The 112,889-nt window shown below is 39.2% G+C and overlaps 2 protein-coding genes across 5 annotated transcripts; one reads left to right on the top strand and one right to left on the bottom strand.

Moving 5' to 3' along the window:
* Positions 1-7,401: 7,401 nt before the first annotated feature.
* LOC134211103 (SIFamide-related peptide) lies at positions 7,402-8,056 on the bottom strand. Its single transcript, XM_062687719.1, has 2 exons — positions 7,807-8,056; positions 7,402-7,742 (listed from the first exon to the last, which is right to left on the bottom strand). The coding sequence occupies exons 1-2, from the start codon at positions 7,943-7,945 to the stop codon at positions 7,654-7,656; spliced, it is 228 nt and encodes a 75-aa protein (XP_062543703.1). The 5' UTR covers positions 7,946-8,056; the 3' UTR covers positions 7,402-7,653.
* A 22,708-nt stretch (positions 8,057-30,764) lies between these two features.
* On the top strand, positions 30,765-110,064 carry LOC134211102 (protein I'm not dead yet-like). 4 transcript variants are annotated; one of them, XM_062687718.1, is made up of 9 exons: positions 30,765-30,786; positions 80,513-80,634; positions 80,694-81,210; positions 95,490-95,572; positions 95,635-95,883; positions 95,949-96,155; positions 96,230-96,327; positions 108,610-108,890; positions 108,952-110,064. In XM_062687718.1, the coding sequence occupies exons 2-9, from the start codon at positions 80,594-80,596 to the stop codon at positions 109,225-109,227; spliced, it is 1,752 nt and encodes a 583-aa protein (XP_062543702.1). In that variant the 5' UTR covers positions 30,765-30,786; positions 80,513-80,593; the 3' UTR covers positions 109,228-110,064. The 4 variants fall into 4 exon arrangements, with proteins under 4 accessions (XP_062543702.1, XP_062543699.1, XP_062543701.1 ...); XM_062687715.1 differs by lacking the exon at positions 30,765-30,786 and adding an exon at positions 53,474-53,632; XM_062687717.1 differs by lacking the exon at positions 30,765-30,786 and adding an exon at positions 53,709-53,729.
* The last annotated feature ends 2,825 nt before the right edge of the window (positions 110,065-112,889 follow it).

Genomic DNA, 112,889 nt, shown 5'->3' with positions numbered 1-112,889 from the left:
TGAAGATCGTCGGCTTTGCTGACGATGTAACCCTAGAGGTCTACGGGGAGTCAATCCCCGAAGTAGAGCTAACCGCAGAACACGCGATCAGCACTGTGGCGGACTGGATGAGTGCGAGAGCCTTGAGCTCGCTCAACATAAGACGGAGGTGGTTATCGTCAGCAACCGTAAGTCGGCACAACATGCAGTTGTACACGTGGGAGACGTCGCGATCACTTCAAAGCGGAGTCTGAAGATTCTTGGGGTCATCATAGACGACAAGCTTACCTTCGGTAGCCATGTCGAATATGCGTGCAAGAAGGCTTCAACTGTTGTGGCGGCATTATCGAGGATGATGTCCAACAGCTCCAAGGTGTGCGCCAGTAGACGTAGGCTACTGGCAGGCGTTGCCGCATCTATTCTTAGGTACGGCGGCCCGTCTTGGGCAAAAGCACTGGGAGTAACCAGTTACCTGCAGAAACTGGAGAGCACCTACCGCTTGATGTGTCTCAGGGTGATATCGGCCTACCGCAAGGTATCGCGCGACGCATCCTGCGTGATAGCGAGTATGATGCCAGTCGGGCTGGTCATCCAGGAAGACGAGGAGTGTTTTGACCTACGTGGCACCAGAGGAGCCCGCGAGCGTACCAGGGTGACTTCGGTTGCCAGATGGCAGCGCGAGTGGGATAACTCCTCGAAAGGTAGGTGGACCCACCGGCTGATTCCTAACATATCAAGCTGGGTGGGGAGACCCCATGGGGAGGTTCACTTCCATCTGACACAATTCCTATCAGGCCATGGCTGTTTCCGACAGTACCCCCACAGGTTTGGGCACGTGGAGGTCCCCGTCTGCCCTGACTGCCCAGGTGTTGACGAAACTGCAGAGCACATACTGTTCGTATGTCCTCGTTTCGACGTCGAAAGAAGAGCAATGCTAGACGTTTGCGGCCGGGACACAACTCCGGATAATCTTATTTAGAGGATGTGTCAAGCGGTGGAGAAGTGGCACGCAGTATCGACTGCAACCACTCAGATTCACATGACTAACTTGTGATTGGTTAGTTAGAGCGAAAGTGTCGAACGCGGAGAAGTGTGTGAATGGTCTGCCCATGCAGAGGTATTGGCGCAGTGGGTGGCAATCGAGATCGTCACCTCGAAGCATGGCAGAAGTGTGAATGAATAGGTGTATGTATGGACTGCACATGCCGCGCTGGGAGTAGCGCAGGAATGTTGGTTCCTATGACTACTGATACCCCGCGGCGTGGCAGAGGAGTGTGGGTGAGCATCCAAGTCAGTCTCACATGGTACGAAAGGAATGAGTTGAGTCGAGTTGAGCTAGTCTCATATGGCATGAATGAGGTGAGTCAGACTCACATGGTATGTCAGAAGTGGGAAACTAAGCGAAATGTCCCACAAGGGATGCCAGAGGGAGTGTTAGGTCGAATGACTCGAGTAGTATGTGTCAGCGCGAACTGAATGAAAGAGGTGAGCAGTCTCACATGGTATGATAAAGGTGGGCATACAAGTCAGTCCCACATGGCATGAGAAGGGTGGGCACAAGAGTCAGACCCACACGGCATGATAGAGGTGAGCACACAAGTCAGACTGATAGGAGCGTTAGCGTGTGTGCAAGCATGGAGTGCATGAGCGTGAATCAAGGGTTTGGGTGGGCATACAAGTTAGACCCACATGGCATGAGAAGGGTGGGCACACAAGTCAGACCCACACGGCATGACAGAGGTGCAACAGAGTATGTACGGTGTGTTTGAGGGTGCGATAGAGCGAGCACCCAAGTCAGACTCGCATGGGACGGGTGCTTGTGTGAGCGAGAATGAGCGAGTACGTTTAGTACTGCCATCCCCCAGAAGTAGTATTGGGAGGTAGTACCTAGGGGAAACGATGGTGGAGCTCAAGGGAGTTTAGTCGGTATTACCGGTATGGTCGAGTCCGACACTCCAGTACACTTCCGTGTGGTAGTTTGGCAACTACAATGCACGTGTACTGGGTTAGTGTGTAAATGCATTCTCCCTTGTAAAAAAAAATTCCGCAGATTAATCTCGTTCAAATGAACCCTTTTTATGAAGAATTTCTTCCTGTATTACCATCGTCGGGCGTGACAATGGGTCAAATGGGGGTGAGAATGGTCACTGTTTCAACTACTTGGAATGCTTGTAGAATGGATTGAATGTATCTGAGGGCAAGAAGACTAAAACATAAGAGATCTCTTGAACTATTTTTCTCTACGACGTCCATGCTGCCGGTGAGAGCGATGACCCATTCTCACCCCCAGACCCATTGTCACCCACGATTGCGGTATTGCAAACGGTTGCGAAGATTCCGGAGTAGGTTTTGCAGCTCCGCGGACGAGTAGCGAGCTGCAAATATTCCAGTTGCTTGTCAGGGAAACAGGTTCTTCCGGGGGAAGATCATCGTTCTCCAGTCGCCAATGGAATCCAGGGGAGGAAGTGGGGGCTATATATTTGCTGGTGTATGTTAGGGCTTGAACTGACGAGACTGTCGCTTATGCAGTTGCAATGGTGGAAGAACTGGAATGTATGAGGCGCCAAATACCGAGATAATACATCTCGATACAATCGGCAACGACCTAGGCGATGATTAAAGGATCACGATTGGAAGCTGAAACATAGGACTGCAAGTCGCTAGATTGCGAAGGTTGCGACAGGATAATCAACGATTAATTACATCCCCGCAACTTCGACGTCGTAGCGCTGCAGGAAATTTGCTGGAAATGACTAAAAAAAGTGAAAAAGCGTGCATAGAGCTGCTTTTTTCTATCAAAGCTGCAGCACCACCAACGAGCTGGTAACCGTTTTCGGGCTGCCGCAGACTCTACTTACTGTTTCTGGATATCGACAAATCATTGACAATGTGTTTTTTTTTCGATTTTCTTGATGATTTCGTTGACATGCTGATTTATTTTTTTTTTGCAAACTGTTAATTTTGGTTATAAAAACTCTGTTTGGAAACTTATGTTTACTCGAAATTCGAGAAGTTTTGACAATTGGCGCCATTTTGTTGGATTTAAACTGTTTTATCTCTTTTCGAAAATTACAGTCGATTGACAGTGTATCTGTCTGTTTTATATCGTCATGTAAAAATGTCCTCTCCATAAACTGAACAGTCCTTACCAGTCTCATAAGCGTTTTGTACATGACACATTTGGTGCGGATGTTTCGCGCAGTTTCTTGTGGAACGGGTTAAAGCGGCTATCTTCTACCAAAGCTGTGGCACCACTAACGAGCTGGGAACCGGCTTCATAGTGCTGGGCAAGATACGCCAACGTGCAAGAATGTGCAAGCTAAGGATTAAAGGCCGTTTCTTCAACTATAGCGTCATCAACGTGCACTGCCCAAACGAAGGGAGACCCGACGACGAGAAAGAAGCGTTCTACACATAGCTGGAGCAGACATACGATGGATGCCCACTGCGGGACGTCAAAATCGTCATCGGTGACATGAACGCACAGGTAGGAAGGGAGGAAATGTATAGACCGGTCATCGGACCGGATAGTCTGCACACCGTATCGAATGATAACGGCCAACGATGCATAAACTTCACAGCCTCCCGCGGAATGGTAGTCCGAAGCACCTTCTTTCCCCGCAAAAATATCTATAAGGCCACATGGAAATCACCTAACCAAGAAACGGAAAACCAAATCGACCACGTTCTAATCGACGGTAAATTCTTCTCCGACATTACGAACGTACGCACTTACCGCAGTGCGAATATTGAATCCGACCACTACCTCGTTGCAGTATGCCTGCGCTCAAAACTGGACGGTGTACAACACGTGTCGAAGCGTCTCTTGAAGATGGCTGGAGAGATATTCGATCAGCCATTGGTAGCACAGCAACCGCTGCACTTGGCACGGTGCCCCCGGATCAGAGAAACGGCTGGTATGGCGGCGAATGTGAGCAGTTAGCTGAGAAGAAGAATGCAGCATGGGCGAGATTGCTGCAACACCGCACGAGAGCGTACGAGGCACGATATAAACGGGCGCGGAACAGACAAAACTCGATTTTCCGGAGGAAAAAGCGCCAGCAGGAAGATCGAGACCGTGAAGAGACGGAGCAACTGTACCGGACAACTGTAAGGACATAAACGGGAACCTTCTTACGAACGAGCGTGAGGTGTTCCAAAGGTGTCGGCAGCGCTACGAAGAACACCTGAATGACGATGTGGCAGACGAAGATGGCGGTATGGTGATGAACGCGCGCAGGACATAATTTTACCGGCTCCAGGAATTCCAGGAGGAGATTGGCTGGCCGAAGAACAACAAAGCCCCATGGGGTTGATCAACTACGCATAGTGGCTGGAAATCGTATGTACTTTGGACTCCGCAAGACGCTCCGATCGAATAGAGTTCGCCGCCGTACCAAACTGACTATCTACAAAACGCTCATTAGACCGGTAGTCCTCTACGGACACGAGAGCTGGACGATGCTCGTGGAGGTCCAACGCGCACTTGGAGTTTTCGAAAGGAAAGTGCTGCGTACCATCTATGGCGGACGGTACGTGGAGGAGGCGAATGAACCACGAGTTGCATCAGCTGCTGGGAGAACCATCCATCGTTCACACCGCGAAAATCGGACGACTGCTGTGGGCCGGGCACGTAGCCAGAGTGTCGGACAGTAACCCGGTGAAAATGGTTCTCGACAATGATCCGACGGGCACAAGAAGGCGAGGTGCGCAGCAGGAAAGGTGGATCGATCAGGCGTGGTTGGCGACGTGTAGCCATGGACCGAGCCGAATAGAGAAGACTCTTATATACCGCAGAGGCCATTTCGGCCTTATTCTGAATAAATAAATAAATAGCTATGGCAGCTAATGCACGAAAATGGATCTCCAGATAAACTGATACGGTTGGTCAAGGCGACGATGGATCGGGTGGTGTGCGTAGTTCGAGTTTTAGGGGCATTCTCGAGTCCCTTCGAAACGCGCAGAGAGTTACGGCAAAGTGGTGGCCTTTCGTGTCTGCTATTCAACATCGCTTTGAAAAGAGTAATACGAAGGGCAGGGATTTGGGCTTATTCTACGAGTCGAGTGACGTAAGGTGAGTCGATTTTAGCAATTCTCACGTGAGGTGACCATGTTATTCAAATGGGGCTATGCGACTCTTCTCACGTCATTCGAGCAATCTCACGTCACTCCACTCGTAGAATAAGCCCAATTGACACGAGTAGTACGATTTTCACGAAGTCCGTCCAGTTGTTTGGTTTCGCCGACGACATTGATATCATGGCACGTAACTTTGAGAGGATTGAGGAAGCCTACATCAGACTGAAAAGCGAAGCTAAACGGATTGGACTAGTCATCAACACGTCGAAGACGAAGTACATGATAGGAAGAGGCTCAAGAGAGGTCAATGTAAGCCACCCACCACGAGTTTCTATCGGTTGTGACGAAATCGAGGTGGTTGACGAATTCGTGTACTTGGGCTCACTGGTGACCACCGATAACGATACCAGCAGAGAAATTCAGAGACGCTTCATGGCAGGAAATTGTACGTACTTTGAACTACGCAAAACGCTCCGATGGAATGCCGTACCAAACTGACTAACTACAAAACGCTTATGAAACCGGTATTCCTCCACGGACACGAGACCTGGACAATGCTCGTGAAGGACCAACGCGCACTGGGAATTTTCGAAAGGAAAGTGCTGCGTTCCATATATGCTGGGGTGCGGACGGCGGGTGGTACGTGGAGGAGGCGAATGAACCACGAGCTGCATCAGCTGCTGGAAAAACCATCCATCGTTCACACCGCGAAAATCGGAAAACTGCGGTAGGCCGGGCACGTAGCCAGAATGTCGGACAGTAGTTCGGTGAAAATGGTTCTCGATAACGATCCGACGGGAACATGAAGGAGCACAGCGAGCAAGGTGGATCTATCAAGGGGAGGACGATTTGCAGACTGCGTGGTTGGCGACGTGTAGCCATGGACCGAGCTGATTAGAGAAGACTTTTATGCACTGCAAAGGCCACACCGGCCTTAGTCTGATAATAAATAATATTTTTTCCTGGAACTCGAAGTAGGCCCGACTTCCATATATGTTGCGCCTTCGTATTTTACGACTAACATTATTATCAGCCGTTAGCAAGGATCCAAGGTAGACGAATGCATCGCTCGGTTACGCCCACTTGCATGTATTTTGTCTTCGATGCATTCACCACTAGTCCAACTTTTGCTGCTTCATGTTTCAGGCGGGTGTACAGTTCTGCCACATTTGCAAATGCCTTCGGCCGACAATGCCCACTACATCCGCGAATCAAATAAATTGACTGGATCTGTTGAAAATCGTACCCCGGCTGTTACACCCGGCTCTCCGCATGACACCTTCTAGCACAATGTTAAAGAACAGTAACGAAAGCCAGTCTTAGTCCTCGGCACTATTGGATAGAGGTGGAGTGTTCGCCCGACATCTTCACATCATCCATCGATGCTTTCCCAGGGAAGCTGTTCTCGTCCATAATTTTCCATAGCTCTACGTGGTCGTATGCCGCCTTGATATCAATAAACCGGTGGTGCGTTGGGACCTGGTATTCACGGCATTTTTGAAGAATTTTCCGTTCAGTAAAGATCTGGTCCGTTGTCGAGCGGTCGTCAACGAAGCCGGCTTGATAACTTCCCACGAACTCATTCACTATTGGTGACAGACGACGGACGATGATCTGGGATATCACTTTGTAAGCGAGATGTAGGATGGTGATGGCGCGAAAGCTCTCACACTCAGTTCAGCTCTTCAGATTCTGACTATCAGTTTATGCAGGCAAGTGTTCGGACTTATCTTGATGAGTTCAACTCCGATACCATCCTTACTCACTGCTTTATTAGTCTTTAGCTGTTGGATGGCATCCTTAACTTCCCTCAAGGTGGGGGCTGGTTGTCTTCCATCTCCTCCGCCGGCTTAACATTCAAAACTAGTTACCCAATTTCAAACAAAGAGAGAGATATCTTTTCAATACAATTGATGAGGATAGTGAACGGTTATCCGAATATGTTGAATCATTTCTTTCAAATGGCAGCATATCAAACTTAATTACACTGAGGTTGCTTTTTACGCGGTTTGTTCAAGGTTAATTCTGGTCTTTATATTATGATTACATTGAGACTACCCCAAAAAACCTACCGCAAAAATATACAAAAAATCGAAGAAAAATTAGGTGGTAGTTAAAAAGTTTCGCAAATTTATGCCAATTGATAATTCATATCCGCGTAAAAAGAGACCCCAGTTTACTTTCCGATACAAATGCAAACATATTGGAGGAGTCGTTGAAGAAAAATGCAGATCGGTTCCGGAACTATCGATTTGCCTGCAAATCCCCACAGGCCCCTTTTACAGAGCAACACAACGTTCAGATTCATCCAAGATAGGCCGGATAAGTAAAATAAATACAAGATTTAGTTGATTTGTAGTTCCGTGTAAGGATGACTTTCTTGCATTTTATTCAAACACGTAGCACATCGAACATGAAACATTCTTCGCCTCCATGGCACAAACAATGTCTGTCCTCTGTCGCAATTCTTCTGTACATTGATGATTACAAATGGCTAGATGAGTAATGGATGTAGGCAATAAAGGCGGGGATATTGGTCACCTAAATTCATCTTCCGATTATGGCGTTGGAAATTTAATCGTTCGATGCGGGCAACTACTTCTGTTCTTGAGTGAACCAGGACTGGCATGCTTCCGCTGCTATTTCGCACATGGTCGACAGCACCTTCGCGTTTCCCTCGTAATCTGTTAAAAGTAATTTGCATTATTTTTTATTTCATAAATTCAGTTTGATATCCATGAAACTTACCGATGGAATTTCCATTCCGCTTGCCGAAGATGCTTCCATTGAATGGTGGCTTCCGGTAGCCAGCCTCGGTGGTGCTGCTCAGGGCCAGTACAATCAGCACCACCAGAACCAGGGATCCGATCATTTTGATGCAAGCCATGTCGTTGGAAATTGTGTTGGTGATGATTCTAGTTGGTGAACCGATGAAGGCTGCTAATGTCCTTTGGATAAAACGTATCACTGAACTGACGCTGAATGTGTAGCGCCCCAGGCTTTTTATACTTTGGAAACAATTTACTGTGGAGTTTGTCTCACTCAACAGAAGAGTTAATACTCCCAGCTTGATTAGCGTTAAATCCCAGAACAATCTGGTGCCAGATTTGCGCTGCAGAAACGCTAGCTATTAGCGAAGGGTTAGAGACTAGAAAAGAGATTTATTCAATTAATTATGGCGACATAATTCGAGCGAGAGGGTAACAAGCAGCAAAGAAAGTTTGATATCGTTCAACTGTTGCTGTTAAAGATGCCGTTCACTAATCTCACTACCGAAAAGGTTAAATGATGGTTTATAAATATCAAATAAAAGAAATAATTTGAAGGTCATCGTTTGCTTGTCCAGCCACTCCATACATTTGACCCAAAAACTGTTACCAAGAATAGATATTTATGCAACGAGTGGAAATAAAATTTCCAAATGAAATAGTTACTAATAGTTGCATAGCTTAAATTCGTTATCCAGGTTCTTAAAGGACAAACTCAGAACCCACAAGCTATTTTTTGAAGTTACCCAACGTGAATAATATTCGACCACTCATCTAGCCTAAATGAGCAAAATGCAATCATTTACACTCAGGCCAACCTGAACTTTCACAATTTCTTAAATACCACCTGAATTTTCGTTTAATTTAATTTTCTATTTAAAGGTTCCTAATTCGACATGATTCTTACAATATGGTGTTCCATATATTTGTCAGATTTTCTGATACCGTCGTGGGGGTGACGATGGGTCAAATGGGGGTGACAATGGGTCACTGTTTTAACTACTTAGAATGCTTGTAGAATAGATTTCTCGAGTACTTATTCAAAAGAACGTATGTGATTGTGTTAACAAAGAATTAAACGTCGATTTGTCCAATCTGATGGTATAGCCACACACGAACAGTGAACAGCACCTTGCTCAATTGAGCACCCACGATTTGTACAATCACATATTATGCTATGCTATGTTTTTACTAAATCGCTTTTAGTAAACCTTTTCGAAGGCGTATCATGTTTGGACATAGAAAAGATCTGGAGCATCTAGAGAGTGAAATCAAAGCAAGAATCATTCTTCGACCTTGGATGGTCAGACGTATTAAGAAGTTGTAAATTAGACCTTCTACCTTTTCTCAACCATTTGTTATAGCAATAAAAAATCAATATTAGTGCCGTAAAGTGACTAGGAAGCAGTTAGAGAAGTAGTCACTTCTGAAAATGCAGCCTAGAGAAGAATAATTTTCTCTATCAACTTCTGTGGAAAACTTCTGAAATATCGAATCACGACTTCAAATCAGACACTTACACTGATGGACATAAGTTAGTATTCGTCATATTTTCATAGTACTTTATACGAACACATGGCGAATACTTTTATCGATCAGTGTACCTCTCAGGTGGTTTCGATTATACGTAATCAACAAGTGAAAACCACAGCTGTATGAATTCCTATAATTGATCAGTTCTTCTAAGAATCTATTTAAAAAGAACATTTGTCGGCCACCAATGAGCAATTGAAGGCACTAATTGCTGAACTAATTGAATAAAGTCGCAGCTCTGTAGGACAAATTTGAAGGTTTTTCCATTCCTTGGAAACTTTTCAAGAATACTCTAGTAGCACATTTTGATCATATTTGGTTACAGCAGCGCCGTAGCGTGTGGTTGGCCAGGTTGGCCCCCGCCAAGGGCGCCAACCCTTAGGGGGCGCCAAACTCCATCAGAATTGCATTATAGGAGATGATAAAAAATCTCATCAAGGTTTTTTTTTACTCGGTGGATACCACTTGAATTGTTATATTTTTGATTTTGACGTAAACTACGTCTAAGGGGAAGACTCAGATACAGGGTGTAAAACCGAAATTTCCAAATTCGAGACCGTCACGAAATTAGGATAGATTTCAAACGCTAATAGCGTCTTTATCTTTCGATGGATTTTCGAGATTTGCTTATCAATAGATTCGGAAACTCTCCAGCAATTTGCCAATTCTATTGATACTATTGATTATCATCGTTAAACTATTGAAAATGTTATTTCTTTTCAAACCGGGTGAAAAATTCAATTCCGTTCATAAATCCCCAACACGGACATCAGATTGCAGTAAGGTACGGGCCTTTTGATCCACTGCTTCGTTTTCCCTGTGTATAAAAAGCCCCGTGTTTCGCATGCGCGCGTCATTTTCATTCTGGATGTCACGGAGAACGGACCAGCGCGGTTGAAGCGATAACGCCTGTAGTTTTATCTGTTGTGGTAAAAACTCATGGACGATTCAAATCAAGCCCAACTCAGCACCTAAAAACTCATTGATGAGTTGAATCATCGTATGTTTTCTGTATGTATGTAGAATCACGAGCGCGCGTCAAACGGAGAAGCTGCAAAATTATATTCGCAAGGATGACTATATACTAAAATTATAAGTCTTTCTCTGAATCGTGATCTCGTGATTCTACTACCGACGGAAAACAATCTGGCATCACCAAGAAATTAAGTTTTACTTTGATCAAAATTCATCTCGCCTCAAGTTGTGGCTTAAGAGCTACTTTCATTGATGGTAGCCAATCGTTAGTAGGGAAAAATACGGCTTTGGCAGGTTTTGTTCTATTATTGTCAGGGGGGTTTTCCGTAACTAATTATTTAATGATTATTAAATAATTAAATTTAATTTACTAACTAATGACGACGACCGTGCGACCCACACCATCGCCGGGAATAAAATTTCTGGTGGGAGCTCCGCCAATGCCGAAGGTGGGAGCTCCGCGACATCTCGAACGAAAAGGCTAGCGCGCGGGAGAGCTGCTTTCTTGTAATCAATAAAGTTGAATCTGTAGCCACGCCCCTTTGGTGAGTGTTTGGCGGTTACACAATATTTGCAGTCATACCGGACAACAAAGAGGCGGAACTAATGAGCCATCTTTATTGATGATAAGAAAACTGCTCTCCCCCGCGCGCGTTGCATTTCATTAGAAATGTCGCGGGCGGTGGTCCCAGCATCGGCGGAGTTGCTGAACGAATCAATCGGTTCTTCTCAGGGCCACCATCCTATACAAAGGAAGAGGTGAGGCGAATATTGTTCAAAGAGCAAATTAACCACTTGGCGACGCCATAATGTTGCCGTCCGTAGCAGAATCACGAGTGCGCCCCGGGAGGAGATGCTTCAAATATGAATTCGTATGGATGGCATCAGTGGCAGCCAGGTGAAATTTTCTCAAGATCTTATTTGGTTTTCTTGCAGCTTGTGATTGGGAAGGCGGATTATTAACAATCAATCGAAAGATGGAGGTGGAGACAGTTCAATCGAAATGATGCCGTCAGTAGCGAAATCACAAGTGCGCTTTGACGCTTTGTCTTCAGTGATTTGACGGTAGTTACCCTCATTTCTAAAGTTTTAATGCTGAAATACAGTAAAAAGTGCAATTAAACCTGATAAATTGAAATTTAGAAATACCCAAGTTTAGTTAAGCTCATTTAGGATATTTTTCGAAACATTCGAAAAACAACAATGAATTGAATTTCAACAAACAAAACTAAACTACTCATATTATACAAAACTCGAGAATTCAATAAATTTGTTTTTATTACATAAATATATTAGTTCATTTGAAAATGTAAATTTTATTAGAAATCCAAAGAGTAATTTTGTAATACTCATGGATAATGGCACTAGATTCTCCATTTCACCAAACTGTTTCACGTAGTTTATGTCAAGCGGTCGTGTCTTGTACACAACTCTTATGATTTTTTTGTTATATTTTTGGTGGGGTTAATGGGTTTTATTGATGCTGAAGGTATCAATCAGCTGAAATTAAACCTAAAATCCTTGGGGTAATCTCAATTTCAACAGTTCAAAGTGTTTCAGATTCAAGTTTTTAACAGACGATTCGGAACTACTTCCATATTCAACAGTTTGGCTAATTTCCGAATGGCCCTCTTCCATCAAAAACTGATAGAGATAGGGGAACTGTACCGGTTTTGGCCAATTTTGCGAATAACTCCAAAAATAAACCAATTCGCAAGGGTTTTATTAGTTCCAGCAAGAGATATATCCCTCATCCTTCAACGCTGCTTTCAACTGATCGATTATTTTGGAAAAATATGTATTTTTCAGGGTTGGCCAAAACCGGTGCACTTCCCATATACTGACTTTTTTTTATCGTTTACCTAATGGAAAAGTAAGTGAAAATAGAAAGGAATAGGAAATATAAATGACAAAAAAATGGAACAAGTTTCTAGGGAAGTAGCCCTAGATGAGGACTTCAATACGTCAAAGGCGAAACGCAGAGTAGACTGTTAAAATCGCGTATAATTTTTGTTCGTGACTAAGAAATCCGTTTTATACTCAGAGCCGGAGAGCCGTTTTCAAATAATAGATACTCGGAAGTAGTGATAGGTAGTTTGTTTGAATTTGAGATATATTCTCTCATTTTATGCAGGCAAACTATTTGAGGTTGAAAAACGGATTATAACTATTGTATTTGATCCAGTGTCATTTTGTTTTTTTTTTTAAACCAGGCACTTGTATGATATTCGATGATATTTTGAATTTAATTTTTTTTTGAAACTACATAATCCGGTAAAACTTTAAACTAGGCACTTATCTAAAGACATGCTGAATACAAGAATCTACATCGAGGGATTTTAGTAACGATGACAACTGAACTACTTCAAAGTTGATATTTATTGACCCAACCATTGCAACCAAACTACCGATTGACCCACTTCAGAAATTGATATATCTTGATCCGAATAAGTCCGGAGTTTTTTTTTTCTTGATACGACCTGGTCCCATCGCTATTCCTACCTTTTGTCAATTTTCTTCAAAATTGAATTTCATTTCAAGTCCAGTAGTTCTTACAAACCACCGACCAAAGTCTAATGACGATTCCGAAGTTCATTTGATCCACTCCAAAGTAGAATTCTTCTTGGTGCGACTACATCCGATCCACTAGTGCCTAAATTCACAACAAGAAAGCTTGAATGTTTTTTCGGTAACACATGCACTAGTGGATCTATTTTTTATTTGGGTAGGTTTATTTAATGTTTCAAAAATTTGTTGAAGTTTATAGAAAAGAGGATTTTTAGAAATTTTCTGGCCTTTTCAATAATTCTTACTTTCTACCTATTGGAACATATGCAGGTTATAGTGACTTAAAGAATTCCTAAAACAAACACCACCCAAAAAAGGCTTATTTTTTAAATATTCCAGCTCTTATCATGCTACAGGCCGGACTCGATTATCCGGAGTGTTGAAACAAATTTCACTCCGGATAATCGAACCCTCCGGATAATCGAGCCATTTTTTGTTGTTGCTGAAAATTTAACTTTTGTTCAAATAATCTTTATTTTGGTTATATAACATCTCATAAAATATCCCGTTGGTGCGTTCATGGATTCTCACATACGTTAGAGGTCAGCGCCAATCGAAAAATCGTCGGCGGCAACGTTTGTCATAATTTTGGTCGACGATGGCGTGGCGATTTTTTTTATTACGTTCGTAACGTAGTTTTTTTCAGGATAATTTTTAGACATTAACGGGAGAATCTTTAATTTTCGCCTAAAAAATCTAATGAGCTGTCCCAGGAGGTTTTTCCAAGTTTTTCAAATTTTCAACAGGAATTGCTCTAAAATTTTCACGGGAATTTCTTTGAAATTTTCACGGGAAATTGTTTAGGAGTTTGCCTATGCCACCGAGCATGCATGCTTCGAGTTTAACAGAATTTCCTTGTGATTTTTTTAAATTTCACAAAAACTGTTTCCAACGGAATTTCAACTGGATTTTTTTCGGAATTTATTTGGATTTCTACGTGAAATTCCTTATGTTGTCTATTAGTAATTCTTCGGAAATTCTACGAGAAAATTTTTAAAAGACGAAGGGTCGTTTGGTTGAAAGTCATTTGTTATTAACTGCGAGGTTTCTAAGCCAAGTTACCATTTTTGCATTTGTATATCATGAGGCCAAACACGATGATACTTTTATGCCCAGGGAAGTCGAGACAATTTCCAAACCAAAAATTGCCTAGACCGGCGCCGGGAATCGAATCCAGCCACCCTCAGCATGGTCTTGCTTTGTAGCCGCGCGTTTTACCACACGGCTAAGGAGGGCCCCGACCGAATACCACATGGCCGAATAATACGTTAAGCCGAAAGCTATCTAGCCGAATTCCATTTGTCCGATACGGTTATTATGTTGAAAATGGTTTGGCGGTACGACCAAACTAGTCATTTGGCTGAAAAAGCCGTATGCCCTAACGCTAACAGGTCGTTTGGTGGAATACGCTTTGTCATCGAAAATTCCATTTGACCGAAACGGTAGTTTAGCAGGAAGGACAATTTGGCTGAAAATGTTATTCGGCTGATCGGATTATACGACAATAAACGTCGACCCGTCAAGCCAAACGCCGTTTTCGAACAAATGAGCTGTCGGAGCAAACGTCTTTTTCGGCCTTATGTCACCTCGTTCGGCCAAGCAGCATTTTTGGTCAAACGATTTTTTTTCGGTAGCTCGGGCAAACAACACCATATGTTCATTTCGGCCAAATGGTCCTTCTCTACCAAACGAACATCTAAGCCTTTTTGGCTAAATGACCTTTTCGATTAGACGACTTTTCAGTCAAATGACCTGTTCGGCCGAACGTCATTTTCGGCCAAATAATTTTATGCCAGTCGAGTTTCGGATTAATGACTTATTCAGCCAAACAACAAACGGCCCTTCCCCGTCAAAACATTTGATTTCAACGTGAAATTCTGTGGATTTCAACAGGAAATCCTTGGAAATTAACGCAGGTTGTTCTTCGAGATTCCCATAGGGAAGATCCTTTAATTACGTAACGCAAAAATGTGGCATTTTCAACCCACCTCCCCCCTATGTCACACTTTTTGTATGAAACATCTGAAAATTTTGTATAGATCGTCACACTACGATAAACCCCCCTCCCCCCTCTAAGCGTTACGTAATTTGTGGACGCTCCCAAAGGAAATTCTTTATAATTTACCCAGCAAATTTCTGGAATTTGAATTGTTTGTGGCGTCAGTCGTCTAAGCGTATTTGCAAGCCATGGAGTGTGAGTTTGATTCCCGCCCTAGTAAGGAGAAAACATTTCGTGAAGCATGAAACGCTCCACCTGTTCACTAGGTGCTGTGTGAATGTCCTGTCCATTGTCTAATGCTAAGTGTAAAGTATTGAGTATGTGCTAGCTCTGGTCAAAGATGGTGATCCTCTCTTTCTTTCTTTTAAATTGATCTTTTTGAAGAATTCCTATTTTTAAGGAAATTTACTCAGAATTTCAACGGTAGTGTTTTCGAGACTTTGAAGGATATTCTTCAGAATTTTCAATTAAAAGTTCTTAGTTTTTACGAAAAACTTTTTCGATTTTTGAATGAAAAAATGTAAGGAATTTTCAAGAAAAATAGCCTTTTCACGAGAAATCCTCTGAAGTTTCAACGGGATTGCCATAAACTGTCGGCGGCGACGGCGCACATCTCTAACCACCGTATGGTCCTCCGGTGGTCCTCCCCCCTATGTCACACGTTATGTATGAGGTATCTAAAAAAATTGTATGGATTGTCACACTTCAGGAACCCTCCCTCACCCTCTGAGCGTTACATAGTCAATGGATGTTGCCTAGACACAAGGTTTTTTGTTGTTACTATTCCTATACCAGTTTCAAGTTCCAGTGTTTGAATGTATACATGGACCAGCGTTGGAGAAATAACCATTTTTTTCATATAAATATTGAGGCTGTTCACAAATTACGAAACGCCGGAAGGAGAGGCAGCCGGTCAGACTGTGCGTTACTATTCATACAAACCAATTAAACCTTCCATACAAAAAGCGTTACGAGGGGGAGGATGGAGTTTCAAAATCGTCAAATTTAACGTTACGTTATTTGTGAACGAACCCATTCCGGATATTACGGAGGACCATTTGGTAGCAATGTCAATGCTTTACTCAGAATGTACATACGAGTGCTTAAACAAATATCAGTGCTTTGAATTTAAATTCATAAATAAGCAAGGAATGTAATTGTCGCTGAAAAATGCAAAAAACAAGCGACAAAAGAGAATAGCGATAACTCTTTGTCCCCATCTGCAGAAGATAAAGACATTGTTGCGTTCCATTTTATTTGCAACAAACATGGAGAGGTAACTGTTGGGAACTTTTCAAACTGCGATAACTTGTATATTTCAGAAGTAAAACACAAATCATGGCAACAGATGGTTAAGTTTATGTCTAATGTATGATAACTGATACTAATTCAACCAAAAACATCATCGGAAACCGACTACTTCTCAAAATGCGTGGCAGGCGATCATTGTCCTATTCTGTTGCAGTTTGGGACAAACGCTTATTGCGAGTTGAGTTTGTCCCAACATTTACAAGAGAGGATAATGTTGTTGTCATTGGCAATGTTGTTATTTTACATTCCTTGTAAATAAGCCATTTTTCTGAATGTTCTTGATTTCCGTTCCCCAGGGTTCTTCCACAAAATTCGTAACGCTGAATTTGATAATTTTGATACCGCACTCTCCCTCTCACAACACTTTTTTAAGGAAGGTTTAATTTTTTTATGCGGAACGTAACGCTTGGTCTAACTTCCTCCCTCCCCCTAAAGCGGTACGTAATTTGTGAACAGTCCCTCACTAAAGCAAGAAAGGCATAGTGCCTTACTAGGTGTCTTGCACATATTGGGTACGTTACGGATACACACTGATACTACACATTTCAATTTTTGTAAGATGGGTAAAAATATTACTCCGGATAATCGAGCCTCCGGTTAATCGAGCCTCCGGATAATCGAGTCCGGCCTGTATTTGTTTTGAACATGCATGAAAGTAAGGGGCGCCTAGTAACGGTTTCGCCAAGGGCGCTGAGAGTCCACGCTACGGCTCTGGGTCACAGCAACTTGAATTTAACCGAACTGTGTCACATATAGGCTCCGGCAACTAAATTGAGAATGGTCAGAAACAAATTTGATTTTTTTTTCTAATGCGTTTATTTGATAAGCTCAGGCGTGTAAAACACTTACCGGAGCCGAGACTCTTTATAATATTTACAATTTATATCATTATTATCAATGGCGTAGCGTCGTGCTCGAGTTGTGGATCGTCGGGGAGCATCTTCCGAATGGTCAGGAATTTGAAATTGGCATAACCTTAAAATTAAAAAAAAAAAAATCTGTGCAACGTAAACGACCAATTGTTGCTGGGTGCTGTCAATTGATTAAATTTATTTCGGAATCGAGCCATGAATTCTCGCTTAAGTTTTCAAAAGGATCTGAGTTACATTTTTTCATGAATTAATTTAAGTACTGGTAAGCGTGGTGGTATGACTGGAGTGAGCGCAGCACTACGCTACTATTGTTGACGGTCTTAGTTCGAATCCTCTTACAATCATGTACCACCGGGTGTGGATACTTTCGACCCCGGCATAATAATTACGTAATGGATTTTTCGGTTTTATGCGTTAGCCTTTTCCTCGACCTAATGTAGGCCTGTAGGCCTCTATGAACTCGGGACTACTATGGACTATTTTTAAAAACCGTTGTCCATATGGCAAATTGTGTCTAAGAGGACGATGTTTCAATTTTAAAGAAAACTCGCGTTGCACTCCTTTTTAAGAGTATGTCAAGATTGGCACCCGTTTGGGCGAAATTCCCCGTCTAACGGTAGTTCCCTTTTTTGTTATTTATAAAAATGTTGCATATGTTACAGAATCTGTCGGAAATATCATTGGGCAGAACTAGTTATTTACAATGAATTATTGGCAGTGGCTGATTTTCTACCCGCTGCTTCCACATCCAGGCGCTATCGTATATGCGCAAATAGCCAGCTAACTCATGCTAACTGCCAGAAATGTGTATGGCGAAAGACATCTATCGCGGGTTTGCTCAAAATTAGGAACTTTTCATGAAAAACTATTTGGTACCGGTTATGTAGGAAGGTGTCCGCTACTACCCCTAGCAAATAAGGTGCCTAATTTTGAGTAATCGCCCGGATAAAAAATATCATTAAAATATCATAAATTTTATTGTTACAACACCATTTAAAACATAATTTTTACCATTGAATATAATGGAATTTTGACAATAAAATCACATGAGAAACAATGGTTTTCCACGATAAAATGAATGGTAAATGGTAAAAATCGAAAATTTTCCATACAAAATTCGGAGCAAAACAATTGATTTTACGGTTCTTCAATGGGATGATTTCGAGCGACAAAACAATAGAAAACATTGTGTTTTAAATGTTTTCAATTACTGTTTCTATTGTTTTACAATAGAAATACAACAGGATTTAGAATACATTCTACTTCAATATTACAATAAAAATACAATACAATTAATTGTTTTACAAATTATTTTATTTTCCTTCGGTTGTTTAGTATATCTTTAGACGAATCCAGCGCACTACTTCCAAAATTAAGTGGGTTGCCTGTATCTGGAGAAAAATCCAACATCAGTTTAAAGAGCGTACTAACTTTGTTCCGAATAGACAATACATATAGATATAAACCTGTGAAAAATGTAAATTATAAAAGAATGTCAGTTTTATTAGAAAAAATACGTCGAGAAGAAAAGAAAAAAATACCTGCATTAGTTCTTATTATATCCCGTTGGTGAGATTGGCCAATGGTAGCCACTGAACGATCTTGAATCAGTGACCAGCAAGCAGCAGTATTTTATTTATCATAAGCTTCATTTCTGTAAAGGAACAAGGATACATGTTACCAGGCATGTCATCAGGTATTATGATGATAAAATTTTCATTTATTTTTTGTTCGGGATGAACCACTGCGTTCATTATGTACATTGAACTTTTGTAGAACAATAAGATTACGATTACCGGTGGTGAGTATAAACCGTTTGTCAGCGCAGTATCATTACTTGGCACTTTATCGGTCGCTACTAAACGCGCTGCTAAAACAGTAGCGCAGCTGACAGGTGACCAAATTGACCAAATAACAGCGCTACTATTTGATGAACTATCAAACGTCGAACGTCGATACGGAATGCAGCCACCAAAATGATAACCGAAAATAGTGACCGATGCGAAAAAGAGTGACTAATCTAAAATGACAGTACAGTGAGGGTGATCAAAATACTCGCGCCCAGTAATAATGCTCTAACGCGCTTCAACACTTCAGATACTTACCACGGTACAGAAGCCATAGTGAAGCAGCAGAAACTGTAATGAAAAATACACTTTCTGCACCATACAGTTTCATTATTTTTATCTCTTCACTAATTATAAACAAAACTGTACACGCTCAAATGAATCCAGCCGTTATCCGAGTAAAATGATAGGCAAAAGTTTTTGTTCCCTTTCATTTTTTTGAAATCAAATTTGTATTGCATAACATTTCTAGACCTGCAACAAGACCTTCAATATGGAAATATATACTTGAGAATCGGTATAACATTTTTATTTATTTAACAAACAAAGCTATTGTAATTTTATTGTTTTCAATTGTTATTTCATCAATATAATAAATCCATGAAATATTCCAAAATTATATTATTTCAATAACATTAGACGAATTTCCAGATCATCCAAATCGAATACTTTTAAAATTTGTTTAGTTTTTGGATGAGAAATACTAAACATAAGCGAACAATAAAAATATAATAGAATATATCGGAAACATTTAAATATATTGTTATTTTAATGTACGTACAATAAAGATCTTTTACAACCATGAACATTTTACAATAAGCATACAATAGTTTGTATTGTTTGCCACACAATCTATTGTATTTCAATGGGTTATATCATACAAGTTACTGTAAATTTTTATCCGGGCGAGCCTTAGATGCCTTTCGCCATACTGATTTCAGAAAGTTAACTCCTAGTGTGCCGCTGTAAGCACGCTCAAAACAGGCGATTCATTACGATGCAGAAACTACGATACAATCATCAACATGCTTGTTATGTGCAATTGAACTTAATAACTATGCTAAATTTGAAAATCAATTTTTCACAATTTTATAAACTTTTTCCAGCAGAACGTAATTAATTTTGACCTACCTGGATAAATGGTTGGCTACAGGGACGATACACCTATGTCTGGCATATCGTAGAGCTCCACAATCGTCGGTCATGAACGATCTTCCTCCAGTTTCCCCGAACTTTTAAGGTCCCCAGGTACGATTCATGTTCATAAAGGCCCACTGGTAGAATCAGAGTTTTGTATAGAGCAAATTTCGTTCCAAGCGTTCCAAGGTAAACCAATTCTTCAACAACTTCAAACACATCCCCATCAAGTATCAACACCACTAGGTCTTCATTTATCTCTACCTGCCACCATGTACTTGGTCTTGGTTAAGCCTATCCTCGCCGTCTCCCTCTTCAGTGGAACAAAAGCCTCCACTACTGCTCAGCAATCGATTCCAATGAGGTCGATGTCGTCCGCAGGAGCATATGTGACCGTGTGATAGTGCTATTCCTCTGCACGACAGATCTCTTAATAGTGCCGTCGTGTGCAATGTTGAACAAAAATTTGAAAGTGCATCACTCTCCTTCAACGAGGTAGACACTTCATCTGCAATCCAAATACTTGATTTCGATCCAACCAGCGTTGCACGTATCAGTCTAATCAGTTTCGCCGGGAAACTATGTTGGCACATTATCTGCCACAGCTGATTTCTTTTCACTGAATCGTACGCTGCTTTGAAATCAATGAACAGATGGTGAGTCTGCAAATTGTACTCCCAAAATTTATCAAGGATCATCCGCAGGCTAAACATCTGATCCGTCGTTGATCGACCCTCACGAGAACCTGCCTGATATTCGTCGACGTCTTCAAGCGGTCTCAGTCTGTTAAAGAGGATACGCGACAGGATTTTGTACGCCGGGTTCATAAGGGTGATCCCTCTTTAATTTTCACACTCTAGTCTGTGCACTTTCTCATAGATTGGGCATATGAGGCCATCCAACCAGCCGGCAGCAAGTTCTTCATCATCTAACATTTTCTGGATAATGTGGTAGATTGATTGATGCAGTTACCCACTTCCGTGTAGGTAGTTCCACAGCTTGGCTGTCACCGACTTTGTCCATCCTGCTTCTTAATACACCTTGATTTCAACATTCAACAAATCTTCGAAGTGCTCCTTCCACCGAGCTGCCACCATAGTCTTGCCTGTCAGAAAATTCCCCTCTCGGTCATTGCACAAAGCGGGCACTGGCGCAGTCTTATGCCTCGTGCCATTGACAGTTGCGTTAAACCTCCGCATATCGTTTCTATCCATGTTCTCCTGCGCTTCAGCTATCACACTCTCTTCGTGTTGCCTTTTTTTTCCGCGGTGGATTCGTTTCTCTTCTGCCCTTGCTATACTGTACCGCTCTCTGTTGGAACGGGTACGAACCACTAGTATGCGACTCCTAGCAACATTTTTCTCGTCCGTCACTCGCTCATCATACAAACCATTTCGTTGGCGTCACTGTGCAGTGCCTAACACCTCATGCGCTGTTGTAGTCACAGCTTCGTAGATATTTTCCCACACTCTGTTGGCGTTGCCAGATCCAATGATAGGAGCTCGCTCGTCCAGCTTCTGCAGAAGCCACCACGGTGGTACTGTTCAGCAACTCCTTCAACTGACAAGCGTTAGATATTGAAACGCATCTAACATAGACATTGAAACGCAGCAAAGGTTACAAGTCGCAAACCATTATCGTTGGTAGCGGAATGAAGGCTTTCCGTACCAATAATAAGGCGTAAGAAACTTTCTCTTCCGATCTGCGCATTTGCATCCCCGATGACAATCTTTACATCGTGTGTTGGACACTCTCCACAGGCCTTATCAAGTCTCTCATAGAACTCATCCTTCATGTCACCACGCTTGTCGTTCGTTGGGGCATAGATACTGATCAGGCTCTAGTTGAAAAATTTGCCCTTCATTCTCAACACGCAAATGCGGTCACTTATCGGCCTCCACCGGATAAAACGCTTCTTCTGTTTCCAGATCACCATGCAGCCAACTCCTCGTTCTGCTCTGTCACTGCCGCTATAGTAGATGTGGTACTTGAATGAAGCGTTCGCTATGGGATCCACCGCCCGAGATTCACGTTCACCTGTTCTGGGCCACCGAATTTCCTGGATTGCTACCACAATCACGCCGACCCTTCTGCAGCTCACGAGCCTTTCTTGATAACTGTAGAATCTTCGGTAGACTACCTTACCAGGGTTGCGCTACCTACATCGCGTTAAGGGGCTGCCTTCTCGATACTGACACGACGCAGCATGATGTGCATAGTTTAGTTTAGAGTTCCTCGCTGGCACTCGGACGATGGCATGGAACATGGAACACTAACATGGAAAACAGACGCTCGATCAGATTTGCACCTCCGGAGAGGAACAAATTCCTCCTTCGCTGTCAGCATACAGCCCAGTTCCCACCGGAGTTGTTTACCCGATCTTCCCTAAGGTTGCTCGTATCCCGGCCAGCGCCACGATGAGGTAAGGATAGGAGTTGCTGGGTAAGAGGCTAAGGACCGAGAAATAGGGTCTATTTTATTCCTTCAGGTACGCAAAGTTTCAATGGTACGATTTACCCAGCATTTTCTGTGCCAGGTTCTACGCATAATTGTCCCATATTACCTTTGATGAAAAGATCTAGGCTCGAATCAATTTATAACAGTATAATATAACAGAAATAAGAAATTATTCACGCGATGATTTTGTTTGTTTTTGGGTTGTATTTATATTTGTATTTACAAATATAAACGATTTTGCTTTTCTCAAAAAATATCGTTCATCAACAAAAAAAAAACAAACTCATTTCTCCAACATTTCCCACGTGCGAATAGTCTCCCCATGAGGTGTGTTGTTTGATTTTATTTTTCAAATCTGACTGATTCGCGATTTTTGCGTAACTTATATGGTAAACAAACATTGGGAGGCTAATTCCTGCTAATACAAGCATGAATAAATAATAAATAATACAAGCATTTCCTGAGAAAACCACGGTATGTATCAGACAGAATAAGCTTTTCCCTATCAGATAAGGGACATAGTTTTGGAGAAAAACGCTTACATTTTACTTACTTGATACTTGATGTGCAACAGCTCTTCGATGAACCTACGCAAAATAGAGTATCCTTCTCCACTGGAATCGATCCTGGGCCAATGGCTTCCAGTCGCCCTGAAAATTATGAGCCCTCAGGTCCTCTTCAACTGCAAAGAGCCATAGTGTACGCGGCCTCCCTCGAAGCCTGCAGCCTCTTCCGGGTTCTCTACTAAATATTATCTTCGCTTGACGTTTTTCCGGCATACGAACAACGTGTCCAGCCTACCGTAGTTCACCGTGTTGTATAAGCTTAATAATATCCAGCCCTTATTACCCCTGGTTCATTCATTTTTCATTTATTTAGTCTACATCTAAACAGTGTTATCTGTTTAGATGTTAACTAAATAAATGAAATGAATGAATCTAAACAGATAACACTGAATCAACAATTTGACGCCACAATACACGGCTCGAGACCGCATCTCTCCATCCTCGAATACGCCCCACGCTCGCCAAGTCGTTCTGCACCTGGTCTGCCCATCTCGCTCGCTGCGCTCCACGTCGTCTCGTACCTGCCGGATCGGAAGCGAACACCATCTTTGTAGGGTTGCTGTCCGGCATTCTTGCAACATGCCCTGCCCATCGTACCCTTCCGGCTTTAGCTACCTTCTGGATACTGGGTTCGCCGTAGAGCTGGGCGAGCTCATGGTTCATTCTTCGCCGCCACACACCGTCTTCTTGCACACCGCCAAAGATGGTCCTAAGCACCCGTCTCTCGAATACTCCGAGTGCTTGCAAGTCCTCCTCCAGCATTGTCCATGTTTCATGTCCGTAGTGGACAACCGGTCTTATTAGCGTCTTGTACATGACACATTTGGTGCGGTGGCGAATCTTTTTGACCGCAGTTTCTTCTGGAGCCCGTAGTAGGCCCGATTTCCACAGATGATGCGCCTTCGTATTTCACGACTGACATTGTTATCAGCCTTTAGCAAGGATCCGAGGTAGACGAATTCCTCGACCACCTCGAAGGTATCCCCGTCTATCGTAACACTGCTTCCCAGGCGGGCCCTGTCGCGCTCGGTTCCGCCCACAAGCATGTACTTTGTCTTTGAGGCATTCACCACCATTCCAACTTTTGTTGCTTCACGTTTCAGGCGGGTGTTATACCCCTGGTACAATTCGTGATTCGTGCTACGCCGCCAGATACCGTGCTCCTCTTTACCGCCGAATATTGTCCGCATGTTTCGTGGCCGTAAAACGCCACCGGAAGAATCAGAGTAGTATACAGTGCAAATTTTGTCTTCGTTTGCAGACTACGGGACTTATGCTGGTTACGAAGTCCGTAATAAGCCCTATTTGCATCTGCAATACGCCTTTTCACCTAGCGGGTAACATCATTATCGCACGTCAGTGGCGTAGCCACGGGGGTGGTTTTGGGTACAAAACCCCCCCCCAGAGACAAATTTTTTGGAAGAAATTTTTTTTTTCGAAAAAAAAAATGTTCAGAAAACCCCCCCCAGACCAATTTTTTGGCTACGCCACTGTCGCACGTCACTAATGGACGCTTACATTCTACGGAATCGATAAAACAATAAACCGTCTAAGACGAATTAAGTACTGTCCATTTAATTCCACTAGTTAATTTTCGTTATCTTTTCAGGTACGTAGTTCGACCACAACTGTGTGGTCGTCTTCAGTGTCTTGTACTCGACTCGACTTTGTACTCGAGTACAAGACACTGAAGATTTCACAGTTAATCAATCAGCTCTGCAAAGATAACTGAAATAGTGGAAATAATGGACAATGCAAATCTTAATTTAATGTTATTCCACTAAAAGAGCTTAATATATTTTTCTGATAAAACAATGTTTGTTTATAAAATAAGTCATGAAAGGTAAATAGCACAGTCCGATGTTTTTCGTTTTGCAATTGACTTCTACACTAAGGATCCCTAAACTATCAAAAGTGTGAGGTTTAAGTAAAATGCCTTCAGCGTGTGTTAATGGATTCACACATCAGTGTGTCAATCTGCGAACAGCAAGCCATGTCTTTGCCCTCTTCCAGTCAGACCTCCGCGACGTGCACACGCATCCACGCGCTGTCATAACTTCGTTCCGGTTATTTAGGGCTACACATTTTGGCAATCCTGCCAGTCTATTTTTTGGATCCTGTCGCTGATTTCATGAGGTGAGTTGAATTCAAGAGGTTAAATTGTGACGAGTGATATATTTTAGTTTGCAAAATCACAAGGCGCGCCTTGAAGACCGTCAGAAAATTGTTCACAAGACGCGTCTCGAAGACCGTCGGAAAATGGTTTGTGGTTTATTAAATCACAAGGCGTCTCGAAGACCGTCGGAAAATGGTTTGTGGTTTGCTAAATTACAAGACGCGTCTCGAAGACCGTCGAAAATGGTTTATGATGGCGCGTCTGAAGGACCGCTAGAAAAATGGTTTGTGGTTTGAAGAACATCAAAGCGTTGCCTGGAAGACCGTAAGAAATTGGTATGGTTTGCAAAATTACAATGCCCGTCTGGAATATCGGTAGAAATGGTTTGTGGTTTAGTAAACTATAAGGCATGTCTGAAAGGTGGTCGAAAAAATGTATTGTAGTTTGTAAGCCTACAAGGTACGTATGGAAGATCAAAGGAAAATGATTTACGATCTAGAAAATTTCAAAGTCCTGCGAGCATTGATTTTGATTAGAACAAATTTAGATTTCATGAAGCCACTTGACGACGTACATGAGACTACCAGTTGAGCTATGATATAATCTATGATATAAGCTATGATATAATATAAATCTGAGAGAAATGAAGAAATATTCAATGCTGTACTATTCGAAGCTGTTCCGAAAGCCAAATATATTATCTGGACATTTATCTTGGAATGTACTGACTTTGTAGCCATAGCGGGATTACTGTAGGAGCTGCTATCTTGGAATTTGAAAAATTAATACGGTTGCCGGATTTTACAAAGCTATTTGGAAGTTCGAATTAATTATGCGTAAGATTAGTTTGGAGTTACTGGCTAGCAGTAGTAGTTGGTGGCAAATGGTTGATGTTGTACTATACGTGAAACAAAAGTTGGATTAAATGTGTGGATTTGGATTGGATTTGGAATGGATTTGGATTGGATTTGGATTGGCTTTGTATTGGATTTGGATTGGATTTAGATTGGATTTAGATTGAGTTTGGATTGGATTTGAATTAGATTTGGATTGAATTTGTATTGGATTTGATTTGTATTAGCATGGATTTTCTTATATTTTTAAGGTTGTTCTTAAAGCTTATTAGTAATGAAGTTCAACACCGCTTTGTTATGAATTGCATTTTGGAAAGATTTGGAATGTTTTTTTTTTGAAGGAATTGTCATTGTATTTAACAAACAAAAAAAGACCATTGGCCTCGTAAATTTGTTGTTCTCTAATCATCCAACGAAAGTATGAATCACGTTTTATCTTTCGCGACCCACAGATTGGGAACCCACACTCTGAATCATTGTTCTGACATTGAAACCATGATGTTATATAGCGCAATCAACAGAACAACAGTATTGCAGTATTCAAATTAATTCATGAAAAAAATGTTACTTAGGTCCTTTTGAAAAGTTAAGCGAGACATGTTTATTTTGGTGTGCAGTTTTCAATTTAGTTAACCGGTTGCTCAAATGCAACCGATGTTCACCTTCGTCTCATTTAAATAGCCCAAGAGAAAAACAAGCATTGCATCCTATGCCAGAAGATTTTTTTTGCGTTTTCAACACACGCCTAGTGGAATATGCCACGGTGAAAAAGTCCATCGTTGAAGAACTGGAGACTCGTGCTGCAGATATTCCGTAAGGACCAGTAGTGGAGAACCAATGAACCGTCATGTAGAACATCTTCATCGCCACCAGCGAGAATTCCAGTCATATTATAAACTTTTGTAATACATAGCCATATCAGTTGGAGTTTCAATATTTCTTAATTATGAGCGTTATGAAAGCTCGAAGATATTGTTTAAATCAGGGCTGCCCAACGTACGGCCCGCGGGCCGGATGCGGCCCGTGGCTCCATTTTTTGTGGCCCGCGGCGTGTGAGAAAAAATACTTCATAATCAGCCCGAAAGCTTTTCTATCTGGCATGAGAAGCTCCTTCTCATTATTTATTAATAAATACTGTAAGTTATTACTGATTAAAAGATAAAATCTGTGCAAGAACGGAGTCGAACAATGCAGCACAGGCTATAGTATTGCTGTTAATACAATTTTGGAATTACGGATGACACCTTTCCAGGACGGAGAGCTTGTTAGGAAAACGGCTGTCAGCTTCAGTAGCATTAGTTTGTCGTAAAGCACGATGAAGAGTTACAGTTCTCACAGAGGATTTGAAAACTACGTTGCGTGAAAAAGCCACCTGCTTCTGATTGTACCTGCTCGAAATCGATGAAAATACTTCAAGACAAAATTTTCAAAACGACTTATCTGCTTTTGTAAACAAAGATCCAAACGACGATTTGATGAATCTGATAGCTCTCCCACGCAAACCAACACCATCAACAGGTAGCGGAGTCCTTCACTTACCTACTGATGGTGTTGGTTTGCATGGGAGAGCTATCAGATTCGTCAAATCGTCGTTTGAATCTTTGCTTACAAAAGCAGATAAGTCGTTTTGAAAATTTTGTTTTGACTTAATGTAAAAAACAAAGTACACCCGATTCTTTTTTTACACGGGGGATGTGTGCCGTGTGAAAAAAATCCGTGTAAAAATAATCCGTGTTATTTCGAGAAACCGTGTAAAAATAATCCGTGTTATTTCGAGAATCCGTGTAAAAAAAATCCGTGCTATTTCGAGAAACCGTGCAAAAAAAATCCGTGTTATTTCAAGAATCCGTGTGAAAATAATCCGTGTAAAAAAAGAATCGGGTGTACATATAGCTGTCTTAATAAGGGGATTTTATGATCATCTTCATATTTATCACAAAGGAATTAGCAGTCTTGATCCCAATGAAGGAAACGACTACCGACTCGACCTGGGGAAAGCTGTTAAGACCTGTATGAAGGAGCTTGAATTCATTTTTGAAAACTGAAGGCCTAACAACTTATGGAGCTCCGGCAATGATAGGAAAGAATACTGACGTTGTGACACTTGGAAATTAAAGTAATTTGTTTATTTTTTTTATCAATTGTTAATCATTTTTGCATTTTTCATTAAAAAGGATCTATGTACAAAAACGATAAATAATCGTGATGTAGCGTCGCTCGTTATTAAGAAAATCAACTTTACCTACGCGAAGAAACTCAACCACCACTAATTCAGAATTATGTGGACGGAAATGGAAGCAGAATACGGAGATTCGTTGCGTTAGTTCATTGGGTAAACCATGATACCTTGCTTAAGAGCGAAGGTTGAACTTTCATTATCCAACATACAAACTATTGAAACAATTCGGCGCAATTGATTCTCGAATCTACGCTAATCCGGTAGATAACAGTTTCTGCAAATCTGTTGAACATGCTGGTAAACTCGAAGCCTTTCGACATTACTTTCAAGCCTCTTCGCTAATGATTGAGAATACCGTTCCTCAATACCTTTTCCTGATGCAAATGCACCTGGAATGTTTCAAATGGAGATAATTGACCTCGAATGCAACAACGAGCTCAAATTTGAATTTCATAAAGACAGTTCTCTTGTAAGATATTTTCTCTCTCCAGAAGTACATATCTGTGTGAACAGCTCTTATCAAGAAAGAAAGCAGTAAAAAGTAGTTGCTGATCTTTATTATCTGCTGCGAAATTCGATAGTGAAATCAATATGCGTCGAGGATTGGAAAGAAGTCAACAATTCCATGTCCTGTTACTTCAAAAGAAAAAGAAAATAAGCACACACAAAAAAGATTGCTGAAACGCAATCATATTGAGTTTAGTTTTTCCTTTAAAAATGAGCCATTCTGTAAAACTTAATCCCATTCTGAAAAAAATGGTTATTTTGAAAATGTTTAAAAAATATGTTCCGAATATTTCCTGGCCCGCCAGCAAGTGGACAATTTGAAAATTGGCCCGTGGCTTGAAAAGGTTGGCCAGGCCTGGTTTAAATAGTATTTGAGGAACATATGTCCATTTGAAGTCCTACGTCTAGTTCGCGGTTATATCTTAGATATTATCCTTTGCCCGTTTTTATCCAAGGCTAATTTCTGTGCGATGGGACAAGATTCTTCGTCGATAGAGTAAAATCAAATACATGAAAACAGCGTGAGAATTGAGAACATTCCTACAATTTAATATGCATACATCATTCATTTTTATTGAATAGAATCGATTGGAATATGAAACTTCACTCTTAGATATTCTTAGAAAAAAATGCCAGTTTTGAATAAAATTTTAGCTTTCATTACAACTTTGTTGCACGAAAAGGCGCAAAGTGACATAAAAATCAATCTAGCCATCAACATAAAAGAAAGGTGTCAGCATGACTACACGAAATCATTTCATGGAAGATAAATAATAAACGATAGTTAAGTTAATTGTGTCACACAAAAGTGCCATTTCTGAACTGATCAAACATCGAATTATAACCTTCTCTGTCGTATATAGACTACATGATAACCAACTTATAATCAACCAACCAACCAACTCGATACACTCTAATAAATGTGTTTTATTCTTGGATGACTCATTTAAAGATAGGTAAATATTAATTAAAACATTATTACAGTAATGCCAAAATATTTTCATTATGTGGCAGTATTGTTGTTTGAAAACTCAATGCATCGTGAGATTTTATACGTGTGAACAGTTTCTATTGTTTGTTTAGAGTGTAGATCAGGTGCTCAACACCAGAGCATAATACATATCCTCATTAGATTCTATGAACAGTCACAAACAAATCTATCATGACCATGAATCAAACTGACCTCAATAGTCGTCGTTCGTGTCAGCAGACCGACGGGTCAATAATTCAGCAAGATCAATGTCACGCAATAATAGTCCACCGCGTCAGGACAGAAAATGCCATCCATTGACCTATTCAGGTATCTGCGGGTGTGATATTTCCCACAAGGTACAACACAGTATACTGGCCATCCACAACGGTCAGTCTTTCAAGTCTAGCCGCATGGTCTACCAGTACGTTAGTTCTCCTGCACCGGCCAGGATGGACAAATGGACTGTTCTGGTGTGTGGAGTGTCTTTCCATTTTCTTCGTTTAATAACCCAATCAATATTTATTCACTACCCCCTCTATGACGAGCAAATAACACCAACCAGAGTGATAGATTGCTATCGTGGAAGGAAAACCGAGGTGGAATGTGGCAAACGGGATGGACTTGGACTTTGATGGAGCACTGCAGTACACAGCCGTCATCACGGCCAATGATATTATGGATCAAATGTATGGAATTATCATTAACGCTGCATGCAATCCGTTTCCTAGGTTTGATTAGAAAAAAGAAACTGTCCGCTCAGTGCGTGTTGCATTCCCTTCGGAAGAAGTCTCGAGTAGTTTCCCGCGAGAGTTCGCAATGTTATCTCCAATGAGAATGTCAAGTGGTTCTGTACATTGTTAAGCGAACTTGTTTGAGATATCGGTTGTATGTGGTTCCCCGAAGATCATGCTTGAGATGTATTTGATTTGATGCAGTGCTGTGATGATAATAAATTACGATCGGATTGAATTGGGAATATTCCAATCATGCTGCCTTAATATCGACCCATAACATATCAGACTACAGTGAAGTTAAACTAGAAGAGGATTGAATAAATAATTGATAGGTAAGTTTCAGTGTAAGTTGCGTTTCAATTGGAATTTTTAAAGAGATGGACAAATTCATACTGATCGTTTTAAAAAATCTTCAAGAATTTTTTGTAGGTTTATTATGATGAGTTTAGTTCCGTTTAATTTCACCACGTTACAATTACAGTTGAGGTCAAAATGCGCATATGTAAAGATTACAACGAGGTGGAGTTAAATGGAATAATACTAAACTCGTCTTATGGCAACAGGTGAAGATATTTCACTAAAAGAGCCTAATAATCTACCTTTCTGCCTTTCTCGTAAAACAAAGTTGTACCGAAAGGCTATCATTTCACTCCAAAATCGAACTTTTTATCGAAGTCTCGGAGACCAATGATGTTATAATATAACCATATACACAGGATTTTGTTTTTACACGATTTTTTTCGCTCGTATTTTTGTTCGTGTGACTTCAATTTGCCACCAAAATCTTTGCAACATGTTTCAAAAATTCTAATTAATTCAAAGAAAAATCACATGTTAGTTAATATGCGTTAAGCATTTAGGATGGAGTGAAAAATTAAGAAAGTGTAAATCGTGTAAAAACAAAATCCAGTGTATATACCAATATATATTATGTATATTATACCAATCGACTCAGCTCGACTGAACAAATGTCTGTCAGTCCGTATGTTTGTGTGTGTGTACACAAAGACCGACAAACATTAGCCACTTTTTCGTATAGTTTTTCTCAACCGATTTCCTCGCAACAACTTGCATTCGACGAGGTGTGTGTCATCACCACCGACGATTTTTGGCGGCACGTTGCTGCCGTTTAAAATATCGCCGTTGATCTATATCGGGTAACGGCAGGTAATGTTAACCTTGGATGCAAGGTTGGCTCATAACGCAAATTAATCAATAATTCAGCGATGATACCTCGTTTTATGAAGCGATATTTATCACTGCTTCTTTAAAAAAAAAGTGTATCATTTATTTACTTTTTTTAACTAATTTTGTTTGCTAATTATCTAATACATGCATTCATCTCTTAGACTAGGTGTTCCGTGTTTTCTTAACACTATCATCCTTATTTGCTATGTTATATTTTTAGTTATTATTAATACATTTCAATTGCCTCTGGCAGTTAGAATTTTTCCTCTGGTTGAATTGAACCATGTAGGAATTACAATGTTTTCAACTTAAACTAATCTTAACCTATATTATACTAAGGGTACAAGGAGTTAATCGTTGCAATAGAAGATTGCAACGATTTTTGTCTAAAATTGGAAACTATTTTGTTGGACATTTGTTGCAATGTCTCAATATTAGAAATTCTATGAAGTTCATTGGTACTATACCACGGAGGCAACTTCAGAATCATTTTCAGAATTTTATTTTGAATCCTCTGAAGTGCCTTCTTTCTGGTATTGCAGCAACTAGTCCATATTGGCACAGCATACAACATGGCTGGTCTAAATCATTTATTTACTTATTTGTTCAACTCAAAGGCAAGAGTGGAATGTGCAGTACATCATTTCCTCCATTCATCTCGGTCCACGGCTGCAGGTCGCCTCGACTTCTTGTTCCCGTCGGATCGTTGTTAGGAACCATTTTTACCGGATTGATATCCGACATTCTGGCTACGTGCCCGGCCCATCGCAGTCTTTCGATTTTATAGGTGTGAACGATGGATGGTTCTCCCAACAGCTGATGCAACTCGTGGTTCATTCGCTTCCTCCACGTACCGTCCGCCATCTGCATCCCACCATAGCATAGATGGTACGCAGCACTTTCGAAAACTCCAAATGCGCGTTGGTCCTCCACGAGCATCGTCCAGGTCTCCTGTCTGTGGAGGACTACCGGTATGGAGTAAGGTTAAAAGACTATTATTCTTCCATTTACTTCCACTATTAACATGGAAGAATAATAGTCTTTTAACCTTGTAGCATTTCCCCTAAGACGCTCTAAAATAATTAATCATTAATCGGTATGGAGTACATTCTAGAGAGTGAGTGCTAGTAGTGGACCCCGTGCATATAATGGACCCCCTGAACAAAATCCCAAATTAAACGCTGGAATCGACTAATTTCTGCAAACTTCCGTCGGGTGAAGTTGCTTCATGTAACATGACAGCAGTTCCATACGTTTGTTATGGACAGGGAAACAGAAATTTAGTTATATTAATTAGTTTGTAAATGTAAATATGCTAAAGGGTCCATTACTAGCACACAAGGGGGGGGGCATTATGGGCACAAGGAACACGTGGGAATGGTACATGTAAATAAAACGGGGGAATCCCATTTGGCCACAAAGGACATATGACTGAATAGGGCATTTGGCTGACAAGGTCATTTAGCCGAACAGGTCATTTCTGCCGTAATTTCAAAAGGTGACGTATGATCCAATTTACAACATACATGGTTTCCATGTTTCTGTTAAAGAGCTCGATGAGTACTACTCGTTAACACCATTTTTGGAAATTTTTTGGTAAATGGCGTATATGTCACTTTTTCAGATTACGGCAGGTTTGGCCGAATAGATCATTTGGCCGAATCAATCATTTTGCCGAGTAGGTCATTTGATGATCAAGTCATTTGACCGAATATGTTCGCTTGTTCGCTTTGCTTGAAGGTGGTTGAAGAGATATTTGATCCGCCATTGGCCACACATGATAGAATTGATGGGGATCTGCTATGGAAGCTAATGCACGAACATGGATTCCCAGATAAACTGAAACGGTTGATCAAGGCGACGATAGATCGGGTGATGTGCGTAGTTCGAGTTTCAGGGGCATTTTCGAGTCTCTTCGAAACGCGCAAAGGATTACGGCTAGGTCACCCACCACGAGTTTGTATCGGTGGTAAGGATATCGAGGTGGTTGGAGAATTCGTGTAATTAGGCTCAGTGAGCTCCGATAACACTGCACAGGCCTCTCTCTAGTCTAAGGAAATTAAAATAATACTTGTGTTAGTTATATTTTTACCTTCCTCTGTCAACAAAGTTGTACTGGATTGCTATACAGTCAAATCTCCAGGAGTCGATATTGAAGGGACCATCTACTCATGGAAATCAGATGTGGAACAGAAAATTACTGGAAAGCGCTTTGGAGGGACCAACACAGTAACCCAGCAAATATGTTTTAATGTGACAAAATTTGCTTCCATAAGCCTATATCGAGTCGAGGGGTCCCGTGGCGTAGCTGGATACACGTTCGCCTTACAAGCGAATGGTCATGGGTTCGATTCCCATTTCCTCCACCTAACCCTCGTCAGTCGCCGGATGCGCAGCCTATACGGTGGCGTATTGGGGAACGTGCTTACCGTAACGACTACCTGATGACGACTAACAAATTGCTCTTCTCGGAGGCATTCCTGTTGTCATTTTTCCGGGTACGTGGATAAATGGCAATCGAACAATGCAACAATCATTGGATTCATTTGTCCGTGTAAATGGACACAATGGATTTACGGTGAGATGGACCAGGAACGACAACAACAATGAATAATGGAAAATCTAAAGATAGATTCTGTTTGGATTCTGGCAGCGGAATACCACAGTAGATCTCGGCACAGTACCGATTTAGTAACACAGATTGCCTACTAAATAAACAAAAGGATAAAAAAAAATCTATATAGAGATGAGTGACGTTTATCGCTCGCACACTAATGTGCAATTTGGCATGTGTAAATACATGTTTGTTTTCCTTCTGCTCATAACCTCAAAATTGATTAAGTCATCACAATGATTGCAAAAGAGTCAAAAAATATATGGAAATATACTCATTTTAACCCAAGCTTTGCTGAGTTGCACCATCTAGGAGTGTTTGTTTTCCTTTTATCGCCACTCACACATTCGGACGTGAGAATCTCAATGAATTATTGGCAGTGGCTGATTTTCTACTCGCCGCTACCACATCCAGGCGCTATAGTATATGCGTAAAATAGCCAGCAGGAGTTATCCGCCAGAAATTTGTATGACGAAAGACATCTAATGCGGGTTTTCTCAAAATAAGAACTTTTCATGAAAAACTATTTGGTACCGATTATGTAGGAAGGTGTCCGCTACCATGCCTACCAAATATTTTTTTGATGAAGGTGCTTAATTTTGAGAAATCGAACCTTAGATGCCTTTCGCCATACTGATTTCAGAAAGTTAACTCCTAGTGTGCCGCTGTAAGCACGCTCAAAGCAGGCGATTCATTGAGTCATAGACTCATGAAAGTTTGACTGTGATCCCGAGCAAAGTTTGAGAGCAAATCGACAACTAATTTTGTTCTTGTGAAATCCACAGCAGAAAAATATTGATGTGACATGTCATGTTATATCTAAAGCGAAGTTGATGCAATGATCCACAAAATGAGTGTCTTAATCATCTCTACTTGAAGGCGGTATACGGGGCCTGGCAATTGAAGTGGTACATTATAGAATAAGCAAGTAAATTTGTTACGTAAGGGATTTTTGCTGGGTTTTTAAACTGGGTTAATATTTAAAAAAAAAATGTTTCAGCTGTTAACCGTACAGTTTCTTTTTTCACTGTACAACTTTCAGATTTTTCACTCAACTCTATTCAGTACTTTTATATACATGTTATGCACAAGCTTTAGTCGTCCTAAGCCATCTAAACCATCCTTGAGTTCAAAATTTCGAGATAACGCCACCTTGTAAACGCCAACAATGTGGACTTTGAAGGATTTATGTTAAATCCTTCTTTTTCACACCGTATTGTGATGAAATTTAGGGCAATTTGCATATTTTGTCATATTTTCCTCTCACCAATATAACTATATCATCCGCAAAGCCCACTATTTCGAAGCCTCGAGCCTCCAATTGTTTGAGAAAATCATCAACGATTAAAGACTACAATAGAGGTCTCCTTGGGGACATCCTTTTACTGCTCTTACACTAATTGATGAGCTGATATTTCTCTTTTTGATAACATCTTGCCAATTCAATCAACAATACATACATCGAAACCACGTTTCAACATAGCATTCTTCATTGAATTGTGAAATGTGTTATCGAATGCTCCCTAAATGTCAAGGAATGCTGCAAGTGACATTTCTTTTGCTTCAAAAGATCTTTCCAACTTTGTAACTAGCTTGTGAAGCGCTGTAACTGAAGATTTACCCTCCTGATATGCAAACTGATTTTTGCTTTTTATGATTTTCGTTAAATAAGTGGATTTTATATACTCTAAATGAAACTCACTTTTTCCATTATTTTTAGTATAATGGGCATGATTTATCTTTATTATTGGCAGGCCAAGTTCCAGTTGGAATGTAGAGCCATTGAAGCATAAGAAGAAGAAGAAAAAGAATAAGAAGAAGAAAAAGAAGAAGAAGAAGGAAAAGAAGAAGAAGAAGAAGAATAACCATCTGTTTGGCCTAACGACTTTACGGCGAAAAGGATTTTTTGTCAAATATTTTAACGAAATTTCGTAATCTCGCTACTTCTTAAGTCGATACTGGCGTTTAAGCCAAAAGTCATCTAACCAAATCCCATTATGTCGAATTGTTTTCCGGTCGAAAATGGTTTGACCAAAAATGTAGTTTGACTTAAAGCGACGTACAGCCGCAATGAAGATTCAGCCGAACTGGTGAATTGACCGAAAAAACTCTTTTAATCGAAGAGATCATTTGACCGAAAATGCCGTTTGGTAGAAATGGTCATTTAGCCCAAAATTGTCCTATCTGCAAAACAACCTTTTTGGCCAAACGGCATTTTCTCTCAAATGGCCTTTTCGGATAAACGTCATTTTGGCAAAATAATCAATTCAGCCGAACGACACTTTGCAGAAAGGACATTTTTGGGCCAAATGACTCTTTCTGCCAAATGACAATCCTTACCGAAAGACATTTTTAGTCAGATGATCTATTCGGTCAAACGACTTTTTCGGCCGAACGGCATTTTCAGCAAAATGACCTGTTAGAACAAAAAACTTTTTACAAGTCCGGCCAAATCTTCCGTTTGGCTGTACGTCGCTTCCGGCCAAACTTCTTTTTCGATCAAAACAGTTTCGGTGAAACGTTCAGTTTTGCTAAATGGTACTTGGCTAAATGTCTTTTGAGTTCAGTGCGTGATTTTTCTTGTTTCGGACAGCAGAACGATCGCGCGATCTGCCGAAATATTGTGTTCTGCATTGCGCGGCCGGTAATAAGAGCAGCCATCGAACAAGTAAGTGCAGTGCGTGTTTTAGTCGTCGGGAAAGAAATAAAATATCTAGGGTAAATGCTCCCATATTAATAACAGCCCGTATATTAATCACAATCGTCAATAAACCCAATTGAAAATTGATTTAAATACAATATCTCACATCGAACGTACACAATCACGATTGGACAACATTCTTCAATCTTTATAATATTATTTAAAATTCAGTTTAAGCTATATTTCAGTTCACAAGACTCAAATTATTAGAAAAAAAAACTATAAAACACATTTTCCTACCTCTGATCTGTTGGTTTGATGCACTGCTCGATTGCTACTAGCAGATACACCTGTTTTTACAACGTTGTTTTCCACTCAATTTCAAGCTAAAACACATGTTTACATATGAAATTCACTTCACAAGACATAAAGCACATCACATTTTCACTATTATTATAATTATATTTGAAAAAAGAACGCGATTTCCTATAGTTTGATATAGGTTTATCTCGAACTATGTCTCAATCATCCTTGTCCGTATTCCATATAGTTTTACATCTGTCCGTATAGTTTTACATCTTGCTTGTATCCTCACGGGTTGCCGACTAAGATTTTTATTTCAAAAAGGCTTGAATGAACTTTTAATGTGAAACTCAACTAACATATTTGCAAAATAAGGTATATCGAAAATATAAATTATGACAAACATAAAATTGAACTGGTAAGATGGAAAATTGCAACAAAAACTGAAATATTGTAATTATATTTCTAATAACATTTCAGTTGTTCCTACATAAATAAAAAACATTGGAGAATTCGGCATCACTGCAATCGCTGCAATCATATCGTTACTTATACCCATGAGTAATTGTGTGCGTAGTTTATGTTGGAAGTAGTATTATTGAAATAGGTACAGGCATAGGATTAACTATTTTAGAATGTTATTGAAATGGGTGCATGGTGGTGATGATGTTTTTCAGTTAAATACTTCATAAATGTGATGTTCATTTCATTTTTGAAGTGACCAAATTGTTCTCAATTAAAAATTATGTCAGTTGAGCATAATTATTCTCACGGTACTTGATAATTGGGTGAGAAATCAATGTACTTTATGTGCACTGTGCCTTATTGTTATTGATATAGGAACAAATACCCTATCTTGTGTTCGGTGGCTCATGCGCATGTCGCGCGCGATCGAAAAAAGCGCGTTCTTCAATAGTTTGCTGAAGCCATCGAGTGTGTACAGAGTGCTGCGCTTCCGTGCGGTCGTCCAAAACGCGAGTTTCCTCAGTTTTCATATGCCACCGGGCGTGCATGTTTTAACTTTTAACTCGTATTAGTGTTATTTCCCATCCCATAGATCGCATCGCTAACCAAAGTGAATCCAGATAAATTATCCTTTGTAACTAAAACGATATCCTATCCCAAGACAATCGTTGAGATGCAGAGGTATACTCGGTCTCTAGTAGCAACGAGAGTCGGACTAACAATCCTTCCATTCCTATATGACCGTAAGGACGTGGCCGGCGCCGTTATTGACTTTAAATATGCGAGCACCCGAAACGTGTACATTGAGAATGGGAAGCTAATCCCAAGCCCCATTCATTGTGTTTTCTGTACAATTTCGCAAGTTCAGTAAATCACGGAGTAGCAACTACGAATTGTGCGATCATAATGCTCATGCTCATTAGGGTGCGGCTTATTTTCCGAATGTTTCCGAAACCTGGAATTCGTGTGGAACGCTTTTTATGGCAAAAAAAGAGTAGCCTCAGAATTCCAGGCCGAAATACTGAAGTTTAGAGGTTGCGCAAAGCCCTTTAAGGTGATTTTTTGACCATCAAGATTAGACTTTCATAAAAACAATCATAACTTTGGCAATTTTTATCCGATTTACAATCTATTGTAATTAATCTTTTCAGTATTAAATTTATAAAACTTTGTGGAACATCATATTTCTTGAAATCAGCTCCAAATGATGATAATATGCAGATTTTGATAAAAAATTGTTCTTTTTTAAGGAAAATCAGTTTTACAAATGCTCTAACTTTGTCAAATATCAGCCGAGTCCGGATATTTTTTCATGAAGTCAAAGAGAAATTTGTATTATAATTTTTCTTAGAACAAACTGAGTTTCTAGAAACATTTTTTGGCAATGTTTTAGACCAAATACTGCAAACCAATTTTTCTATTGAACAGTAGGCCTTCATTTTTTTTAGCACATTTTAAGTTTTATAGTTTCTTTTCATTTGAAATAATACCGTTGTCGTATAAAACTGTTTTGGCATATTAAATTTACTAGAAAACTGCAATACCTGTAAGAATTTCATTATGTTTTATTGTTTTGACGTATTAACAATGTTAAGCCATAATGAAAAGCTGTTTAGAATGAGAGCATACCCGCATAATAATTTACCGTTCTTCAATCAGTTAAAAGTTAGTAGACCTGTTTACTATTTTCAAGTATTCCAGATTCAAAGTGTCATTCATTTCATTTATTTAGTTTACATCTAAACAGATAACACTGAATCAACAATTTGACGCCACAATACACGGTTCGAGGCCGCATCTCTCCATCCTCGGATACGCCCCACGCTCGCCAAGTCGTTTTGCACCTGGTCTGCCCATCTCGCTCGTTGCGCTCCACGCCGTCTCGTACCTGCCTGATCGGAAGCGAACACCATCTTTGCAGGGTTGCTGTCCGGCATTCTTGCAACATGTCCTGCCCATCGTATCCTTCCGGCTTTAGCTACCTTCTGGATACTGGGTTCGCCATAGAGTTGGGCGAGCTCATGGTTCATTCTTCGCCGCCACACACCGTCTTCTTGCACACCACCAAAGATGGTCATAAGCACCTAAGATTGGTCCTAAGATTCAAAGTGTCACCCCTCCATTTTATTGAATCTTGCGGACAATTTTAAGCCAATTCCAAGAAAATTTAAAGGTGCATTAAATGAGATTTGTGGTTTTGTAGACTTTTAAAATCTTCGAACACCTACATGTTTCGGCGATTACATTTACATTATTAAATGAGGATGACTCATTATTAACGGTCTACGTACCACAATCAATCTTATATTGATAGAATTCTTCCTATAAAATATATGTCAAAATTACTTTTTCAAACGGAGAACATTCTTAACAAACTGTTGGTCTTACAGTCCGGTCTATTAAAACCGTAGTCACTATGATCAAAACATTGCCGAACTGCATTGCAGTTCAGTAAACATTTTTGATTAGGGTACATCTGTTATAAATCTACTATCCCGGATTTATCATGAGTAAATCGAGCCTTCCAGCATAATTATTTACCGTTCTTTTTACAGCTACAAATAGAACGTGGATATGATTGATATAGTTACCTATTAACACTAAGTTCTTCAAACAATACCTACAAATTCATGGAAAACTCTTGCATTAATCTAAACCAATGAGGTTTACGGTCTTCGCAACTTAAAATCCTTCTTCCAAAAATGTATAAAGAAATTCAGACTACAGCGTGATTATAATTCAATACCATTATGATTCTGGTATAATGTGGAATGTAAATCGTTTTTATCATAGTTCGGTTATCGCTGTGAATTGTGAGCTTACGACCTTTAAGAAATAAAGACATTCAATAAAGGCTATTTGTTGATTTTAATTCAAATGATAAGTAGATTTACGTCAAAAGATTGTTCGGAAAAACAGTTCTTCACCAATTTAATAAGATAATTTATAATTAAAATTAACTCGTATCAAAATTTCACTCGTGCTATAATCATCATTGTTAACAACATAACATTATATCATATAACATTGTAAAAACTTCAAAACAGTAAAGCATAATGAAATTCTTACAGATAATCCAGTTTTCTGCTAATTTACTGTACTTAATCAGTTCTATACCACTGATATACTGATTCCATATAAAAAGCAACTATTATATTCAAAATGTACTATAAAAATAAGAAAATTATGGCCTACTATAAAGTGTCCTTGTTCAATAGAAAAATTGTTTTGCAATATTTGGTCTGAAACTTTGACAAATAATGGTTTGAGAAACTCAATTTTTTCTAAGAAAAATTAGAATACAAAATCCTCTTTGATTTTATATAAAAATATCCGGATTCGGCTGACATTTAACAAAGTTAGTACGTTTGTAAAACTGATTTTCCTTAAAAAAGATGAAATTTTTATCAATATCTGCATATTACTTACTCTAAACTTGATTGGCAAAAAATCACCTTAAAGAGCTTTGCGCGACCTCTAAACTTCAATATTTTGGCCTGAAATTCTGAGGCTACTCTTTTTCTGCCATAAAAAAGCGTTTAAGCACACGAATTCCAGGTTTCGGAAACATTCGAAAAATAAGCCGCACCCTAATGCTCATGCTCATGGTACTTGGCTAGATGTCTTTTGGTCTAAAGGCCAGTATCGACTTAAAAGTAGAAAGGCTACGGAATTTTCGGCCAACGATCGAATCCAAAGACCTTCTTTTGGCAATTCCAAAGAGTTCTCGAAACTTGGAAGTAGTTCCAGTGGAAAGTCTGAAAATAATTTCCAAATTAATATTCTGGAAAAACGAAGAATTTTCTGGGGAAGCTCATCATTTGTTTTAGGTGGAATTCAAAAAATTCTCTGGTTAATGTCTTGAAAATATCCAAAAAGACCAATTCAGCCGAACGACACTTTCGACTGAATTACCCTTTCGACCAAACGACTATTTCGGCCAAAGGGCATATTCGGTTATTGAGTCAGAATTTGGCATCAAATTGATTCATAATTTGTTTTTCAATATTTTGCTGTTATTACTGAATTGAATAATATGACATCAAACTGTGTATTTATTTTGATATATGAAACCAATTTCAAAATTAATTTTCGATTTGCTGTCATTGACAGCAGGATTGTTTTTGATTTGATGTCATAGTAAGATTTATCTGCTGAACGTTTTGTTATTTTTACCGTTAAAATCAGGCTTTGCAATTTATCCCATCATTCGATCTTATGAGCCAAGATACTGATGATATAATGGTATGGTACAATGTTCGCCTCATCAAATGCTCAAATTATATTATCTTTCCAGAGTACTGTGGGATTAGGGATAACATCTTTGCAAAAGCAAAGATAATATTCTGTGCACAGATGATATTGCAATGCCTGGTTAGAACGACCAAAAAGATATCAAATTAAGTAAACATAATCGATGATTTCACAACATCAAAACAAGTTATCAATTTGCTCTCAAGCTTTGCTCGGGTAGGCTTCTACCAAATAGTATTTTCGGTTAAACGACATATTCGGCCAAAAAACTTTCAGCCTTGTGGTATCCGGCCAAATGGCTTTCTGCCGAACGACTCTTTTCAGTTCAAAAATTCAATCCCAATGAAATTTTTTTTTTGATTTCAACGGGAAAACCTTCAAAATTCTCACATGAAGTTTTGCTTAGTTTTTACGGAGAGCTTTGGTTTCATACACATATTACGTAAGCATTTTTTTCTGAGTTTTTCCCCGCTCCCCCCATGTAAGATTTTTGACGTAGGACTTACGTCTTTCTTTACTATACTGGATGTCATTTAGATTTTTGGAAATCGAGAGCGTTACGCTGGAAGGGAAGATTTTGAACGTTACTAGCGCCTTTATCTTTCGATGGATTTCTAAGATTTATATATCAATCGACTCGGACACTCTCCACCATTTTGCCTATTTCCATTTTGAAACTTAAGATTATTAACGATAAGTTATTGAAAATTCAATTCTTGTCAAAGCCAGTACAAATTTCATTTGTAACCAATCCCGTGCATTCTAACACGGACATCAGAATGCGGTATGTCACGGGCCTTCAGAGTCTTCCGAACGATTTTCTTTGTGTATAAAAGAAGCAGTGCCTGCCGTGTGCCAGTCATTACAATTTGCTCGCGCATTCTTCGTTTCGTTCGTTCGTTCGCTGTGTTTACCTACACAGCGACAGCATCTGATCACCAGCGGTAGAACTGCCGATGGGTCTGCGAATGTGCATGAAAGAAGTGGGCGCATTTTTTTGGTCATTCTGTGCTTGATGATGGTCGGAGGCAGTGGTGTCGGTTGCGATGGATGCAATTAAGGGTATGCGATAACACACTTTTTCCTAACGAAACGAAACGAAACGAAATTTAAAATCTCTATGTTGATTCGGATCGAAACGAAACGAAATATAGATTTCTTTCGAGACTTCGAAACGAAACGAAATCAAGGTTCATTTAATTCGAAATTTTTCGAAACGAAACGAAATTTTAATTTTTCCGCGGAATTTTTATTAAATTGGTTTTACATTATGTACGCAATTCTGCTTTTTACTTTTTGAGGCCAAATAACTGTTTTGCGACCAATAAAGTTATAATAACAGAAGAGGCAGTCTGCCTTAAGTCGCCGCATTCTCGCCGCATGTGGTAAATCGGCGGTAAGGCAATACCCCAGCATTTATGCCTCGACGAATTGTGTCCTTGGCATATAAGAACAGCTGTTATGATCAGTATGAGCTGAAAGCTTTCAGCTTTCAGCAATTTTAATGATCTTTCAACCCGTTCTGGATTTTTTTTTGCAAATTCCATGCAAAGGTCTAGACATGCCGTTAATGTTCCTTAATTATTGTGCAAATAGTCAAAGAAGGGGTTAGCTTGACTAAATGTACACATCGTAGTTGCTAATCATGATTGTCCGAGAAACAGCAAATATGCACAGCTAACCAATTGAATAATATTCTTGGGAAATGAAATTAAATTATTAATTTATGAATTATCAATTAAAAAAGTTATTCTTATTGAATACTTGCTTCAGAGTTTCCAATTCATAACCAGTACCTAACGATGCTCCTTACTGTCAATTTAGGATTAGGAGCGGAAAATTAGTTTAACAGATTGTGCGGCCGGTAATAAAGTTAATCAGTTCCGTACGTGTCGGCTCTCGCTTCCGACAGCAGAACGATCGCGCGATTTGCCGAAATATTGTGTTCTGCATTGCGCGGCCGTCAGTGCTTGTTTTGTCGTGTTTCTGCTCAGTAAGCAGATAGTTCGCGCGACCGAGTGAGTAAACAATTGGTGCATGATCGGACGTGTTTCAGGTAGTTTTTAGAGCATTCGTAAAATCCGAGTTTTTGGTTCTGATTATAATGTTCGGTGAATAATTGTGCGGTTGAACGTGTTTTGTATATAATGCGAAACATTTGTAAAATCAGGTTACTTTGTCCTCCTTTGGACAGTTCGTAAGTAAATTGATGAATATATTTTATTATTTTTCAGCATATCCTTTTATTGACAAACGTTTTATATTGCCAAAAAGAGCGCTCTATTATTCACCATACTCACCAACACAAACTTCCCTTCTCTAGACATGTATGAAGGTAGTATGAGTTCCCTGCATCTTAACTAGTAGATAATGAACTAGAACTCCTTCCTTCCGTGATTGTAAAGACGTGATCAGGTATATAACTGCTACTGTATAGGAAAAAGGTACTAATCCCAAGTACCAATTTGCGACAATATCAATTGAGCATTGTATAGCCACCACGATTTGTACAATCAGATATGCTATGCTATGAGCGGAAAATTAGTTTAACACTCATTGTTATAATAAACCGAAGAATGCTCTGTCCCTACAGGGAAAGGAATCATTAGTTAGTTGAAATGGTGATTCATGTGAAGCCCCTTGGTAAGCGACTAAACGAGATGAAGGTACTCTCATTTCAGTTAAATGCTCTGTGACAAGTTCGTCGGTTCATCTACCGGAGAGTGAAACACTTGAGCAGATTGTTGTGTAGGTTATCCTCACCCATAAATCCGTTTACATCTGTGGCAAATGCTTGAGGCCGAACAGTGACCCCGATAAATTTGTTGCGCATTCCGACTGTGTAAATCAAATCGTCAACATAGCTATCCCACGTGACACCGTAATCGTAGTTGGGGATGACAACCATTCTAGGCTCAAATGGTTATATGATGACGAAGTGGAAGGATACTTGCCAACCAACGCTTCTTCCGAGCAGGAGTTAACTCTAACTGGAAACTTTGATTGCTAGTGGCGAAGCAAATCTGCAATGTATCAAATTCGAACGGAAGTCTTCCCGAGCAGCACAAGTTGGACAAAACTGGTTGCAGCAACTTGATTGTGACTAAATCTGCGCTAGGAGTCTTCCCAGATGAGTGGAAAATATCAGCAGTTACTCCAATTCATAAGGCGGGTAGCTCCCATAAATAATCGTCCAATCTCGATTCTTAATTGTCTGGCCAAAACACTCGAACTGCTGATTCATGAAAGTACCAACAAGGCTTTGTACAGAAATCGCTCAACTGTAACAAACCTGATGACCTACACTACCATGCTGAATTCTAACCTGGAGAAGAGATGTCAAGTTGACATAATTTATGACGGAGAAAAAGAAAATTTGTATAGCTACGCGGAAATAACGCGCAGAGGTAAATCCCCGCATAGAACAAATCATACATAGTGTGCGTTGAATTGAGTTCAAACATTAAAACAAATGTACTGTCACTAGCTCACTAATTTGAATGAAGTGTATATATCTACGTAGACATGGAATTATTTCTTAATTAGATTTAAAGAAATGTGACGTATAATTTGGTATAATTATGTCATAAAATTCTTATGTTGTTCCAAAATATTGGTCTTACATAATGCTTATTGGCTAAGCGCAAACCTCGTTTTTCAGGTCTGGTTATAATCCCTCCCAACATCTGGATTTGGACTAGTGTGATTTGAGTGGCACATGGTACCTTTGGCAGGGTCTACATGCGAATGCATGCAGTTTTTTCTGTAATTTCATAAGAACTCATTGTGAAACCACGTCACGTCCTAGGCGTACACCACACTTTGCAGCAAAGTAGTTAACGATCATTCAGTATTTTCGATCGATCATTTAATAGTTTGTCAATAACATATTCCAGAAACTGAATTTTAAAATATGTTGTATTGTGGACTTCTAGTGCGAAGGTTTTCTACAACTTTGCCTAATGGTTCGTTATTAGAATTCAACTAATAACGGAGATAGAAGCGCTAGTTGCAGTAACTTAAACTAAATGATTGGAATTTTGTTATCATTTAGTCTAAGTTACTGAAACTATAACTATAACTCCGTTACTAGTGGCATTCAAACAACAAACCATTAGGCAGAGTTGCAACCTTCGCACTAGAAGTCCACCATACAACATAATTTGAAATTTAGCTTCTGGAATACGATATTGACAAACCACTAAATGATCGAACGCAAATCACTGAATGATCGCTAACATCCTGCTTCTGTCTTGGCTAAGTGAAAGATCAGCAAGCTCTTGGAAATAGTCCCTGCCGTTCCCTAAAACTCAAAAATTTTGAAATTCAGAGAATGTGTGCTTTTGTTTGCTAAGGCATCTTTCCTTTCATACAGTGGGACGTTTTCAATTCAGTTTTTTTCATTCACTCCTCCGCCATGATTAGGAACAGGGAAAATATTGATTCCAACTTCTGTGTCTCCTCCCTTGAAATTCGGTGGCCATTTGATTTTTAGAGGAAGGATGAGTTTTCCGGTTTAATAAATTCATTTTTTTTAACTAATTTTGTTGCTAATTATCTAATACATGCATTCATCTCTTAGACTAGGTGTTCCGTGTTTTCTTAACACTATCATCCTTATTTGCTATGTTATATTTTTAGTTATTATTAATACATTTCAATTGCCTCTGGCAGTTAGAATTTTTCAATGTTTTTCAATTTTATTTTTATAAATTTTCAATTTTCAATGTTTTCTTTACAATGTTTTTAACTTAAACCAATCTTAACCTATTTTATACTAAGGGTACAAGGAGTTAATCGTTGCAATAGAAAGATTGCAACGATTTTTGTCTAAAATTGAAATTATTTTGTTGGACATTTGTTGCAATGTCTCAATATTAGAAATTCTATGAAGTTCATTGGTGTTATACCACGGAGGCAACTTCAGAATCATTTTTAGAATTTTATTTTGAATCCTCTGAAGTGCCTTCTTTCTGGTATTGCAGCAACTAGTCCATATTGGCACAGCATACAACATGGCAGGTCTAAAAATTTGTTTGTAAATCAAAAGTTTGTTCTTAAGACAAAGTTTTGATTTTCTGTTTATAAGTGGATATAGTGTTACATTTGGCTTGAAGGCTTTCATGTGATTTTTTAAACGTTAATTTTTGATCTTGCAGAAGTCCTAAATATTTAGCTTCGGTAGACCAATTAATTGGAACTCCATTCATAGTGACAATATGTCTGCTAGAAGGTTTCGAATAAGAAGCTCTCGGCTTATGTGGGAAAATTATAAGGTGAGTTTTGGAAGCATTCGGGGAAATTTTCCATTTTGCAAGTAAGTGGAGAAAATATCCAAACTTTTTGCAATCTACTACAAATGACACGAAGGCTACGCCCTTTGGCTGAGAGACCTGTGTCATCTGCAAACAAAGATTTTTGACACCCTGGTGGTAAATCAGGTAAGTCAGAAGTAAAATGTTATACAAAAATGGGCCCCAGTATGCTGCCTTGAGACACCAGCTCTTACAGGTAATCTATCAGATTAGAATTCTGTTAGTTTACCTGCATCTGTTAAATAATTTTGTACAGAGGAAAATAAAATTCATCAATTTTACAATCAAACCTTTATGCCAAACACTGTCAAATGCTTTTTTTTATATCAAGAAGAGCAACTCCAGTCGAATATCCTTCAGATTTGTTGAGCCGAATTAAGTTCGTAACTCTTAATAACTGATGAGTAGTTGAATGCCCATGGCGAAAACTAAATTGCTTATCAGCAAAAATAGAATTGTCATTAATATGAACCATCATTCTATTTAAAATAATCTTTTCAAACAGTTTGCTTATTGAAGAAAGCAAACTGATTGGGCGATAACTAGAAGCCTCAGCTGGATTTTCGTCCGGCTTCAAAATTGGAACAACTTTGGCGTTTTTCCATTTATCTGGGAAGTATGCCAATTGAAAACATTTGTTAAATAAATTAACCAAAAAGGATAAAGAGCTCTCAGGAAGTTTTTTGATAAGTATGTAGAAAATACCATCATCACCTGGGGCTTTCATATTTTTTAAATTTTCTAGTAATAGATCTCACTTCATCCAAATTAGTTCCCAACGAAGGGTCCAAAACATTATCTTGGTTGAGAATGTCTTCGAAGCTTCGTGTAACCTGATCCTCAATTGGACTAGTGAGACCTAGACTAAAATTATGGGCACTCTCGAACTGCTGAGCAAGTTGAGCCTTTTCGCCATTTGTTAATAAAATTTTATTTCCCTCTTTAAGCGCTGGAATTGGCTTTTGAGGTTTTTAAAGAATTTTCGTTAATTTCCAAAAGGGTTTCGAACTGGGATCCAACTTCGAGACATTATTCTCAAAGTTGGTATTTCTCAGAATAGCGAAACGTTTTTTAATTTCATTTTGCAAATCTCGCCAAATAACTTTCAACGCGTGATCGCGAGTTCTTTTGTATTGCCTTCGCCTCCACATTTTTAAAACAGATAAGTAGCTGAAGATCGTCGTCAACAATAATGGAGTTGAATTTAATTTCACATATAGGAATTGCAATGCCTCTGGCTTCGACAATTAAATCTGTCAAAGATACGAGCGCATTATCAATATCACTTTTGGTATCCAAAGGAATATTAACATCAAAATTCCTATCAATATATTTTTATATAAATCCCAATCAGCTCTATGATAATTGAATTAATAAATTCATTCATTTATTGTTTTTCACCTCGTTAATTAATCAAAATTCAGGTCTTAATGTCCCCTATAATCCAGTGATTCTTCAGTAGGATTCAAACATAGAAATGTCATAGGTAAATGTGAATAAAAACAAAACATTACAAATTTAGCATACGCTGCCTTTGATCACTAGCCTGGAAAATATTCATTAGAGGCGCTTTCAATTTTCCAGGATTCCAAATTTTTCTTGCAATGCGTAATACATCGACTTTTCGGAGACTTTCGATAAAGTTCCTCACGGATTAACTTTAAATAAATTAGAACGTTTGGGTTTTCCTGCTGGATTGTCACTTGGCTGCGTTCTTACCTGATTGGTAGGCCATCCTTCGTTAATTTAGGCACTGTCTCATCCAATACATATCCTACGCCATCCGGAGTGCCACAAGGCAGTCACCTAGGGCCACTGATTTTTTATCATTTTCGTGAACGACTTATGCTGTAAACTTCGATCTCATCGTCTCATGTACGCCGATGATTTGAAAATATTTCGAATTATTCGACCATTGACCGATTGCCTTGCGCTGCAACAAGATCTAGATGTCATAGCCAACTGGTGTTGTTTAAATGGTATGGAGATAAATGCGACGAAATGTTAATTTTTTTAGTTTTACCAGATGCAGAGCGCAGATAAACTTTTGTTACTCGTCATGCGGAAAAGAGCTGAAAAGTGTGAGCTCCATGAAAGACCTGGGAGTTACGTTTGACTGCAAGCCGAATTTTAATAAACATATTGCAACGAGTTACTGCCAAGACTTTCGCCGTACTAGACTTCATGCGCCGGAACGCTACAAATTTTGATGACGTTTACTCCCTGAAAAGCCTGTATTGCTGCCTCGTGCGGAGTGTACTCGAATATGCTGTGCAGATGTGGGCGCCCTATCACGAAATCCAGATGACGCGAATTGAAAGGGTCCAACGCAGTTTCGTTCGTTTTGCCCTCAGGCAATTGCCGTGGTATAATCCTTTGAGGTTACCGCACTACGAAGAGCGATGCCAACTGATTCGACTTGAAACCCTTTGACAACGATGTGGAGATTTGCAGAGGGCTTCTGGATTTGACATTATAAACAACCACGTGGACTGTTCTGAGCTCTTGCAGCAAGTTAACTTTCATGTTCCGCCAACGTCAGCTCTTTCAGCCTGTCTGACACTTCACAATGTTTGGGCAAAATCATCCGCTTGAATGTTGCTTCAATCTCCTCAACGACATTGATTGGTTCGATTTTAATTTTAGCAGAACGGTATTCAAAACCAGTCTGCACAGTTAATACTGAAGATAAAGATAAATAAATAAATAACTATTTATTGTAAACGAAGTTATTTTGAAAACAAGAAGACGAAAACTGTGTTGCAAATCAATCTAACGCAAGATCAATGTGCTTCGTTTAATAAACTTTTACAACACTATCGATTCCGCATTAAATAATGTTGTGCTCTTCGATGCAGACTTTAGTTTTATCACTTCGCGTTCTCCAACACTAGCTGGCGTGATCAGCATCAACACGATCGATTGCACACTAGTTAAACAAATTTCTGCTACTCGAGGTAGATTTTTTTCACTTCGCGTTCTCCCGGACTAGCTGCCGTCCCACGATCGATTCCCCATTCATATTGTGCAAATAGTAAAAAAAAATATCACCAAATTTAAATTTGAATCAGTGTTTCACTGAAGACGTTTTATAGAAGAAAACTGCATACGTATTTGTCAACTGAGAATGGGGTTATGTAGTAAGCGTTAATAGAAAATTTGTATAATCTAAAGTTTTGAAAACACTTTTAAGATTTTGTTCAGCGGCGCAGCCAAAATTTTTGATAATATGAAGTCTGGTTTAAGTTTAAATTTGTTTCGAAATTCCGCGGAATTCTGTTAAATTTCGATAAAAGCTAGTTTTTTTCTGGCGAAATTTTAGTAATTTTTCGAAATGAAATCAAGAAGACAAATTTCGCCGTGCTCAAACTCCGCGAAATTCCGCGGAATTTCGATTTAAACCACCTGAAACGAAATTTTCGAAATACCGCATATGCTTATGCAATCGCCCATCGCATCGCTCGGAGTTCACGGCTAGAGGCCGATGATGGCTGAGGTAGCGAGGGCAGCGGTGGTGGATGAAGAAAATAAAATTTGAGAGATGTGGTCTGCTCATCCAGGTGATTGGTTTCATAATCCATATGATCCCGGGATGGGTACGAGTCATGTCATATGACTGACCATATGTTAAGTTGTGCTTGGTACATTAAAACATGGTTCTGATTCCCCAGCAAAACAAATCAACTACACTGATGAAAATAAAAATTTGATTAAAAAATTACTTTCATTTATTTGCAGAAGGCATTAGCAATTAAAGATGCACAATCAGCAATAGTGTTAATATCCATTTTAGATTAGAAAATTTCGCTGTATGACATGTAAATGTTTTGAAAAAGTCCGCAAAAAATAATTTCCAGAAGAATATTTAAATAAACTTTATCTTATTCTTTGTTTTTCATTTTTGAGAAATTATATTATTAAACTTGACTCGGAGTTTGGAATCAAAACATTGAATGATTTTTCGTTGACGTATTAGCAGTACCTCCTCTATTTTAGTAGGGTTACTGCTCCTTGACTTGTTTCTGATTGTTGTGATTTTTTTCAGCAGTAAGCTCGCATGTTAGCAAAAAAAAGCAACAAAATTGGTGCTGTATTTCTTTGTTTGTAAAACGGTACAGTTCCCCTAATATAGCACATTTTGCTCAAGTCTGAAAATTTTATAAATAGAATTTTTAAACTTCAAATACTATGTATCATCAATAAGATATCTATAAATGCCCTACATTTGCTTGAGTAGAAACAAAGCAATTCTAATTATGTATTTAATTATTAGTTTTATTTACAGAAGTTTTGAATAAACAAATTGCTAATAATTCTACACAGCATGGAAGTTGTCGTTTCAAATATCAATACCCATAAACAAACCCCATAAATTCAAAAGTTATAAGTTAAATTTAAATACGTTACGTGCATACAATTCCTACGTCTACTCGCGGTTATGTTGAAAACATTACCCATTGCTTGTTTTTCATACAAATTTTAACAGGAAATGGCATGGAATTTTCATGGAAATCATTGGTATCTTCACAAAAAGTTTTCGGGAGTTTCTATGTGGTGTTGATTACAATCAGTAAATTATACGAAAATTCCACTGAATCTTTGGAATTTCCACATAAAATGTTGCGGATTTCTTAAAATTTGAATCGGCGTGGAAAATTATAGATCAGTGGCGTGGAAAACTTAAAACGGTGGCGCGCCGATGTCTGCGGCGTGCCAAAAACTGTCAGCGGCGGCGCACACATCTACATACGGGTTAACTTTAGTGAAAACGGATTATTTTCTTTCGACTTCGAATGTGAAACCTACTTATGAAATGTTAGTATCACAAGTTCACATTATTAGAACCCTTTTCTAAATTAAATAAATTGTTTGTTGTCTCATCGATCCATCACCTGTTGTACCCCACGTTCCACAAAAGCCGTTGTGTAAGTGTCTACTCTAGCGTTGACAATGATATGCAATTTTGCCGGTTCTCTCTCAGTGAGAGTACCTATCTGTAGCATATGAGAAGGTAGCGAACATGTGGTTTACACGCATAGATTAACTCACATTCAATCGTGTACGCATCAGCTGTGATCCGATGCACTGGATAATGTTATCTGCGTGGCGAACGGTATTGTTCGATGCAAATTGAGCATAAATTATTCGAAGCGTGATGAAGTTTGAAGCATAACATTTGAAAAAGACATGATTAAAAAAAGCTATGAATACTTAAGTATACGCTAATTAATATTATTCGAGAAAGACAAAATATTAGGATAACAATTGTGCACGTATACTTGTAAGCAATAATATTTCAATGGTAAAACATAACAGTAGATTTTTTTTAGAAAACATGTTTTAATGACAACTTTGAATATTTTAAAAACAAATCAATTACAAATTTATTAGTAATTAACTGTTATCAAGTAGATTTGATTTGGTTATTTATCTTTTAACTTTGGCACATTCATGGTATCAAAAATAAAATTTCGACTCAATGGTAATATGTCTTGAAATAGTAAAATTTATCTATTCGATATTGCCATTTGCATTTACCAGTAAAAAAACAAAAATAAATCACAAACTAGTGTAACACGAATGCACACATTAAGATAGGTATCAGATCAAGGTTTGTGTTTTTTAACATAATGCTTCATATTTATGTCAATAGCGAGTCAAGTATGATACACTGAAGATGGCCTTACAGATGAGATTGAAATGCGTATCTATAAAGATTACAACGTGGTGAAATTAAATGGAATAGTAACTAAACTCGTCTTATGACAGGTGAAGACATTCCATTAAAAGAGCCAATTATCTATCTAGACTGATTTTTGAGCATTTGTTATGCGTGAAAAGTACCTATATTTTGTAACTGACATTATTTGGCATTTTCTTTTGCATTTTCCCCACGGCCCTCTGGCAATGTAAACAAAGATTGTCTCTCGCTCAAACATACTCACTTCGATAATCATGCTTGAGTTCTTCGCTGATTCCTACCGCATAGAATCACAGCGAGATGCATATGCGCAGCACTGCAATGTGGTAAACTCCACCACACCTAAATCGCTCCCGCCACACTCCTATACAAAATTCAGTCGAGAAGTCTATCTGCTGCTGGGAATTGACTATGAACCGACTTAGAACAGCGACTGCCCCGCCTGGAAGGCGCGCCTCGAGATAGGCGCGTGTGTATGGCACTACTGACTGTAATCGCATGTACGTAAACTGCTCGTCACACTACTGCCGATATTGACAAGAAGTCAGGTTCGAAATCGAAACTTTCCTGCCGTTCAGTCCCGATGCGATAATACAGTTGAGCGGCCGCGCGTCTGTCAGTGTGCTGCGCTCTTTGCTTAACCGTAGAGGGGCACTAGACGGGCAACAGTGTCCGGTGTCCGACGAGCGATAAAAAGGTGCGTGAAAATTTTCCTCCTAGAATTGAATGAAATTGTTGGATCTGGATCAGTGATCGCAGCACGAGAGAGAGCGTGATCGTGTGGTCGATCGTTAGTGAGTACGATATGGGAGCATTTTGATCTCTTTTACTCGGCTTCTTTGGGGGGGTGTTAAATACCGTTCAGCTTAGGGCCACAGTCAGTGTCGTGAAAGACGGTGCTATATCCGATTGGTGCTGCATAAGTCGTGAACCCGCGAAACGCTAATGTATTCTGACCGAATTTCGTTCTGAAACTGGTTGCACAAGATTCGACAATGTGAGTGAAGTTAAATATTTGCACAAGTGAACTAGCAGTCTAATGCAGATGGAATATTGACCGAAAGGTCTTTGCGTATAAAGTACAAGCCAGTGAGGAACGAAAGTGGAGTTAATCCAACCTTAATGCTCGAACGATGAGAAAGTGAGACGGGGGTAAAATCGAGTGAAAACCAGTAAAAGTTTAAAAATAAATTTGTCTACCAAAGTGAACAGCAACGCCGAACTGAGCGGGCGGCTCTTGTTTTGACCCGCTGACTTTGAAAGCATTTTGCGGCGATTTCGCTGCTACGGTTCTGACTCAAAACAAATGCTGGCTCGTCCGTTCATTGTATGAAACTGTCAAAAGGAAATACGTCATATCAGCGAAATATGATAAACCAATGTATCTTACGTAATGCAAATGTGATCCCAGTGCAGCGCAATTTATTCTTGACAAGCAAAATATTTATTGTTTGCGATATATTCCGCATATATGCATGATGATGACAATCGAACGGTTAATAAACCAGTGTTTCAGCATTTCTCACATCGTTATAGATCACGTTTGCGATGTCCTCCTACAACAACAACAACTGTTTAGGCTATATGAAATATTCAACTAGTGCAAATTAAGTGCCGGATCGACTCAATCAGTTGATTCTGTTAGGGACTCTTATTCAAATACTTTTAGCAGAAATTCTTCGATATGCAATTATTCTTGGCAAAAATATGAAACTGCATTCAACGGAATTTAAAGCTAATAAAAGAGTTTTTTTGGCAAACCTTCGAAAACTTCTTGAAAAAGAGAGTTTTTATTGCATTACATTTTTTGACTTAATGCTGTTTGATTTCGAATGGGTTCAAAAGACGATTGGTTATGTTGAAATATCGAAATTCAAGATTTCGAAATAAAGAAAACTCTGGATTTGAGAAATATAGAAATATGGTAATTCTGGAAACTAAAATTATCAGGAATGCTCGAATTTAGGAATATAGGAATTCAGCAGTTCAGGAATTTAGGATTTCAAGAACTCATTAATTGAGGAAATTGAGATTTTTAGGTTTTTAGGAATTTAGGAATTTTAGGAACTTCAGGAATTTTAGAAGCTAAGAAGTTAAGGATTTTGAGAATTTGTGAGTGTTAAATTTAGGAATTCAGGTATCACGAATTTTAATAATTTGGGAATTCAAGAACATAAAAATCCAAGAATTTAGAAATTAGAAAATTTAGGAATTTGACGATTTGTGAATTTAGAATTTAGGAATTTAGGTTTTACGAATTTGGGAATTCAAGAACTTAGGAATTTACGAATTTAAGAATTTAAGAATTTATTTTTTTTTAATTTAAGAATTTTGGAATTCAGGAATTTGGTGATTTGAGAGTTTGTAAATTTAGAACCTTGCAATTCTGCTATTAATATATGCAAGAATATGGGAATTCAAGAACATCAATAAATTTCGTTTTGAAAATTTCAAGAACTCGGGAAATTAAGAACTTAGAAATCTAAGAATTTAGAAATTAGAAAATTTAGGAGTTAGGAAATATCCATAAAATACGTCACGCAAAAATCGGTGATTTTCAACCCACTTTCGTCACACTTTTTGTATTAAAACTCTAAAATTTTTGTAAGAGTCGTCACGCTGCTCGGAACCCCCCCCCCCCCCTAGGAGCGGGACGGACTTTGTGGATGTGGAGGAATTAATGAATTTATGAAATCCAGGAATTTTGGAATTTAGTAATTTAGAAAGTCGGAGATTCATAAATTTAGAATTACAAAAATACAGAAATTGAGAAATTTATGAATTTATGGATTTAGGAATTTAGAAATGAAGAAACTTAAACATATATGGATTCCGAATTCAGGAATTTGGGTATATAGGATGTCAAGAATTTGGGATTTTAAAATTTAGAAAAACAGAAATTAGGGAATGTAGGAGATCTGGAATTTAGGAATTTATACATTTTGGAATTGAAAAATGTAGGCATTTGGGAAAAATGTAGCATTCAGGAAATTAGGAATTTGGGAATTCGTAGATTTCAGTTCATGGGAATACAAGAATTTGTGAAACTGAGAACTTAGGAATTCAAGAATTTAGGAATTTAGGAATTCAAAAATTAAGGAACATATGAATTTCAGAATTCAGCAGATATTTGGTCATTTAGAAGCTCGGGAATTTGAGAATTCAGGAATTTATGAATTTAGGAAATAATGAATTTAAGATTTATGATTCTGGAATTATAAAATTTGAGAATTAAAGATTTCAAGAATTTTGAATTAAGGAACTCAACAATTTCAGAACTGAGGAATTTAGGTCCTAAGGAACTTAAGAATTTCAGAACAGGGGAATTCATGACTTTTTTTCAAGTTCGTTTATTTGGTAGGCTCAGGCGTTTTCATTCATGACTTTATGGGGTCAAGAGTTCAAGAGTTTTGGAATTACGGAATTTCGAATTTCAAGAATTTAGGAATTCTGGAGTTGGGAAATTTAGATATTTTTAAATTTAGCAATTTATGAATTTGGGAATCAAGGAATTTTGGGGATTTAGTGATTTTAGGATTCTGGAACTAAGGAATTCATGAGTGTTGGGAATTTAAGAATTTAGAAATTTATGCATTCAGGTATTTTGGTATCTAGGATTTCAGGAGCTATGGATTGTAGAAATTCAGGAATTTGATAATTGAGGGAGTTAGAAGCAGAGGGGTATAAGTGACATTTTGGTCAAAATTGACATGACTACAGCAAAAAATGCTTTGGATCTAGAGCTTTGCTCCAATATGTTGATATAGTTTGTACGATGTTTATGAAAAATGTGAAAATTCACAGAAAATTTGTATTTTTTTTAACTTCTATACAATTTGTATGAAGCGAAAAAATATTAAAAAACTTTGCACTCAATTTTCTCAAAACTAACTTTTTGTCACTTACACCCCTTTGCGTTTGACGCCCTCAATTTAGGAACTTGAGAGTTTAGTTATTAAAGAATATAATAATTCAGGAGTTAAGAGTTCAGGAGTTTTGAAATAAATGAATTTAGGGATTAAGAATTCTGGAATCTAGGACATTAGGAAATTATGAATTTAATGTATTCAGAAATTGTTGATTTTATGTTTTTGGAATTTTTAGAATACAGAATTCATCATCCAAAGTGACAGTATGGGTAACCGTTTAAACGATTTAGAATGTTAGGGAAATGGGTTGAATGCATCAGAGAGCAGAAAAGCAAATTAGTTGTGTTTTCGACCTCCAGACTTTAGATTTTAATGGTGACCCAATATTTCCATCTCGGCGCGTTGGAACTACCAATAATGCCAATATGAAGAAATTCGAAATTTAGACATTTAGGAGTTCATGAATTTTGGAACTACTTAATGAGGAAAACTTTTGTTTGAGATAAGCATGACCGTACAATTCGTAGTTGCTTTCTGTGATTGACCAGAACTTGCAGAATTGTACAGAGAACAAAATGAATGGGCTTGGTGTCAGATTCATGATGCTTACATTCCGAAAGCTCATATATTTTCAGTCAATAACGGAGCTGGACACGTCCTTACGGTCAGATAGGAAGGGAAGGATTGTTTGTCCGATTCTCGTTGCTGCTAGAGATCGAGAATACCTCTGCATCTTCACGATTGTCCTGGGATAGGGTATTGTGTTAGTTACAAAAGATACTTTATCTAGATTTACTTCGGTAAGCGATGCGATCTATAGGATGGGATAAAGTTATACGCTTTTAAAATGTTCTACCACGATTAATTTACATACCGGCCGCACAAAGGAGAACAAAACATTTCGGATGATCGCGCGATCGTTCTATGTGCTGTTCAAAACACGATAAAACGCGCACTTCGGACCGCGTGAACTATTTGCTTGCTGCAAAAAAACACGAGCGTGAATTAATTAATTTTTATTTCAACCACACCAAACAGAACAAATTCTGACGGATTGCGCGAACTATCTTCCTGACGTACAAAACACGATTGACGACGAACTAAGGAAATGTTCAGTCTGAGTAGGATGAAAAAGTCTGAACTACACCAAGAGAGTCTTAGACCATGATGGAGTACAATTGGCATAGTGTTTGTATTGATTGTCGCAGTATATCAATAAGTTTGAATCTTAGGAGCAATGTGGAGAACTTAAGTAATCTTGACTGAACGACTTGGAGAACTTCAGACATCTGGAACGAACATATCCAAAATCTAAATCATACCAAGAAGCTCTAGGAACCTATTTTAACATGGTCAGATGGATTTATCTGAACAAATCGTTCAGCGATTTAGAAAACCTAGAACATCTGGATTGAACTTAACAAAATTCTTAATTATGTACAAAGCGTTTTCTGTATGGGTTCTGTGAGTAGATAACCGAATGGATCCATTGATCCAAACTCAAACAAAATGGAGAAAACTAGCAAGTTCCAGCAAATGTGGCTTACTCCAAGGTTTACTTCTTTACTTTCCCGATTATTCTGAAGGCCTTATGGCTCCTTGAGCATCTCAGTATCTATGGATCACAAATGTAGACCACTGTGACATTCAAAAGATTCTGCTGTGAGAGAATCGAGAAAGGTAATGCTATCACTACGGCTCTATACGAGCACCCAGAAAGAAGAAGAAAGTATCAAGAAGTATCAAGAGATTTGATAAAAAACAACTGACATCTAGATGCCCAAACTACCGTAATCTGGAAAAGTGACGTAACAGCCATTTTACAACATGCATGTTTTCAATTTTTCTGTTAAAGAGCTCTATGAGTACTACTCGTTAACGTTACTAACTCGTTAATCATTTTTGGAAAATGGCGTATACGTCACCTTTTCGGATTACGGCAGCAAAGATGCCGTTCCACAACGTACGGAATGGCTCATGTTGCTCGTGATATTCCTACTTTTGAGTTTTCTCGAATAATTCCGAACCAAGAATTAACCACTTAGTGCTTGAAGATTATAGAAATTAAACAATCGAGCTTCACATTTACCTACTGCTTAAGGGAATTGGCAATTCAATGAACTCCAAACTTGCTAGCTTGGTAATCAATTCCACTTCCTCTCGATGCATTGCATACATGGGAAACAATATACATATTGCAAACATGAACCCACGACTGGCAATGAAAAATATCAAGATGTATGTGTCCATAGTCGATGCACCGCAGTGCGTCAATACAACGTTGCTGATGCTGATATTATTGCTAAATCACTTTCGTTAATAAAATCCCGGAATCCGCCGATTCATTCCTACCTACAGATTCGAAAGACATCATCAGAGGATTTTGCTCTGTATCAGCTGTTGTAGACGTCGGGCAGGTCGACAAGCTGTGCCATGTGGTGGCGATAAACTTTGGCTTACGACTCACTGTGACTCTGCTAGATTTATTTCGGTCTATCAAAATAAAACGGTTCGAATGGCTTTGGATTCATATTGGGTCCACTGAAATAAAATCGTTCGCTTCTTGCGCCCCAAACGCGTTCTCCTTCGGAAGACAGCGAATTGCAAGCGGGTTGGTATGCTTCGGTTAATGCACGCTGCACTTCGATGGGCGGTGGTATGTCCAGTAGTCGCGAGAACAATTAAGCTCATAATGAGAACATCGGATACAAACCATCGCGCGCGCATCAGTCAAGAGGTTCGCGCTGAAGTCGAAGAAGAAGAGCGAACAATCCACCGAGGGCATTCACGCTAGTTGATACGAAGTGATGTGTAAGGGATTCTTGTTCTGACTCTCCAGCACGACAAAACGCAGCTCGGTAGCTCGTTTCAGTGACCCCTCCATTGATTGGCTGTTGACTAGTTGATAATAATCAGTGTGACTGATGCAGTGGAACGGCTACATTGCTGGGTTGCATTTATTGTGTTTTACAGTTACAATGCCGGTCAAATCAATTATCGAATTCTTGGAAATTGGAGAATTGTGATTTATTGCTTGTCCTATTCTATGGGTTTTGATATTTTTCAATGCAGGAAGATTTGAGACAATCTTTTCCATTTTTGTTTCGGAATGCTGAGAAGTTTGGAAAAATTTCGTGAACCATTTTTTTGACACTTTGGAGGATAGTCCAATTTAAAATAAGTCACAAGCTTACTATCCGATCAGGTCTTACACAACAGAATCCGTCTTGTCATCATTAACAAGAGCAACTAGTTTAACATTGTACGACCTTCTCTCCATGACATTAAAATACCCAACGCATAAAGAATGCAAATAACCATTACCACTAATTGATCCTATGACCATTCCAATCAACTCCTTACACGGGAACAACCTCAATGTTTGTTCCGCAACCGTACCAGGGTTTGAGAAATTGTGTTGCTCCGAATGTTGACCAAAACAAAAAAAATGTCAAAAAAAAACAATCAAAAGTGTCACGCCAGCATAGGAAGACCAATTAATATTGGTTCGGGAAACGATGTTATGTCTTCATTACTTTCGTACAAATGGCAATCTACACTCAGCTCTGCCGACGAAATTGCATTCATCGTTTAGATGTTGACTCGTTGTCGATACGATTCAGTCACTACGAGGGGGTGTGGCATCAATTTATCAATAGAGGAGTTTCGATAACAATAATACATTATTACTAAGGGGACTACTTAATCGAGTTGGAGGCAAAATTTAAAACCAGAATAAGCTGTTCGGCGAATTATCGTTATTCAATAATTTTTATTTGTTACTGAAAACAGTTTTAACTGGATGAAAATACCCACAATGATTAACCGAACACTTTGGACTGTATGCCCCTAACTTTACTGACGTGTGCCTGCCTTTTACCAGCATTAAACCACTGCCTGATTTTGATCACGTAGTTCATGTACTATGCAGAGAAGGTTTTTTATCGGGTTCAAATGAGAAAGAGCGCGAAAAAAAAACTGTCGATTTGGATAAATGGAGACCGCACTGAATCAGCTGTGGGGAAGGCATGGATTTTCCGTTCGATGGAATCCGATTACCATTCAAATAAAATTCGCAGGATGTCGTTCGGCTGAACATGGAATCAGTTATTGTGTAATACGTTCACAAGGTTATTTGATGTATTTATTTTCTACTTTTCAGATTTTTCATAACATGGCTCTCATAATAATACAGACCCCTTTCGATATTGGCAACACATTTATGTTGCCAAAATCGAATGGTTTTTGTTTTCTCATGATACTTCACATTTCTTCACTTATTGTGACACTAGACACACTGTGACAACTTTTAGGCGGAATTTAAAATGTGGACGTTTCTCACTGGAAATTATTTGTTCTAACAATTTTTTTGGCGCGAGTATCCTCGATTTTTTTTACCCTATTGATCTCCGAAAGGTCAAATGCGGTAGGGAATAATAAAAAAAGAAATAATAAAATGATAAAAAATTAAAAAAAAACTTCTCGGATTTGTTAAACAATGTGTTGAAAATCCTTTAAATTATTCGATTTTTTTGTTGCCCTCTCAAAATATTATATCTAGGCCAAAGACCGAGGGGGAGAGACATAATTGTTTTTAAATATTTGCCTTATGTTGAAAAACTTCTCGGATTGTTCATCTTATAGCTCCCATATGATGAAGTTAACTTTTGGTTCCTTATTTTATATTTTAGCAGTAATCAAGCACAGATAAAAATATTTTATAATTTTAAATGTATTTTTATGCACATATTTGGAAAATGCAAATACCGCAACCATAAATTGAACATGCTGCGAAATTAATTTAAACTGCGCTAGCTTGTAAAATTCAATCCAAATAAATTAAAAATCGATTATTTATTTGTTTGCATAGAACAGCTGCTATTTTACGTGTCACACTTAGAAAAATGAGGCAAACTTGGTCAAAGTGATCACGTAAACGGAGGTATTTATCATAAAAACAAGAATATTTTTAGTAACTTCAACTGTTGAACACGACGCCAATTTTCGTACAGCATCGATTTTCTTCAAATTCTACAAAACTATCGCAATTTTGCCACTTCTCAGCTTGCAATAACCCCGTTTGAGATGGATGAAATCCTAAAGCCCATATGAAGGTCTCGATAGTATATTCAAATTACAGACAAATTGACGCTTCAGCAAAAAAAATGTGATCTATTCCCTCTTTTGACTTTTCTAATATGTAACCAACTTTTCATTTGTCATAAGACGAGTTTGTACAATCCCATTGAAATCCTCCATTTTAGAAACAGTCATTTCGACGGAATCCAAGTTCAAAAGTGCTCGCGTTAGGGGCACACCACTCGATTCAGAGGCGGCGCACAACTGTCATTTTTTATTGATTTAGCTTTGCTGCGTTGCAGCATGCGTGAAATAATAAAAATGACAGTTCTGCGTTGCTTCCGTATCGAGTGGTGTGCCCCCGAAAACGCGAGCACTTTTAAACTTGGATTCCGTCAGGAGTGACCTTAATTGTATTTTGACAGATACGTATTTCGACCTCAACAGTAAGGCCGTCTTCAGTGTCTCGTACTTGACTCGACTTGGTGGTGGAAGGTAAGTGGTGAAATTTCAATGGGATTGTACAAACTCGTCTTATGACAAGTGAAGACATTCCACTAAAAAGCCCAAAATAATTTTCTTAACAACTTTTCATAATGAGACGAGCCAGCCTAGGGCTGAAAGTCTCGCTAATAAAGACAAAAAAAAACTTTTCATATAGCTTCCAAAAAAAAGGTTGAAAAGGTTGGACAGGCCTGCCCTAAAATCTACTCCATCCACCGGATCCAACTTGTCTTGTCTTGACTTGTCTTGCCTTAGCACATGCACAGCCAGTATTGAAAAGCATCCTGGAAATGTAGGTTGTATTTCCGAACATTTTCTTGTCTGCATTAATATTTGCAGCATATCATAAATATGACACAAGTATTAAAACGGCCAGGCCCACCGTGCAGGCTTGAATTTGGGAGAAAATCCATAACTTTCCGGCAATCAGATTATTTAGTAATAAATAACATGATCAACGAAGAGTTTTGAATCTACGAAAGGAAGAAACGGGGACAGCCGTACCAACCGTTTCACATTCAGGGGGAAAGATGAATTACGAATCGTTGGGAGTGACTTTGGCTAAGAAGATTAATGTACACTCCTTGGGTCCTCGACGTCTTGGGATGGGGCACAGTTTTTAGTCTAGTGCCCTGGCTTATACACTGATAGGCAAAAGTATTCAGTATATTATATTATATTTTCTGGCCCGTCAGCAGGTATACAACCTGAAAATTGGCCCGTGACTTGAAAAGGTTGGACAGGCCTGCCCTAAAATCTACTCCATCCACCAGATCCAACTTGTTGCGAAAAAACTGGTTAAGGATTGCTATATGAAAATTTGTAGGGATTTCGACTGGATTAGTTGGTAATAATTAGGATATTCGGCTTTCAGTCACATATAAATGTTGATAATTAGAGGACATTGCCAACGTTTCGATCCGGGGATTTGGCTCTTCATCAGGGCTCGAACCTTGATGAAGATCCAAACACCCGGATCGAAACGTTGGCAATGATTTGAAATTATCAGAATTTTCATGTGACTGAAACCCGAATATCTTAATTATTAGCAACTAATCCAGTCGAAATCCCTACAAATTTTCATATAGCAATCCTTAACCAGTTTTTTCGTAACAAGTTGGATGCGGGGGAGGGAGTAGCATTTAGGGCAGGCCTGTCCAACCTTTTCAAGTCACGGGCCAGTTTTCAAATTTTACACCTGCTGACGGGCCAGAAAATATTCATCACATATTTTTTTCATATATTTTTTTAAAAATCATTGTTTTTTTGTTTTTCTAGAATGGCTCAAATTTCTTTTATTGCATTAATTAATTAATCATTACTTTTCTTTTTCCAATAACTCGACTCATATTGATTTCACAATCGGTGACAGAATATGAAAAGAGTTGTTCACATAGATAAGAGCTTCCGAAAGAAGAAAATATCTTTTGAGAGATGAATCTTTTTGAAATTTGGATTTGAAGTCATCGTGCAACTAAAACATTTCAGGTATTTTATTCACATCATTAAATGGTGTTGAGAAAATGGAAATTTTGTTACTGTGTGATTCATGATCATTAATTGAGATGTTTGATGGTGATATGGCGATATCTACTTGAAAAGCAAAGTCAAGATCATTTAGCTCGGGCATGGGTCCTTTACCCAGTAAATTAGTACTATTTTCTATAATGGGAAATTTAAATCATGCCCAATGTCCATTTTTTTATATTTTTTTTTGAGAGCTGAAGAGCTATACTGATATTTTTATGACGCCTGAACTTTTACACCATCAAACTCTGAACAACGCTCCAGATGCTCCAGACTGGTTGAGAAATAGCTTCTATACACAATTATAGGCTCCCGTTAGTGTCATTTGGGGAAATGTCCGGTATGGGAACCTTCCGGCATCCACGGTGGAAGATCTTCTCTTCAAGCAGGCTTGAAATAATACTTCCATGAGCAAGCCCCTGATTCGCTCCCACATGACGGCACAAACTCACTGAATCTATTTTGAACCTTGAAATTTCAAACAAAATGCTAAGAAAATTATTTTGAGCTTTTTAGTGGAATGTCTTTACTTGTCATAAGACGAGTTTGTACAATCCCATTGAAATTCCACCACTTAATTGTATCTTGACAGATACGTATTTCGAGCTCAACAGTAAGGCCGTCTTCAGTGTCTCGTAGTCGAGTCAAGTACGAGACACTGAAGACGGCCTTACTGTTGAGGTCGAAATACGTATCTGCCAAAATACAATTAAGTGCTGGAATTTCAATGGGATTGTACAAACTTGTCTTATGACAAGGGAAACAAAATGCATTTAAGCACCGATTCACCGATTTTCTGAAAATAATTTTGAAAGCTATTGTTCAAAGTTTTAAACATTTTTAGAAACAGTTATGACATGATATTTTTAGTGCTAAGAAAAATTGCTCACTACGAAAGCACGGGGATAAAAATAGGAAAAATATGTCAAGTTCGAACACATTTTAAACATTAAAAAATCTCATAATATTTTTATAAAGTACAGTAGAATTTTATAACAAACTGTCTTTCATTATACCTTTATCTGCTATCACGAATTGCATTACAACAATATTATCACCTATCAACATTGTACTCATGCAGTTTGAACGACAAACAAAAATACAGATTTCTAAAGTTCACGTAACTCGTTAATAAATGTGTGCAACGAAAAAAAAAGTTGAACACAGAGCAAAGTTCACAGTCGCATGACGCACTCAGCGAATGGTTGCGATGGTTTGAATTCAATATTTGTGCTCCACGAGCAAACCAAAATATTCTTTCAGAAAAGTGTCTGACCAGCCTCCATAACACATGAGGTTCTGCGTCAGCACCCAAATAGCACAAGCTTGCGTATGTTACTTTAGCGCATTTTAAGGAGCTGTAACGTGTGTGTGACTTGCTATGGTGTTTGTAAAAAAAGATCCTGACATGTGCAGCTAAGTGTTGTTGTACAACAATAAATCTCAAAGTCCATCTTGAACTGCAAAATAATGTGATCAAATAATTAATCGGCTTTAACCAGATTATTCCGCGTTGATCACAATGATCCGAAGCGCAGTTTTCATGAAAAATAAATCAAGTCTTATGACAAAACTACACGTGATTATGAACGCCAAGCGCGTTCATGTGTTACGTAGTTGCACTAATATGGTAGCAAACTTAACTCTCGATAAAAAATGTTATATCTCCCAATCGAAAATTTAAATGTTTTTAATAAATGGATTAATAATCAAGTATGAGATAGTTCAGATTTGAAAATGTCATTTTTTACGCTCTGTTTTCGACATATTTTTCCTTATTCAAATTTAGAAAAAATCTATGAAACGTTTTCATTTCACTCCACCAATATCTCCCCTCCTACACACATTCGTCGCAATCGTGGGTGGTTTGTTAGAATATTTGAAAATATCTAAAATTATCCCTGCAATTCGGTACCTACTTGGTTGAACTGACCCAGCTGTGGAACGCAAGGTCATGGTACAAGGAAACCCTCCGCCGGACGCGACGGTAGATGGCGGCGCTTGGTTGTTTTCCATCGAACACTGCGCTTTAGCTTTCGTTCTACTTTTCCATGTGTACGTACGCATGTTGGACGTTGAAACGCGAAACAAACAAGACACGAGCCGCATGGTTGTTATCGTTGCTTGCCCATTTCATCATCGTCATCATCATTGCCTCAATTCTATCTAGTGCAGAGGTGTGTCACACGCCTCTTGCAAGATTGTTTCCCTGGTTTGCATCATAAAACTTATTTGAACTCATGCGGACCTGCGGATGACGCCGAAAGACAGCGTGACAAGGCAATGCGTCTTTTGGTTGGCGCAATGCTTGTTGAATGGGATTATTATCACTGCACTTGATATTGGCATCACATCCCGCCTCGTAGCTGGGCGTTCATTGAACACTACCACTACTACTGCCTGTGTAGATTATTTGCTATGTTCATCATTTACTTGAATTTGTATAATCACGTGACAAACACGTAAATTTTGAGCTGTGATTAATGCCAATGCACTTAACGATGCGTGGCTGCTCATTCTACCGAAAAGCAACGATTCTAATCTTGAAGAGTACCAATCGACTTCGCTCGATGAATCGGAGCAAACCTTGAATTTGTTTGCAGGTGCCCTCTCTGTGACACATTTGACAATCTATCATCCAGTTTTATCGCAAATGATTGCATTTATTAACGAAGAATTCAATTTCATTCGACACGTAGGTATAGCAGTGAAAAAAATGTTGCTAAAATCGAATGATGTTTGTTTATCCGTGCATTTTTACACATTTTTTACGTAGTTTTTAATGTGTTTCCTTTCGTGATTATTTTTCAAGCAAGTTTTTCTATTACCACGAGTTTTTCAACACCAGTGTTTAAACAAACTTTAATAAACAATCTGTTTGAAAAATAAAAGAAATAAGTTTTTTTTTGTGTTGCCTAAATCGAATAGTTTTGCATTTTTACATTAATTAAGAGATCACTTAACTTATATCTCTTTTCTTAATTTTCTTCACGAGTTGGTTGGGGTAAGTGCTTGTTGCGGCTGATGGCTAGACCAACATTTGAAAAGGGCGTAACAGCCAAAAATTATTCTTTCTGATTCTTCGTCCACATATACAGCTATATATGTAGACAAAGAATCAGGAGGAATAAATTTTGGCTGTTACGCCCTTTTCAAATGTTGGTCTTGGGTGTGGTGAGGGATACTTGCCACACAGTTTCAAAAAGGTTTTAAGAACCGTGTTAGTTAATGTGTGGCTCATAGACGTGTGCGGTTGGCAGGTCCCTTGTGATCGATAACCACGCGTCGCCAGGTGACCCTTTGGCTCTCTAATGTATGATGGGCTGGACGACCACGACACTACTGGGGTAAAACAGTCAGCTGTGTACTTTGGTGAACCTCCACGTGCTGCTTGGAACCTTCCTGCGCATTTGGAGAGGTTCTTGACTTCATGGTATACTACCCAGCATAGCCAGGGACGACACGTATCTTTTCGAGATAATTATCGACACCAATGGAACGGGACTAGGCTATCCGCGGCTCAGATAAAAAACTTTTGCCGCCGACGGTCACGCTGAAGAAGCTTCGTAGCGGATGGAGTAATATCACACTAATCGAGAGGAGATCCGTTGGCATTGGACCTGGAGTTGCACGGAGGGAATCGTTTGCCACAGATGCCTTAATTTGGTTGTTATGACAGCCACGTGTTCACCGCCTGGTTTATATGCGGGACGTTTAGAGACGAGTCTTCGTTCTTAGGTGGCGATAGAAATGGTAGTAGAACTTTCGGAGGTACTCACTTCCGTAGGAATTCCTGGAGAAATTTCTGGTGGAGCTCTTGAAGGAACTACCGGGCCCTAGTAGCACTCATGTTCCACATAGGTTACTGTAGCTCGTATGTGACCAGATTTAGTTACAGTTAAATTTTATCTGACTTGTGCTGCTAGGGAGGAATAACTTTTTTATCTGACTTGTGCTGCTAGGGAGGAATACCTGGAGAAATTTCCGGAAAAACTTTCAAAGGAACTCCTGAAGGAGCTTTCGGATGAATTTCTGAGATATCTTTTGGAGGAATCCCTGAAGGAGCTTTGGAGAAATTCCTGGTGGAACCTCCGGAGGAATTCCTGGAAGAACTTCCAGAGGAAATACTTCCGAAAGAATTTCTGCAGAAGCGTCTGTTGCATGAATTTAGTTCCCGCCGATCTACTGCCTATACTCGCATATCATTGCCCATCTTTGCTGGACTTCCTATTCTTATGGGGAAAATTTACGATTTTAGGCAGTATTCGTGTGCATCACTCCATTTGATGGTAGGTACTTTGCATGGACATGGCGTGCACGCAGCTAATAAACCACTACGTGGACTTCGGTCCTTAGGTCACCAACGGTCTGACGCCACCTCGCCACAGCTGCTGGATCACAGGGAAATTTCGGGAAGAAATTTCGAAAAACTTCTCAACGTAATTCCGAACAGATTGGCGAGGGACTTCCGGAGCATATATTGAAGAATTTGCAGAGAAAATCCCGAAGAATTTTCTCAGGAACTTCTGAAAAAAAATGTAGAGGATATTCCGAAGAGATTGCCGAAGAACATTCGAAGAAATTGCCGAGGAACTTACGAAGGGGAAATCTCAATGAATTTTCCGAGGAAAATTGGAAGAACTTTCTGAGGAAATTTCGAAGAATTGGACGAGGAAATTCTTAAGAAATGTTCCGAGGAAATGCCAAAAAGATTGCCAAGAAGCTTTCGAATAAATTTCTGAAGGAATTGTGAAAAGTTCGCGGAGGAAACATTTAAAGAATATCCCAAAGAAACTTCTAAAAAAGAAATCTGGAGGAAATTTCGAATAATTTGCCTCCAAAGAATGTGCCGAGAGGGTTCCAAAGAATTTCCGAAGAGGTTTTAAAGAAAATCAGCCATACAAAAAATGTTACGAGTGGGAGGGAGGGGATCAGCGCACACCTGTGTCACGAGCTATAGGATGAGGGTAAGATAGGTTGGTGAAAATATGTCGGTTGAACATAAGCCGCAATAATGTGGGGGAGAACACTTTACACTTTACGCACCCATGAGGCAAAATGGCTCAACTCATCAAAAAACTCATATAATCTTTTGTTTGACATTTCTGAACGAATATTACCATTACAATTCAAAAACAGTTATTCATCATAGAGCTGCAATGAAAGGTTATAAAATCCTTCTATTTTCACTTACATTTACCGATTTGTGATTCTTTCACCTCACTCGTAAGGTTTGATCCATCCAGTGCTAGCAGGAATTACAAATAGAAGCAAAACCGAAAATTCTTAAACTATTTATAAATTATGTCAACTTTGTCATGAATTATGATTATGCAGTAGATGTTGATGAATTAGATTTTTACCTCACGTTGAAATGCAGATAATTTCCTTGTAACTAGTTTAAAAACCATCTTCAAATAAACAAAATTTTACTACGTTAAAAAAATCCTCGTTGAATCTGCTAAGGGAAGATCCATTAATTACGTAACACAAAAATTGGCCTTTTCCAATCCCCTCTCTTCCCTATGTCACCCTTTTTGTTAAGTCATTGAAATTTTTTGTATGGATTGTCACACTTCGATCAACCCCCCTCCCCCTCTGAGCGTTACGTAATTTGTGGATGCTCCCTAAGTTTAACAAACAACCATGTATTCACCTTTATTTTTCATACAATTGAGTCATTTTTGAGTCACCATTCCGGCGTTTTGCCTAAGGTCCAATTTTTTAAACATATTTTATATGCGTTGGAAAGTCATAAAAACCTTGTATTTTGGATAGGAGATTATTGTGAAATGTAGCCAGTTTCGTAAATTGAAATGGTCCGTTTTTCTTGTTTATATTGATGAAAAATCGATAAAGCTTAGGGGCACATATTGAATTTTTCTCTCCTATTTCATGTGGAGTTTCAAATCATAAAAATAATCTAGGTGAATAAGTCGATAAGATTTTTTATCCTATTCATTGACATTCTATTATGTACCGCGCAGACCACTCCGGCCTTAGATTGAATAAATAATAATAATAATAAACTTTGAAAGACATAGAATCAATTGATTTGCGTATGTTGTACAAACAGATTGATGTTTGAAGTTCGTTTCTTGAGAACGGGCTTGGTGGTCATATTGCTACTGCTTCTGCCTCATACGCAGGAGGTCTTGGGTTCAATCCCAGGTCCGTTCCATTCTTCTACTTTTGTATCTTTCTCTTTGTTTCTCATGTTCTAGCAGTCTTTGAAATTGGAAATGGACTTCCACTCATTTTTCTATGCTATGCCTTCAACTTGACTATTCTAGCTGTAATTGCTAGTATTAGAAATGAACCAAAAATCTTGATAAAAAAAATCTATCAGTTGCTTTCTCCTATCTATCACATTGGAAGCTCGTTAACCAAGACCTCTGCTCAACGAACCTCACCCCAAAAATTCCAACAAATTCCGCACGAACTCGTGGCAAGTGCAGAGGTATATTCGGCTTTCAGTGGGCGAAAGATTGCATCATCATTTTCATCATTTCCTCCCTACATTGACTTGCATTCTGCGTGGCAGGCGCCAGTGTGACCTAACAAATGAGATCACCAGAACTTGTACATTGAAGATGAGTGCTAGTCCCAAGCAAACATCTGTTGGTTCTCTGTGCAAGAACAGCTGATAATGGAGTAGCAACTACGGGCAGTCAATCAAGCTCAAGCTCAAACAGATTGATGTTTGAAGTTCGTTTCTTGTTTTTTAAGTTATCACGATTGAAACATAGTTTACCTACATATTTCAAATAATGTTTATAGTCACATAATTGACGCTCGTCGTTTCAAGCATTCTTATATTGATAATATTCGCAAACTGGCGATTCAATCCTAATAATCGGTACATAATCCAGGAGTAATAGTTTCTTTTTGTTAATGTCATTTGATCGTCTGCTTTCTAATTAAACCCTTTCATATATTACCGCACCAGAAAAATGGAAGTATAAAATCGCACGATTGATGAAAGTGAACACTGTCTTTATTTGCTTGAAATCAACTCCCTTATCAGGGAAAAATGTCAATCGTGGGCGGCCAAGGCCTCACGACAACCGAAAACGTCATGAGCATGGTGAAACTAGGGAAAAGAAAATATAAGGTTTAATGGCAACGGATTGTACCGTTTCGAAATAAGATTCTTATTCAAACGTATCCGTAGACTCAAGATCTACAGCTACTTTTTCGTTACACAAAGCCTCAATATGCGTTCAATTATATACATTACATCTCCTGGGAGATCCACAGATATCGTTGGACAGTTTTTAGATATTCTGGGTAATTCAAACAGCCCTTGAGTTCGGGTCTTGAGATCCGCAGTTGCAAAAAAATCGTTTTTAAGTATTCAAAGCTTTAATATGCATTCATCTAAATGCATTACACCTCCTGAGAGGTCAACAGATATCGTAAGATAGTTTTGAGATATTATGGGTATTCCAAATTGTCCCTGATTTCAAGACTTTCGTCTCTTAGAGTTTCTAAACACATTTAACCATGTGCATTACAGCTCCTGGAAGCTCAATATATATCGTAAGATAGTTTTAAGATATTCTGCATCATCTGAACTTTTCAGAACTAAAGCTGCTTTGAAGGCTCCTTTCGTTGCTGAAAATATATATCATATATCATATCGAATGCATCCAACAATGTGCATTACATCTTTTGTAAGACCAAAAGACAGTTTTGCAAAATTCTGGATTGATCAAATTTTTCTTGAGGTCGGGACTTGCGGTCGACAGTTGTGAATGTATTTTTATGAAAAGCGATACTGAAGGCGGATAACACATGTTTGTAGGATCATAATACTTATGAAATATGTAAAAATAGCCACTGATCTTGATCTTCAGGAATATGTTATGGATATGCAAGTCGAGTCGAATCAAGTACGAGACACTGAAGACGGCCTTACTGTTGAGGTCGAAATACGTATCTGTTAAAGTTACAATCAAGTGGTGGAATTAAAAGGAAAAGCGGGAATTCGTCTTATGATAAGTTAAGACATTCTATTCCAAAACAGTTTTACTACCATTACGGATGTCGTTGAATACATCCCAAGCAGCACAATTCAGGTGAATTTGGTTGCAGCAACTTAAATATGATTTAATCTGGCCATATATGGAATGGTGAAAAAAGCTAGTGTGAGTGCTGTAGATCGGAAATACCGAACTCAAGGACGTTTTGGATGAATTAGAATTTCCCTAAATCATCTGACCATTTCACTCGATCTTCTGGAATATGCTATGGATGTGGTTGAATTCATATCCTAGCTGGTAACGACGCAAGTTCTGAACTCAAGGATGACCCAGGATATTTCAAAACCATCTGACCAAAACCAATGTTTTTTAATCTTCACGAATATGTTATGAACAAAGTTGAATACATATTCAAGCTAGGAATGGCGAAAAAAGCTAGTGTTGGGGCTGCAGATCGCAAGTTTCGGACTCAAGGACAATTTGAACAACCCAGGATTTCTCAAAACCATCTGGTCATATCTCTTGATCTTCAGGAATATGCTATGGACACCACATGAGTGAGTGACATATCCAACCTTGGAGTAACGAATGCAAATAGTGTCGTGGCTGTAGATCGCTCGTTCTGATCTCAAGGACGGTATGGATAACCTAGGATATCCCAAAACTATCTTACCATGTCTCCTGGTATTTTGAAAAATGTTATGAACGTGGTTGAATACATATCCAAGCTTCTAGTGACGAAAAATGCGACTGAAGATCGCAATTTATGAACTCATGGACAGTTTGGATGACCCAGGATATCCCAAAACTATCTTACAAGGTCTCTTGATTTTCACGAATATGTTTTGAACATAGTTGAATACATATCCAAGCTTGGAATGGCGAAAAAAGCTATTATCGCTAGCATGTTAATATCTCAGTTGTGAATAAAATGGTAGTAAAGGAAGGAAGAGAAATCAAATCCTATATTTAAGTCATTATAAATCATAAACTTCTGTGTATGTGTATGTCATCCTCTATCCCTCACCCAGCTGGGAGTGTTGAATAAGTAGAACTGCGAATAATTTGATCAAATCTCATGCTCTGTGATGGTGCCCTTTTTGTTATGAAGACTAGTACTAGAAAAAGGAAACACTTCTGAAGCAAGGAGGTGTCTTCAGAATGTGCAGGGAATGAGGATGTACCAGATGTTCACAACAGGTGCAGCAAAACATTGCAAGGACGCCCTTATTCACACTAACTACTCAGGGAGTAGAAGGCCGAGAAGAGCCACCGCTGCTTTCTAAAGCGTGAACCGGATACCTGGGACTCCCACAATATCCGCGGCAATAGCAGCAAACGATGCCCTGTGCGTATTTAGTTTTTAATTTTGCATAATTGACATGAAATAGAGAATAACTGGAACATGCTCACCAATTGATTTCCTCTGTTTGCGTCTCTTATTTCCCTGCCATCTTCCCTTCCTCTACCATCGCATCGGTTTGAAGCAGCAGTGCTCGACTTCAGTGTGATCCCGGTAAAGTAAAAATCAACAGATACTCCAGTTCAGCACCGGGACGATGAAACGCATGTGATATTCGGGATTTTTTCCTGGTGTCTGGTAGATGAATGTCACGATTGCTGCAAACTTCGGCAGTACTTCCCTGAGCCATATCTATGTTGGTCCAATGTTTTTCAGCGTTCCTCTTTTTCTTCACAATCTTCCGAAACTATTATGCCTTCTTCACTTTCCATGCTTTGACTGAGAACAGTTTGATGCAGGAATAACATTTGGAAGTTCACTCGAAAACGCGTTTGGAAAATATCGGTAGAATTTTTTCATATCAAAAAAATCCTCATTATAATTCATAAACTTCTATATAATAATTACGAATAATTTACTAGCTTCCACATTAGTGCTATTAAGTTTAGAATTCTTATTAGACCTGAGCACCTTTATCCTATAAAACTAGACACTGGTATTACACCGAAGCTAAATGCCATACCGATCAACTTAATTTCAATCAAGCTACAGTGATTTGCATAGTTTTACCATTATTTCGTCGATTATTTTCCCGTGCGTGGCGCGAAAGGCTAAACTTACTCACATTTCTACGCACTCAAGGCCGAAGGGCAGGAAGGCGACTGTGAAATTGCCAGCCACCATTGTGTCTGCGACAAAACGCCGCTCGATAGACGAACGTTTAGCATTTATTATTCCCCAACCCAGAAGTGCATCGGTGACGGGATATAAACGTGTACATTAATAATCGTGCACCACGCGTAGACCGGTTCACTTGTTCAACAAGTTTTCTGCGCGGAATAATGTTTATTCGAGAATATTGAATAATTACATCGGGAAACAACACCCACCAAAGTGATCGGAAGGCGTGAGGCCTGATTTCGAAAAACATGCGACTGCCGCGATAAGAAACTGTTTCTCGTCGTAAACATTGCAGATGCTGATAACGGCTCCACACTACGAAGTTGGGATTTAGGTGATTCATTTGCAATCAAAATCACATGGCTCTGGCTAAATCGTAGTACATATATGATTATGCTGCTTAGAATATTGCGTTTTGACTTTTTCGTAATGATTACGACGTAATCGTAATCTATCGGAAAAAGAGCTGGCAGCCCAAAGTCTATTCAAGTTAACGTTGTTAAATATAATTATTTATGTACATATGTTTATTTACAATATTACGTTGTGTAATATTAAAATTACAGACCCCAGGAGGCTTACTAAAATGCAAAAATAATGGTAATGGCAATGGCCAACGATGCATAAACTTTGTAGCCTCCCGCGGAATGGTAGTGCGAAGCACTTTCTTTCTCCACAAAACTATCCTCGAGGCTACATGGAGGTCACCTAACCAAACAGACTACGTTCTAACCGACGGTGTTCCCGTTACGCTGGAATATGGATACTCTGAAGTAGTGCGTAACGGAGTAAATCCGGTCATATCGCCAGGCTCGGTACAACACTGAAACTGACAATATAACGTCCCTAACCCCGAATCCCAAGGTGTCCGGCGACCCGTGCCGAGGAGATGAATGGCCTGGGGGTGAAACAATTAGCCAGGCAGTTAACGGAGCCTGTGATGCTGGGTAGACACTTTTTCGTGGTGGTTTACGGTGTAAGATTTATCAAACTGTGCTCTAGTTCTTACTATTCTTGTTAATACTTATGAGTGATGGTCGGAAGAGTATGGAACGACTATAATTTGCTTTTAGATGACCCATCTTTTCCTCTCTGGATGGAGTCAATGGAGTAAATTATAAAAACGTAACTCAATCTTAGGCTGGTTTCGAAGCCGACGACATGAATCTTCAAGCTCCAGAGCGCTGATTAGTTAGGAAAGAAGCGGATACGAATTTGGTGGATCTTCTGAACCCTCTGATTGATTGAAGCTCTATGTAAAGGTGAGATTCAGAAATGCCAAAACGCAATGAAATCAGATTTCTGTACAAAAACGAATTCGGAACTCATAAGAAGAAGCAAATATAAGTTTGAACTTCACTACCGATGCATGGCCAACATCAGTATTATATCACTTATTGTTGAGCCGAAACTGATTGAGGGCGCGCCTTTAAGAGTTAATATAAGCCATTTCTCGAAGGGTATAAATAGCGGTACCGTCAACTGGGGGGAAGATGATCATTGAGGTGAAGATGATCATTTGATGTGTCAGTCAAAAGTGCCAATTTTTTTATGAAACGGTAGTCAACAATATTCTCCGTTCAAGTAATGTTACCGCTAGGTAGAAATCCGAGTTTTTCGATTATAATCATGAAAATGTATTTTGTGGAAGAAAGAGAGAGATAGTCATAAATGCCGCTATTTTCGTTTCAAATATTGACTTCGTAGACTTCTTTAAGTAAATTCAACATTCATACAAATAACCTAGTGTATTTTGACTACTAGGTCACAATTATTTTAGTAGAGCTGTCTTGATCAACTTCACCCCAAACCAGATTACTCAAAAAATGTGTGATAATTTAATTTATTTTAATAAATGCGAATGCATTTCAGAAAACTAAAGTTGTTGATTATTGCAACGTATAGCAGTACATGTTTTGAAAATATTTGTTTGGATTTAAAATGTAAACACACATTGTTATTGCATGTTTTGTCTTAAAAATGATCATCTTCCCCCCAGTTGACGGTACCTTAATCTAAAGAGCCTTACATTAAGCTTGATAAAATATATGAAGAAAAAAGACTACTTCATTTCTTCTCAATAGAAATAGAGCAGAAAGACATGCACTAAACAAATGACACGGGTATACTGCAAATGTTCAATGAAATGCACGCAGTGGTTCATCCCGAAAAAAGGAAAAAAACGACGTTGAATTCTTTGAAAACTCGTACTTTCCGCAGTGCAAATATAAAACCCGACCACTACCTCGTTGCAGTATATCTGCGCTCTAAGCTCTCGATAGTGTCGAATTCGAACGACGCGACTGACAATTGGGCGGCTACGAAACGATGATCTTGTCAAAAACTACGCAGCTGAAACAGGCACCTCCAACGGAAAAACAGCAAGGAGCAGCTTCTTCTGAGGATGACGATTTGCCATTGGTAGCTCCGCAACACCGGTGCTCCTGATCCGAGTTACAATTGATTAGACGGTGAATGTGAACAGTTGGTGTGGTAGCTGCATTTTTCTACAAGGGTAAGATTGTTGCGCACGAGAGCGAACGAGCCACAATACAAACGGTTTCGGAACAGACAAAACTTGATTTTCCGGAGGAAAAGCGCCAGTAGGAAAATCGAGACCGTGAAGAAACGGAACAACTGTACCGCGCTAGTAACGCACGAAAGTTTTAAGTGAAGTTGACCGTTCAAGTAAAAGCCCCGTGCAACAGCCTGATATGTGTAGAGACTTCAATAGAAACCTGTCTACAAACGAGCGTGAGATGGTCCCAACACTACCAGGCCAGGGAGCACGCGTGCAAGACATACGTTTCCATCTCCGAATCTCCAGGAAATCCAGGAGAAGATTGGTTGACTAAAATCAAGACACTGCACTCTGTCTTGGGTAATTACCAAGATTTGGCAGGCAGAGTTTCTGCCGTGGATGGTAACATAAATATAAGGTGGATTGTAGCAACTACCATGCAATCACACTGCGCCGCTTACAAGGAGCTTACCCTAATTCTATGACGTTGGCTAGCATCAAGAGAGTTCATGTGGCAGGAAGGATTAATGCATTTTGGAATCTATTCAAGGTCAATCAGTGGGAAATTCTATCATTTTGATTTATATTTCCACTGCTGCGTTGAGGCTAATTACACCATTTTAGCCATTTATCCCATATTAACACTGTCAATAGAACCATCCAATCCACTCATAACTAGTGTGTTATCCGGAGGTCTCATTCATATAGCTTCCAAAAAGGGAGGTTGGGGATGTTTATTTGAATTCATCACAATTTTACAGTTCTAGGGAGACTTGAATAAATTTTAAGTTTTTCCCATACAAATTTCCATATAAACATAAATTGACTTCGCGCCACCCCTAAATGGCCACCGAATTGGCTGAAATTTTGCCAGGACTCCTATATTATCAAAATGATGCTAATAGACATATGGGAGTTGGAATTTTCGAACATTTTTGAAATGTGAACTGCCCTAATGCGCACAAGAAGGCAAGACGCGAACAGAGAAAGGTGGATCGTCTAATCGGCGAACGATCTATAGATGGTTGATGACGTGCAATCATGGTTCGAGCTGAATGGAGACGACTTTTCGGCCTTGGTTTGAATGAATAAAATAATAATTTGCATATTATTGTGAAGAGCTTGTTTGAATTGCATCTTCGTCAGTTCTAAGTGATGTAATGTGGGTATTCTCACCGCGGATGAAGCTTTGCTAGTCTTTTGGATTTCCACGGCAATAATTAGCCAAACATTTCAATGTGTTCAATTAAAAGCCGTTTTTACTCTTGGTACGGAAAGTGAGTATTGAAAAATTAAGAACATCAAAATAGTCAACACGCAAACGACATGGGAATATGGTTTCCATTAACCTTTGATTAGCTTCAAGCTAGTTGTTATTTTTATTTTCCGTTTCGGTTTTGTTCATGGGCATTCAAAGTCAAAGCTGATTAGAATGGAATTTTTCAAAACTAATCTGATGGTTTTCGTAGGCATATATTTGCTTTGAAACATTTGATTTGTAATATGACATTCGTGGAAATAACAACCAAACAAATTATTTACTCTATTCTGCGCGAAATTAACACTTCTTTTCGTATTTTTGTTTAGTCTATATATTGATACACCAACACAAAGTTTCGATTTTATAACATTTCGTGCTGAGCGTGGAATGCTTCCTTGTTTTCGACTCGAAGGTTGAATAAACGAAAATCCCAATAATCCTGAAGTTCAAATCTCTTATCATTATTCAGACGTTCAATTTTAGATAATAATCATGACCCCGACGCAAACCCTTTCTCCTTCCAGGCGTCTAATCGTCTAATCGTCAGTGATTTGTGTGTTAATCCATGAAACTGTCGAAACAAACAATGTGCTGAACTGATAACAAGTGCTATCGCGCGTTGCTGAAAATAAAATTCCATCTAACGAACAGTTTTTAGCACTTCTGGGTTCATGATAATGTGCGACAAATCAAATTCCGATCGATTGTAAATCTAGCACGATCTACATGCTGAATTAGTGAAATTCGCATCTAGGTGAGGTGGTTACCTAAATACTATAAAGAGTGTGAGAATTTGATGATTATCACTGCGGTTGAGCAGATAGATAGGCAGAACACGGTGAGCGGTGATAATAAAATTATGCAAATTTACTTTGTCATCATTCCCGTGTCGCAAATATACCTTAATGAGACAACATCGAGGAAACTAACTGGTCGAAAGCGGTACGAAAAGGCGAGTGTTGTAAATCAGATAAGCCGTCGTTAATCACACTGTTTGCTTCGATGATGATGGATGCACTAAGTGGGTGAGATAAAAACGGAAGCCGCTATTACATATCATTAGGTGGATTATCTCTGCCCATTGCAGGGATGCAATGTATACTTCCTGTATAAATAATCAAAGATAGGGACCTTACGCTTATTACGTAAGCATTTTTTGGAGTTTTCCGACTTCACCTCAATGTAATAAAAATACAAATTATTTTTTGGTTTATAAATTGGAAATAGTCAGGTTTAAGGATCAAGATCTCGATTTCTGTAACAGGAATCAGTTACATTTTTATCTAACACCATTTTTATAGCGGGCTTCATAAGAATGGAGTGGATCATTTGATTGAGAAACTGTATATATCTATTTTTCACAATTTCGAGAAAACAACAGGACTGGTAACAGCAAGCCATTCAGGGTACGGAAGGCTAGCATGCGATAGAATTTCAGAAGACTCCATTTTCCAACTCAGACACAGGGCCGGGGCGGCTGTAGGTCGCTGACAGCAGAGGCTCGACTGTGCTAAGGGGAATACGGGTTGCATTAGGGCTGGCGGAAGATATGCGCCCCGGTTTCAGCTCGGTATAGATGAAAAAAGACAGGCGTGATGAAGCAGCACGGTTGGGACGACACAATGGACGTTGTGCACTATTTCGTTTTTCTATGACATGGGCTGTTCTTTGGGTCATGTTATGCCTGACGTCCATTACGCCTAACGTACTTATGCCTAACGGGGTATTCCCAGACTGTTGTTCGAAATTTTGGTTACATTATCGTTTCTTCGTAGACTAGCGAGTTTTACGAAGTTAACGATAACTGCACCTTTCCACGTTATTATTACTAACCTGTACTCTGGACATGACCCAATATAAACATGAAAAAATTCTGACCCATTTGCGACACCCCTTAATCACTCTTGAATGATCTTAAGCGTTACACAGAGTTTTTCTCGTGCAGATGATCTACAATTTAAAATTGGGTGATCACTATTCCTCACACAGTCTGTGGCTGCTCAAAAAAATGACGTTTAAGTCCCGACTGATAATCCTCTCTGTTTATAACTGTGGAAGTATATGATAAAAATTAAACCACATATGCAGCAGTTGGAGCATGTGTTGCTAGTAAAATTAATAAAAAATAAGTCAATATCATCGTCTAGCCCCAATTTTCTCCTCTGCTTTGACGTACATTCTATACAATTTCTTAAAATAGATTTCAACCTTTGGACGGAAGTTATTTTCTATTTTGGATGTTTCTTCAAAAATCCAATCCTATTTAAGATGTTGACAGCGGCTTTAACCAATTACGCAGTTGAGTTTGACGCATATTAATCATTCAGTTTTCCAATAAAACCTCATCTATACTGAATCGTTCGCAAATTGATCAAAGTTCATTCGCCATAACAACAAAAACAAATTTATACATTGCATCAGGCTCACCGGCATAACATGCCGGTTCAAATAAGTTCGGTGATGTTATTTAAAACTGCACGATGCCGCCTTCAAGCTTCGACATATTTTCGACGTTTGGCTTATCAGCGGAGATTTCCCGCCTTATCACCATCACTTATCAGTTTCACTTTGACCATTTCACTGTGCAGCTCAGTGAATACTCAATCAATCTCCTGATGGTGAATTATCGATGTGTGGCTGAGTTTAATCGTACGAAAGTTTAACGTTTTTCTGTGTTCTCATTTGCAGAAAGTCAGCTGATTGGATGCGCCGCAACCGGCAGAGTTGTTAATTCGGCAGTTGGCGTAGTTGCGCGGATTCTTAATCAACATGACGTCGAAACAAAACGGCGTCGATGAGGCAATTGCCATGTAAGTAGATCGGACTAATTGAGAAAAATAATTTGTTTTAATTGTTTCAATTTCTGCAGGCCACCACAAGTGGTGGGTCCCCGAGTGGGATGCTTGTATAGGATAGTAAAATTCTCAACCGTGTACTGGCGGGCGTTGGTAGTATTTTTGGCTCCCTTCATTGCGGCGGGAGTTTTCACGATAGACACGTCCCCCGCCTACCGATGTATGTACGTGGTGCTGATCATGACGATGTATTGGGTTACGGAGGCGATCCCGCTGCCCATCACATCGATGCTGCCGATGGTGCTGTTCCCACTGCTGGGAGTGCTGGATACCGACAGGACCTGCATGATGTACATGAGGGAGACCATGCTGATGTTCATCGGCGGTATCATCATTGCGCTGGCTGTTGAGTATTGCAATCTGCACAAACGTGTGGCGCTTAAAGTCATCTCCCTGATTGGCTGCAGTCAGAGGAGGCTGAACTTCGGACTGACTGCGGTAACCATGTTCGTGTCGATGTGGATCTCGAACACGGCAGCGGTTGCCATGATGTGTCCAATCATGCAGGCCGTGTTGGAAGAGTTAGAATCGGTAAGTTGATTATTGATCTTTATTATTCATTTCAAAAATATTTGTGAAATTTTGAATGTCCATTGCCCAAGAATAATCGGAAGCACTAGAGGGTATCCTTAACCCTTTTGTTACCGACAAAAAACACCCTTTACGTTACCAACAGGGTACCTGGGTACCCACGGACTTAAAATGATCATAACATTGTCAGTTTTCACCGATTTTGACGATTTTGGTTGCTACGGATGCAGGAACTTACCCGCTATTCGATACATGTTACAGAGAACCGATTCGGATCACCTGTTAACCGGAATTCCGGATTAACTGAGCCAAGCCCCAAAGTATGTGTGAATTGAAGATATATATTCAACCAAATGAAGATTTCTTGCGTGATGACTAATAAACTTCGTTGGAAATTTAAAGAATATAACTTAACTACGTTACAGGACCATTTTATGAATTAATCCTGAACGGGTATTCCGGAAACAGGTTCCCGTCAGGCCTAAAGTGGCCACAAACTCATTCTGAAGAAACCCTGGCAATATGGGTATCAAAATTCATGAAATTGTTTCGGAAGCATGATCCGATAAGTAATTGGACCATAGGATGGATTGACAACGGACCGGTCATCCTAAAACAGGTTCCCGTGGGGCCTAAAGTGGCCACAAACTCATTCTGAAGAAACCCTGGCAATATGGGTATCAAAATTCATGAAATTGTTTCGGAAGCATGATCTGATAAGTAATTGGACCATTGGATGGTTTGACAATGGACCGGTCACCCTGGAACAGGTTCCCGTGGGGCCTAAAGTGGCCACATACTCATTTAGAAGAAACCCTGGCAATATGGGTATCAAAATTCATGAAATTGTATCGGAAGCATGATCCGATAACTAATTGGACCATAGGATGGTTTGACAAAGAAACGGTCATCCTGGAACAGGTTCCTGTGGGGTCTAAAGTGGCCACAAACTCATTCTGAAGAAACTCGGGCAATATGGGTACCAAAATTCATGAAATTGTTTCGGAAGCATGATCTGATAAGTAATTGGATCATTCGATGGTTTGACAACGGACCGGTCATCCTGGAATAGATTCCCGTGAGGCCGAAAGTGGCCACAAACTGATTCTGAAGAAACCCGGGCAATAGGGGGACCAAAAGTCAGGAAATTGTTTTGGAAGCATGGTCTGATAAGTTATTGAATCATTGGGTGGTTTGACAACGGACCGGTCATCCTGGAACAGGTTCCCGTGGGGCCTAAAGTGGCCACAATCTCATTTTGAAGAAACCCTGGCAATGTGGGTATCAAAATTCATGAAATTGTCTCGGAAGCATGATCTGATAAGTAATTGGACCATTGGGTGGTTTGACAACGGACCGGTCATCCTGGAACAGGTTCCCGTGGGGCCTAAAGTGGCCACAATCTCATTTTGAAGAAACCCTGGCAATGTGGGTATCAAAATTCATGAAATTGATCAGGAAGCATGATCTTTTGAGTTATTAGGCCATAAGATGGTTTGATAATGGACCGGTCATTCTCACACAGGTTTCGAGGGGACCCTCATTTAGAAGAAACACTTGCTCTTTTTTTCCCGTTATTTCTTGTCAAAAAGACTTAAAAATTCTTGACAGGTACTCAAAAATGATTTATCATGAACCACAGACGCTGTAAGTATCATTGGTGTTTGCTGAATAATTTACTAAAATAAAAAGAACGACTGAAATTTTCAAAATAAAATATGGATGCAAAATGGGTCAAAACGTGACAAAAGCGGAACGTGATGAAATCAGGTCGAAAATGTGATAAAGTCGGAGGTAGATAAATGCGTTTGTGGCCACTAAAGGCCTTTCGGGAACTTGTTCTAGCATGACTGTTCTGGTTGATATCCATCCTATGGTTTCAACTTTATGAATAACATATTTCAGGAAAAAATCCAAGAATTTTGATACCCATAGGTTTATTTTAAATACCCAGGGTTTATTCTAAATGAGTTTTGGCCCCTGCTGGCCTTCCGGGAACCTGTTCCAGAATGACTCTTCCGGTTGGTATCCATCCTATGGTCTCGACTACATGGACACGTGTTCCCGGAACAATTCCAAGAATTTTGATACCCATATTGCCAGGGATTCTCCCAAATGAATTTATGGTCACTGTAGGCCCTCCGGGAACCTGTTCCAGAATGACCGTTCCGGGTCATATCCAATCTACGGTCTCAAGTACATGGAAAACATGTTTCCGGAACAATTCCAAAAATTTTGATACACATATTGCCAGGGATTCTACCAAATGAATTAATGATCACTTTAGGCCCTTTCCTCCGGGAACCTGTTATAGAATGACCGTTCCGGTTCATATCCATCCTATGGTCTGAACTACATGAATAACATGTCTCCGGAACAATTCCAAAAATTTTGATACCCATATTGCCAGGGTTTATTCTAAATGAGTTTTTGGCCCCTACGGGCCCTCCGGGAACCTGTTATAGAATGACCGTTCCGGTTCATATCCATCCTATGGTCTGAACTACATGAATAACATGTCTCCGGAAAAATTCAAGAATTTTGATACCCATATTGCCAGGTTTCATTCTAAATGAGTTTTTGGCCCCTACGGACCCTCCAGGAACCTGTTCCAAAATGACCGTTCCGGTTCATATCCATCCTATGGTCTCAACTACATGGAAATTATATTTCCGGAACAATTCCAAGAATTTTGATACCCATATTAGACCTGTGCGCCGGTCACATCATCGGCGGCGGCGGCGTGGTGGTCACTTTTGCCCCGGCGGCGGCGGCGTCACGGCGGCGCGCCGTTGACTTTCATCGGCGGCGGCGGCGGCGGCGTGAACCGGCGTGGATGAAAAAATCAATGACTGGAAAAATCAATTTTAATGCGGGTTTTTGGATTCATGCGGTTTTGATTCACACGACAGGAATCGCCCGTATACAAATCAACTTCAGTGGATTAAAATTGCAATATTCTACGTTTGCCGATCATCAAGCAGCACATTCAAAATAGTCAATTGTCGGCGACACTAATCAATACCTGATTTCAAAATGTTATTTATGTTAAAATGTTATGATCAACATAAATAAAAATAAATACTAGCTGAGTAAGACTGGGGATGACCAACCAAATTTAAATTTTTTCCTGAAATTTGGTTAAATATGCCAAAAAAGTTCTTGGTGTAGTCCCTGAAGGAATTTCCGGAGGAAACTAGATTTTTTTTAGGAAATTTCTACAGACATTTCTTAGTAAAGTTCATAAGGAATTCCTTCGTAAAATTCTATGAGAATTCCTACAGAAATTTGTATAGGTGTTCTATCCATTCACGTTCTCTTTGAGAAATTCCTTTAGTAGAGCTTATCCTGCAGTAATTAATTCGGAAATTTATTCAACAATGAACTAATTTCCGATGGAATTCCTGAAAGAGTTTTCCAATGGAATTTCAAAACGATTTCCTGAAGTAATGTCGGATAAAGTTTTTGAAGGCAATCCGGCAACATTTTTGAAGAAATTTCCGAAAAAAATGTGAGAACTGAAGGAATTCTCAAAGAAAAATCAGTAGGAACCCTTCAGGAAAATTTCGAAGAAATCCTCACAGATATTTTTAAAGTCCTAACAGAATTTCAAATAAATTTCCCAATAAATTTTTAAAGGAGCGTTGAATGAATATCTGAAGGGATCCTAAAAAAATCAAAAGAAATGGAGAATGTCGTGAAGAAATTCCTGAGGAAAATGTCCAAAAATTTCATTCTAAATTTACCTATACCTATGATGGTCGTACACTCCGTGTTGTCCGGAGGAAAACCGAATTTAATTTCCTATTCCAGGTTGCTCGTTTTTGGGCCCCCAGTCGCCAGTTACCCTGCACACCGGCTGCACGAGCATCTTTCTCGATTGCGCACAGCCACTGAGTGCGGGGTCTACCCCGGAGCCAACGTCCTCTTCCAGGCTCTTGGAAGGTATTTTGCTGGTCTCTCTTCCAGCAAACACAGTACATGTTCAGCCCACCGCAGTCTGCCATAATTTATCAGCCTGCCTGCCTTTGTCTGCATTTTTATAAACTTGGTACAATCGTGATTCATTCTTTCGTCTGCGCCATTTACTATTCTCCACCGTGTATTTCCTGTAGTATTTCCTGCTCAAACACTGCATCTTTTTGCCAATGTCATTTGGCTGAAAGATGTTTGGCCGAATGTACCATTTTGCCGAACAGACCATTAGACCGAAAGTCATTTGGCCGAAAGGGTCGATTGCCTGAAAGGGTCATTTGGCAGAAATGGTAATTTGGCCGAAAGGGTCGTTCGGGCGAAAGGGTCATTTGGTCAAAAAGGTTGTTTGGCCGAAAGGGTAATTTGGCCAAAGGGTCATTTGGTCAAAGGGTAATTTGGCCAAACGGGTCTTTAGGCCGAAAGGGTTATTTGGCTGATGGGGTCATTTGACCGAAAGGGTCATTTATTGAAAAGGACATTTGGCCGAATAAGATATTTGGCCTAATAGGTCAGTTGGCCGAATAGGTTATTTGAAAAGTGAGAAATTAGGAATGAGAAGAGAGACGTCTCAATTCTCATTCCTTATTTCTTACTTCTTACTGTAAAAAGTGAGAAGCATGAGGTGAGTAGTAAGACGTCTCACTACCCATTTCGCACTAATTACTTTTCACAGTGAGAAATGAGAAATGGGAAGTGAGTCATCTCACGTCCCACTTTCTACAATGAGAAGATATAAATAAAGAGTAAGAAGTGAGACGTCTCACTTTTCTCTTTATTAATGAAAAGTGAGTTGGACGAAGTGGGTAATGAGACATCTAACTATTCATTTCATGCTTCTCATTTTTACAACGATAAGTGGTAAATGAGGAGTGAAAAGGAGACGTCTCAATTCTCACTGTTTACAGGGAACAGTGAGAAATAAAAGTGAGTAGTGAGATGTCTCACTCTTTTCATTTTCTCTTCTCACTGTAGAAATTGAGAAGCGCGAGAGACGTCTCACTGCTCACTTCGCGCTTCTAATTTTCATAGTGAGATGTGAGACGTCTCACTTCTCACTCCTCATTTCTCTTTTCACATTGTGAAAAGTGAATAGTCCGAAGTGGGTAAAGAGACGTCTCACTACTCATTTCACGCTTCCCACTTTTTACAGTGAGAAGTGAGCAATGAGGAATGAGAATTGGACGTCTCTCTTCTCATTCCTAATTTTTCACTTTTCAAATGACCTATTCGGTCAATTCGGTCTTATTCAACCAAATGTCCTTTTCGGCCAAATAACCCTTTCGGTCAAAAAGACCCTTCCGGCCGAATGACTCTTTAGGCCAAATGACCCTTTCGGCAAAATGACCCTTTCGGCCAAATGACCCTTTCGGCCAGATTGGTTTCGGCCTAATGGTTTGTTCGGCCAAGTGGAATTCGGCCAAATGGCTTTCGGCTGAATGGGTTTCGGCCAAACGACCCTTCCCCTTTACAGAGGTAGTTTTGTCAGTGTCTGTAGGTAGCTTCCTAAAGTAACCAAAGAATTTACTGGAGGAATTTTCAAAGGATTATCCGGAAAAAAATCTTCAGAAATTGCCTAAGGTATATTTGAAAGAATCCCTAAGGTAATTTCAGAAAAAATGTCTTGATGCTAAGGAACCCCTAGAGGAAATTAAAAAAAAATCCAAAAAGTATCTTTCGCTGGAATTTCTCAATTAATTTTCGAAGAAATTCTTAAGCAAATTTTCAAAACTTGATGAAATTTCCAAAGTAATTCGTAATTGAATTTCTGTAGGAGTTTTAAGAGAGTTTTTGGAGGAATTCTGAAACAATTTCCTAAGGAACTCCTCAAACATTTTTCGTAGATATTTCAAACAGAGTTTGTGAAGGATTTTCAGAAGGTATATCCGTGTTCCTGAACGAAATCTTGACGGAATGTCCAAAGGAACTTGCGGAGATTTTTTAGAAAATCAGAAGTTCATTCAGGAGTTACTTTGAAAAATCTTTCAGGAGTTTCTTGGATATTCTTTCTGGAACTTGTTCAAGAATTCTTAAGGAAATTTTATCCTAGAACTTTGCAAGGTATACCAAAAGAGTCCTTAGAAGAATTTTGAAATTTTCGGATAATAGTTGAGATACGATTTTCCCAAGGTTTTCCTTAACAAATTTCTGAAAGAATGCGTGGATGAATTTCCGAACTAATTCCTGAGGGAAATTCCAAGGAATATCCGAAAAAAATCCGAAAGACTTTCTGGAATTCGTTTCCGGATGAGTTTTTGTAGGACTCCCAGAGGCAAATTCCGAGGGAAACTGCTAATCGATTTCTTAGAAACATTCCAAAGGAATTCCTGGATTTATCTAGGAATTATTTCAGACATACCAGAAGGCATTTCCTCTGAAATTCTGTTAGGAATTTATTCATAAATTCCTTCAAAAATACATTCAGACATTCCTTTATGGATTTCTCTGGAAATTCCTTTAGGGATTCTTTGGGGAAGTCTTTTAGAAATACCTCCAAAACTTTTTTAGCAGTTCCAACGGAAATTATTTTTGAAAATCAATTCAGGCTTTCTTGTATAAATGCCTTCGAAAATTAATTTGGAAACTCCTACACTAGGGGTGGCTCAAAAAACACTTTTCAAATTTTTGATGGGCCGCCCTCTTATTCGGTTCTATTTGATGCCCTGATGCTCTGGACAAAATTTCCAGCCAAATCGGTCAACGTTTGGGCGGTGCTAAAATCCTTGGAAGTTTATATGGTAAATGATATATGGTAAAATGTATGCAGAAACATCGAAAAACAGTGATTTGCAGTTGGACGGCACAATTTACGATCAAGAAGTATGATACGGCCCATAAAAAAAATGAAAAAAGTTTCTCCCATACTAATTTGAGCCACCCTATAGCCACCCTATAGTTCTTTTGGAATTTCTTTCCAAAAATCCTTTGAAAAATAATAAGAGAATGAAATAGTTTTCGATGTAGTTACTAATTGAATTTTCGAAAGAGTAAAATAAAAATATAAGCATTAAACACTGAAAAATTACCAAGGTATTACTAAAAGAATTTCGGAATGAACTCGTGAAAGCATTTTAGGAGGAATTCCTGCAGGAAGTTCTGGAAGGATTCCCGAAGAATGTTTTAAAGAAATTTCTGGTAGAAGTTTCGAAGAAGTTCATTGAAAAGTTCTAAGAAATCTTCTATGTAATGTCTAGAAGAAATAATTTAAGGAATTCATGGAATAATTACCAAAAAAAAAATAATAGGAGAAATTTCCGAAGTAATTCTCAAAAAAAAAATCCGAAGGCATTGCTTAAAAAAAGTGTTTGTTGATTTCGAAGAAATTCAGTATAGAATTTCTAGAGGAATTCCTTAAGGAGTCTTGGAACGAATTTCTAGCTAGCGTAAATTATGTTCTGAAGAATTTCGTAATGTAAATTCTGAAGGAAATTTCGGAGAAAAAAGAATTTCTAAAGTCACGTACAGGTTTAGGTGCTCGACTGAATGCCAAAGGCTTGGCTTAGAAGAATTCCAAAGATCAGTTAAACATTGTATGTGTTATTCTACTTGGTACAAGAAATCCACTAGATGAAGCCTAATGCAAACTCATAAACTTATCAACCAACATATTTATTAATCCAGACAATGTATTTCACCACACTGACTTAGAGACATCATTTCGTAAGGTAGAGTTGAAATTGAATTCTGACGATTTCCACCTTTTCACCATTTATGAACTATCATAAGACGAGATTAGTACTATTCCAATAAACTCCACCACGTTGTATTGCTTTATAGATACGTATTTCGTCTTCAACTGTAAGGCCATCTTTAGTTTGTACTTTACTCGACTCGACTTAGGTTAATTGATTTTTTTTATTGCGATTAGTCATCGGCGTGGCAAAATTAAGATCGGCGGCGCGCCGACCCAAAATTGTCGGCGGCGGCGGCGTGAGTAAAACCACCGGCGGCGGCGGTATATGGCGCGGCGGCGCAGCAGGGTCTAACCCATATTACCAAAGTTTATTCTAAATGAGTTTTTGGCCACTACGGGCCTTTCGGGCCCTCCGGGAACCTGTTCCAGAATGACCGTTCCGGTTCATATCCATCTTATGGTCTCAACTACATGGAAAACATGTTCCCGGAACAATTCCTAGAATTTTGATACCCATATTGCCAGGGTTTCTTCTAAATGAGTTTGTGGCCACTACGGGCCCCTGGTAACCTGTTCCAGAATGACCGTTCCGGTTCATATCCATCCTATGGTTTCAACTATATGAATAACATGTTCCCGAAACAATTTCAAGAATTTTGATACCCATATTGCCAGGAATGAATTTGCGGCCACTATAGGGCCCACGGGAACCTATTCCGGGATGTCCGTTCCGAGTCCATATGATCACGTGGTCCTAATACGTTGGGAAGTCATAACCCTCGAATTTTCTGCGAAACTGGTAGCTCAGGGTACAAGAAATCATCATTTGGATTCTATAAGATCAACTTCTCCATTTTTGAGACATGGTCTAGCAAATCCGGAACTCCGGTAACCAGGTAATCCGGATCGGTCCTATGTGACATGGAACGGATAGAGGATGAATTTCTTAATTCATAGCAAACGAGTCGTCCAAATCGGTTGAAAACTGACGAAGTTATGGTCATACCAAAACGTGGGTACCCGGTACCCTGTCGGTACGTTACTAGGCAAAAATATTCAGAAGCGTGTTATACACCGTCGAAGGTTTTGAGCGCAGGCATAATGCAACGAGGTAGTGGTCGGATTCAATATTCGCACTGCGGTAGATGCGGACGTTCGTGATGTCGAAAAATAATTTACCGTCGATTAGAACGTGGTCAATTTTGTTTTCCGTTTCTTGGTTAGTTGATCTCAATGTGGCCTTGTGGATTTTCTTGCTGGGGAAGAAAGTGCTTCGAACTACCACTCCACGTGAGGCTGCAAAGTTTATGCATCGTTGACCGTTCTCATTCGATACGGTATGCAGACTGTCCGGTCCGATTAGTGATAAATTTATGTCATTTATAGAAAAAATCACTCTTATAAAGTAATTTAGAATAATGTCCGGTTCGATCACCGGTTTGTATATTTCCTACTTTGGTGATTGAAGGAATGATCCATACATGGATCTTGATACCTTATAATGCGCATAGTATATCATGTCACTGGTTATAGACAGGAATATGGTGCGGCACGAAACTCTTTGCTTGCAGCACGCGATGTTAGGAGCAAGCCCGTTCAGATCGAGAGAGGCGAGTAAGTGAGAAACGTGTTCGGGGCTCTCAAAGAGTCATGCACAGAGCAGCACTCTAACTGCACTTTTTCGGTTCTGCTTTGGCATGATTTTCGAGATCTAAACGGTGATTATTACACGCTTAGGTATTCTATAGAAAGATGGTTGATTGGCGTATTCTTTGTTCGATGTTTCGCGATATGAATTAATAAAATAAGGAAATAAGAGAATATGTAGTTTGTTCATATGATTTCTTAAAATGCATTTCAATCACTTTTCAATTCTTACGTCTATGCCATGGATATATGTAAATTGATTTTAAATATTTATTTACATTGAAAATATTTCAAAATATTCTAAAGGAAACGCGTCTTTTAACTTTCCAAGAATCTCTGCATGTGAATAATAATTAAAATAAATCAATATGTTTACGCTGAAGTCCAAAACCCAAAAACTACGTGAAAATTGCTTCAATGAGAATTTGAATATATGTATGTATATGGAACCACTTTAATTCCAAAATTCGCGTATAAAAATTTGCTTGTAAAGCAACCCCAATGTATTTTATAATTATTCAGCAGGGTTTCCTCATATGGATCCGCTATTTCATCATTGATCATTTTGACGGTTACTATAATGCTACTGTGCGAAAAAAAAATCGTAGAGAAAATAATCTACTGTCAATAAAAACACTTTTTTTTTCAGATGGAATAGATTTTTAACTATTTCAGATATACTTTTTTTATCGATGGTCAATGTAAATTGATTTTTTTATTACATTTTCCAAACGCGTGGCTTGTTTATGTAGGATGGAAAATATTGTCAAAAAATAAAAATAACTGTAGCAACCAATTTTCAATTATACATCACGCTACAAGGATTCCAGGTAAAAAAAATGGAGGAGGGTTGATTGGCCGAAACCCATTCGAACGAAAGCCATTTGGCCGAATGCCACTAGGCCGATAGTTTAGCCGAACAGACCATTAGGCTGAAAGTCATTTGGCCCACTGGGTCATTTGGCCGAAATGGTCGTTTGGCCGAAATGGTCGTTTAGTCGAAAGGGTCATTAGGCCGAAAGGATCACCCACTGGGTCATTTGGCCGAAAGGGTAATTTGACCAAAAGGGTCGTTTAGGTGAAAGGGTCGTTTGGCCGAAAAGGTCGTTTGGCCGAAAAGGTTATTTGGCCGAAAGGGTCATTTGAAAGAAAAGGGTCATTTGGTCGAAAAAGACGTTAGGCCGAATAAGTCATTTGGTCGAATTGGTCATTTGAAAAGTGAGAAACTAGGAGTAAGAAGAGAGACGCCTCACTTCTCACTCTTCATTTATCACTTCTCGCTATGAAAAATGAAGAGCGCGAAGTGAGTTGTGAGACGTCTCACTACGTACTTCGCACTTCTCACTGTTTTACAGAAAGAAGTGAGAAATGAGGAGTGCGAAGTGAGACGTCTCACTTCTCACTCCTCATTTCTCACTTCTCACTGTTGAAAAAGAGGAGCGTGAAGTGTGTAGAGAGGCGTCTCACTACTCACTTCGCCCTTCTCACTCACATTAGGAATGAGAAATGAGACGTCTCACTTCTCACTCCCCATTTCTCACTTCTCACTGTGAAAAGTGAGTAGTGCGAAGTGGGTAGTGAGACGTCTCACTTTTACATTGAGAAGAGAAAAATGAAAAGTGAGAAGTGAAACGTCTCACTTCTCATTCCTTATCTCTCACTTTTCAAATTACCTATTCGGCCAAGTGACCTATTCGGCCGAATGTCCTATGCGGCCAAATGACTCTTTCGGTCGAATTACCTTTTCGGCCAAATGACCCTTTCGGCCAAATAACCATTTCGGAAAAATGACCCTTTCGACCTAATGTCCCTTTTGGCCTAATGACCCTTTCGGCCAAACGACCCTATCGGCCAAACGACTCCTTCGGCCAAATGACCCATTCAGCCAAACGACCTTTTCGGCCAAATGACCCATTCAGCCAAACGACCTTTTCGGCCAAATGACCCATTCGGCCAAACGACCCTTTCGGCCAAATGACCCTTTCTGTCAAACGACCTTTTCGGCCAAATGACCCTTCGGCCATACAACTCTTTCGTCCAAACGACCCTTTCGGCAAAATGACCCTTCCGGCCAAATGACTTTTGGCTTTTCTGCGTCGCAGCATGCGTGAAATAATAAAAATGACAGTTGTGCGTCGCTTCCGTATTGAGTGGCGTGCCCTTGAAAACGTGAGTACTTTTAAATTTGGGTTTTATGAGGATTTTCCTTAATATGATTTCAAGTTTCTCGCAGAGACGATGTTATTATTCCTAATTTGATCAGTTTTTCGCATAATTTCAACAACAAAACATTTTTTGAGGGTTTATTAGCTCTAACAGGAGATATATCCCGTGTGCTTCCTCGCTGCTGAAATTGATCGATAGTTTGAGAAAATTATGCATTTTTCAGGGTTGACCAATTTAGGCACTAAGGTGACCAAAACCGATACACTTACCCTAGCAGCACAAATGTGCTATAGAAGTTTCTGCAATCTACATATAACTGAATTTGGTTATAATCGAGTTGCAGCAACCAAATTAGTCCGGCTTGTGCTGCTGGGTAGAGACACGCGAAGAGAATAGAAGCAATTCTGGCTTCACGTCTAGCAGACAAGAAAAATCTATGCAAGGCAACACAGAAATTTGTGAGAACTTGTTTTGGGATACTTCGACAAATAGCTTCGGAACCTTTCGATGATTTGCTACTACATCCCTGGAACATTGCCTATGAAATCACTGCAACATTCACGTCAGAACTTCTGGAACATTCCCGTCAGAATGCCTAAAGCATTCGTCGGATTCTCTGGAACATTCCTGTCCGAATCCCTGGAACATGCCTGTCGGAATCCCCGAAACATTCCCGTTCAAATTCCTGGAATATTCGGAACTCCTTGAGGATTCCAATCGGAATCCCATGTAGATTTGTATTGGAATTACTGGAACATTTCCGTCGAAATCCATGGTGGATTTCCTTTAGAATCCCTGAAGGATTCCCTTTGGTATGTGTCGTAGCCAAGCAAATCCGTTCACCAACTTACTTTTTTTTTGTTGAAAATATGCGTTGGACACTTGCAAACAAATGACGTGTTCACGCCTCAAGAAACGAACACTGAATGATCTTCATTTATTTTCTTTGTCCCTTTCTAACAATCTAGAATTCCATGTCAGCCTACTGAGATTCAATTTCAAATTTATGCTGGCATTTCGAATGCCTACTACGATAGAATTTCAAAATCGTTATCATTTTGTTTTATTTAAATTCTATTTTATTTATCAATGTAACCAAAAACTGGAAATGCTTTTTTTCAGGCTCACTTTATTTCCCACAGTATGCTTGCAGGGTTCTCGTCGAAACCTAACTAAAGGATTCTCATCGGAGTCCTTGGAGGATTCTCGTCGAAATTCCTGGAGGAATGTTGCATTATTTTCTTTAAATTAGAGATAGAATATTTATGATTCATACCAAAATATCCTCTGCCTACCGGTGGAAACCTGACGGCGAACCATCACCTATTGTCCTTTGAGTGTGCGGGACAAAGTCGACTACTACACTTAGATGCAATAGCCATACGCTATCAACTCGAGTCGTTGTAGTAATCATCGGTTGGTAAACAATTACACTTCGATACTGTGGGCTATAACAGAGAGCACGAGCTTGAGAAAATTAAATGAGTGTGATTGATCCGCAATTGCCTTAGGTGGTTGGACCGCATTTATCACATTACCACTAAGATAACTAAATGAGGTGGTAAAATGCTCGATATTTTTTAAAAAGAAGCTCAAAATAGAGATGAAGGGGCAATAGCCCCCACAATGCATCGAGGCTAGTTACGCCAATGCGTTTGACCAACATGGTTCATTTGGTACTTTTGGCTTCACTCTTCGCGGGTCTCTGGTTTCTCGATGAATTCCAAATGCACAATGTGCACAACCCGTGCTGTCCGAAAGGGTAGTGCAGCCTTTGACTCGTACGCAGCAGCGAGAGCACGCGCACCTTCGGCATTTTATTTAAACAATCCCTGGTTGTAGATGCTACGATTTGATCAATATCCACGATTCCAATGCTTGCTCCGACATCGTTCGCTGCGTTAGTCAGGACCAAGATAAAAAGTTCCGATTGGATAAAGTTACCCCTTATTGTAGCAAGACTGAATTTCGAACGGCTAGAAACTTGAGTGGAAATATTCGAGACAGATTGCCCAGTTTAGAAGTAGAGTTTAAAAGAGTAATATAAATAAATTTTGAGTTTTCGAACGTATCAAGAAGATTGGATGGAAGAACGCTTTCAATGATTTAGCAATATCGAACAACAATACATATGCCCGTTTCTTTTCACTCACTGAGTAAAATTGCCTCACCTCATTATTCGCAAAAAGTGGATCAACTCAATTATCGAGTTTGCGAAGTTAAAAGTTGTTACGAATATCCAAATTTGCACAAATTTTATTCATTCTCATCGGATAGCCATTAATCTGTTCTCATCGGGTTATACATTGTGTAGGCCTCATAAGTTTGTCTATTCTGTGTCTCAAGCTTGATTAGACTTTATGCTCCTACCATTATGCATATGCCTTGCTAAATGAGCAAGTCCTGGGCAGAAGCAATGAACAGAATAACAAGTCATAATAGGGACTTGAAAGATATAAGAGATAAAAGAACACGCAACAATATTAAAAAAACCTGAACCGAAATATCATTTAAAAATCAAGATAAGAACAAACTAATGGCACATAATATTGATCAATTCTTACAAATAGCATAACTAGATCTCCTCATGATATTTTAGTGCAAAATATTTATATTGTCGTCTGATTTTTCACATAAATAATGTCTCTCACATAAATAATGTCCATATCTCATATTGCTATCTTATCAACATTTGATATTATTGAGCTATTTTCGTCTACTCGGGGTATGTACATTTAATAATATTTATGGTAAATGACTTCAATGACGTATATATGATAAAATATTTTGTTTTTTATTCTAATTCAAATATGTTTCGTGATACAAATTGTAATCTATATTTTATCTCTAAACATTTCAGCAAGGATTGTGTCAAATGTACGAACGACCAAAAAAGACCAGCGAGGAGGAAGGAATGCTCGGTAACGAGAAGCAATCTGATGAGTATGTTTTATTTTTATTTTCCAACCTTAACAAATGACTTCCACTCTACCCACTACTATTAGACCACGAAAACCATCGAAGACGACCATCTGTTACTTTGTTGGAGCGGCTTACGCATCCACCCTGGGAGGCTGCGGTACCATCGTTGGGTCCGGTACTAATCTCACCTTCAAGGGTATCTACGAAGGACGCTTCCCGGATGCACCGGGCATCGACTTCCCGAAGTTCATGTTCTACAACGTTCCCGGAATGTTGGTCTACACCTTCCTGACGTGGGTCTATCTGCAGTGGCTGTACATGGGCATGTTCAGGTTTGGGTTCCACGAGAATAAGTTTTGTATTATAGTGAACACACTCGTATGTTTATCCTTTGCAGGCCAAACAGTCCCGAAGCCAAGGCCGCCGAGATTGGAAAGGAGGGTGAAGCCGTTGCACGTCGCGTTATCGAAACCCGCTATAAGGAACTGGGACCGATGTCGTCGCACGAAAAGAGCGTTGCTTTCCTGTTTTTGGTTGCCATTGCCTTGTTTTTCATGCGAGAACCCGGTTTTATCACCGGTTGGGCGGATTTGTTGCCAGCTGTGTAAGTATAATGATCCGTTAAAATAATACGAAATTAGAGCAAGCATGATAATTAGTCGCGTTCTTTAATTGTAGCAAAATCAAGGACGCTACCCCGGCGATGTTTATTGTAATCGTTCTGTTCATGATTCCTGCCAACTGGAGGTGTTTCAAGTTCTTCCGAAGAAACCCCGGTAAGCGCATGTTCCATGTATTTTTTCGTGTCGTTATCAGTAAAATAGCGTTGCCCATGACATTGTCATTATCATGCGTAGAAATAGAATCCTATATTTTCGTTTTTCAGTCGAGGTCTAATGAACTGTTTGATTGAAAAGTTTTTGATTCAACAAAATCGTTATCTCTGGATGACTTGTAACGAATACTCAAGTCGTCTTGGTGAAATGCATCAATATATTTGGGAAGATAAGATCAAGGTCATCGTTTAAACACGATTAACCTTTCTATGGTGATTGAGTCGATGTAACTTTTTTACGCTACAACGCGATTATCTGAAATGTCAGACTATAGGGGACTATATGTCATGGGAAACTATGTTCCACGGTGATCCACAATTACACATTGAACGACTTTCATGAGATTTATTGCAATATTAATCCGAATTTAATTCAACATCATTTAGTACTTAGGCGTTTTTAGATTAGAACATATGACAAGATCATCAGCTATGCTTTGCAGTGTATAATCAGTTTTTCTCTTCGCACACACTAATATTGGGTTGTCAACTCCCATAATCGAAATTTTAACCAGGATAACTTCTTAGAAGGCCAGCTCAATGAATTGAAGTTATGTTTTAGTGTGTATACATACAAATAATGTGAGACACACTGTTATTATGAGTTAAACATTGGCCGATTTCTCAGGAAATGTGGTCATTTTACGTTTTGAAAATTCTTTCGTATAATTGTACTCCTAAGTTTTGTCAGAACTCCAATTTGTCACACAAGCTCAACAAAGTTTTTTGAAAGCAGATAAAAGCAATGATGTGTTTGCATAAATACAAAAAATGTTACTACTCTAATGTGTTTCCTCGTTATCTTCTTCAATGCGCGAGCTAGGCGACATTATCGCTAGGGTGATTTATCTCGGTTTTTCAGAGTATATACTGTCACAATAAAGAATCATCGCAACCAACGCAGCTTGAGAGCTTTGAAAGCGCTATGCTATGGTTGATTTTTATACTTTTATAGCAAAAATGAAGCTTTGTTCGACATTGATAATGTCGATATAGAAAGCTCAAATGCAATTCGCAAGCTTTATTGTACCCTAATTGTATCTATAGCGCGACAAGCGTTTGCGTTTTATGTCGTTCTTGGCATTGATAAAAAAGAAATCCTAGAAATGGCATAAACACTTTGTGTTAGTGTAAGAAAATAGTAGTTGCACAATGTTAACTAATATGATATGTATTTTTTTCTATCAAACAAATAATATGTTTAACGTCACAATTGCAAATAAATTCATCAAAAGAAGGGTACCATAGGTCGTAGTGAAAAGAGGGGCTTAAAGAGACCAACCTTAGGTCCAACCAAGGGACTCTTCTTAAGCATATTGAAAGAACAGAATATCATTCAAGGTGAAGCAAATTATTCTAAGCTTTTAGTGGAATGTATTCACTTGTCATAAGACGAGTTTAAAAGGAATAATTTATGTATTCTAATAGCCAACCCTGATGATGCCTTTTTTTTATAACTGGTTTATTTAATAGGCTCAGGCGCTTTATAAAAAAAACTTCACGGAGCCGATATTTCGTTCATATTGTTACAAAGTAAAACCTAAAAAAATCATTTATTTTTTTACTTTTGCGAGAGCTTTTCCTTGGTGGATGATGCTCCCTCGATCCAGATTTAGCTAATTGTGCCCGACGCTGGCTCGCCACTAACTTCCCAGTTTGTTCCTCCATCGCAGCGTTGAATTTGGTTACCAACTGGGTAGCATTCGGAATACCGCATGTACGATAATTAGCCTCGTCATCGATTCTCGCATGTTGTTGTTCCGGTGGCTGCTTTTCCTGGTCCAGCTCAGGGTCCTCCTCGAGTATTTCTTCTTCCACGCATTCAATAATTTCATCAACTATTGGATCCGGCTTCTGGTGTTGGTCTAAGTTTTTAACTATTCGTGCATATGATTTCTACTGACTCCGATTCAATCTTTCTCGATAGGAATTTTTCCGGTGTCCTTTCGATTGACACACAAAGCACTTGTTTTTTAGTCCATCATAGAAACCTTTCATTTCCTGTTTCATACCTCAATCGATGACGGAATATCATCTTCAAGGTCACGCCCGTGTACACGTGCTCGAGACCCAAGACGGCCGGGAACTTTTCACGCACGATTCGATCCACTTTTCCATATTTTCCAAAGACCAAGGACAGTTCTTTGTCAGTGATTTCCGGATGGAGATCAAACACCCAGACTTAGTGTACATTTTGCCCTGCAACCGTCATACACACTTCAATCGATTTTCCGTCACCGCATACGAAATTTTTGGATGGCTTGTTTTGACCATTGACTCCGTCATTGCCTCCTTCGTTTTGTACTTTATACAAATACTTCGGTTCTCCTTCATTTTATACACTGTTTCAACGTATGCAACATCACCATCCAATTGTTTGACAAAACTTGCAATTTCGCTCCACGACGGGCGCGGAAAATTGGCAGGAAAGCAAAATTGCACGGTATTGATGATTTCCATCATATCGTGCCGTTGCTGTTTGGATATCTTTGCAAACAAATCCAGACGACCAAGTGCGCGAACTGAGAACAATGCTAGTGCACTAACAATAACTCCAAAACGTCCGAGCGAATATAATTCTGCAGAGCTATCTGCAATCGCGTGCGTCGAACAGGACAGATAGGGAACAACTGTGATGATGCCTTTCTCGTGCGTTAGGAAGGATGCCGAAAGCAATCACTTATAAAAGATCTATAATTGCACTTTAGGTAAATATATTTATTTTTTTTCCATTGATTTTCCTTTATTGCACTCATTCGACACTTTTTAATTCGTGCCTATAAAATGAGGGTGCCCATAATCGAATTTCGCAGCATTTTTGGAAAGTGAAGAAAAAATCGCTCTAAAATTCTGATTGCAATCGTTACTAATTTTCAAAAATGAAATAGAAATTTTTGAGGACAAGGTGGCTATTCATTTGATTGTTTATGTATGAGCCAACTTTATGTAAATATTGCATGACTTTCCAGGGACGCTGCGCACTGGCGTGCCATTTGCATGTATTAAACATCATTTTCAAATGCCTCGAATAAAAACCTGCGGGCCTTAAATTTCGTTCAGTTCAAAAGAATATAACGGAAACTAGACTTGCGATTTCCAGCCCTGGGTAATGATAGGTAAATTGTTTTCTGATCTTATGAAAAACCCACTAAATAAGTAAGTTTCGAAAATAGCTCAAATCAGACTTCATAGATTTCTTAGAGATTTCATAGAGATTTGGTGCTATTGTATGAGGTTTGAAGTTGAAGACAATCTATAATTCGAAAATGGGACTTAATCACAGTCATCGGAGGGAAGGGATTACAATTCTGGATAAACCAGTGAGGTCCGTTCACCACCGATTGTAGGACTTACTGCCCAGTTGTGTATCTAAGGGTCTCATAGAATTCAGTTGTACTAAACAATTAGATTAAATCTTAGAAAATAGAAGGCCACAAGGTTTATCTGGGCACTTGATACTTCGAGCAGTGTGAGAGCCGAGAAATAATCTGCTGACCCTTCAGGTCGGACAGATCGTCCTATAGCTCCCTCATTATGCCGCAGCTATTGGGAAGTAGAGGTTCTCTGACATCTTCCCAGATGGTCTTCCTGATCTAGGTCTTTGTGTCTGCCCGGGGGACTGTCGTTACGAAGCGCTGCCCTGGATGGCCAGCACCAACGAGGTGGTCAGTGCAACCGTCGTGTTCCGGAGGATGCTGCGGATTCACCCTGCAGCACGGAAATTTTCTGATGCTGTGAGAACTTAAAGCAGTTTACTCGGTGGGGTGGGTAGGTGATTGCAATGAAAGAGACGCAGGCTTGGAAGACTGTCCGAGATTGTGAGAATTGGACCGATGACTCTAATTCCAACTCCACGGGTTGAAACCGATCCATCCGTAAACCTGCGTTCATGGTTTCTGTATTCGCTATACTAAAGTTCTGCCACTGAACTTCTAAGTCCTCTACTGAAGTATGGAGCGGAGGATCAGTTAAGGACACTCCTCATGGAATCCAAGTTTCAAAGTGCTCGCGTTTTCTGGGGCACACCACTCGATAGGGAGGCGGCGCACAACTGTCATTTTTGTTGATTTAGTTTTTCTGCGTCGCGGGTGGACTACTCAGCTTTGACATATAGTGGTTGAACGTCGGTGACAGAGTATCGGTGAGGTACGGTGGGTACGATATGTAAAAGCCCCAAACGCAATACAACGGAACGGCGACGGAAACGGAAAATTTGACAGAAAAAATTATTGGCTAACTGTCAAATTTTCCGATTCCGTCGCCGTTCCGTTGTATTGCGTTTGGGGGCTTAAGTTCTGAGCCGTAAAGGAGAGGGCTATTAATAATAGCCTGACCTATCCGCAGGCAGAGCACCCTATTGTTGTTCTGATGGGGCTTGGATAGAATTCTGAGCATGTTACCTTGGATTTTGCAGCTGACTTTTACCTTGCGGAAGTGGGGCCACAAGGTTAGACCCCGGTCATTGCAAACTCCAATCACTTCTACGATTCTGCGGTTGGGAAATAGATGTCTCCCTCGACAAATGTGCCCACGAACGGTCACGTAAAACCCTACCGAAGTGATCCAATGAAAGATTCCGCTTACGGCGGATTGTGCATTAACCCGCGTGCGATCAAAAATAAAAATACAGATGTTTGGTGGCATGAAACAAAGAACCTCGTCTATCTCGAGCAGCACACATGTTATACATAAGTACGTTTTACTTATTTAGCAATTATTATTAATTGTCGACTGGAATTGAAGTTGCTTATGGATGTGGCTTTCTTAGTTCGAGGATAATCAAAACGTCTAGATTTTGAAATTAATTTCAAAATCTAGCCGTTTTGATTATCCTCAGACTATTTAGCAAAAAATTAGAAACTACGTGACACTATGAGTTCCTGCTACCAAGTTGGTGTAAGACGACGAGAAATAGAATGACAGGCAGAACCGAGCCGACCATTGAAGAATATCTGTTTTCTTCTAACAGGTCCGCATTGCTTCGTTTCCAATGAGGGCTTGAAAAGAACGTCTCATGAGAACGTCCAATGTGTTTCCCGAAAACCAGCATTCGGAGAGCTGCTGTGGGACTAAAGGCGTCCAGGGGCCTGTAGCATAATCGAAATTTTACCAATAATATTAGTAAAGTAGCTTATAACTTGTATTTTTCCGTTGCATAATTAATCTACAAGTATCAATTTACAAGTCTAATATTACAAGTGAAGCGCACTAATAATATTAGCAGAATTTACAAGTAACTGTTGCATAAAGAAAATACAAGTACAAATTATTAGCTTTGGCTTGTTGTTTCTTTTACAAGTATGAATGGTGCTGTAATTTAATTTACAAGTAGCTTACATTTTATTATTTCAGCTGTGCAAAGTAATTATACATCGTTTTATTGTTTTTAAAGACTTAGTATTCAAAATGCTTTAAATTAACATACAGTGAAATACTATGTCTTCTTCTTCTTCTTATTGGCATTACATCCCCACACTGGTACAGAGCCGCCTCGCAGCTTAGTGTTCATTAAGCACTTCCACAGTTATTAACTGCGAGGTTTCTAAGCCAGGTTACCATTTTTGCATTCGTATATCATGAGGCTAGCACGATGATACTTTTATGCCCAGAGAAGTCGAGACAATTTCAAATCCGAAAATTGCCTAGACCGGTACCGGGAATCGAACCCAGACACCCTCAGCATGGTCTTGCTTTGTAGCCGCCCGTCTTACCGCACGGCTAAGGAGGGCCCACATACTTATGTACTAAGAATAAATTGCTCGTTCCAATACAAAACTGAGAATTATGAAATTTTTCAAATAACTCTGGAGAAAACAGGAATACTTGTGCTGACATCAAGTATTCGAATGGTGGGGCTACTAAAAAGTGGGTTGTTTTCGCTTAAAACCGTACTTTGGCTCAATAACCCAATTTTGTGTTAAATGGCTCTTCTAACACTACGTAGTTTACCGTAATTCACGTAAAAACATATTACCATATAACCCAAAGCAAAGTTTAGTATTTTTAATTTACCTAAAGTTGACTTTATTCAACTCAAATGTGAGTTGTACTGAACAATCTCGGGAGGGGTCATGCATATTGCCCTATTTTTGACAACAATCATGGAAAAGAAAGGAAAAACTATTTAAATTTTTAATAAAATTTGATTCGATATTATCATCAGTAAGTATTTTGAACTTAAATTTTGAGATGATTTATCTTTAAAGAAATCGCCTAAATTTCATAATAGTTTCAACAATTTTAATTATTGGACTAAAAACAAAATCCAAACCCGCATAAGTCCCGCAAAACACGTAAATTGAAACTCGCTTCAAGAACACGCGTAACACGAGTCTAGCAAAATTAGATTTTTCATGGAAGATACGTTCAGTAAAGTACAAATCGCCCAAATTTAAACCCATGTCAATACCAAAATTTGCCTTTACAAACCACGTAATAAATCATTCCAGCGTGCATTACTTTTTCTTCTTCTTTGTAATAAATGCCAATACCGCGAAATCGGATTGATCGGCGGAATAAATAAATTAAAGTGAGAAGAATATTGAATCAACAAATTAAAGAAGATAATAAATTCGTGTTCCGTGTAGGTATATTGCAGAAAAACATAAACAAATAATTTATTGCCGTGAACTCTCAGATGAATTTTGACAGGTAAATGAACCTGACAGACTTGTCATTCCAACCTTACTAATAATACAAGTACTAATATTATTAGTTGGCGAATCACTTTTATGCAACACAAATTACAAGTACTTGTAATTTTTGACTTGTAACTTGTAACTTGTAGCTAATATTATCATGGGCGTAGCCAGGATTTCGAGCAGAGGGGGGGGGGGCAACTTTTTGGGTCTTCTAATTAGTAGTTTTATAGTGTTTTTTTGAAAACACATGGATATTAGTGCTTGGCACTATTTCCTTCCAAAAACTTTGAAACGAAATCCACAATCAACAGTAAAGGCTGGATCACAATAGCACGTTGCGCTGGGCGTTGAAGTCAGCGTTTTATACTAGAACGCAACGCTAATAAACGTGACGCATTCATGCCCACAATGCAACGTTCACGTTGTGCGTTTATTAAACAACAATAATGATATTTGAATTTCTAAACAAATCCACTCTGAAATAATATTTATTATCAAATAGGCAGAAAAACAATATGCAAGCTTCCTCTAGCAATTCCTTCGACAATTGCTCCAGTCATTCTATCCGAAGTTCTATCAGGAATTCTTAAAGAATGCCTCCAGCAACTTCTTCGGCAATGTCTTCAGGAATTTCACCATCAATTTTGCCGGGAATTAATCCAAAAATTTCACCAAAAATTTCATCCAAAAACTCCTCCGAGAATTTTTCCAGTAGTTCTATCGGCAGTTCCTACGGGGGTTCCTCTGAAAATTCTTCCGGGAAATTCTCCAGAATTTACTCTGGGAATTCATTCAGGCTTTCTTTCTGGAATTCATTTAGTTTTCTTCAGGAATTTATATTGAAATTCACCCAGAAGCTCCTCCGAGAATTTCTCTGGGAGCCCCTCAGGAAATTTTCCGGGATGTCCTCTGACGATGACGATGGTCCAGCTATATACCCCTACAAAGGTTTCAGCTAGACGAGATTTGTCTATAAGATGAATTTTCCACGATTTTTTCCGAGGATTCTTCTGATAGTTTCACTGGCATTTCCTCCGGGGGTTCCTTTGAAAATTCTCCCGGGAGTTTCTTCAGAAATTCCTCCGGAAGTTCCTACGAGAATTCCTCCGAGAGCTCCTTCGGGAATTCCACCAGTAGCTCTGCCAGGAACTCATTCAGGCTTTTTTCAGGAAATCATTTAGGCTTTCTTCAGAAATTTAAATGGAAATTCCTCCTGAAGTTCTTCCTATAGTTTCTGTGGGAGTTCCTTCGGGAGGTCCTCTAGGAATTCTTCTAGGAGTTCCTCCTGAAATTCTTTCGAGAGTTCTTACGGGAGCTCCTCCGGTAGTTCCTTTGGGAACTTCTCCGGGAGATACACCTCAGAAGAGGAATTCGCAGAGTAATTTCCGGAGGAATTCCCGTGGAAATTATCAGAGGAATTCTAAGTCGCTAAGTTAACTAAGTCCCGCCCAACAAACAACGACAAGCTACAAATAAGAATCTAAGTCGAATTATTGTTTATTTGTAATCTTCATAGCTGAATAAAATGAATGCTGAATAATTCGCTAGATAGATTTCATCTCAGCATTTGACCCAACTAATATTTGACTTTGCCTATTTATTTATTTACCACCTTTATTTGAGGTCGAACTAACGTTTTAGTTTTATCACATTTCAGCACATTGGGGAAGTTCATCAATGTGCTGAACTAATGATTTTCAAAATTCTCTGTTCGACTATGATGTGATGCTCTAAAAGGGTGGTTGGATTGAGTTTGAATAGTATATTAATAAGCAAGCATTAGACATCCTTCTTAACCGTTGTCCTTCTTAACCATTGGATTTCACCTTTACCGGATCTATCGCACAGTGGGAGAAAACATGATAATAGTTTGCTTTTTTCGTTTGAAAGAAAATAGTGATGGCTTGAATTGGTGATATTTGGATAGGAAAATAATAATTTATTTTCAAGACATTGTTGGATTCATTGTCAAGAACACTCAGGCTTTTTATATTCGTGGGGCAATGCATAATTGTTTCGTGATACATAATTAATTCCTGATCTAGAATAAAGCTGTTGGAGATTATAATGAACAAAATTGCTGGTGCAATAAAGAAAAGTCATGCAGTTGTTGTAAAGTTGAAAAGGAAACGAACACAAACAAATTCATAAAAAAATCAACCATATTGCAGGTCTGTTACAGATTTCCTATATACTAGTTGTTTTTTATATGTAAATAAATGTCGATATGTGTAGTTATTTACTCGCTGCATGTGTGGTATTGATGGCAGAATAATATCGCAACCGGTTATTCAGAGCATCCGAGAAAGGTCGTTCATAAATTCATTAAATTTTAATAAACCCCATCGTTGGAGACGAATTTTATTCTATCGTTTTGACATTATTTTCTTATATTTTTTCCCAGTGTTGAATAGTTATGACTGGCTGAACAATGGTTGAAATAAAAATTTTGTACAGTTATTAACAAACTGTAGTTTGACAGATTGACTTGTTGATTAAGAGTCCAATTATGATTCATATTCAGCCATATGATTATTTATGTTTTGCATTGAGTAAGCCATAACTTAAAAATCAAGGATGGCGCGGATGGCAACGTTACCGGCGGATGATCAAATGTCAGCAGTTCGAGACCCGATTTAGGAAAAATTTAAAATAATTTAAAATAATATGAAAATAGCAATTGCAATACGTTTAATGGAGATCTTGATCATGTTACTCTCAATGCGTTATTATTTTCGAAGAATTTACATGTAGCTGAACTAAGGCTCAGTAAAATGCTTATTGAAGGTTTAACGAATCAGGTAATAAAGTTGTTTTTCAAAATGAGATGTTGTAGCTGTATAACTTCTCCAAAATTGTGTGAACAAAGCCTGAACAGAAGTTGCGATAAGAAATAGTACAGACATAATTCAACATAGTGCTGAACTGAATCATCACACTGATGTTAGTTAAACTAGTGAATGTTTGTTGGGCGTTTTATTAGGAAATGCTAAGACAATGTAACAATGAAACCAGACTTAGTTAACTCCTTGATAAAGGTGCAATATATGTCACCGAAACGTCGGATAAAAACGTAAAACCAGTTTTTGAGCATAAGAAGACTGAAAGCCATAACCTCAAATATTATTATTATCTTTATTTGGCAAGTTTTCAGTCCAAGGCTGGCTTCACCTCGAATCCAGGAATCCCTGTGAAATTCCTGGAGGGTCTCTGGATCAACTCTTGGTAAAACTTCTGGAGGAGCTCCCGGAGGTACTCCCAAAAGCACTTCCGGAGAAATTCCCACAAGGAAGTCCTGAAATAATTCTTGGAGAAGTTCCTGAAGCAATTTCCGGAGAAATATCAGAAGTGATTCCCGGATAGATTGCCAGAAGGCATTAATGCCGAAGTTCCTAGATGAAATCCTGAAAGTATTCCCAGATGAATTGCTGATGAAATTACTGGATGCATTCCCGGGCGTTTGTTCTGAAGAAATTCCTGGAAGAACTCAATGGAAGATGTCCTGGAGGAACTCTCAAATTAATTTCCGAATGAAATTCTGGAGTATATTCCGAGTGAAGTCCGGAAAGAATTCTAGGACAATTCTGCGAAAAAAATCCCGGAGTAATTCCTGAGGGAATTCCAGGAGAAGTACCTGAAGGAATTCCCGGAAAAATACCTGGAAGAATTTCCGGGGAAATACTTGGACGAACTCCTGGAGAAATTCTCAAAGAAATTTGTAGAGGAATTCTTGAAGGATATTCTGAAGTAATTGCGAAAAGAATTCTAGAATGAAATCCTAGAGGATTTCGCTATTAAGTTTATGGCGGTTTTATCCCGGATGAATTAAAGGAAGAGCTCCTGGAGAAATGCCTGAAGAAGTTCCTTGAAGATTTTACGAAGGAATTTCTTATAGATTTACAAGTGAAATTATGGAGCGAAATCGGAGAATTTTTGTCATAAATTTTTGAAGAAACTTCTGGTGGAATTTCGGGAGGAAATTCCGTATGTATTCTTGAAGGAACTCTCGAATACATTCCAGAAGAAATGCCGGAGATTATGCTGGAAGAATAGCCGAAGAAATGTCTAGAAGTAAAACTAAATCGTCAAGGATTTTCCTCAGGAATTCCCTAAAAAAATTATGTGAGGGGTTTCTGGGGGGGCTAAGGTGCGATTTAACGTCTTCGAGATATCAAAGAAGACAAGGTATTTTCCCTGTTCGAGGCGCCCTGGAGGACGTCCCCAAGACTATCGAATTGTCCGTTCTGTAGCCAGGGCAGGATGCGACTACCGAAAGCCGAAGTATCCTTCGGATTAAAATTTATCGCGTAGCCGACGATTTACCAACCTCCAAAGTACCCTGGAGATGCAGGACGTCAGGGCTATTGGTCGGTGTTTGGAGGCATCTCGGGAGGAGGTTATCTCGGGATCTACTATTATTCAGTATGTTAATGACGCCATTGATTCGGGAATTTTTGGTCAGACCAGACTCGGATGACTGGCCCTTTCCTTTTTAATCATCGGGTACTCTATTCCATCTGAGCCGGAAGATTTCCTCCTATTTTTTCTCTTCCTCGCGATTCGTCCGACCATTGAAGGGCTTTCCGTCATGGTTGGCTACACCCAACCAGCGTTTGTTAGATTTTCTAACCATTCTGTATAAAAGCCTATCATAACATGTATAAAAACTGAGCTACACTATTTGTAGGTTCTTATACAGAATTGTTAGAAAATGTAACAATTATCGGTTGGGTGTACTGGCTTGAGAACTTGACGCAGCATCTAGGACGATCTGGGAGAAGTCAAGAAGTGTAGACAATTTGCTGCGTGCTAAAACGCGTCAATGATGGTGTTATTAGGACTCCCAGTCGACGGTAGCATAGTGCCATTGTGGCCTCTTAGAGGTGTTGGGAGGAGAGACATAGGCTGTGAGCTAAATTGGGATATGCTTGCTCCCGTAAAGGTTGGAAACAGGTTTCCACTTAAGCGTTGGGACCGACTAGTAGTGGTTCCGTTGGTAGCGGTGGTAAAATGGCTGTAGAACAAGGTGGTCAACGCATTGGAGAGAGGTCTACGCATTCGAATGCTTCCAATAGGACCCGACCTTAAACTTCCCCAGGCCGAATGTGGCACATTCATACACATTAGTGATGCCCGTGTTGCCTGAGATACTGGGTCTATTGGGACTTGGGTCTGTTGGAAATCGCGCAGTACCTGAAAAGCGGCCTGAATAAGTGAGACCCCGGAACAAATGGGCCAGTGTGTCCAGAGAGGCTTGCGATACACTCATCGTTCAAATCTCTGGTTGTTTTCTAAAGCGAGTCTTCTGGAGAAACATTGCACAATGCAATAGATATATTTTTCCACTACTTCATGGCATTAGTCAGTGCCACAATTTGAGTAATGGTACATCGTTAATACACTGTAACTTTTTTTTAAGACCAACAACAATAGGTATATAAATAAAAATAAAGTATCAAAAAAGTTTTAAGGTTTTTCGACAAAATACGTTGAAATTAGTTTGATTAATTCCACAGAGAAGGAAATGCGTGCTTTTGGACTGGATACAATACTGATACTATTGAAATAATATTCTTTTACAGGTCGTCTACCCAACGAAGCCACCCCTGGTCTGATCACCTGGAAGTACATCAACCAGAAGGTACCATGGAGTCTAATTTTCCTGCTGGGCGGTGGATTCGCCCTGGCAGAAGGTGGAAAAGTCTCAGGAATGTCCGCCCTACTGGGTCAGTCATTGTCCGGACTGAAAACATTGCCTCCTCTAGTGTTGCTGTTTGTGGTGTGCCTTACTGCTCAAACGCTGACCGAGTTTACATCCAATGTTGCAATCTGTAACATCATGCTACCCGTGTTGGCTGAAATGGTAAACTTTATTGGAAATATTTATACTGGCATCCTTACTCATATTTTAATCCACTTTACAGGCTATCGCCATCGAAATACATCCGCTGTATCTCATGCTCCCGGCGGCGTTGTCCTGCAGTTATGCCTTCCACATGCCAGTGGGAACGCCACCGAATGCCATTGTGGCCGGCGTGGGAAATATTGCCATCAAAGATATGGCAGTTGCCGGCATTGGGCCAACGATATTCACACTCATCGTAGTTTGGGCCAGTTTCCCAACGTGGGGAGCCATCGTGTATCCGGAGCTTGCCTCCTTCCCGGATTGGGCTCGCCCTTCGAACGTTACAGCGAACTGACGAGCGCGTAAAATTTAACGTACATTAATTTAGTTGTTAATCATGTTAGAAATCAAAATTGAGAAAAGTGAGGATATTGCAGTGCAATGTGTAGTACATTGAGTTTTAACCAAATTCTGTGCCAAAAAGTCAATTGTAGGCATGTACCATAGGAAACGAACGTGACTAAGTGGGACTAATTTATTGATGAAATAATAGATTGATTTAGACCTTCGAACAAAGTGGAAGATTCAAAATTGATTGCCTCAAGGACTAAGTATAGTATATCTATTTTTAGATGTTTCTATCTAAGCAAAATATCTGTGACATATGAAGCTAACTATCTTTAGAACTATTCAAAATAGATAATCATATTCAGTAGAAAGACACCGCTTGAATCACCTTCAGAAATGCATTCAAATGTGGATACACTTAACAATGTCACAAAATAGATCCTTAGGCATCCATGTATAAGCATTTTAGGCAAAAAAATGGCTTTAGGGAACTTTATGCACCGTGAAAATGTTTCACACGCAGTTCTGCATAAAAGTATTTCAATTCACGAACTGAACGAATCGATAATCCAATATTTTCTACGCCATATTTTGCATAACCACCGTGTCTTAGAAATAGCATGCAATCAAACTGTCTTCCGTTGAAACATGCATGTACTCAAATAATTTCACTTACAGTTTTAATAGTCTATTGACACGATAAGCATCGGTACCAGGTAGCTGTGAAGACACTTACGAAACTTACTTACTTAAAATGGTACATAAAGCAAGTTAGTAAAATTCTAGAGACATGAGTTAGAGTTGTAACAATTCTATGAGGATTTATAATAAAACATAAAATCAAGGTTTGTTGTGATCTGCGTTATCCGAAAGCTCCACACTGGTACATTTTGTAACTTAGTTATAAAACTAATTCTAATTACCTAACAGCATACCTGGTGTAATTTGTTGACCCCAAGCCCCATGTTCGTTTAGCTAACTTTGCATATCAGAGTACCGTTATCAGTCAATTTGAAATCATTTAGTCGATAACGTCCTTGCGTCTCACATATTTACATGATTGATTCTGTCGAAAGCTTTTACGAAGTCAATGAAAACCAGTTATAAGGTGTGGACATCTGGCATCATCGAGCCAAGAATTATTACTTCAGGAAATTCACGACGAAGTAAAATTTGTAGCAAAAGCCGAAACAACATCCGAATCTCCAATCACTCGACACCTCGCTTCAACAGCGTCCACAACAGCAGCTGCTACCTGACCCCTCTGTGGTGACCGCTGTCTTCCATGACGTGGCAATTGGGCGGACTTGGTGGGACTAACTGGACGACTCAGACTGACGATCCGGATTTTCACACAGAATGAATTCTTGAATAACGAGTTTGATGAACTAACGGACTGGACGGACTGGACGGAATGGACGGACTGGACGGAATAGACGGACTGGAAGAACTTGTTGTGACGGATCCGGACTTCGAACACCAGAACATCAGAGCTTGACGGACTAACGACTTTGAAGAACTAACGACTTTGATGGACAGGCCAGACAAACTTGTTGGACTTTCTTAGTGATCGAAGAACACTTTTTTTTGTTTTACGTTCGTCCTCTACAAACTCTCTCTCAAAACTGATTTATTCAATTTCTTTCCTGACCCGACTCCTAAGATAATATTGAACTCGTAATTGAACATTAAGTGATTGCTACGTTTTTTTAATGCTAATCTTATTCTCTACACCCAGTGTTGTAAAATGTCATTTGCATTCGTTTGTATAATTTTCCCAGAACTTTTTTCAGAAGTGAGCTTTCAATTCATGATGTATGACGAATTTATAGCGCTTAAATGTGGCTACAACTTTGTCTAACAAGACATTGCTGTGAATATGTAATCTGGGGCGTGGGAGGCAAAATGTCATTCAAATGACATTATGGCAAATGACACGTGACATTTTGGAGAGATTTTACTCTCCAGCCTCAGATGTTATGTTTAGAGTAATGTATCCTTGGGCAAAAATATAGTACTACTCATGCGCAGCGAGTACATATAAAATTATGAAGTGAATTTGGCTTCTGAAGAAAGTTATGAACAAATTAGTCAAATGGCATGCAGATGACATTTTACAAGACTGTCTACACCCTCATCATGCCATTGCGAAATTTTTGCTGATCGTCGGGCAAAAATGCTAAGTACCGATGCTTAATTCAAAGCAAGTTGCTCTACGCAAATCAATGAACCCGGCTGGATATGCTTTCCTGATGTGGAAATGAAACGTGCATACTGAACAGAACAGCAGAACATCTCTATGCGAAACAAACATCTCATCAACAACAGCACTAATGCCCATGGCAGCAATAGAAAAAAAATAACATCATTTGCAAGACGAATGACAAACGAACCACTGAAATGGTTAAACGACGCAGTGAAGCAACAAAAAACCAAATGACAAGCAACTGCTGCTTTTGGCCAAAAGTCAATTTTCAGGACCTCCAAAGACAATCGAACACCCAACTGCAGCTCTTTCAGCTCCTGCTGTAAAATCTTTCATCAACTTCAAGAAGAGTGAAACCATCAAGCCAACTAAAAAATCACAATAGGAACGACAACCATCTTTTGCTAATACTCAGCAGAATTAACAGCAACAAGAACAATCACCAAATCCTGAAGGCCAATTCGAACAAGACCCAATGAGATCATCCATCGTTCGTCTGGCGCAGCAATCCCCGAAAGGTGACGGGCGGTTCCTAAAAGCCATAAGGGTAGTTCGATTGTACTGCAAACCCTCTTTTTGTGCCCAAAACAGGGTGGCGTAAATTGAATCAGAACGTAAAAAGAGGAAGCGTTATTTTGAATTTTGTGCCTAAAAAGAGGGAGCGCTATTTGGAATTCGGAACGTAAAAAAAGTGTGCAATCTTTTAGATAAGCAATGTTTAATATTTAACTTACTTTTAGTCTTAACATGTGTCTTTTACCAATTTTGGTATTAGGGTCGTCCAAATTGTTTTAGTTATCAAGGTCGTCCAATTGTTTGAGTGCTGAGGCCTTAAGATGTTCTTGTTGCGCTTAGAAGTCTTGAAATTGCAATAAAGGATTAGAAACTAAACAACGGCTATTTCACGAGAATTAACAACGGTTATGAGTCCATGTAGATATATTAATATGTAATAAGTGAATCTTCCCTGTTTTCAAGTATTATGAGTCATCCAAGAATTCCTTGGAGTTAAGACCTCAGATCTACGAGGTTCTTCCAGCGTATGCATAAGTACTGCAGGTCCATGATAACGCACAATAAGCAGTTTATCATAATTTTCAAGTATTTAAAGTTTGTCAAGAAGCTCCTAGAGTTTAAACCAGTGTTTTGGGATACATAGGATACGTCCTTGGCTTATGTTCATAGTCATCCAAGAAATCCCTGGAATAAAACGTCTGGCCTACACGCATAACCAGAGACCTCTCGGCTTGTTTCAAAAGTGGTAAATCTCCTTCGATCTTCTTCTTCTTCTTCTTATTGGCATTACATCCTCCACTGGGACATTGCCGCCTCGCTGCTTAGTGATCATTCACTTTCACGGATATTAACCGCGAGGTTTCTAATCCAAGTTACCATTTTTGCATTCGTATATCATGAAGCTAACACGATGATACTTTTATGCCCAGGGAAGTCGAGACAATTTC

This window comes from Armigeres subalbatus, chromosome 2 (assembly GCF_024139115.2).
Source record: "Armigeres subalbatus isolate Guangzhou_Male chromosome 2, GZ_Asu_2, whole genome shotgun sequence".
NCBI lineage: Eukaryota > Metazoa > Arthropoda > Insecta > Diptera > Culicidae > Armigeres > Armigeres subalbatus.
The sequence above is the reverse complement of the archived record's forward strand: the minus strand, read 5'-3'. Positions and strand labels throughout refer to the sequence as shown.

Coding starts and splice junctions, on each gene's coding strand:
- LOC134211103 (XM_062687719.1), bottom strand. CDS start 7,945: ATGGCTTGCATCAAAATGATCGGATCCCTGGTTCTGGTGGTGCTGATT. Junction 7,743..7,806: donor GCGGAATGGAAATTCCATCG/GTAAGTTTCATG, acceptor TACTTTTAACAG/ATTACGAGGGAAACGCGAAG.
- LOC134211102 (XM_062687718.1), top strand. CDS start 80,594: ATGACGTCGAAACAAAACGGCGTCGATGAGGCAATTGCCAT. Junction 96,328..108,609: donor GTTCTTCCGAAGAAACCCCG/GTAAGCGCATGT, acceptor ATTCTTTTACAG/GTCGTCTACCCAACGAAGCC. Junction 108,891..108,951: donor TACCCGTGTTGGCTGAAATG/GTAAACTTTATT, acceptor TCCACTTTACAG/GCTATCGCCATCGAAATACA.